The 138,657-nt window shown below is 31.3% G+C and overlaps 16 protein-coding genes, 2 non-coding genes and 2 pseudogenes across 31 annotated transcripts in view; 12 read left to right on the forward strand and 8 right to left on the reverse strand.

Moving 5' to 3' along the window:
- Window positions 1-587, reverse strand: part of LOC114373825 (myosin-14-like) — a 5,517-nt gene extending 4,930 nt beyond the window's left edge. The window contains exons 1-3 of the mRNA XM_028331369.1: window positions 476-587; window positions 298-385; window positions 137-183 (exon numbers count right to left, since the gene is read on the reverse strand). Of these exons, the coding sequence (XP_028187170.1) occupies window positions 137-183; window positions 298-385; window positions 476-511 (171 nt within the window). The 5' untranslated portion in view covers window positions 512-587. The remainder of the gene's footprint in view (window positions 1-136; window positions 184-297; window positions 386-475) is intronic.
- A 60-nt stretch (window positions 588-647) lies between these two features.
- Window positions 648-721, forward strand: TRNAV-CAC. The gene has a single exon. It is a non-coding gene; the product is annotated as a tRNA-Val (tRNA).
- A 1,240-nt stretch (window positions 722-1,961) lies between these two features.
- On the forward strand, window positions 1,962-3,795 carry LOC114374388 (elongin-C-like). Its single transcript, XM_028332032.1, has 4 exons — window positions 1,962-2,151; window positions 2,245-2,350; window positions 3,272-3,391; window positions 3,493-3,795. Exons 1-3 carry the CDS (start codon window positions 2,040-2,042, stop codon window positions 3,348-3,350), a joined length of 297 nt encoding a protein of 98 aa, XP_028187833.1. The 5' UTR covers window positions 1,962-2,039; the 3' UTR covers window positions 3,351-3,391; window positions 3,493-3,795.
- A 1,841-nt stretch (window positions 3,796-5,636) lies between these two features.
- LOC114375113 lies at window positions 5,637-7,319 on the reverse strand. The gene has a single exon (XM_028332863.1). It carries the CDS (start codon window positions 7,097-7,099, stop codon window positions 5,639-5,641), a length of 1,461 nt encoding a protein of 486 aa, XP_028188664.1. The 5' UTR covers window positions 7,100-7,319; the 3' UTR covers window positions 5,637-5,638.
- Window positions 7,320-9,539: 2,220 nt separating this feature from the next.
- On the forward strand, window positions 9,540-13,655 carry LOC114377418. 4 transcript variants are annotated; one of them, XR_003659078.1, is made up of 6 exons: window positions 9,540-10,136; window positions 10,243-10,461; window positions 10,571-10,820; window positions 11,287-11,369; window positions 12,013-12,129; window positions 13,047-13,655. XR_003659078.1 is itself a non-coding variant. In XM_028335913.1 (6 exons), the coding sequence occupies exons 2-6, from the start codon at window positions 10,011-10,013 to the stop codon at window positions 13,157-13,159; spliced, it is 825 nt and encodes a 274-aa protein (XP_028191714.1). In that variant the 5' UTR covers window positions 9,550-9,838; window positions 9,951-10,010; the 3' UTR covers window positions 13,160-13,655. The 4 variants fall into 4 exon arrangements, 3 of the variants coding, with proteins under 3 accessions (XP_028191713.1, XP_028191712.1, XP_028191714.1); XM_028335913.1 differs by lacking the exon at window positions 11,287-11,369 and having other exon boundaries at window positions 9,550-9,838; window positions 9,951-10,136; XM_028335912.1 differs by lacking the exon at window positions 11,287-11,369 and having other exon boundaries at window positions 9,544-10,136; window positions 10,589-10,820.
- A 10,645-nt stretch (window positions 13,656-24,300) lies between these two features.
- LOC114373482 lies at window positions 24,301-28,981 on the forward strand. 3 transcript variants are annotated; one of them, XM_028330946.1, is made up of 4 exons: window positions 24,301-24,581; window positions 25,178-25,339; window positions 25,772-28,246; window positions 28,368-28,981. In XM_028330946.1, the coding sequence occupies exons 3-4, from the start codon at window positions 25,922-25,924 to the stop codon at window positions 28,665-28,667; spliced, it is 2,625 nt and encodes an 874-aa protein (XP_028186747.1). In that variant the 5' UTR covers window positions 24,301-24,581; window positions 25,178-25,339; window positions 25,772-25,921; the 3' UTR covers window positions 28,668-28,981. The 3 variants fall into 3 exon arrangements, with proteins under 3 accessions (XP_028186747.1, XP_028186748.1, XP_028186746.1); XM_028330947.1 differs by having other exon boundaries at window positions 25,239-25,339; XM_028330945.1 differs by lacking the exon at window positions 25,178-25,339.
- Window positions 28,982-30,283: 1,302 nt separating this feature from the next.
- Window positions 30,284-32,627, forward strand: LOC114374531 (mitochondrial import inner membrane translocase subunit TIM10-like). Of its 2 annotated transcripts, none has more exons than XM_028332188.1 (6): window positions 30,284-30,472; window positions 31,174-31,226; window positions 31,403-31,455; window positions 31,597-31,635; window positions 31,825-31,894; window positions 32,235-32,627. In XM_028332188.1, exons 2-6 carry the CDS (start codon window positions 31,191-31,193, stop codon window positions 32,283-32,285), a joined length of 249 nt encoding a protein of 82 aa, XP_028187989.1. In that variant the 5' UTR covers window positions 30,284-30,472; window positions 31,174-31,190; the 3' UTR covers window positions 32,286-32,627. The 2 variants fall into 2 exon arrangements, with proteins under 2 accessions (XP_028187989.1, XP_028187988.1); XM_028332187.1 differs by having other exon boundaries at window positions 30,285-30,472; window positions 31,185-31,226.
- A 1,521-nt stretch (window positions 32,628-34,148) lies between these two features.
- Window positions 34,149-39,509, reverse strand: LOC114376496 (protein DETOXIFICATION 42-like). 2 transcript variants are annotated; one of them, XM_028334646.1, is made up of 13 exons: window positions 38,522-39,509; window positions 37,907-38,028; window positions 37,389-37,598; window positions 37,050-37,240; window positions 36,775-36,910; window positions 36,586-36,682; window positions 36,375-36,475; window positions 35,720-35,883; window positions 35,236-35,307; window positions 35,039-35,155; window positions 34,837-34,932; window positions 34,619-34,740; window positions 34,149-34,471 (listed from the first exon to the last, which is right to left on the reverse strand). In XM_028334646.1, the coding sequence occupies exons 1-13, from the start codon at window positions 38,713-38,715 to the stop codon at window positions 34,426-34,428; spliced, it is 1,668 nt and encodes a 555-aa protein (XP_028190447.1). In that variant the 5' UTR covers window positions 38,716-39,509; the 3' UTR covers window positions 34,149-34,425. The 2 variants fall into 2 exon arrangements, with proteins under 2 accessions (XP_028190447.1, XP_028190448.1); XM_028334647.1 differs by having other exon boundaries at window positions 37,050-37,234; window positions 38,522-39,506.
- A 9,558-nt stretch (window positions 39,510-49,067) lies between these two features.
- Window positions 49,068-51,907, reverse strand: LOC114375587 (transcription factor MYB46-like). The gene is made up of 2 exons (XM_028333413.1): window positions 51,595-51,907; window positions 49,068-50,243 (listed from the first exon to the last, which is right to left on the reverse strand). Exons 1-2 carry the CDS (start codon window positions 51,876-51,878, stop codon window positions 49,532-49,534), a joined length of 996 nt encoding a protein of 331 aa, XP_028189214.1. The 5' UTR covers window positions 51,879-51,907; the 3' UTR covers window positions 49,068-49,531.
- Window positions 51,908-58,342: 6,435 nt separating this feature from the next.
- Window positions 58,343-61,980, forward strand: LOC114374306 (aldehyde dehydrogenase family 3 member F1-like). Its single transcript, XM_028331937.1, has 10 exons — window positions 58,343-58,712; window positions 58,875-58,943; window positions 59,024-59,120; window positions 59,286-59,492; window positions 59,596-59,720; window positions 59,910-60,014; window positions 60,102-60,274; window positions 60,444-60,534; window positions 60,633-60,782; window positions 61,327-61,980. The coding sequence occupies exons 1-10, from the start codon at window positions 58,512-58,514 to the stop codon at window positions 61,591-61,593; spliced, it is 1,485 nt and encodes a 494-aa protein (XP_028187738.1). The 5' UTR covers window positions 58,343-58,511; the 3' UTR covers window positions 61,594-61,980.
- Window positions 61,981-67,566: 5,586 nt separating this feature from the next.
- LOC114372862 (origin of replication complex subunit 1-like) lies at window positions 67,567-74,917 on the forward strand. Of its 2 annotated transcripts, XM_028330410.1 has the most exons (16): window positions 67,567-68,524; window positions 68,624-68,759; window positions 69,522-69,674; window positions 69,772-69,912; window positions 69,999-70,150; window positions 70,232-70,331; window positions 70,446-70,568; window positions 70,676-70,837; window positions 70,931-70,988; window positions 71,151-71,329; window positions 71,446-71,560; window positions 72,182-72,252; window positions 72,788-72,883; window positions 73,405-73,481; window positions 73,633-73,716; window positions 74,554-74,917. In XM_028330410.1, exons 1-16 carry the CDS (start codon window positions 67,683-67,685, stop codon window positions 74,618-74,620), a joined length of 2,556 nt encoding a protein of 851 aa, XP_028186211.1. In that variant the 5' UTR covers window positions 67,567-67,682; the 3' UTR covers window positions 74,621-74,917. The 2 variants fall into 2 exon arrangements, with proteins under 2 accessions (XP_028186211.1, XP_028186212.1); XM_028330411.1 differs by lacking the exons at window positions 72,788-72,883; window positions 73,405-73,481; window positions 73,633-73,716; window positions 74,554-74,917 and adding an exon at window positions 72,335-72,430.
- On the forward strand, window positions 69,582-69,659 carry LOC114377737. The gene has a single exon (XR_003659174.1). It is a non-coding gene; the product is annotated as a small nucleolar RNA snoR28 (small nucleolar RNA).
- Window positions 74,918-77,332: 2,415 nt separating the features above from the next.
- LOC114372863 (polyadenylate-binding protein RBP47B'-like) lies at window positions 77,333-80,181 on the reverse strand. 2 transcript variants are annotated; one of them, XM_028330413.1, is made up of 6 exons: window positions 79,300-80,181; window positions 79,054-79,184; window positions 78,727-78,823; window positions 78,060-78,191; window positions 77,865-77,959; window positions 77,333-77,762 (listed from the first exon to the last, which is right to left on the reverse strand). In XM_028330413.1, the coding sequence occupies exons 1-6, from the start codon at window positions 79,981-79,983 to the stop codon at window positions 77,669-77,671; spliced, it is 1,233 nt and encodes a 410-aa protein (XP_028186214.1). In that variant the 5' UTR covers window positions 79,984-80,181; the 3' UTR covers window positions 77,333-77,668. The 2 variants fall into 2 exon arrangements, with proteins under 2 accessions (XP_028186214.1, XP_028186213.1); XM_028330412.1 differs by having other exon boundaries at window positions 78,060-78,218; window positions 79,300-80,177.
- Window positions 80,182-80,362: 181 nt separating this feature from the next.
- LOC114372864 lies at window positions 80,363-81,439 on the forward strand (annotated as a pseudogene).
- A 4,543-nt stretch (window positions 81,440-85,982) lies between these two features.
- LOC114375926 (xanthine dehydrogenase 1-like) lies at window positions 85,983-97,164 on the forward strand. 2 transcript variants are annotated; one of them, XM_028333792.1, is made up of 14 exons: window positions 85,992-86,343; window positions 86,705-86,804; window positions 86,930-87,038; window positions 87,228-88,715; window positions 89,143-89,385; window positions 89,841-90,155; window positions 90,946-91,185; window positions 92,204-92,488; window positions 92,607-92,828; window positions 93,801-93,962; window positions 94,495-94,629; window positions 95,099-95,335; window positions 95,908-96,081; window positions 96,667-97,164. In XM_028333792.1, the coding sequence occupies exons 1-14, from the start codon at window positions 86,220-86,222 to the stop codon at window positions 96,907-96,909; spliced, it is 4,077 nt and encodes a 1,358-aa protein (XP_028189593.1). In that variant the 5' UTR covers window positions 85,992-86,219; the 3' UTR covers window positions 96,910-97,164. The 2 variants fall into 2 exon arrangements, 1 of the variants encoding a protein (XP_028189593.1); XR_003658869.1 differs by lacking the exon at window positions 96,667-97,164 and having other exon boundaries at window positions 85,983-86,343; window positions 95,187-95,335; window positions 95,908-96,043.
- Window positions 97,165-101,013: 3,849 nt separating this feature from the next.
- Window positions 101,014-104,521, reverse strand: LOC114375633 (annotated as a pseudogene).
- A 2,169-nt stretch (window positions 104,522-106,690) lies between these two features.
- Window positions 106,691-109,967, reverse strand: LOC114377131 (ADP,ATP carrier protein 1, mitochondrial-like). Of its 4 annotated transcripts, none has more exons than XM_028335534.1 (5): window positions 109,768-109,967; window positions 109,425-109,491; window positions 108,099-108,652; window positions 107,313-107,684; window positions 106,691-107,214 (listed from the first exon to the last, which is right to left on the reverse strand). In XM_028335534.1, the coding sequence occupies exons 3-5, from the start codon at window positions 108,615-108,617 to the stop codon at window positions 106,918-106,920; spliced, it is 1,188 nt and encodes a 395-aa protein (XP_028191335.1). In that variant the 5' UTR covers window positions 108,618-108,652; window positions 109,425-109,491; window positions 109,768-109,967; the 3' UTR covers window positions 106,691-106,917. The 4 variants fall into 4 exon arrangements, with proteins under 4 accessions (XP_028191335.1, XP_028191336.1, XP_028191334.1 ...); XM_028335535.1 differs by lacking the exon at window positions 109,768-109,967 and adding an exon at window positions 109,599-109,761; XM_028335533.1 differs by lacking the exon at window positions 109,425-109,491.
- A 909-nt stretch (window positions 109,968-110,876) lies between these two features.
- On the reverse strand, window positions 110,877-113,362 carry LOC114375511. Its single transcript, XM_028333307.1, has 2 exons — window positions 111,530-113,362; window positions 110,877-111,311 (listed from the first exon to the last, which is right to left on the reverse strand). The coding sequence occupies exon 1, from the start codon at window positions 112,887-112,889 to the stop codon at window positions 111,570-111,572; it is 1,320 nt and encodes a 439-aa protein (XP_028189108.1). The 5' UTR covers window positions 112,890-113,362; the 3' UTR covers window positions 110,877-111,311; window positions 111,530-111,569.
- Window positions 113,363-113,541: 179 nt separating this feature from the next.
- On the forward strand, window positions 113,542-121,228 carry LOC114375510 (outer envelope protein 80, chloroplastic-like). Its single transcript, XM_028333306.1, has 16 exons — window positions 113,542-114,239; window positions 114,548-114,641; window positions 114,749-114,831; window positions 115,065-115,162; window positions 115,295-115,364; window positions 115,758-115,848; window positions 116,966-117,047; window positions 117,382-117,417; window positions 117,918-118,071; window positions 118,169-118,309; window positions 118,541-118,611; window positions 118,694-118,772; window positions 118,851-118,966; window positions 119,094-119,241; window positions 120,231-120,300; window positions 120,714-121,228. Exons 1-16 carry the CDS (start codon window positions 113,670-113,672, stop codon window positions 120,866-120,868), a joined length of 2,058 nt encoding a protein of 685 aa, XP_028189107.1. The 5' UTR covers window positions 113,542-113,669; the 3' UTR covers window positions 120,869-121,228.
- A 9,086-nt stretch (window positions 121,229-130,314) lies between these two features.
- On the forward strand, window positions 130,315-132,741 carry LOC114374948 (zinc finger protein WIP2-like). The gene is made up of 2 exons (XM_028332677.1): window positions 130,315-131,082; window positions 132,160-132,741. Exons 1-2 carry the CDS (start codon window positions 130,486-130,488, stop codon window positions 132,613-132,615), a joined length of 1,053 nt encoding a protein of 350 aa, XP_028188478.1. The 5' UTR covers window positions 130,315-130,485; the 3' UTR covers window positions 132,616-132,741.
- Window positions 132,742-138,657: the final 5,916 nt, after the last annotated feature.

Genomic DNA, 138,657 nt, shown 5'->3' on the forward strand with positions numbered 1-138,657 from the left:
GCAAAAGAGTATACGCACAAAAACAACGCAGTTGCAGTTCAAATTTGTTCGATTAAAGATTCCGATTAATTGTTGTTTCAAAGACAATAGAATGAATAAGATGATTAATAAATGATACAAAAAAAAAAAATGTTACCTCAGAGAGCCTATTTGCGCTCTCGGATTTGCTCATTCCCGAAGTCTCTGAAGGAAAAGAAAAATAGTTTTGAATTGCAGAAAATAAGGCACATAGAAATGGAATCATCATAATAATAGTAAATACACAATAGGTTCATTCTCGTGGAGGAGAATTCTGACCGGAGGTGCTGGGAACCTGCCCGAGATCTGGTCCCGAAGAGGTTTTGCTCAATCTCTCCGCGGCCCTCTTTTGCCGAATTTCCTCCAACTGAAGAAATTGATCGAATCCAGAAGAAAATAAATAAAATGAAACGAGAAGGCAATGAATGGTGATTGACAAAGGTTGTTTGTATTGTACCGTTCGTCGACCAAGAGTTGCATGGCGCGCTTCCATTGTTACAGATGCGATGGGAACGGAATGTTCGTCTGCAAATTCACCTCTCCGCCGAGACGCCGAGTATATAATTTATAGTCTTGAATCTGTTTTAAATATACAAACTGAAAGCATGTTTATCAAAAACAAATATGTTGTCTGGGTGGTGTAGTTGGTTATCACGCTAGTCTCACACACTAGAGGTCCCCGGTTCGAACCCGGGCTCAGACAAATTATAATGTTTATTTATTTTTTTAAGTTAATAATTAAAACACTAACTTTTTATAATAATAACTTAAGTAAAATACAATTTTTTTCTCTCTATTTTTTTAAATCAAGATTTTATTCCTTTTATTTTTAATTGAGACATTTTATTTCCCATTTTATAAAAATTTATAATTTTAGTTCTCTTGTTTTTTTATTAAGACATTTTATCTTTCATTTTTTAAAAAAATACATAATTTTAATCTTCCTTTTCAAATTAAAACTTGACTATGTAAATTTTATTAACATTATTAGCAATTAAATAATTTAAAAAAAATATTTTTCAAATAGATAATTTTAATCTTCCTTTTCAAATTAAAATTTGACTATGTAAATTTTATTAACATTACTAGAAATTAAATAATTTAAAAAAAATATATATTTTTATGTGAATAATAAATAGTGATGCATGTCAGTCCACTTATCATTTCTGATTGGTTTACATGTAAATGTTTTTGCATTAACAGTCATTCAACCCATTAAATATTACAAAATCAGCTTATTATAATATAAAAATTATGATAAAATGATGCATCAAAGTTTAATTTATTTAAAAGTTTTATTGCTTTTTGTTTGATCTTGTAAAGGTTTAAAGTTGTCTTATGCAAAATTCCTTCTCCTATTTTTTTTATTACACTAAATCGGTTCATCTATTTTTTAATTTATTATTTGAGTTCTCCTATAATAAATATATAGTCTTAGTCCCTAGAATTGATTTTAACCGTTGACCATTAGATTTTAAATGTTCACTAGACTAGAAAGTTGATTAATATTTTATTAAAAAACAAGAACTTAAAAAAATTCTTAAGAAATAACTAAAATCATGATCCTTCAAGTAATAAGAACAATATTCTACCACTACACTCAAATACTCATTGGAATATTTAGTGCAAAATATGTATTAATATAAGTTTTATGCTAAAATAATTTAAAATTCAATTTTTTTTTTAATTTATTATATTTTTATAATCTTATATATTATATCTTAAAATATAATATATAACATTAAATTCTATTTTTATATAAATAAGAATATATATTTATATAAGTTTTATTTTAATTTTATATATTATGAGCCTTTAGAGTTTAGACATAGTTGGGCTTTTGTCAGTAATTATGGATTATAAAAGAATAAACTGGCCCGTCCAAAAGGCGTGGATCCAACTAAGCCCTTCCTCCCAGAAAACAAAAATAAAAAAATAAAACGGTATCGGTCTAGGTTAGGTTCCAATATTCGCAACGAGAACGAGAGGAGGGGTTCGGGTGTGAGAGCGAGAATCAGAAGATGAAGAAGGAAGACACAGTGAAGCTGATCAGTGCCGAAGGTTTTGAATTTGTGGTCGACAAAGAAGCTGCAATGGTTTCACAGACCATACATAACATGCTTACTTCTCCAGGTTCGTTATTATATTTTATTATATTATATTACCCCCTTTTCTCTGCAATTAGGGTTCCAAGTTTCAAAATTATAATAATAATTTCTTTGATAGGGAGTTTCGCTGAGAGGCAGCACGGCGAAGTTACCTTTCCTGAGATCAGCACCACCATTCTCGAGAAGATTTGCCAGTACTTTTATTGGCATCTCCAATTCGCCAGGTTTTTCTTTCTCCCTCTTCGCTATTCACACATTGCCATATACGATGTTATATTTCGTTTTTCACTTTGACAGCTATTTGTTTTTGTAATTGAATATGAATTCTGCTGTATCAAAAGCCTCGGGTGTGTATTTCACAAATCATAATAATATATTATATTGGGATCAACCAATTACCTTGAAATGCAATAGTAATGGTAGTGAATCCCCCACCCATGGCTACCAATTTGCTTCAAATTAGATCCATGGTTGATGACTTTATGGATGGAAAATGTCAGCGCTTGGTTCTCGGTTAAAAAAGATTTTCCATGAGTATTGAATGCAGTTATAACATATCCTTGACCAGAACACGCAAATTGTGACGTGAGGGTCTAGTATTTAGCATGTTCAACAATTGTTGCTAGTTATTCTGTGCATAAACAATGCACGTTGCATTCAATTTTTTATTTGGTCAAAGCATTGTGAGGTCATTTTGTGTAAACACTATAGTTAGTTTGTTCAATTATTTAATTCTACAAATTAATTCAATATTTTTCTGAGATGTAAAAGATTAAATGTGGTTTTCTAATGCCTATTTGGATGGTAGTTATCTATGTTATGGAGCATGAACTTTCGTGGAATTTAGTTCTCCATTCAAGAGATGTGGTTTTACATGATTTTATGTGAAATTCGCTCCTTGATGTGCTCTATACTTTCATTTTTGCTCCTTGATGCATGAAGACTCTCATCTCAGTTTGTAAAATTTCAGTAGATTCCTGTGGTGGGATGAGCATGAATGATAATTTTTTACGTGTTGAAACTTGGATGTAATAGTTTCCTTTGGGTTGATTAGCTGTAAAGCTTTGATCTGAAATCTCACGTTTTATGCCATGCTAATTTCTATCAAAATAGTTGTATTGACTCGAGTATATTGCTCTTATTAGTGGGAAGGAGACGGAATTTCCCATTGAACCTGAATTAACTCTGGAGCTAATGATGGCTGCCAATTACCTCCATACATAGCATTTTGACTTCCCCAAGGGTGATAGTTCTTCGGCCACATAGTAAGCCTTTATTATTCTCCTGGAGTCTAACCAGTTATAGTAGTTGTTCTTGTCGTTGTGATCTTCGCTGTTTTCACAACTTCATTGTGTCGCTCATGCAGATGGAACTATTGCCTAGTTGGGCATTCAAAGGGAAATCAGCGTATTAGTGTTGCCACTGAAACTATGTCCTTGCTGGAACTAAGTATATATGTAATTTGTATAATTTAGTGACTGTTAGACTCAGCTTGCAAGACTCTGATGCCGTCGATTGATGTTGCTGTATAAATCAACTGGTTTTAAAATTCTAATTTAATGGGAACATTACCATCTCCCGATAAGGTAAATCATAATGCTCTTGTAATGTCCATTAACAATATAGACATTGTTATCCAAACAAGGAAAGGAAATTCGCTCTACGATCATCTGATGAATATTTCTTTACTTTTACTTTGTACGACAAAGGCCTGGAATGGTTGAAAATGAAATGGAATTCGTCTCACGTTGGACTCTTAAACTTCTATCTTTTCCCACGAGGTAGAAATGAGTTGATAAAACAAAACTTATGGGACTGTTTGGTTAGAAAAAAGCTATTTTTATTTAATTATCAAAAACTGATCTTATTTTATTTTATTAAAAGTTTATATAAGAAATAAGGATTTTTTTTTTGTTTTTATTTCTAATTTCCCTTCACAAATTTTAAATAAAAATCATTTTCTCAAACCTCCATGCTTTGTTTTCATTTCCCTTTCTACCGTACTACGTTATCTATTCTTACTGGCATAATTTAGACAGCAGCATGAAGAAATGGGTCCTTTGCCTCCTACTGCTGTGCGTCTTAATTACATTACTGCAGGTCTCTAATTCCTTAGATACTCGAAATCGTCCCACAACTCCACATTTCTGCAGGCTTGGCATGGAAGGTCTCTGTTCTCATTATTTTCTTTATAAAAGTTAAAAACTTCTCTGATTATAAATGACTTGGAAAAAAATCTGACAATAAGAGTTTAAAAAATCAAGCAGACTGTGTTGTAACTTGTAAGTTAAGCATTATTCGCCACTTGGATTTTTTTAGTAGAACAGTAATAAAGTCAGCATTATGTGATAGTGATGGCCTCTTTGATTGATCCCAAAATCTCAATTGCAATTGAGAATTCATTCGTAAAGTATTAACTTGTATTTGTTTAGGTTTTTTAAATCAAATTTGCGATAACTAGAATTAATTTTGAAACAAGTGAAAGTTTTTATCAATGGTATTTTGTAATCAATTAATCATTTATATTTACACTTTAAATTTATCTAGTTTTAAAATATTATTTTTAAACAATAAATTATTTTACTCTCTCTTTCAAATTTGTTTTATCAAAATCTAAAACAATTACCCTGAATCCGGTTAATTTCTAACCGTCTTGGGATCAGTGTTATTGAACCCAATTATATATATATATATATATATATTCTAATTTGTTTGTTATCTACAATTTTAAATGCATGATTTTTTTTATATATTGTATTGAAGTTTAAATCTATGATTTCATACATATTATTTTAACCTTCACTGTTAGGCCGATATGGTTTTCAAATTCATGATTGATAATGATTAGTAATAAAAGTAGTTTTTACACACTTTTTAACATACTTTAAAGTGAATTTCATATTTTCCTCATCGGATAATCTTAGCGTACCTCTATTTCCTGATGTCTACGTACAAATACAATTCACTAAATAGCAAAAATATGGCAAAAAAATATTTTGATAACATTCATCAATCATAATCTGGTGCAAAAAGCATAAATACATTTTTTTCGATTCATAATATGAAGTTATTTTGAAACATAAATGGGAAAACTAGACATGCACTTTGTAAGTAATTAATTTATTCTTGTGGAGCCGTCCTGATGAGATCATATTTGAACTAGATTGTGAAAAGATCGAGTCAGATTTAATTTAGATGCAATCACATCGTAGTGTTTCACAATTTGTGCTAATGTGCTTAGATAGGGTACCGTGCAAGTAGCAGCATTACGAAAAGTAGACTTTCCTGGTTGTTGCGGGTTGCCTAAGGAAAAAGCTTGTTTCCTAAGGAAAAGCTTGATGCCTAGGCTTAACTATGAACTGCCTTAAGAATTAAGATATCATGTAAGCATGTGCGTGGACGGTGGTAGTAGTTAATGATTAATTTGATTGACTTCAGAAAAATACTGATCACTAAACAACAAGTTTATCTCTATTATTTTTTCCCTCTATTTTGATACTAGTTTAATTATCCTATGGTTGGTATTCACAGAAATGTTCCTCATGAGTTACACTTGACAAGCAAAGAAAAAGTCTCTCATAAGCATACACCATTTTTGTGGCAGTGAACAATTGCACACCTCTTTGCAAGGCAACATGACCTTTCTTGTCTAGAACTTCCCTCCCACTAACCCATAACTCATATATGGCCTTCTTTAGAGCACTCACCGTTGGTGCAAATGTATAACCCATTTCATTGCCAACAATTACAGATCCTATAATGCTTGCAAGCCTAGTGGCCATTACTGGCTTCCCAGTCAGCATGGCTTCTAGCAAAGTGTGATCCAAACCTTGTGCTCTTAAAGTGGGGTTTACAAAAACGTCAATAGCATTATAAAAAGAGGCCAATTCAGCTTGCTCCAATGGCCCCAAAACCAACATATTTGCCCCAAGATCTGTGTATCTTGCACCCCAAGGACCATCTCCTGCAACCACAACCATGCTACTCTCTTGGAAAGTGCTATTTTCTTCAATTATCTGCTTCAATGCCTCAAACATCAAAGGGTGTCCCTTGTCCTTGACCAACCTCCCAGCTAGTCCTATCAACAATGACTTCGAATCCGGAATGCCATGCCTCTTCTTGAAGTCCTTCCCCTTTGAAACATTTGGCCTAAAAATGTGTTGGTCCACACCATTGAGAATAATATGGACCCTTTCTTCTGGAATCATGTAGACCCTCTTTAGGATATCACCTGCATGATCACTAGTGGCAACATGATGCGCATAATTTGGGAAGAACTTGACCTCTTCAACAACCTTCACAGCTCTTTCAGTCAAAGCCTTTGTCTGTGGTTCTTGGGGGGTTCTAAGGAGTTCTTGAATGATGTCAGAATGAAAGGTCTCGTATGCGATTCCGTGCCAAGTGACAGCCAAATTAGTAACATATCGAGATCGCGTGTACCTAAGTCCAACACTCTCAGTGTGAACAATGTCAAAGGGTTTACTAGTTGAGTTTTGTGCTTGAAATTGCTCCCAAACCAAAGCTTGGTCAAGGTAACCAGCAGGTGTTGGTTTGGAGAAGTGAAAGTGTATGTTGTTAATTGAATAATTGGAGAAAGAGGAGTCTGTGGAAGTGGTGAAAATGTGAAGATCGTGGCCTCTTTTGGCAAGGGCAAGGTGGAGTGTGAGAGCATGGCGTTCAAGCCCACCTGCATGAGATTTCTGTGGCCATTTCTTGACAAAAAGTGCAATCTTAAGGAACTTTGAAGGTGGCTCTGAGGAAAACATAAGGTGGTTCCATGCAAAAGGATATGAAAGGAGATTTATTGGTTGGTTTTGCTTTTGTACTATTACTTGGTATGGTGAATTATGGCATTGGCTGCAACAATGACTCCAAGAGAGAGATAAGATGATAGAGCAGATGGAAAGAATGATAATAATGTAGCAGAAACAGTGAAAACTGAATAAAGAACCTCGATCCTTTGCCATGGACATTTGATTTGAGGAAAGGAATGTTAATTATTAGACAAGAAAAAGTCATGATTTGTATGATTAGTTTTAAGCACGAGCATAGGGGGACAAGAAAGTAGAGATGAAGAAACCTATCACATGGTGACTTGGCCTCAGCACAGTAAGACCGTAGACTTTTGATAATTTAGTGATGTATATAATTAGGCTTGCTTGAACGGCAATGTTGCTTTAACAAAAGTAACTGAAGCAAACCAATATTCAGCATTGTTTATTATTGCTGGCAAGTGTTCTAATTCTGCATGTCATCTTTTAATATTCATAAAATATCATTTTGTATACTATAACCCTTAACTAGTAAAGGCATATAGCATCGCACTTGAATCTAGTACAAACACAGAACGACCTCAATAAGGATTTTGTTATTTCATATTTGAGTGTTGCTACTTCTTGGTCTTCTTAATCTTGAACCATGTTTAAAATCCTCTGACTTCTTCGGTTTGATAACGAGTACACTTGTAGAGAAGCCTTCGCATATGGCCAAAACATAGCATTCATATACGCATTCATATGCGTGATGTAAAAATATTAAATACTTTACAATATGAATCAGTAACTCTTATGGCCACTTCGGACTCAATAAGGTTACGCAAATAGTTCAATTTAAAGTTACTCCTCAGCATATCAAACCTCAAACAAATTGAAGTCTTATGTAACAATCTCAATTCGATACAACTCACATATATGATGTGGGAAATAAAGCACCTTTTGAGCATCAAAGTTCACATATATTCATACAGGTATGAGTAATAAAAAAAATATATTAAATACATCATAAATCAATCTAATGTCTACTCAGAACTCAATAAAATTACACACTACAATTTAATTGAATTCACACCTCAACGCCTCAAACCTTATCAAATTAAGGTTTGGTATGACAATTTTGAGTTTAACATAACTCACATATATAATGTGGGGCATGGAACATCTTTTAGGCGTTCAAGCTCTCACATATTCATACACATATGTTGCTGTAAAAACATTAAATATTTTACATTATGAATCACTCCTATTTAATGTGAGAAATAGAACGCCTGCTTATTTGGCTTTCAAAGTATTTACATGTAGTCAAACCATTATTTTATCATCATGAGGAGTCATTATCATTAATTTTAGAAGATCCAATGCTCAACCAACGTGAACTCACCTATACTAGCCTACAGCTAATTCTTACTAACACTTTAAATTAATTAAAAAATAATGAATAAATATTAAATTTTTTACCATTTTGATTCAATAAGCGTTTTAAAAGGTTTCATTTTAACTTCGTGCCTTATATTTGTGTAGAAAACATAAAACCTATTAAAAAGTAAAATGTCTAAAAAATAGCTTATATTGTTTTCTCGCATGCGTGCGTGTGTGGTTCATGGATACTATAAAGAAACCATAAGAGACATTTTTATCAAGATATTTATAGACTCGAGTCTGGTCAGCTAAACTTAACAATGACTCGAGTAGTAGGTGTTACTCACGGTCCATGGCTTATTCTAATGTTTCGTCCTTCAAACTAACCCATCTTACACTCTAAATTTACCTACCCTGATGATATAATTTCTACTACCCCTATTGTTGCCATTCCAATCATGTGTGCTTTTCTATCACGAGAAGTTATGGTACTATATTTTAACAATAAGCCTAACTATTTTATTTTTTGTAGAACAGCATAAACCTACGTATTTGAAGATGGCTCCATTCTCGCATTCTTGTTATACAAAAAGTTTAAACTTAATAATCCTAACTCCTAAGATTACTATGTACTTTCTATATAATTTTGAAGAATTAAGATTGTCTATTGACATCCTAAGAAAGATCCCAAAATAATTGTAAAAACAACATTATTTTTTGTTTAACAACTTTAGTTTAAGGGAAGGAAGTAGGCTGTATTTGCAATATCCTTTGTCCTTGATCATATTGATTCAAGGTGTGTTTAATTAGCTTCAACATCAATCATTAACTAACCTTTTGACTTCAAGGAGTAGGAATACCAAATTTAGTAGCTAAGAAATAAAAAATACAAACGAATTACTAGATCTAATTAATAATGTACATGAATGACATGATTAAAAAGTAACAATAACACACATAAACATAGATTTCATATTCAACCATTTTGCACAAAAATCAAATTTATACATGATTGTAATATTGACACCGGGTTGTTAGATCAGATGTGTTATTACATAGACAGTAATAATTTCTGACAAGTTAACTGAGTACAGAAATAAATTGGTTAATGCTATCAAGGGAATAATAAAAAAAAAAGAATTAATAGCAGGAGTGGAAACTGTTGGGGGTAGTTCGCATGTTTTGGGTGGAACTTATACTAAGTCCAACAAATGGCAGTTGAATTGTAGAGCTAGTAAATGACAATGTATGGTCCAACTGCTAAACCGAACTCTGCGCATAAAAACGCTCCCATCACAGCCCCAACAGGCAATGGGCCCACTCTCTCTCTCTCTCTCTCATTTCATTCATCATTCTCTTCCTCCCCCGAAGAACTTGTTGGCCTTTCATTTAAAGCCCTCTCTCTCTCTTTCTCTCATTCTCGGCTATTCTTCATCTGTCTATTAATTAAGTAAATAAAACCCGGTAGCTTCATTTTCCAAATCCCAGTTATTACTTACTGGCCAAACAAGGCAGAAGAAGAAGTACTGTTTTGGTTCATACGCGCCCACACACTAACACAGTGCTCCCCTGATCCAAGTAATTACTTGCTCCTTTATTTTATTCATATATGGCTGTTGAACTACACACTTCGCTTCCTTCTCACTTTCTTCCCGATGATGACGACCACGACGACATCGTTTCGTCACAGCATAGCCACAGAAACGACATCCACCACGCCTTAGCTTTAAACCCGCTCCCCGAGGTCCCGATGAACGACAACGACGACGATTTCATCTCCGAGTTAACTCACCGCATGACTCGCTTCTTACTTCCAGATGACGACACTTCCGATTTCTCATCCATTGGCTCTCACTCCATGGATCTAGAAAATTCGGTATTATTTTATTTATCAACTAGTATTAGTATTATTACATAAGTTAGTTATTTAATCAATTTAATACGTTATTTAAAATAAAATAAAATTGCTTCTTCTCGTGAAGTCACGGGACTCAAAACATAGTCCAGAAGATTCAGGTTCATCTCAGGAAGCATCACCGCCCGCTACACCTGAAGAGCGTTGTTGGAAAATCGACATGATTGGAACGTTTGAGAAGATGAAGCCTAACGAAACAGGGAATTTCAACAACCAGTTTCAGAACTCCAATACTGGACTCTATTCTTACCAATCTCTAATTCGGGAACAGATTCGAGCAATTGAAGTAAGACAAGAGTGTCTATTCCTATTTTTGTTAGCTTTAATTATAACTGTGTTAGTTAATTAATTAATTAACTAATTTGTTTGTTGTTATGGAATATTATCTGTAATAGTTGTCTGGGGTTAAGCAGGAGCATGTGGCTGTGTCTCCGAAACCAAAATCCAACCCGCGTCGGAAAAGTCAAGCGCAAGAGGCCAATAAAGGAAACGGACGGAGGGCACGGCCGCCACAGGTTCCACATCAAGGTGGTGCGGGGATGCGGGCCCTATTTCTGGATGGGTCCGGTTCTAGAGGTGGGACCGGCGTCTTCTTGCCTCGGGGTGGTGGAGCTACTACCCCATCCGAATCAACCAACAAGCAAGGTAATATATACATGATCCATAAATATAATCCATGATCTTCAGTTGCTTTTCTGATGTTCCCTTAATCGCTAATGAAATGGAATGTGCACTATCCCACTTGCAATCACTTTATTATTTGTTATTTATTTATGTTCTTCTATTATGTTATGTCCCACCTTGTATCTGCCTACTTTGCTTTTGCCTGCCCTTTAATTCTTTCTCTTTACTGCATGAATCTCAACCATAAATTAAAATATTAATACAAAAATAAACTCGAAACGAATGCTGAGGGATTCAATTGTACTTATTTTACAACTAGGGAGATCAACATGGGCTTCTTAACTTTCCTTTCTGAAATTTCATGAGTATGCACGCACACTTCTCGAATAATAGTAATAATATGATTATATTAAAATATTCCTTTACTTTAGTCTCCAACCTCCCACTTTGTTTGTGAACGCTTACTGACCACTATTCTTTTTTATAGAGCTTGAATTGGAATCTTCTGTAATCTATATTATCACATGCCATCCTTCCGGATCTGTTATTTTTCCTTTTGCTAAAATCAAGGTATAGTAATGCAATATTTTTTTACTGTGATGGGGTAATATAATTGATAAATAACTGGTTGTTAGATGTTTATATTTTTTTTAATGTGAAAACATATATTAGAAAAAGTCAATTTCTTTTTTAATAGATTTCAGTATTTAAAGGAATTTATTCTTATCTACTGAGAATATTCTAAATTCACAAAAAAAGATACACTTTTTTAAATTGAAAAAGAAAAAACACAATCTAATTTTATCCTTAAAACATTCAATATTGTACGTGGTCCACTTGAAAGAGAAAAAAAGGAGAGAAGAAAATAAAAATATTAGTTTTTTTGGTTTAAAAGAAAAATAGTATTTAAGAAATAAAATTTCAAAATTTTCTATTTTTATTTCAATTTTTAAAACTTCTTTTTAGTCTTCTTGTTTCCCAATAAAGACTAATAAAATCTAAATTTATAATTTTCAGAAACTAAGGTGGGCTTTTACTAAATTTATGTTGAGTACTTACTTAAAGAACAGCTAAGAGAGTTGGTGACCAAATTTGGAGATTCTAATTTCTTCATGTTGACAATCTGATAAAAACTTTACTGCCTTTTGCCAACAACATCGATTCGTGGCACGTCTAACATCGAAAATGATTTATATTGTGTACAATGTGTCAGGTAAAGGTTGCTCCACTGTTCTTATACCTGCCAGAGTAGTCCAGGCTTTGCAACTCCATTTCGACCAAATGGCTGCCACGTCTGGGCCCAAAGCTGGTGGCTTCCCTCCTCTCCATGGTACTCTATTTTCAACAACTTTGATTTGATCTAGTTGTTTGTTTCAATAACGCCCAATATTTATTGCCACCTTTCTTCTAACCCAACACTAATAATTATCTAAATTTTAATTTCTTTTATATTGTTTAGCATTATAAAAGTTTCGTGCATGCTAATAATATTTGCATTTTCCTTTCGTCTTCTTATATTTTTATAAAGTCGAATAAAAAAATAGATTTTAATAAAGTATAATTACGTTTTCATAAAATTAAAGCATGCGATGAAACTTTCAATTTCATGCATTTTTTAAAAACAATTATTTAAAAATTCAGTTGATGTCTTATTTTGTAATAAAATAATTTTATTATTGTTCTTTAAAATCAGTTCTAAGATTTTATCCTAATAAAACCGTTAAAAAAATTTAAAAAAGTTTATTTTAAAATAAATTGAGAAACAATTAGAAATAAACTGTTTGATTTTCAAGTTTTCATGAAAAAAAAAATTGTTAGATCGTCTCGGACCATTAAATGTCTATGAATCAGTCCATTTTCATGTGACGTTTATTTAAATTTTTAATCTATGAAAAAATAATAATATTTAGTATATATCATATAAAGATTAGTTAAAAACTATTTGGAGGATTCAATTTGGTTAAGTATAGTGTATAAATATTATAAATTTTTTATACTTATTTTTAATTTCTACGTATAAAAAATAAATAGATGGAATTATGATGGTCCCACTACGCACCTAATAAGGGGAAGGATTTAGGTTGTCCAATTTTGATTTTTGAAGGTTCCCAAAAGTCCATTCTCGTTAGCAAGTTGCATGACTGTGAAGTATGAATATAATATTAATATTATTAACTTATACTATCTATTTATGGAATTTGTTTGGATGAATCTTAATTTTGATAATATGATGATTACGATTTGCAGATGTTCTAGTGAGTAACAGGGATGGCATGTATTCACTTCAGAAGCCCGAGTCACGGAAAGCGCCGGCAAGTATCCAGAATGATACGATTCTGCCTCAAGAGTGGACGTATTGAGAAATGCACATGCACATGCATTTCCCATTACTCATCTTTTTACACATACAGAATAATAATTATCCTGTTTTGGCAGTTTTTTTGCCCAAACTGAAGAACAAAGAAACGAAGATAGGTGTGAACTGTGAAGTGAAGAAGAATAAACCAGAAAAGAAATTCCTATACTACACAGATCGGATCTATATAGTTAGGGAATCTTTTCACACGCAGAGTACGACAAATAGGGATCGATATACGGATTTAATAAATATGCCTGGTTTTGTATTTTGCTATTTCTTATGGGGTATAAGTTTAAGTAGGTGTATACTACGTACTACGTACGTACTCGTGAGTCGTGACAGAATACGATAAAGCAAGAAATAAAATCTAGCTCAATCTCTTTGTATGCAAAGCAAGAAGCTAGAGTGGGTCGGTTGAATCTAAATCTGAACAGAGGATGTCTTTTAAAATCCTTTGTAATAATTCAACTTAGTTATGGGCTTCTGTCTTATTTGCCTGCTCTGTTGTTATTTTTTTCTCCCCAACTGTTCTATTACATGGCCTAAGCCCTAAACCTTTATTTAGTAGTTAAATTGGATTGAGTTTACTAACAGCCCTAATATTTAGGACTTTGGTAAAATAAGAATGACAAATTTATAACTCAACCGTTGAGGGATCAAATTTTTTAACATAACATTTTTTAGTTAGAAATTTTAATTTCACACTGATAGTTGATATGATTCAATGTAATCTAATATTAATGAATGATTATTAATTTTTAAAACTTGATATTATATATATATATATATATATAATTGAATGTATTTGGGTTTATTATCCTGTATTAATATGAAATAGATAAAATTACTAAAATAAAAGATAATGTAACTATTTTAAAATAGTATTCGTTTTCACTTCTTCAATGATATTGCTCAACTGCTCACATTTCTCTTGGCAGCAATAATAATAATAATAATATAAAATTTTTATTATAAGAGTGTTCAATTAATCAATTAAAATCTTTGATAATATCACATAATTAAAATTAATATCTGTAAAATCATGAAAAATATTATTTCAAAATAAATAAAATTAATATCTATTTAATAAAAATACATTATTTAAACAAAATTAAAATAAATGTTAATGTTGATAATAAATGCATTTAAAATTACTTTTATTATTACTGCATTAAAAAATTATTACATGTTAACATTATATCAACAATAAATAAAATAAATATAATTTTTTTAATGATTATATATTCATATTTATTATTTTCAGATTCTTTTATATTTATATTTTTCATATAATAAAAGTAGACTTGAAAATGAAAAATAAATGTTTGATGATATTTTTTCCCTTACTTCACATTGATTATGTGAATGAGAAATTATATAAGAGTGAAATTTACTCACACCCATTATTATTATTATAATTATGTACTATAAAACTGGACTCATCTTTAATGATTTTAGAGTTAAGATCATTATTTTATATTTTTCTCATGTTTTCTCATGTAAGTGTTAATAAAAATTTATATTATAAACTGATAATAATTTTATTTTTAAAATATTTTATAATACACAATTTTAATAAATTTGAATTTAAATAATTTGAATTTATATGTATTATTTTTATTTTGTATTAATTTTAATAATTTTGATGCCATTGTTATTATTTGAATTAATTAATAAATTTCAATAGGATTAATGTTTTTAAGATAACATCTGCTCAATTAAAAATATAATTTATATATAATTATATCTAATATAATACTAAATATTTTAAAAATTTTATAAGTTTATTTACTTGTATATTTTCAAATAATATTAAATATAAAAAAAAGGTTGAATCTGCAAACGAAATTAGTCTTTTTGACCCGTTAATATTCATGATCTCTCACTAATGACTGTGACAAAAAAAAGCACCAGCTACAAACTTACAAATTTATAATTTAATCAAAGTTGTGCATCTCACAAATATAAAATAGTGAGTAAGATATTTTTTACATTCCTCTACAAAATATTTTTTTACATTCACCCAAAACGTGACTTTTTGCCATCCATCTAGAAGGGATTGAGATCCACTAAACAACTGTTAGCCCAACAAACTTTATTTTCTGGGTTAAAATTATACTGCATATCAAGAATAATTTTTTTCTCATACATTAAGATCTTATTAATATAAAGAAACATCTTAATGCATGAAAAAGAAAACATCTCAAAAAAGAGAAAAGAGAAACAAACAAGCAACGCCCCCAATTCTTTAACGTTTTTCTGTCTAATTTCTATTTTATCCATGATTACATACAATACAACTACAAGGCCTTGAAGTAGTATGGTTGTGGATGAATTGTGGTACACAGAATTCACGTGATTAAATACATGTTTTTACTAATTTATTTAGATTTTATTTTTTAAAACATTTTTTAAAAAACATAATCTAGAAAATTAATGTTGGCTGGTATTTATTGATTCAAATATTTTAAATAAATAACTATGTTTGTTAAAATTTTAAAAATTATAAAAAAAATAAAGAAATATATTCTCAATTTTAAGCATTTTTCAATAAATGTGATGTTACAGGTTATAGACCTAGCCCCCACTTTCACCTAAGTTCTAGATTCCAGATTATGCAATACAGGTCAACCCAAAACGATAAACTTTTTTCACTTTTTTATTTATTTTTCTTTGACTAATCAATGCAGAATATGTGAATAGGATAACAACGAGAGGGAAAAAAAACATGGCTGAATATTATATAATTAAGTGCAAATTAATACTAGTACACAAATACTAGTAAACTTTGTGTATAAAGCTAAACGAATCATTCTTAATTAAATGGGTCAGGGTTTAATCATAGATTGTTGAAAAAAAATCCTCAAAATATTTACACGAATAATCTATAAAATATTTGATAAAATAAATAAATGTAGAGGTCTCACATAAATTAATGTTATAATCAAAATAGAATATATAAATGAAATGTAATTCTAACCTATAGAGTTAAATTTTAGAATTGAATTAAAATCTAAACCTAAATTATAATATAATTTTAGACTCTATTCTAATAATTCTAATAATTGTTGTTAGGTAAATTTAGCTAGTAATGCAATGTCTAAATTCAAATTATAAGATATACTATAATTTATTCTAATGACTATTGTTAAGCATGTGAGACAATCTATTATCGGGTTGTTATCCAACTAGAAACAAAATTCGCATCTCTTGCATTAGTGTTTATTCAGATTTAATTTATTCAAATTTTAAGAATAGGTGTTAGTAGTTTAATAATGAATGAATAAGTTATAATAGATTCTCATATCGATGGTTATCCATCGGAAGCTATCTTAATTAACAATTACACTCACCTAACTGTATGTTATGGAGAGTGAGTATTGAATAGCTGCTACAGATCCTGTTCATGGATTGCTCACCTAGGAAACACAAAACAGTTGTTGTTGATTCCAAAATTTTGCATACGCATATCATATGCATGTATGCGAGGTGTCTTATTCCTTAGCCTTTTAAGGTTCATTCACTTAGTCAAACTCCTTGTATGTCTCCAATATATGTTACTTTCAACCAAATAAGTCAATTGTAAACCATTTGATAGAATAGGGTTGATGAGTGTTATAAACTTCTTAGTGTTATCTTTAATTATTAATGATAAATAAAATGTTACTTTTTATAATAAAAGTTTAACTTAAAAAAATAATTAGGTGCTCCAATGCAATGACTCCGAACTAGACTCTTGTCAAACAATTGTAGTAATGTGATTATTATCACATTTCAATTTTTGCACAATTATTGGTTTGTTTGTGTACAAGACCATTCTATTTTCTAATAACAGATTCAGATATTTTCTTTTTATAGTGAAAGTTTAAGATAAAAAAAAAATAGATTATTCTGATTGTATGCCTTAAGCTTTGAAAAAAGTTGAAAAATAATAAAGAAAAGAACAAGGAGAAAAATAATAGAAAGTAAAATAGTTTTATAGAAAATAAAAGAAGATAAGTTTTTCCTCCTTTTTAACATATTGAAACAAACTCTTAAAAAGAACAAGAACACTAGTTTAAACATTATTTCACTGTAAAAAAAAAAAAAGAGTAACCCATGTTTTATATTGCCTAGCATGGATCCACCAAGAAATCTTATGAGACTCTAATCACTTGATTAATTTCAGAATTTCTCCTTAAATTACATTCAAATTAAGTTGTGACATAATAAGTTTGGTATGGCTATAAAAATAAGATTTTGTTAAAAACAAAATTAAGAAGTAATTTATAAAATATGTTGTCCGAATGACATGTAAAACCGCACCACATATATTTACCTCTATTCCGTAAAACATAGTAAGTTCAAGAAATGTATGGCAACGGCTATTAATTCAATTTGAAATTGATACATAAAAAAACAAATAAATTAAATTAATCCCAAACATGTTTATGACGAGCCTCAGATAAAAGACATGGAACCCTACATTTCCTTCAAGTTTTCGCGTCGGGGTTATGCTATTGAAGTTGTTAAATAAGTGACAAATTTAAAAATGCTATGCTAGAGATCTGAGATCAAGCCGAAACTTCATTTATTTTCTGGACCGAAAGTTCCGAGTTTCAAGGCCCATAGAAAATACATCAAGATAGATGAAAAGGAATGGACCAATAAAAAATTAAGAAAATAGACAAAACAAGGATAAAAACACACGCCTGCTGCTGAAGCTACGACATATCACTTATGATAGAATCATCATTGTACCTAGGCTAGATTAATAATGCTTCTTCCCATTTTCATTGCATGTATTACTTTACACGTCTCTAACCATGAATACATAATTTTGTTCAAGAAAAAGATATTGATGTCACGTCTTGCCAGTGCCGTGATTTCCTTATTAATGATTCAATAACAAATCATCCTCTTTCTCATGACAAGTTAGAGGAAATAAGCCACATCATCCAATTAAGGTCTATGACCTAATCTATATTACTATTAGACCAAGCTTTTTTAACAAAAAAAAATTTAGATCCAGACTTTTATGAAAAAACTATTTAGTTAAAAGAATTATATTTAAGTCATTCAAAAATTAATATAATAATTAATTATATTAACTTTATTATATTTTATATTGTGACAAATAAATCATTATATTGATTTTATTATAGTATATTAAAATGATAAATATTTATTTTTAAAATATTGTGCATATTAGCATACATAAATAGTCTACGTATTAGTGTATTACTATTTGGGTTAGAATATGATTGATATATAATTTATTGGGAATTACGTACGTGGTGCATGGTGAGTTCCAGTTTAAAAAAATTTAAGGGAGAAAAAGAGAGGGGTGAGGCTGGATGATTACGTATACATTATTGAAAAGTTGTATTTAGATAATATTTTATTCAATAAAAGAAGTATAAAAAATGATGATTAGGGAGATAAGATTCTCGCTGCTGCACCTTTAAAATAATGATAAAGTCCTTAACCCCACCACCCCTCAAAAGAAAATAATGATACTGATACATTTCATCCGATAGCCAAAAAAGCATCAACACTTGTTCTTGTTCTTGGCATATATGCAATGTACACAGTCGAGACACTTGTTCAGTTACTTACTCCAAGTCAAACTGCTACTTTTAACAAATATGCACACACATACAATAATAAAAGAAACAATAAAAATGCTTCACCGGACTTCCCAGCCCAATCAATATATGTTATATGGGCCACCTTGAGAAAAACGAGCCCAACCTCAAAGAGCCTGGTACATTATCAGCCCAACTTATTGAAACGCTTTACGAGCCTTTTTTTTTTGTTACATAGCACATACAGTTTACGAGCCTAATTGACTTCTTAGTTTATTTTTAACGACTTCAAAGATATATGATGAATTAACAACATTCTCTTTTATACGCAGTGATTTGAAAGAGAAATCTGCAAAATATTCAAAATCCTCCCTCAGTGTCAAGTGCTTAAAGTTAATGTAAGTAGTCGAATTATGATTACAAAATATATTAAATAAAACCATTTATGAGAAGTTATAAGTAATTTTACACTATAAAAATTTAAAATTAAACCATAATACTTTTATTGAATCGTTTTTATTAATTTAAGAAGATCTTTTAAAATTCCCTAGCTGAGTGTTCGTCCGGATATTTTTGTCGGAGTGACACCGTTAATCATACGATATCGCCTAATTGTCAATAGTTCAATACGCAAAGCCTATCAAAAAATCTAGGGATAGGTGCTGCATAATAATTATACACTATGTTTTCATTAGAAATTTCACCATTAATCATTTCGACAATATCCTGATAATAATTGGGATCGAGACATTTCAATTGCAATTTCATTGTGTTCGTGTCTGCTGAATTTTTTTTTGGAAATATATATTTTTAGTTTCTCTCTCTCTCTCTCTATATATATATAATTTTTAAAGTTTCTTATCCTCTAATTTATTTCTTCTATTTTATTAAAAATGTGATTTTAGTTCCTTCTAACATAAGATTTAGATTTTTAACTTTGTTTATTACGTGACGCATAAATTATACGGTGATCATTATTTTTTTGCTAAAATATAATTTTTATCTCCTATTTTCTAAATTCATAATTTTAGTCTTCCTATTTTTTAATTAAAAAATTTTGTTCTTCACTTTTTAAGAAATTGTAATTTGAATTTCCTATTTTTTAATTGAGATATTTTGTTTTATACTTTTTTAAAAGTTGTGATTTTCTTTTTCAATTTTAGACTTAACAATATATTTTTAAATTTTTTTATATAAATTAAGCTTGTTGACAATTAAATCATTTTAAAAAAATCACATGGACAATAAATAAATATTTGTCCGTCAATGTTTACGGAATATATGAATCAATGTTTGAAATTAGTTATAATGATTAAAATTATAAATTTTTTAAAAGTGACTGACGAAATATTTTAATTACACATTGAAGGATTAAAACTGTAAACTTTTTGAAAATAGGAATGAAATATCTTAGTTAAATAGTAAGAAGACTAAAATCACATATTTAAGAAAATAGGTGGATAAAAAAAAACAATTTTGTCTTGTTTTTTTTTTATAAAAAAAGTGGTAATGCATTACTCCTGGTGGTATTTTAAATTAAAAAATTAATAGAAACTACAGGTTTTATTTTCAAATTAAAGAGAATCAAAATAGAAAGAAACTTCACTCTTTCTCTACTTATTTTTTCATGTGCATGATTGCAAAGGCGGGTTCTCATCCTTATTCGAAAACTACGTTCAATAAACAAATAAAAAATAATAATAATGAAGGTAAAAATCAAAATAGAGATGAAGTCGTTAAAAGTTAGGATTCAATATATTTGGAAAAAAAAATGATAATTTTATTTAAAAAATGATAATTTATTTTTTACATATTTATAAAAAAATTTAAAAAAGCACAATATTTATCACGCTGGACACAACTCAAGTTAACATTGTTAATGAAAATCTGTGAAAAATAGCTAAAAACATTGTTTAAAAAAAAATTTAGGGATCAAATTAGAGAATATAAAAGTTTAAAGAATAAAAATAAGATTTGATGAAAATATAGTAATCAAAAATATATTTTTGTCCTATTTTTAATATAATGCATTGCACATGCCGTAATGATGCTTCCTTTTTGTTTTTCCAAACTATGTTTATAGCGATCAGTTAGTTTTTTATACTAATTATTTTCATGCAATGCACGTCCAACGGTCCAAGCTTTAATTAGTCACGTTTCAAGCAGTAATTTTTGCATTCCTATATTTTAAATCTGTTCAGAGAATAATTTTTTAACTGCCAGAAAGTAAATAACTTATAAGTATCAATGAAAAAATATATATATAGTTTTTCTCGTAAAGATTCATTAAAATCTTTTACACGTGATATCCGTTTTGATCCAATTTTGACGTAGAAAACCATACTGCACGTGAGAAAGTTTTTTTTTTTTTTTTTTATAGATTCTGTAAGAAAAAAAAAATGTAAAAACACCAAAGAATGTGAAATTACATTCATGTTTTTCTTTTAAGAAATTCAGTTCATAATTTTTGAGTGAGAGTATGTAGACTTCAATACATTTTTTCCCTTTAACTTACTGTTTTTTTTTCATTTTTAAGAGTGAACATATTTTATATAAAATACTTTAAAGACGAAAAATAAAATAAACATATTTTACAAGAATAAAAATAATTTATTTTACAGAAATAAAAAAAATCTAAATTATAAAAATAAAAATATATTTAAGTCAGGTAAATATTATCATATTATGATTTTGGAGAGGAAATATTACATAAAATTTCACATCATAGATCACATACTCAAGGGTTTTCAAAGCTAGTAACTTTCTGTGCAGCTTTTAAGGGGCCAAGTTTTCTGTAATACAAAAATTGGTGTTATTATTGACCATGCAAATTGGTCTTAGTCACTGTTAAGGATATTAAAGGGTTGAAAATTTCTTACTTCAAAAACATCTTTTCCCGGGAATTATGATTTTGTTATATATCACATACAAAATCCATAATAGATTCTCCATAATAGATTCTGTTGTAGTGTAAAGATGCAAACAAATTACACAATAAAACATATTTTTGTTTTGAACTTGGTATGCGAAAACACATTTATGCTATTTTTGTACACACCCCATGTACTACAACATAATTACATTTGTTGTGTAGATTGTTCGCACCTCATCTTTATCCAACATAATCTGTTTGATATTTTTTGAGGAAAAAATTGATTGTAAAATTAAGTTGCCTTTTTTATTTAAATTAACTATAATACAAATTATATTAATGATGGTACACATTACCTTTTTAATAGTAATCAAATTAATTGTTACATATATAATCTTTTTATTTAAATTTAAATTAACAATGACATAAATTATTATATAATCAAAATAATATCATGAATTTATTTGAGTGTGATTAATAAAGATAATTCTTATAATAATTAATTTGATTAACTTAAAAAGGTAAGTTGCATTTGTAATTAATAAAATAAATCATCAAAACAAAAAAAAATTACAACACAAATTTCGTTGTGTTTTTTTTTAAAAAAAAAATACATAATGAAAATATAATTTCGTTGTGTCCTCAACAAAAATTATAACAAAATTGTATTTCTGTTGTATATATATATATATTTAAAATATAAAATGAAAATATAATTTTATTGTGTATTTCAACAAAAATTGTAAAAAAATGATGTTTTCTTATGTATTTAATAAGAGGCGAGGAAAAGGAGGACACAAGTAAACGAAATGAAAAAAAAAAAAAAGGAAATGAAATGTTTGAACAGAGGGAGGAAATAATATTTTTTAGGAATTTTAAAAGTTTTACAGGTGTCAAGAAAAATTATGATAAGATCAATAATAATACTGTACAAAAAAGTATTATAAATTGCCCATTTCATAATGTGTTTGGGATGTACTGAATACATAATGGGATGTGTTAAATAATTAACGAGGTTTGACTAGAGTTAAGAATATTAGGAAAAAATCACAAAGTTATGATCGGATCCCTGACCCAAGAATATTTTTATCTATATGATCTCATCATTATTCATGTGCTACTTTATATTCAAGACTCGGATGTCGTTTAAAAAATGATATGGTGCTGGCCTACTAATCATTATCATCATCTTACTTATTTGAAAATAAATTGTTTTTTTACAGAGATTTGAAAAGTAATTATTGGTTTATTTAAGGAAGGGATTGCATTGCAGGCAGATCATTAATTACAGACTTGGGAAAAAATAATTTGTGGCCTGAGCAGTTTGTTTATATTTAAGGACTTTACATGCACCCTTTAGTTAGTATATTTAGGTCATCTCTATTTCACTGATTTTTTCTCTCTCACTTTTTGAAATTCTTAAATAGATGTCACCAATACATATTGTTCATATTTACTTTTTATAATTTAAGTAACTCATATCTCTAACTGCAATAACTTAAAAAATTGTAAGCTGAATTGTAAATTTTGCTTCTTTTAATTTTGGATTTAAAAAATACATAATTTTTGTTTGATTATTTTACATACCTTTATTTTTTTACATTATAATCAACTAAATTATTAAATAATAATTTTTACTTCATCCACGATTCTGGTACATCATTAGTCAACTATAAAAATTACGGTACCTTGGTCTAGACCATAAAATATATGTAAAATTAAAAATTAAATTGAAATTACGTAATATATATATATATATATATATATATATATATATATATATTAAAGGATGTGAAAATTATAATTAAACCAGTTTTATTTTATTAAATATATCTCACAGATAACTTTATTTCATTATATAAACACTTGCTGCCTTGAAGAATGCTTAATAAACACTAATTCTAGTGGAAAAGTCTAATTAAGCATGGTGCCCCTTAATAAGCAAATGCAAAATAAGCACCACTTATAAAGGTGTCTTTAGTAAGTGTTTAAGAAAGAACATAATGAATTATAACATATGACAAATAATGTAATGTACAATACAATTGAAAAAATAAAATATTTTTTTTATAATAGATTGATGTATAAAATGAGTGAAATAACAAGCCCGAGATGAACAAGAAAAGAAAAAAAAAAAAGAGATACTAGTGTTTTTTTTTGTATAGACATTTTTTTTATTAAAGATAATTCTGTTTAAATTGAATATAATTATTATTTAAAATAAAAAAAATTATTTTAAATATTGAATGTAATTATATATTTAAAATTTAAATTTAAGATATCTAATTAAATTAAAATGATTATGTGTTAATTAATTTACAAGATTTAGACACTAGTGTCCTTATAAAAAGAGAGATGGAGAGAGCGAGAGTAGAAAGAAATAAAAGAACTTAAAAAGAAAAGGTGGGTAGGAAAGATACAAAGATGACAAAGAGCTTTGCCTATGCGAAACGTGGGAGTTGAAATGTTTCGGCTATTGCAACATGATTGATTGATCTTCATCTCTCACTCAACACCAATTTCAAAAATACACCTAAGTGGGCCCCTTCCAAGCCCACCAAGAATCACACGTGGGACCCAGAATATGCCCTCCATGTATTATGCAAGCCACATTCACCGTCCGATCACGCCACCCTCTTTCAGCCGTCTGATAATAAAACCATGTGGGCCCCACCCTATTTCACTATCCTTCAGCCCAGCTCCACCCTCTTTGACTATCACTGCGCACACCGCACAGATACGAACGAGCGAGAAAGTGAGGAACCCAACCACACGCTCTCTCCTTTTTCTCAGCAGCTTTGGACTTTGAGTTTGCGTTTTTCGAGGACGACACTATGTAAAGTGTTTTGGGGTTGCTCGCCTTACACTCTCGCTCTCCGCTGCGACGTCGTTTTACCACCAAACGACCGCACCGACACTCCTTGCTTCTTCTCCAAGCTAGACGACCTTCCGTTTCTCTGCATTTTTCACGCGCCGATTCTCTGGTAAGCATTCCGAGCTTCTAATTGGAGTTTCGCTATTTTTATTTTTATTTAATTATTCCAATCTTATGAACGCACGTGCATTACCAAGGGTTTTGAGTAATTTTCAGCAATCGTGCGGTCCTGGCGAGATAATGTTGCGTGGAAAAGAAAGTGAAAGTGTTTTTTTTTTTTTTCAAATAAAGTTGTTGCGTTGCGCTTTTTGTTTTTGTTTCCTTTTCGTGGTGGTGACTAATTTACCAAACTCCAAACGAGGCCCTATTATTTCAAATTCAAGTGAAAATGCTGTTGAATGAATCGGCTTGGAATAATAATGGAATATTGGACCGTTCCGTTTAATTTGGGCAAAAAGATTTTGATACTGGTCGTTGTTTGTTTCATGATGCCTTATCTTTTTGTTTTTGAAAATGGGATCGCATGGACCACTTAATCTTGTTTTTAGCTTCCGCTTTTTTGATTTCGGTTTTGCCCCTGCACTAGTGTGTTTGATTTTAAAATTTAATTTTAAATTTTGCATTAACTCATGAACCAACGTATTTAGTTTTCGTATATTATTGAATCTGTTGTACAACTTCCCTAATTTTTCTCGTCTTGGGCAGTTGAGCTATTTGTACTTTAAGTCATGATCACATTGAATTATATTGCTATCAAATTGATTAGGAAGAGTTGAAAGCTAGAAGGCTCCTTATAGCTACAATCTTTACCATTACTTTCTATCTGAAGTCTGAATTGGGTGGCCAGTAAAAGGAGGAGGAGAAATTGTAAGGGACCTTTTTCCTAAAGCCCTATCGTGCTTTTTTCCATAGAAAGATTTTCAGTCATATCAGTTCTTAGTTGTTACCATTGTATTGACTTTTTCATTTGAATTACCTGATTGGATTTTCACATTTGTTCTTGCTTCCTATTAAATTGTAGTAATGGCAGGTTTAGTTTTTGCTAGCTTTGTCTTTAATGTAGTTTGGTAGTTGGTACTGTAAATTTAACTCTCTGCTATTGTGATTTTGCTTATTCATTTTGCATTTGGTTCCCAGGGTTATGAAAATGAGGAAATGAAAATAATGTGGTCGTAGAAGACACCCTTGATAATTGATATTGATATATTTGCTTATTCTTAATTATTCTCAACAGTCATTTTTCTTTTATTTAGTATAAAATCTTTGTTTTTGGAAGTTTGATTTGTGAATGTAATCCAGTTGTGCAGCTGAAAAACAAGCAGTAGTATTTTCCCAACTGCACTCTCTTTGGACAACAAAAAGGTTGTACATTGTTTTCAAAGCCGCAGCCGAGATGGTTTATTCAGCTGATGCCAGGTGAGAGTGAGATTCTGGAAACCATCCATCAGAATGAACAGAAAAATTAATGACAGGTTGAAACCGGAGAAAGCTTCTTTGTCATACGCTGACTTTCATCATGAAATTACCAAAAATGAGGAAGACAACTCTTTAAAACCTTACCGAAATAAGCAAAAGCAAGCAACTTATCGAAGGGCAAGTGAGGAAGATGAGCTGGTTAAGTATATGTCGAATCTACCAGGTTACTTGGAGAAGGGAGAAAAAATTCCCGATAAAGCTTTGAATGTTGGGGTGCTTGATTGGGCCACTCTACAACAATGGCAGTACAGCCATAAACATTTGCCCTTAAGTAGCCGGAGCTCGACATCTACTGGTAATACATCATCTTCTGTTTCAGCAGAGGAATTATCTGGTAATTCTAGCAAAGGTCCTGTTTGTTCTCCTTCACGTCAAAGAATATTTCGTCCGTCGCTGAAATCTCACTTCATGGCATCTCCAATGCAAGACTACTCTGCATCTGTCAAATCCTCTGGAGGGAGTTTTGGAAATTGTCAGAATCTTAGAGGTGGGTGCAGTAATATTGACACACACGGCAAATATTCTCAAGTTGGTGATCATCTTTCCCAAAACCATCCTGCTAGTATACCAAAAGGATGTGACAGGAGACAACTGAATCCACATATTAGTAAAGAAAGTGATATCTTGCCAAATGGGGGAATGTATGAGGCAGCATCACATACTACGACTGAAATGAGCTCTCAAGATGATAGACCAGAAAAGAAAGTGGAGAATTTCAGACAACCAAACATTGATGCTGATGAGCAAGTTATGCTTGGGAAAAGCAAACCTATTGTTCTTATTTTGCCTAGAGACATTCCCCAGAATAATCATTGTGAAGTTCCTGATATGCAAACATCCTTGGGTCAAAAGCTAGGAAGTCCCACTGGAACAAGATTTTCAGAAAAACCTAAGGAACCTCCCTGTAGATATCCAAATTCCAATATTTCCAAAACATGTCCTCTGCCAGATGAAATTAGAGGAATCCGTTATCAGCCGGAAAGGTCAGGATCTAGTTCCACAGATCCAGAAGGTATTAAAATTCCTGCTTCTACTTTATCAGCACCTGTACCAGTCAGAACAGGGATAATAAGTCCATGCAGATCTAGAAAGGCTGAGGAAAAGAAACACAACATTGGTGCATCTTCATCTGCAAATGGGTCTCTCAAGGGATTAGATCAGAAAGTAACAACTGAGAAACCAAGAAGTTCTTCACCTTTTCGGCGATTTAGCTTCAGCATTGGCTTTACAGGTAAAGGTTCTGGCTGTAAAGAGGTTGCACATGTGCCACATCAGAGCTCCATAGCAGCACTTAAATCTAGTTCAGAAAATGTGAGAGGTTATGCTAGCTCAAAAATTTCAGGCAATGATAAACCTGGTAATGCTGTCAAAAGCAGGTCTAGTAGCCCTTTAAGGAGACTACTGGATCCCCTGCTGAAACCAAAGACATCAGACCATCGCTCGGTGGAGTCATCTCAAAAAGATTCAGTGGTAATAAAGAAGAATTGTAGGTCAGCTAATGGGGGATTTGCTATGGAGAAAGAACTGGACAGGGACCAGAGTGTTGGTTGTAAAAATACAACAATTAATACAGTTGATTTATCAAAGAACAAGAAGTATGTGCCGTCAACGTTTCAAGCTCTTCTAAGAATTGCTGTGAAGAATGGTCAGCCCCTTTTCACATTTGCTGTTGACAATAATAGCAACATTCTTGTGGCCACAGTGAAGAACTTGGCTGTCTCAAAGGAAGACGAATGCAATCGTATCTATACATTTTTCACCTTTAGGGAGGGAAAAAAGAAGAACGGAAGTTGGATGAATCAAGCAAGCAAAACCCAAGGTCCCGATTATATTCATCATGCTGTTGCCCAAATGAAGGTTTCTGATTCACACCATTATGATTCAACTAGCCAGAATTGTGTGGACTCCTCTACATCAAAAGAGTTTGTTTTGTTTTCTGTAAAGTTAAAGCAGGGAGATGCTCAGGTCACTGATTACAAACCAAATGATGAGCTTGCTGCTATTGTTGTCAAATCAGCTAAGGCTGTCAATTTTATCAATTATGCACATCAGAGCAGTTGCCAGAATGACAGTCAAGATCTACATGTAACAGTTGTGCTCCCAACTGGGGTTCACAGTTTTCCAAGTAACGGAGGACCTTCATCACTGATTGAGCGCTGGAGAACAGGTGGATCATGCGACTGTGGTGGTTGGGATATGGCTTGTAAACTTAAGATTCTTGCAAATGAAAGTCAAGCATGTAGAAAATCAAGAATATCAAAAGCTTGTTTCCCACATCCATTTGAGCTTTTCCTCCAGGTACTGTGTTGATTAATCTAAGTTGGTTATTTTTCTAAGCTTTTGTTGATTAATCATGTTTGTTAGCCTGTGGATAATTAATTAGAAATGTTTTTTCAATAACTATCATTGTTAACTACAGGTGAATGACCAAGGCCTAGAGAACCAGCCTGCTTTCAGTTTTTCCCCCTTTAAGCCTGGGGTATATTCGGTAGCTTTTGATTCCTCATTCTCACTTTTGCAAGCATTCTCCATCTGCATAGCGTTAGTTGATGGCTTGATCTCATATGAACTTTCTGGATCAAGAAACTACATCGAAGGAAAAAATTCGAGAGAAACTATGTTGGTGCAAACAGATGAACTAAAGGCTTTTGGCAAATTAGAGGACATTCCTGCAAGTTATGTTGCTTATCCTCCCCTCTCTCCAGTTGGTAGGGTCTAAAATTAACATGAAGTCATGCCTGATGTCTTTTGCCATTAAATGCACAATGTGGGTAACCAGCGAAGATGTTACTATGTGTTACTCATATCTGCTGCATAGTGATCAAAGTCAGGTTCATTGACTCAATCATAAATCATCATTTTGAAACATGAATCAATTGAAGTGTGAATAGTACGAGTAAATTGTATTTTAGCTTCTGGTAGTTTATGCATATTCATTATCTCTATTACTTTGCTGACCGCTGAATAAATCATGTATTTAGAGGCTTACCGTTGATGGTTAAATGACCACACTCGATATGCCATTTCAAGTAATATTCTGTGCAACTAAACCATAATAGGATCAACTAAGGCTGAAGGAGGCTAAAAAATTTGGTAAGAGTTCTCGTGGGGATTGTTATCCCCGCCATTCTTAATCTCACTTTCAATTTGCTTCTTGTACGAACGGTTTAGGAGGTAATTCTGACTTTTTAACTTGATTTTAATGTTAATGATTTTGATTAATGTGGAACTTGTTCGTGAGTTCAAACATGACGGTTTATGTTCGGTTTCTTTGAATTTCTGCTTCTACTAAAATTGAATTTGGTGGGGAAAACAGAACTTTGAAGTTCAATTTTTTGTTGAGGATCAATCTGAGTTTCAGATTTTCAACTTTATATAGTTTAATATTCATAGATAAAGACGTTGGCTAATCTTGGACACACAAAGCGCGCAGGATGAGTAGTGCCCTTACAATGAAACAAGCTTAGGGTAACCAGACAAAGAAGTGGGCAATTCAATTCATGCTAATAGTAAGTAGGCTGATTGGTATCTAATGTTTCCATATACACACTGCAATTGTGACTGCTTGCTGCTACTCCTTTCCTTTCTTTTTTAAGAACCTTTCTGACGACATGTATGGATCTGGCGTGTGAACCACTCTTCCACTTCACGTCTTAAGAAAGTAATTACATTAAAAAGGTGAAAATGTACTCATGGGTGCATCAGGCAAATTCACTGGGCCTAACTTCACCAATATAAGCCCATACCTTTACTAATTTAACAGTTCTTAAACTTGATACTATATATAAATATTAATCAATAGTTTTGATTGTAATTTAAAAATAAATTTTAACTAAGTAAAATAATTTTAAGATAGTTATTTTAAAAGTCAATTTATTATACATGATGAAATATGATGGATAACTGTGTAAAAAAATTTAAACTGTTAATACATAATCCTTTTTCTCTTTAAAAATAAATATGATATTTATTATAACTATTTTATTATTATTATGAGATACTTTATTTTTTAATTATATTTATAATTATTTTTTTATAAAAATATTCTATTCTGTTTGTTTTAGATTATGATAGTACTTTTTCTTCATCTCTTATTCTCATTAAAATCAATTTCTGTAATTTAAAAAGTAGATATTTAGATGAGAGATTTGAAATAAAATATTATATAGTTCGTCGCTAATTATAGTTTTTTTTTCAAAAGGTTTATTTATTTCCTTTTTATAAAAATTCTTTTCTAATTTTGAAATGTTTTAATTATTTTTTAATATATTTTTATTTAGTTGAAAATATCTTATAATTAAAGAGTAAGAGGGATGAATAAGTTAAAGATTTTGGTAAAGTTTCGGGTAGTTAACACCTGGGCTCCTTCCTTAGTTTATGAAATTTGTTTTCTGAAACCTAGCCAGGCAGCCTCCCTTCCTCCCTCGATATCGGGTGCCGCTATTTGCTTCTCGTCTGAACCATCCAACCATTCAACGGCCCTGTGTTTGTTAATTGAGATTTGAGATTCAACGCTCTAACATTGTACGTTTCTCTTTCTCACACTTTAGATTTCCTTTTTGGTTCTGTCAGTTGTATGTATAATAAAGGATTTTGCTTTCTGGCCATTTTATATATATACATATACATACTTGAGAGCGCTCATTATATTAGAAATTTGGGAAAATTTGTGTTTTGATTGGTGGAATCTCGCCTTCAAGCGAGAAGCATGAGAGATACAGAGAATAAGTGTTAGGTGAAATGGTGAATTACTGCTATGACTCGTTTGCTTCTCAATCATTTTGTTCCAACTGCTATCTTTGGAGGCTATTAAGAAATTCTATGTTTAGTTGTTCTATGTTCTCTTTTTAGCCTAAGTTGTAAAAATAAGCTTTACTCAGCGTTTGGTTGATCCAGTTTCATACACGTTTAATTCCCAACTTAGTTGTATTTTAGCGTACAAGGATCACCTGTGTGTTCTTTTGGAATTTAACGTTTAATTATTCTGTGGAAGATGATACTTTGATTACAACATCAATAACCTCATCGCATCCCATATCCCTAAGCAATAATTAGTTAGACAACATAATTAAGAAGATAAATAGATAATATGTTTGATATTACACACACACAGTTGTTTACTAACTTACTACTGCTAACTTAAAACCAATAATTTTTTTTTTCTATCAAACTTCAATCATATATTTGAGTGAATCATAAGGCATGGCATTTTCTAATTTTTTTAGGGGACTTTCAGGGTACAATGGCTTCCTCGCCTTCTGCCCTTGATAAAGAACAGGTAGGTGTTCTTTTCTCTTGCTCATATTTTGGAAAAACAGATTTGGTGGTTGATGTTGTTAATTTGACACCCCAATGTGATTTCCAGTTTAAACTTTCTTTTTTGGGTGTTTTTTTTATTATTTAGTTTTTCTTGTTTTTGGATGTGTTTCAATAATTTGTGTGGTAATGGAGCAGATATTTGGAATGGCTGAAAAGGAGATGGAGTATCGAGTTGAATTATTCAACAAGTAGGTTTCCTTGCTCTTGCTTGCCTTGATATTTGATAGTGTTTGCCATTACCAAGTATAATGTAGAATAATGACTGCATTTTGTTTGAGAAGTGGCACAATAATTCATTTGGCTAACATTTTGTTGCTTTTACCATTCAGGATGACCCAGACCTGTTTTAAAAAGTGTGTTGACAATAGGTAGGGAAACTCAAACTCTTATCTAATTACGTAAACTGCTTAAGAAAGTGTCATGTTTGATGCCCTTCAAATGTCAATTTGGAGATTAGTTTCTGATTTCTCAAAGAGAGTTGTCTGCTGTTGCATTGTTTTGATTATGGCTCTATATGAATGTAATAATAATATCTGTTTATCACTTTTTGCTCTCAGGTACAAGGAGTCCGAGCTAAATATGGGTGAAAATAGTTGCATTGATCGCTGTGTTTCAAAATACTGGCATGTAAGATTTTCTTTAGTTTACTTTTGGATGTATCACTGAATCTTTCTGGGTTGTCTATAGGTTATTCTTTTTTCTCATCAAATTCAATATTATGCTTTATGATAGTTTCTGAGATAGGAAGAAATCTTAGTGGGGTTTAGTACCTGGTTAAATGTGTGCTCTCTTATAAAATTCCTGCTTTAGACTTGATAATTTCATGCAAGGCAAGGCAAATTAAGTTATATGTGGATCATGGAAATTCTGACTTAATTATGGTTTTTGCTTCTGAAATCATGGGAAACTGCAAATGTTGACTATAGTGATTGTCTTGTTGTCTAAGCAGTTTTCTTTTTTTGACTAGGTGACTAATCTAATTGGCCAGCTGCTTGGTTCTGGAAGGCCTCCTATGTAATCCAATACTGTTATGTCTCCTTTCGCGGTTAGCAACATGTTAGCTACATCTACGATATTAATAGTTGCTTCCCCAAGGAAGCGTAAATTTAATACTTTGGAACGTCTTTATTTTTGTCCATGACTATTTTGAGTGCAACCTGTTTTTGTTAAGAAAGGAATTGATGATGAGCTTTTGAGGTAGCCAAAGGTGAACAATACAAGTAGTTTTAGTTAATTAAGTTTATTCTTCTTTTTCAGAGGAGTTCATGTTGTAATCAGAGGAGTTTATCTTATAGTGACAAATCTATGTCTTACTCCATTTTAAGGAACAAAAGGAACAAAACATGACTTTTTGGCTCTACCCCTACTTTATCATCTTGCAACCGCATTGCTCTTTATCCCCTTGCGACATTATGTAGTTAGAAACTTGGAATTTTTCCTTTTCGTTTACAAACGATGTATTTGCTTAGAATTTTTTCCCCACTCGACTATCACCAAATATCTACCAAAAATTAATATATTAGTGCCTAATTGTTTACAAAAAAAAAAAAAAAAAACTCAGTCGCTAGGGTTCTGAATCAAGTCTCTTGAGACATTTGTTGAAAGGTATTAATGTTAAAGCAGTGTTAAATATTAAAAAGTATTTAGTGTTTTTTTTTCAATATATAACTAGCACAAACTCTCCTGATTTGCTTAATAATTGTATTATTACTGTGTGGAAAACAAATTTGTAACGAAGTTAAGGTCGATAAGGTATGCTACAATACCCTCTTTATTTTCATTACTCCCGTAACTTCGTTACAATATCACATCCATAAATGATTAATATTTTTAGAAAAAAAACTTTTATTTTCAATGTCACATAGTGTTTGGATTATGGGATACTAACTTAATTGGAATTGCAGATACTATGATGGTGTAGCTTGCCTTTTTGACTTAAAAAAAATGTAATCGTATTAGGTTTTTGAAATAATTGCCACCAAATTAGTTGGACAAAAAGATAAAAAAAACGTCATTATACTCATCGTTACTAAAAATTAAAATATGATAAAAAATAAATCACAAGAATCTAATATAGTTATAGATTTAATTTGATACATTTTTGTTTAAGAATTTAATTTGATACTTAGAACTAGTATCATGATGTCTTTAATTTTTTGGCTGAATAAAAAATGATGTTTGCAATTTTTGAAATACTAATTTAGTGACTAAAATTGTCGAGGAAATAATGTAATATAACATATATCTCTAAAAAAATCAACTTGTAACTTCTTTCATATAATTTTTATTTCATGTTTTTTTTTCTTATATGACAGAATCTTCAAAATATTCAGGTGCCCAAAACAAAAAAATATCTACACGAGTGCTGCAATACTTTCATAAATATATGCACACTGATGTAGTTGATTTAAAAGCAAGGAGAAGCAAGGAGAAACGACTAAGAGAAGACAAAAGAAACTATGAAATTCCCCAAGTCTTGCAATGATGGATAAGTAAGTTTGAAGCTACTTATACTTTTTCATGTCTAGTGAAAGGCATTGATATAATTCTCTTCATTTGAAACATGTTGCTGATATGCTCTTTCTTTTTTCTTTATAAAGTGCTTCTGATATGCTGTGGATTTGTGCAAGTGAACAATTTAATGATCCTGATAAGTCTGACATCTTCTAATAATGATTAAAATGTGATATTGGTCTTATTAAATATTTTTTACTTCAAAATATTTTTCAATGAAGACCATGTTGATGTAGGAATCACCATATACAAACTTCCTAAAAACGAAGGGAGTTCTACATCTTTTTTCAGCACTAGTGATTGTTCCACGCAATCTTTCATTTTCACGTTATTCCATGTAATTAATTATATTTGTTGCATGGTTAGGTTACAAACAAAAGCTTGATTCTATATTTCATTTCATTTCACTATATGAGACTGAGAGTAGAGTTAGATTTTTCTGTACATATTATGATGCAGAGGTAGATTTTTCAACCAAATACCCCAAGCACAATCAAGCAGGGAGAATTGTCTAGTCTTTCAGAAGAATTTTTCAAGCGATTTAACAACCTAGGGGTAGCTTATCTCACTTTAATGTAATCAGCAAACACCACTGAAACCTAGGCCTAATATGAAGCTATAATTATGGTGTCTGCCATGTGCACTCATGAGCTCCTTAGAAACTCCCAAGGTCCTGATCCCGTTCCAATTCTGCATCAACACAGTCCATTTATTAGTTCCATTGACTTAAAGAGAATGCATTGAATCAATGTTCTAAATGTGACAAGTGTCTTGATAGTGATCAATTCAATTAGGTGGAAAATATTAGAAATAATAACCCTTAAAAATCAGTATTACCTCAAGAAGCCAGCAAATGCCCTAAGACCCATATAGATGGTCAAAGCAACCCAAATTCCAATGAAACCACCAGCGGATGACAAAATAAGCAGAGAAATGATGCTAAGAATTGCCACCACAACCTGAGAGTTACCATAATAAAGTAGTCCTAAATATTTAAGGCAGAAGGCTGAATATGCCATTTATCATAATACCATAAAATGGAAGAAAATACTCACCATGGAGAAGGCTGAATATGCAAAATCAGATGCCCCAAAGTTGACACCATCAAATACAAATGCTAAAGAATTCAGGGGTTGAGTGACTGCAATAAACTGGTAAAAAAGGATGAACATGAATGTAACTATGTAAGTCACCCTGCTATGGGGGTTGGAAAGATAGAATACCAATATCCTTTCCAATTTGAAAATGGATAATTACCGGGATCCCAATTTGAATGAGGTGGAGGACATTAGCATCTTGTGTAAATATTTTAGCACCAAAGTGCAATCCTGTTCCAAGAATGAATGCAAGTGCCAATCCTAGAACCAAACCCATCTGCAGTATAATAAATAGTGTCACATATACAGAATCTATGTCTGAGAAAAGATGGTATCTCATTCAACATTCTAAAGCACCTGTAGAACTCGGGATGCAGTTGCTGTGGCCCTGTTGAAGTCCTTATTAGCAAATGCACCTGCAAGAATTGCCTGAAACTGACATGTTACTTTGGAAGCTATAAACTAATAGAAGCAAAACAACTAGGAAAGAAAAACATTGCCTTTTACTTCTGTTTCAGGATGGCAAATGACATTATAATCAAATCAGATAACGTAAATGTGTAGTTATTCCACACTAAAGATTCAACTGGCCATTGAAAACGAGAGAACTATGGCTTCTATAGTTCATTTCATACCCAGCCAAGTATTTTTACAGGAAAGTGTGCATTGGAAAATGAAAATGAATTCAAAGAATCAATCATGTTATCCAACACCTTTTCAGTTTTTTCATACAAGAAAAAACTATTCAAGTGGAGGTCATTGCTATTTTATCCGTTGTTTTGGTATGAAACCATCATGAAGTAACATAGCAAGGCATTTATTGGACAAAGTAATATCTAACCTGCCCAGCAACAGCCAGACCATCCGCAAGAAGAGACACTGCCAACCAAACCTGCAGACATACTTGAAATGCGGCCATAGATGTTGGTCCCTGCCGTGCAGCTAATGATGCAGCCAGCGTCACACAGAATGTTACAGCGATGACTCTCATTAATAATAGAAAACCTGGATGACAACAACAATATAGGAAAGGACAAAGATGGTGTCAAGTCTCAATACTAAAGTGTTAGTAAACCTATACAGAAAAAAAATAAAGCATAAGATTAGAAGTATCAATTTGAACGGAAAAAGATAGAAAACAACATAGAAATTTCCATAAGAAAATTTTGATTCTGAAAAGTTTATGATTAAATAACATGAAATAAGGTATTGTTTATATAATATTGCTAGGAGAGGAAATAGCAAATACATCTTCAGTAAATAATTTTGATTATGGTTACAAGGATGAAATCTTAATACAAGAAAGTAACATAATCTTGTGGTGCGCCAGAGTTTAGGTAGGGGCAGGGGTGCCATCGTTGGTTGGGGATGTCTGCCCCTACTTTGTCACCTTTGCGCACCCTTTTCAAAAAAAGGTAACACAGCTACTTTGCCCTGCCCAGTTCTTTTTTTTTTTTTTTTGTAGATCATTTGGTCTAAGCAAAATAAACCCTTACCATTTTTAAGAAATCGGTCTAATTGCAGATGATTTATGCTTGGAGGTATAAGGTCAACTTGTTCCAACAACCTCCACAAGAGAATAACTGAAATTAGGTACCTACACAGTTGATTTGAAAATAAGGGATAATTAGGGTCAAAAGAAGCAAAAGGAAAATTAAGATACCATGGAAAAGATAGTTGTGCATAAATGTACTTTGCAGAACATACTGAGATATAACATGGGCGATGGCTGCACCACTGACACCCAAGCGGAATACAAACATGAATAAAGGATCTAGTGCTATGTTGGTTACATCTCCTGCCACTAGATACATCAAAGAAAGAGTAGTTAGAATCAGATAATAGCAGGATATTGTGACATTTGATCAAAGACAATTTAAGTTTGTCAAGGCATACCAGTGGCATATAAAGGAGTTTTAGTGTCTTTAAATCCTCGGAAGACTCCCTGCATTGCTAATGAGAGAAGAACAGCAGGAGCACCAAGGGACCTCAATTTCAGATACTGCTTTGCAGGATGTAGCATAGGAGAGTCCTGGATAAATAATTCATATTATTTGGCAATCACCCCATGCTAGTATAAGGTCCAATCACTAAAGGAAAAAATTAAAATAAATGCCAACGTGCTATCATCCGAAAAGTTGCATTCCATAATATTATGCAGAAGTACTTACAGAAGTTACTCCCATGAAGTTCAATAAAGGTTTTGCTGCAGATATAAGAAATATTGCCTGGATGAGTCCAAGGATGCCACCTATAAATATTGCTGATGAAGCTGAAGGGATATGCCTTCTCTTACGTTCCTCCTTAGCTATATTAAAGCTTTCGCCAACAAAATCTGAATTGTGAACATTTCCACCTGTAACTGACCAAGTTAATGGAATGGTCTAAATTGGCAACGTACAAAACCTTTTATTGATTTTTCTATAGGACAACAAGACATCACTCTATAGTGGAAGCCAATAAAACATGGCTGAAACCAAACCTATTACCTAAGAATGGGAGAATGGTACCTTTCTGTGGTAATAACTCTTTGGTTTCAGTATCCGTAGGTTGACCTGCTTCCAAGCATCTACCCTCCTCTGTCTGAGGGTTTGCTCCACTAAGGGTATCTTCCTCAGCCACAAAAGAAGTTGTGACACTGACAAGTGGGAATATTGCGATCCTTGATACTTGATTGAAGAGAGCTATGGAAACTCCTACAGCAGCAAGCTCTACTGGACCTGCATGGACCAGTAATATTTAACACTTGATGCATTCAAATACATACAAATATAGTCTTGATCATTGGGATTTTTTTCACTCACATCCTGACTTAGTTCCTGTTGTTCTCTGTCATAATATAAAGTATAAACTCAGCTCATTTATATAATTTGGTTGATATGCACTAAGTGAAGCATCACAGACCCATAGATACCAAAAAGTTCTAGTTCTACTGATTTAAACAGTCATGCCCAGTTGCCCACCAATGGTTTCAGATGAGAAATGTGTGAAATAAGCTCAAAGTTAATAAATGAATAACAGAACATACCTATTTGGCCAATAAATGCTGTGTCAACTAGTGAAGCAATAGGATCAGCTGTCAAAGCCATTGCTGCAGGCAATGCAATTGACAAAATTTCCCGACCAAGACTGTCTGCTTTAAAAACTAGTCTGTAGTGGGAAGAAAATCAAGAGTTAAATCTAGGTACTACATCAGAATAACGTGATCAATAACTGCTGGAAGAAAATAAAAATTGAACTCAAAATAAACAAGGTAAAACCTCCCAAAGCTACACACATGCGTTCATCATAATAGCTCCACCTCTTAGGTTTCTAGTCAGGTGGGAGGGAGTTTTTTTAATCCATAGGAATTGAAGACAAATACTAGGCATTTACAACAACTAACGCATTCAGCTAAACTAACTCAGCTAGACTCTGTTGGTGTGGGAGCGAAATTGGAATCATCAACCAAGCCGTGAAATTAAAATCATCAAAAATACGTATAACAGATGAAAATTTTCAGGAAAAAAAAAAAAAGATGTAAACTACCCAGTTTCTGTTTAATGAACGACACTACTCGTTCAGCCTTTCAAGTTAGAACTTGCATTTTTTCAGAAAGATATGTACTACAGAAATGCTATAACATGATATATATTATATATACCTGGCATCCTGAAAGAAAGTGCAAATTGGTATTCTCCTCCAATCACCAAATGAATGAATACTCTCTTTCTCAGCCATATCTGAGACGCCAAATTCACTGTTGTGTTGTTTGAGAAACCAAACGAACAAAGGCAACTTATTGAGGCTAGTGATACATAACTGAAGTGATACTGAAGGAGCTCCAATATCTTGCATGAATTAAACTTTTAACTTGAGCATTAACACTTAAAGACATCATAATTTCGGCTCCAATGTATTGAGACTGCATAATATCTCGTTATTTATGTGGTTAAATACAGACCAACCAACCAATCAAGTCAAATCATAATGGAATACCATTATCATCATGGAATAGGGATAGACTCCACAGTGATGAAAAAGTTGGTAAAGGAGATGCCCTTTTATATTCTTCCCCTCTTGGCATAGAATAGTCCTTCTCACTATGTATGAGCAAAACCACTGACTATAATAATAAAGAATGAAAAAAAGTACTTAATTAAAACACACAAAAAGGGTTTACCCACATGAGAATCACTGTAAACTGTAAAGTGAGTTTCCCTTAAAAAAACAGGAGATGTTTTTCCAAATCCGGTTGCTTAATAGTAGTTAGTAACATTCAAACTTGGACATTTGGGCTCTGAAAGAAAGCCAAACCAACCAATCACTAGTAAGACAAATAAACTGCAACTCAGATTTCCCTGCTACCCAAAAATGTGATTCACCTGAAATTCAAGGTTTGAAACTCCGCACTTAGGCTTTTAATACTAGCTTTGAAATAAAAACACCCTTTAACTTGGGGGAGAACAAACAACAACCATAGCATGTTCAATTGTCCATATATATCACATAAAATATGCATGCGACTGAAAGAATGATAATGGAACACTGAGAACAGGACAAGAGAAGTTTGAGGTAACAAGCAATAATATATGGTGGTGGAAAAAAAGTTGAACACAGACATCATGCGGGCCCAGCTAGCCAGGTTCAACTTTCAGCTTCTTTGGGACACTTAAAAGAAGTAGAAGGAGCTTCATTGATCTTAGTAGCTCTTGTGTACCATGAATTGTTAAAACATGTGGCAGTACTATAATCCATAGAAGCGGTCCATACACGTCAAAAGTCTCTCAGTGTCTGCCACGTTAAAACATGTGGCACGCTTACCAACGATTGCCACGTGTCTGCCACATTCTGCTTTGGAATGTCCTCCAATCCAACATGATAAAAGAAGAGAAATGTTAGAAAAACATTACAACTATTTTAAACACACGTTTTCTATTAGTAAAAATTTATTAAAAATTATAATTTTTACAAACTTATTTTATAACTTCTTTTATAATTTTATACATTTTAATTTCAATAAATTTTAATTAATGAGAGAAAACATGTTAAAATGATTGTGTTGACACTTTTCATAAAAGAAAGGAAAAATCTGTACCAAAAAAAAGAAGAAAGGAAAAAATTAAAAATGCTTTTCCATGTAAAGTTAGACTAATTCGTTACGTCACTTGCTGATATGAATATGATAGGTGAGAATGAGAATTTTGGAACCTCCCGGCCTAGGTCATAACCTGCATTATTATGATTTATGAAGCTTCAATGATACAAACACCTTACATTTTTTTATATATATATATTTACATAAATGCATTGAATTTAGAATCTAATTTAAATAGAAATGTTTTCACTTTCATTTGAGCTCTATTTTTTATTTAGTAAAATAATAATAAAAATAGTCTAATGATAAATACATTGAAAAAAAACTGTATTGTATCATACTGTTAAAAAATGTTTTATTATTGAATGAAATTTTACATAAATTCTAATTAATAGAGATTATTTTGTAAAATTTATATTTAAAATAAAAAATGTCAAAAAGCATATGTGAAAAATTTTCTAATTTTTATTTAGTTTAATAGTATGTTGATTTAATGACACGAGGACGTGTAGCAGTACTAGTTACGTTTCTATTAAAGTCATATAATATTATCAAAAGACCTACGAAAAAAGGCTTTATGGATTGAATGCAATCTGGGCCTTCCATAATTCTATTTATGTTTCGCTGATTTAACTAATTTAATTTGTTTTATAAATTTCATCAATGTCAACTACTATTCTTCCTTTTAGTCTTTTATGAAGTTTGAGTCTTTTCCTGGGCTGTTTGAAACATTCAAACATTTAACAGCCACAGAAAACAGTTCTCGAGCTCGAATAATCTCAAATTAAAATATTTATATTTTATATTGTTTTTTATTATTCTATCTCATCAATCATCATATCACATATTTCTCTTTTTATCAATTTTTTTAAATATATAAAATTATAAATACAATTTGCCTTTTAAATAAAGTGGGAATTGACAACAGAAGAACCCCGCAGGCCAAAAATACCGCGTGGTCCATTGAAACTTCGAAAGGAGAAATTCCCCTGCACTTTCCTTTCACTTTAATTGGCATGGTTTTTAATAATGAATAGTATAAAAATAATTATTTACAAATTTAATATTCAAACTTATATAATAAAATGTTTTTTTTTTACATCTGAGGTACTGATAATTGTTTTTCATAAATAAATTTTATAATTAAGTCACATAGAAATTATTTGATTTTTTCATCTTTTATTATTATTTTTTTGTATTAAACATTAGGATTTTGATATCATCTGAATTTTTATCTAGTAGTTGTTTAAACTGGTAAATTTATAGCATTTTGGTGGTGTATTTTTTTAAAAAAAAAACATAAAAGAATGTATGGAAGAGAGTTGAAGATTTGGAGAGTCTCCTTCAACGCACCACACTTATTTAGCATGACGCGGTAGCTCAGCGTGCAATCCTCGCTTAATGGGAAGAAGCCACATGGGGAAGCCAAATGTCACATGAAGACGCATTTAGCATGTGACTACTTACCTTGCTTAATGTACATCTTTGCTTAGCGCGCAAAATGTAAAAAAACATAACTATGCTGCATTTTAAGTGAGGAAAAAGAGCGATAATGGATTCATTCAATTTTTTCCACAAAACCAGAGTTAGGGCATGTTTTTGTGGAAGGAGAATCACTCATTTGGAACCTTTCTTTCATTTCCTCTCCATTCTCCTCTATTCTCTTCCACCATCTTCATTCCATTTTGTAATGGTAAGTCTTCCATGACAATAAGAGACTAAATCATCAATTGTTAGGAGCTTAACAATCAAACACTATTATATATAGTGATTTTTACTTTCTATTTAATGTTATTTCAGTTTCATTGTCTCTTTTGCTTATTTTCATGTTTATGGCTTGATCATCCATGCTCATGTTATGTTTTAGGGTTTAGGTATTGGAAAATGTTTATCTCTTAAGAACTGAAAAAGAACATTTAAATAATTCATCTATAGGAATAGAATGTGTTATTTATCATGTTTTATGCATATATATATATATATATATATATATATATATATATATATATATATATAATGCAATTTACCTAATTTATCTCTTAAGAGATTAAGGGAGAAATTAAGTAGATTAAATTTTTTCGTGTGAGGCATCATGACTATGGTATACAAATAGATATAGGTGATAATTGAAATAATATTGAACTGAGAAAAATCATTAACATTGCATCAAGAGTAATTTTGGTAGGCTAAGTGTCAACATGCTCGTAATTTTACATCATGACTACTGCTCCAAGTATTTGTTTTTTTCGTCCTTGCACATTCTAGCTTATTAGTTTAAATTTATGTCAATTTACCTTTAATGTTACATGTTACAAACATTTGAATAAATTCATTAATTACTTAAGAATTGGATATACACAAGCTATGAGTACAATCAAAGTGCTTATGAACTTAACACTCGGACTTTCATTTTAATTACTTAAAAACTTATATTTTTTATTTATATATATATATATATATAAACATAATTATTTTTTAAAAAAATGCATTTTTTTTCAATCAGAGCTCTCTAAATATGTATTTCTATTTTTTATATTAGTTTTTTTATCTTAAATCTTAACTATTAAAATCATTAAATTGATTTCTTTTGAATTTTCAAAAGAAACAATAACTGAGATAAAGTAAACCATTAAATTAGTCTCTAAATTATAACCGTTAATCATATAAGTTTGCTACTAACGGCTTTCAAACTTGTATGTATCTCGTGTTTAATGGTTACAGTAAAAGTGAATTTTAGCTGAATTTTATTTATAATATCATGAACTTGAATCTTGACGAAGATAGATTTTTTAATCAGCACAGTTTTGAAGGTTATGGGGTATAATAATAAACTTTTTATTTAAACAGATATGTAAGAAGTGCAGTGCGAATAAAAGTGATCAAGTGGTATTTCTTATGTAACCAAAAAAGTGGTATTTCTTATCCCAAAGACACAAACTCAAATCCAATCACTCATTCATATAATAGTTTCATAATCAGCATAAACTGCATAATGCTTTGGTGAGTAATACTCCACCATGGACCAACCCTAGTCACTAGTCAGCTTCAATCTTTGTTTCGGTCGGATTTAAAAACACCGTATTATCACTTTTCCGTCAACAATTGGATTCCGAAAACATCCAAGAAACTGTAGGCGGTACATCCCAGTCCTGCTTTTTTTTCTCTCAGTGGTGTAATTTACTTTTAAATTATAAAAAATTATTAACATAATCATAGAGTGAGTATTTTTGCACATGTTATATGAGTATGACTTTTTTGTGATTTTTATTTTTTTAGTTTTGGAGAATCACAAATATTTCTATCAGTTAACAAACTGTCAAAAATAAAATAAAAATCACATTCATAAAATATGATTGCATACATGTTAATTTGATGATTTTAAAAAAAAAACTACACTAATTTAGTAAAAAAAAAAAAAGCCGTCACAATTACCACACTAGTTCCGTGACAAAATGATTGTGGTAATTCATATATAAATCAATACAACCCAATGCAAATGGTAAAACAGAATGGAAAAAGGAAAAACTAACTATTTTTTTTTTAAAAGCAAATCATGAATAGAAATAAGTCAAATAACCAGCTTTTTTTAGTTTGGTAAAATATTAAAATTAAACGCAATTTTATAAACCGGTCTATTTTTTTTGGTACATAAAAACCGGTCTAAGTTAGAATATTGAACAACCAAAATGTTTGTGAAATGCAGATAGAATTACTTGGATACTTTTGGTATTCATAGCATGTGGTTGATACATAGTAGAGTGGCTACCATCTCGTCACGCAAAAGACTTACTTGATTGATGTGATTGTCCCTCAATCTTCCATTTCTATGATAGATAATAAGGCCATAGTAAGATTAGATCAGGGACCAACCACATCTTACTACTAGTAAGACTTGTCCGGTTCTTGATAGATTTCGATCGGTGTTGAACTTTGGAGCCAAAGTAAGGATTAACACAAAAAATACAACAATGACAGATAAAAATATGGTGAAAGACACATGTTTACATACAACAAAAATACAAATACAGAAATACTTATTATTAGCATGATAATCAATTTAATAAATTCAGTGATTAATTAGTATGATAATGAATTTTACAAATTCAGTGAAGGTAGTTTTCACAAAAAGTGCTCATAAAAAAAGTTTTCCCAAAAAGTATAATGCATTTCCAACCATCCACATTAAAAAAAAAAGTGATTGGTCAATCAATTAATATTGGCAACCTTTTGGTTTCCGACGCTTTTATACTAAATAATAATACATATTTTGTGCTAAAAGGATAACAAAAAAGCTGTTTATGTGACACTAGCATTTTTAAATAAAATATAACTCATCATGAGATTAAAATGTAGCATGTTTTAATTTTAATTATACTAAATAGTATGAAATAATTAAAAATAGAGTAAAATATAATTATTTTGTTCTACTTACGTTCTAAACATAATCGTGGATAATATCTAGAGAAGAATTTGGAATGCAAATTCATTTTGTTTAACTCGAAATATCCAAAAATATTTTTAGTTGCATGATTATTTTAAAGAAGAGATGCAAAGGTATGACAAATACAGAAAGAAAATGCAAAGGCATGACAATAAAGTATGAAGATCTCTGCTATGTTGTATCCCTTCGTTAGTTGTACAGTTAAATAATCTGAATAATTTTCATTATTGTTATGGTCATACCGTTATGGTTATACATTATTGTTATGTAGTTGTTGCTCTTGTTCGTAAACACATCATGGTCATCATTATTACTACTCTCTATTATTATTATTTCTTAAATATTACTAATTCCTTATTACCAAAATTATTGACTAATTTAGGGAGTCAATAAAATAGAAAAACTTTGTTGAGAGAGATGAGTAAATGATAAAATAAGAAGTGGTATTTGTCGTTTAAATTTAAAGTTCAATATTAAAAATTACAAACTAAAAAATTGTTTTAATTTTAAAAAAATTCAAATCTTAAAATTGAAAACCACACTAAATTAAGCAAGAGTTTTTTTTTGTTTAATGCATATTTTTTTTTTAAAAAAAAAGCATAACATAAATTTAAGAAATAAATTTTGATTTTACTAAATTATTGGGAGAGAAAAAACTTAATCTACGTATTTGCTTTATATCCATGTATCAATTAGTACCATCATATCTTTTTTCTTCTTATGGTGTATTTGACTAGAATTTTAAAAGACTATTTTGATATAATTTTTTTTACAGATCTTAAAGATTTTGTAAGAATGTAATAATTATTGAGATTTTTTTAAAAGACTTTTGTGATTGAGATTTTATAGTTTAGATTTTAATGGATTCATAAGATTTGAAAGAATATTATAAATTTTTAAGAATCTCATGAATTTTTAAAAAACATTCAAAATTATTAATAAAAACTCATGAATTTTTCTCGTCTAACACTTTAAATATTCCTAAACCATTTATATAACAAATCAATTTCCTTAAGCATGCTTTCAAACACAATGGACTCATTCTCTTTCAACCATCAATCATGTTAATCATATAAAAACTTTATACCACAATGTTTGCCCGTAGCATGAATAATTGCAATCATTCTCACAATAACAATCTCACAAAATAAAAAATATATTAAACGATTGTTTCAAACCTTATTTATAGATGTACAAAAAAATGCTTCTATAAAAAAATCATTTTATATATTTATTGACTTATAGATGAATCAACCTCTCGTGTTCATTAAAAATAAACATGTAATTAAGATGTTCCAAATTCAAAGAATTGTAAAAATCTCTTATATTACTCGTTTCAAGACATGTTGTCCATAGGTAGAAAGAGTAAAAAAAAAAAAATATGAATGTCCACTCTTTTCAACAAAGAGTTAAAAGAGATTATGTATGATAAAAAAAAAAACATGTCAATTGTCAGGAAAAGAAAAAAAAAATCTCATAAAATTTTAAAAATTTGGGTAAGATTGTTTGATATGTACTTTTTACTAAAGAATCTCATTAAATCAATTAAAATTCATCCAAAAAAATAATCCATCGAAATATTTAATAATGTTAAGTTGTAAAAATTTTAAACCTTTAGTAATATTTTTTTCCTAACACTTATTAAAATTGTTGTTAAAAACTTTTGATAAAACTTAAAAAATATTATCAAATATGAATAAATATTACTAATATATTTTTGTAATATTTTATCAAATATTATGTATAATGTATGTTACTAAAAATCACATGTATTGTCGTGATTAAATACTGAAAGATTTTATTGAATTCTTTAAAAAAATTATAAATTTTAATTAAATATCATAAGACTTATTTATATTATTTAAAAATCTTAATAAAATACGGAAAGATTTTTTTTATATATATATTGAATTTGAAATCGGAATTAAATACACTCCTTTTGAAATCCGAATTAAATAGAGTCTCTCGCACGTGACAAGACTATTGCGAACTAATTTTACAATTTTTCCCCTACTATTTCTATTATCATAACGAATGGGCTGGGCTGGGCTCTAGCTTCCCTTGTTTAGAGTTCTTGGACTTCTGGTAGCTTATTATGAGTTATGACAATCAAGCGGTGAGGCGGTGACAGACATATGAATAATAAATTTCGGAATAAAATATTTAACATGCTTTCCACTGCATTTTCATATTTTAGAAAAAAAGTTGAAAACAATGATTTTTCTTTGGAAATGTTTTCCAAATTTGAACTAAATATATTTTCTAACACTATTTTCTGTTTTGTTAAAAAATGAGAACAGAAAACAATGAAATCAAACGCTCATTTAACTTTCTTCATCATTTCTTATATGATTTCTAAAAGCAATAAATAAATTACATTGTATTTTTATAATTATTTTTAAAATGCAGGATAAATTTAAACATTTTCTTAAATAAAATAAGGTCTTATTTTTCTTATATTTTTTCTAGTTAGAAAATAAAAGTCACTAATTTAGTCCATTTTTCTCACATGATGCATACGGTGTGAAAATAAACCAAGTTTTAGGTTAATTAGATCCAAGGAGGCCTTTATCTAGCCAGTTTATCTTATAAATTAAGATCTAATATGAAATAGTTAAAAGTCTTGTCTAAATCGAAAAAATATTCTTTCATAATATAATTTAAATGTTCGCAAACCAGTTTTTTAATAGAAAAAATTCTCAATAAATATTAATTACTAATTTTTAATAAATAGATATTTAACATAAAAAAATTTAGTATATGTTTGAATTTCCATTAGAAACCACTATCCATTATCTATCCACTGCATAGAACAGTATGAAAACTGCTATTCAAATACATTCTTAAATCTTCTATTGAACTATGCCAAATGCTAATAAGTGCTCTCATGATATTAATTACTTTTGTTCTTATTTATAAAAAATTAACGTAACTTATTTTTTATAAAAATGAACAAAAATAGTATTAGTTAAGGAGATAAGAGTAAAAAATATTTAATTTATTGGAAGACGCAAAATTATACTCTATTATTTTTTTTGCATTTTTTATGATTTATATATTAATTTTTTATTTTAATTTCTTAATCAATGTTACTAGGATAATAGTTAGCCAGACCTTTGAATTATTTATAAAAAGTAAAAAATTAATATAATAGTAATAACAAATGATATAATTATGATTGCAATTATATTATTTATATTTGTTTTAATAGGGAGATTTGGTATGCATGTCTTAAAAACTTTTTGAATCAGCTTGACCACTCAATTACATAAACTTGTAGGAAGTCTAACTTAATTATTTAGTAGAGACTTTATTTACTGATTTAGTATAGACTTAACCTGAGTTAACTAGGTCATATATAGAACATCAACGAGCAACTTCCATCCTTAATGATAGATAGTCTTACCAACTAGACAAATTTCAGTCTGTTCACCCTCCAAAAAAAAAAAAACATCCGTTGTGCATTCTGCTTGCTAGTGCCATTGTTTGTTAGCTTCAAAAGTCATAACAACATTATCATGAGAATATATGTAACGTTGAAGAATACGGAAGTATACCCGTGGTGAAGATGCAAACTATACCTACTTCCTATCGAAATAATTAACAAAAACAAATTAGTTATGGTATGATGGAAAATGGAAAATGATATAAAAAGGCACTACGGCACTACCCCTTTTTCTTATCTTTCTATATTGACGCGCCAACTCTCGTTACTTGTCCATTTCAAATTAAGTTGCTTTATATTCACTTCTTGATAATTATCCTATATATTCTATGGCATATTTTTCGTTTGTCAATATAATAATTATATTTAGTCCTCTTTTAAAGGCTTGAAATCAAGCTGAAGTTATAATTACGTACTCTTAGAATTCAACCATTTAGCTTAACTAACTTCCATATACAGTATGATGAACTCGACAACTGATGAGTACCCATTAACCGTGATTTTTTCTACCGAGTGGACTAACTTTTATGATTAAGTAAGCTTTCCAAAGTATATAAACAATCATGAAAAGCAAATCTGATTGCCTCCAAGACTTTAAGAGCGGAATCTAATTATTACTATATGAACTTAATGACATCCAATTTGAAAAATGGGGAATGAGGAACAGAGCTTCACATCCATCAAAAGTAATATATATATACCAAATAATCTGCTTAAAGGTAATCATTCAATTAGTAATACTTAACCATGATTAGAAGATGTATTGCTAAACTGATAATTATAATGTAAGAGACCTATAGACTCTAAGCTCAACAATATTAGTATAAAGGTAATCATTCAATTAGTAATACTTAACCATGATTAGAAGATGTATTGCTAAACTGATAATTATAATGTAAGAGACCTATAGACTCTAAGCTCAACAATATTAGTATAAAGAGGAGTGAATCTCCTATGTAAGAGAGGATTCATACATTTTCACCTACTCATTATACATTGTTAATAGCTCTGAATCAAATCATCACTTATGTGTTAGAGTATCTTTTGTAAATATTCTCTCATCCATTCTTTGGATACTCATACACTCGAATCTTCTATAAGAAACAACTAGCGGATGATCTTTTTCGACTTCAGATATCTTTTGGCACAATAAAAAACCCTTGGACAGAAGGACCAATACCTAATCCATTTATAACAGGAACAATATATATATACACACACGTGCATATACAAACTTATCACCATTTACATTATTATTTTGTACATCTCAGGTTATATAAAACGAAATACATAACAATAACTACTACACATATATATCCGCACAAAACTTGAACAAAAAAAAATAAAAATAATGTATAACAATCTATTCACATCTCCTTTTACAAGTATGACAGATTATTGTTGCTAACTACACTGGTTTCCTACTGCGGAGTGATGATCTAAAAAATTTAATTTGATAATGCACAAATTAACTAATCTGCAAGACTAAATACACGATCACCAATGGATACCCAAGAATTTATATGTGTGTATATATATATATATATATATATTGGACTTTTATTTGAGGCCTATACCTGATTGTTAACTTGTGAATTCGGTATAAGGGTAAAAAATACCAGTATACTATTATACAAGGCTCTATGTGAAGAATATATCACCCTGCAGTGTGCCAAATAAGGTTCATTGATCAGTATGAAAAATCAAGAAATGGAAAGGAGGAAACATCTTTCATCAACTCTTCAAAGTCCCATTCTCCTGTGGCAGTGGCTAACTCTTGCTGAAACAAATTCTCCACCCCATGATGAGCCTTATTTTCAGCTATGCCAATATTGTTGCAGTTATTAAGGATACTATTTATGTCAGCGTCAAAGTAACTGCTGTTAGTTGTTTCTTCTCTCTTGCATGTAACATTCTCAAGGGGAGGAACAAACATATCCCCTTCTACCCCGATATTTACACTCTCAAACACTTCGTTTTCTAAATAACAAGAACCTTTATTGTTGTCAACTTCACATTGCGAAAAGCAAGGAGTACTACCTGTGCCTTCGAAGTACCCTCCAGAAGCTGGCATGTTAATCAGTCCTTGCTCCAGCATAGGAAACCTTTCAATCATGTTATTGAAAACTGTACTGGTTTGCATCATTGATGGTGATGGAGATGAACCGAACATAGGAACAAAACCTGCATGTTTATTATGTAGTGTGGAAATAAACCCTCCCATGTTGTTGAGGTCCTTATTACTAGGCTCGGATATTGAGGTCTCGCTTGCATTTGGTGAGGTTGAGGTTGTGGTCGTCGTGGACGACATGTTCTTGAGTCTTTTCTTTATCGTTGAATTCCAAAAGTTTTTTATTTCATTGTCGGTTCGCCCAGGCAAACGCGCCGCTATTTGAGACCATCTTCAAAAGTGAAACATACATAGAAAAATATCAGGTCAATGAATAAATATTGCACAAACTAACTTGAAACAGATGTCTACGTGTTTCTTTCCGTTGATAGCTATATATATAGAAATTTAAAGGAATGCTTTGCAGGGAAACTAATAAAAAGCGATAATAATACAGATATATGGAGTGCCTTCAACTCCAAGTTCTTGTTTTGCGCGTGAGTGTGTGTATAATTCATATATGCTGTTGTTATTTGAACTTCAAAATATGTGTGTATGCCGGACTAAGGAAATCTAGATTTCGACATATGAAAACTGTCTACCTTCCTGAATTTTCTCCTTCCTTTGGAAGCGAGGGGTATATTATTAATTAAATATTAGTCGATAGTATATGGAAAAGAATTGAACTACACTGGATGCATTTTGTATTTTGGGTGCATAAAGAGAACAGAAAAGAGAGGTATAGAAAGAAAATGGATAAAAAAAGAAAAGAAATACAAGACAAAGTGAATGTCTATTTAACAGTTTCATTTCTACTGAGAAATAATTCTTAAGCACCTTTTTAGGAAAAAGATCGGTAGAGACTAATATCTAATTAATATTTAGAGAGGAAAAGAAAGAAAATAAAGAAAACTAATTTAAAGTATAATAAGTAATATAATGTAATCGAAAGGGAGATGAAGAAAAACAATACATGTTAATATTGATGAAGTATATAATATGTAAAAGTGTCTACATGTTATTACTCTTCTTTTTATACGCTGGCTTTTGTTAAACCTAATTGTTTTGAGGAGAAAAAGGAACTATGTATTAAAATGTAATTCTTTTTCTTTTTATTTTAATAGATACCTATAAAAATGATGTAAGAACCAATAACCAAAATAGTGTGCAAATATATTTTTAAGTTTTTAATTATGTATGATTAGGCGTGTGCAGTAGTGTCTGGGATTTGTTTTTAGCAATTAAAGAAAATGAACTTAAAATATCTTAGAAAATCTGTATTCTCTAGTATGTTAATTTGATTAAAAATATAACCCTCCTAAAATAGTGCCGTTTTATATTTCATTCTTCTTTTTAGAATTCTATCACTCTTCCAGGAATGGCTAAGCTTTAAAGATAAACTTGCATTTTTATAGTGTGTATTATGAGTTCTTTAAAGAAATTATAAAACCTGGAAAAGCATTATGATGATATACTACCTGCAATAAATTAAAGCAGTACTGTCTAATCACCAGTTCTTCTTAATAAAAGTTAATGATGCATGGATCTATAATATTGGTAATAAAGATTATATATAGATGAACCTTATATCATGGATATAACTTATAAGGGTGATGGAGTGGAAAAATGATCATAAGATGAACCTGTTTCCAAGAAGGGAATGGAAGTGGATGATGAGTTCCTCTTCTTGGGGTGAGAATGCACCTCTCTTAAGATCAGGCCTCAAGTAATTGATCCATCGAAGGCGACAACTTTTGCCACACCTTTGGAGGCCAGCATTTCTTGCCACATCGCTCCAACACCCTTGTCCATGGTTTAGCATGTAGTTCATGAGCTTGTCATCTTCTTCAGGTGACCACAACCCCTTTCTAAGCTTCTTGTTGCTATTGTTTTTAGTATTATTATTACACGCTTCTGGCTTCCTCATTGTACTTCCTCTTAAGGGCAACTTCCTCTCCCAACTGGTTACTTTGATATGTACACAAGAGAAGCATTTATAAAGTGAGAAAGATTAGAAGGAAGCTTCATGTGGAGGCAATTAACGATGATCATGATGACGATGGTGATGGTTATGGGGTTTGCTTACAAAATAGGGAAGAGTGAGAGAAGTAGGTTGGTTGACGAGTCTAGTAGAAAACGGTTTGGAGAGGGACCTAAGGGATTGAGAAAGATAGGTGGTCGTCTTGTCTTTGACTCCATGGCCTTTGTCTTTTTCTTTTCTAATTTTTCTTCACTCACAAGGTTATCATGACACACATGAATCATAAGGTGCCAGACAATATATATATATATATATATACACTATGTTAAACGTATATACGAGTTTGTTTTATAACCAAGCCAAGTTATTTGCTTCCACTTTACATAATCTCTTTTCTCCCCCCACCACACGTGTAGTTTAAGATATATATGGAACAAATATAAGAATAATGAATGTATGCTAGGACGGCCACATAATGAATGCCGCCTGCATATATGTGTTATGTTCATTGATATTTTGAGCATAAGATCCACATGCTTAATTATGTTGCAACCAGATAAAAAGAAAAAGTGAAACAGACTCAAATATATATGTGTGAATCGATATGTTTTATATACAGGCCTTCTTTTCCCTGAAAATTAAGTTACAAAACTTTCGAGCTTTATTAAGCTAATTCCAATTACGTGTATAGAACTGCTATATACTTTCACTAGCCAAAAAAGAAGGTTACTCAGACATTTCTATATATAATTGGTAGTTTACTCCAAGTACGGTTATGGATTACCAACCAAAGTTGATTATATACATGTATATAGCTAATGTAATTTGTTAGCAGAGACTGATAACTTTCTTAAATAGTAATCAAAAGGGGTATATAATTAAATTGTGATTAAAGGAAGTGGTGCACTTTAAGTTCTATGTTTTTATCATGCACATTCTTTTCCAAACAAAGGTGAATCATGTGAGAAAAAGAAAGAATTAAGAAAGCTAGAAATGGTGCAACAGTAGATCATTGACTTTTGAGACCATCTTTTTAATGCAAGGACAAAATGTATTGACAATTTGTGCAGAATTATAAGCTGCATAACAAACTTGAATGGGGCAGACCAAAATCTACTTTGTTTTTGGTATTTATTACGTTTTCACCCACGTACGTACCTATGAAGAATGTCATGTCAATCAGATTATTTTTCTCATCTAGAATGTGGGCTACTTGCCTACTTTACCCTAGTTTGTGAAACACACTAATAAAAATCTGGAATATGGAGGCTTTGTGGCAGTTAAAGTAGTGAATTGAAGGGTTTCAACGTTGGAATGAAGAACCATAAGATAAAATGAAATTAACTCCACCAATGCAGAATTGACAAAAGCACTAAATTGGAAGGTATCAAAATTATGAATCACCCAAAGTCCTTATTATCCTTATAGTAAAGTAGACCCACTCCTTCAACAGTAAAAGGAGAATAAATGATAATAGATGCCCTTTGCATATTCATTCATTTTGGAGATATTTATTATGATTGTTCTTTTTTATCCTCAAAAGGCTTCAAGATCGTACAAGGAAAAGTTAAAAATTCGACGAATTTATTAAAGTGGCATCCCTTTAGAGGGACCAAATGAGCTAACAGGAAAGAAGAATGCTATATTCGGTCATCAAATCATGTACTATAGAACTGTGGCATTGCTGGATTTGATTGGGTGTAGGTAGAATAGATAAAGTTACAAAATAAAGGAAGGGGGAAATATTACCATTGGTTCACCGCAGAGTTCCAATTTTTATCGTTACCAACACATTATATTACTTTGACTTCAAATAATATAATGATTAAATCACAGTTATGGTAATAATATAGGCTCTAGAAGGTAAGTTAAAGTCCCCGAATTTACTAACAAAACTTGCCAATCGAATACCAAACATAAGTTCACATTATAAAAATTGGCCAAGTTTTTCAAGTTACACTTAAAACTTTCAAAAATTAATAATTTTCTTTAAAAAATATATTTTTGGCCCTAACTTCGGCCAACTTACAAAATCTATCATTTCAATAAATTAATAAAATAACATTTTTTATCCTAATATATATAATCTTTTAGTCTCGTCGATATCACAAATTAATAATTCTCTAAATCTATTTTTTAAAAATTTAAATTTAGGTGAATTCCATCTCTAACTTTCTTATTAGATTAAAAACCTCAAGTGTTGTGTTCTTGAAGTGCATCAAAAAATTGTAAAGAGTTGTTGTCACTACAATAACTTCTTCCGCCAAAGATACTAATCATCTATCCTCAGCCACTAGTCTTAATTTCTTCTAAGCTTTGAACCTATGGATATTTATTATATATTATTTTCAGCCAGATAATCCGACAGGTGTATGAAATCCATTATATTGCGCTGACCAAGATCATTAATCATTTTCTCAAGCTCGTGAATTTCTTTTCAGAAGTTACTTCATTTAAGTTTCTTGAGACCATTTTATGATCTCTCAAATTAATTTTGTGTTATTAAAAATAATTTACTATTGTTTCTGGTTGAACATTTATCATTGAAGCTAAGACCGTAAGAAACTAAGAATAAAGACATTAATATTTTCTAGATCAGATTGTACGTTCCAAAACATAATTTTCAAATATCTTATGATAAATTAATATTTGTTGCATCAAACAAACACATTTTAAATTTTAAATTGATAGACTATTATTTCATCGATTAATTTCTACTTTTGTAAATTAATAAAATTGTATGATCCCAATATAATCAATTTATAATTAATCTAACGGTACTTTGAGATACCTCCGCAATCAAACATAAGCCAAACACAAATAAAAAGCTAAAAAAGTTTATAATTAATTAAGGTAGATAGGAAGCAGACAAGCAAGCACAAGCTTTGTCAATGCAAGCTGACACAAGTAATTAAGAATTTGATATAAACTCTTACTTTTGTCCATGAGTGTGGGTTGAATCTCCTAATGTGACTTCTCCTCACAAGTAATTTATAAACTTCAACTTTTTTCAAAAACTTTTTCATTTATCTTCTCTATGAATTGAAGTATATAATTTAATTTTAATTTATAAAAAAATTGAGTCATTTTGTCTCTTTAGCTTTTTATTACTTTATAAATACTTATTTAAAGAAATTCACATATTCTTAGTTTTCTCTAAGAGAAGTATATTAAACTTCAAAAAGGCCTTGAGCTTTTCTATGCTTTCTATGCACTGTTCTCTCTTCAAAGCTTAGCCCTGTCTGTGTTGATTACCTCAGAACTAAGCAAGCATGAGTTTAGTTAGATAAGACAGGTCCTACCAACCTTACGTTTCCTTTCCAAACCTAGTAAGAAAATGCAACCGCCATAGTAACGGTAACGACCTATGCCTAAAGAGCAGTTGGCATATAAGGAGCGTTTTGTTTACATCATTCAAATAAAAAGAGCCAGAAAAAGAACTTGGAAAAACAGGGGAGTTAGCCGTATATACTATTTAAATGAATAAATAGGGGAATCTAGATGAGCAAAGGTAGACTCTCCATTCAGCAAAAAGCCAAGAAAGCTATCCAAAACAACCAAGAAACAAAAAGTCTTAAGTAATAGGTATCTAGAAACAAAAAATATTCATGCACACTCATATGTCAATATATACTGAGAAAGAGAAAGAGATAAAGGTGAAAATGTGATAAGTAATATGATAGTATAACAAAAAAGAGGGAAATAAATAGAAAAAAAAAAGCATTAAGAGAAAGAACTTATGTGATTTAGTATGTTTCGATGCATGTTTGCAGCCTTGCAGTAGGTATTGATATTGATATCTTGCATCTTGTAATTGTATGAAAGTGAAGAGTTTTATTTCCATCAAGCAGAACAACAGGGTATCTGTAAAAGGCTATTGGGATAATTTTCTTTTCCCGGTCAAGCACTTAGTCTAAGTACTGAAAGTAAATGGCACAAAATTAATGAATATGCACACGGCTTTGAACAAATTTTAAGCAGAGTTTTCAAGTACTTTTCTGTATCATTGTTAAAAAAATTTATTATTTTAGCAATTAATTATTATGTTCACTGTAAAATATTACTGAAATAAAATAAAATTATTTTTTAATAATTTTGTTATATGTGTATTTTTATCACAATTTTAATTATAATTTTTTTAATTAGCGATTGTAAATATACAAAAGCAGACTCCTCTTTTTCCACCAATAGTATGATGACAAAGAATCCACAAATATAATGTATATGCCATTAAAATTGATTTAATAAAGAAACCAACTCTAATATGATACAAACAAACTCTTCTTTTGTGACATTGCGGATGCGACAAGTAAGCAACAAAATTTAAGAGTGGGGACAAATTTGTGAATCGAAAGGATATCAATCACAATTATCTTGCATGAGAGGATAAAGTGGATATCAATCACGTTCAGGAGGTCCTTTGTTAAATGAAGGGTTGCTCCATAATTTAATTCCCATTTCATATGAGAGGTTAAGGTATTAACCCCCTCTTTTAATATACAGATAGAAGTATTTTGTTTTTTGGTCATTACAGATAGAAGTATTTATGCATTAATTATCTCTCTTTTATAAATGCCTTTGTTTATCTTTTTTCTTTTTATCAGTTCTCTTTTGTTTATCTCTATTACTCTACGACAAGGAAATGGATTTTGTACGGTGTGATAACCCTGCAACCGGACAGTTTGGAGTTTGGATGAATAATTTAGGGTTTTATAATTAGTTTTAGCAATGCTGTCAGGCAATATTAGCCAAATGTTGGGCAAAATTAATTGTTTTTTTTTTAATTCTAATGTGAATTTTATTAAGAGGCAAACCAATCTTGTTGTTTATAAAATTACAAGAGGATCAACATTTCGTGTTAGTTCTCATGTTTGCAATTATATTTATCCATTGCACTTCAACTTATCCTTAATGAAATGATATGAGTTTCCTTTCTTAAAAAAAAATAAAAGAAGCAATTCTGTCAGGCACTGCCTGGTTCCACTTTTCTTTATTTCATTTGTCCATGTTAACGTACGGTAATGAATGTGATAGAGCATCTATGCATAGAGAGAAAAAAAGAAGAGTGTGAATCAACCTAGTGGGGCAACTTCTCCATGGCTTGGTATTAAATATAATAATAGATATTCCGTACGATGAGAATTCAGACCTTGCGTTACAATTGTGGGAGATTAATCATTTTTGCTGAACTTAATCCATACATGTAGATTTCAAGAAATATTTTTTAATGAGTAAATATCTAAAAGGAACTTTTAATCCCATTCATCTTTTAAAAGATATAAGTAATCACATAATTATTTAAATAAAAATATGAGTAATTTAATTGTTTTTTATTTTTAATACATAATATAATTAATCTTTAAGAAAATACATCAAATTGACCTCTTAAACATTATTAATAAATTAAAGAATTTAACTAGATAGAATGTATTTTTATTGTAAGTTTTTTTTAATGTTGTTGTTTAATTATGAATTATTATATATGATAAGATTATTATATTTTGTAATAATAATTTTAGAAGACACATGTTGTATGCTTTTTAAATAATTGATATTTTAATGTCCAAATAGCATGAAATAATGTCTTTTACATTCAATAATTAATAGAAAAATCATGAAATATTTTTTTATTATTTATAATTCAAGATTAACTCTAAAACATAATTTCAAACTCTAATAAATTAACACATTTAATCAATATGAATGACTTAAGAATTTTTTTTCTTTTTTTATTCAATTATCATGGACAAGGTCTTACTTATATTATAGAGCTCAAACTTATTACCAAAAGTTGATTGATTCTTTTTAAATTAATCATCAACTTGTGTTTTAAGGTATTAGGTGTCCGAAATTAAAATTATAATAAATAACTTGTTAATTATTATGATAATCTCATATAAAAAAGTTATTATATTTCTTCTTGAGAACTTTTTATTCATCAATCAAAATAATATTAACATTAAAAATTCTGAATTGAATGAGTTCAATGACATCCATATGTACATCATTTATATATGTAATTTATAAGTGAAGTCTATTAATCTTTATTCAATAAAAGTCATTACATATATATTCATCCATTCGGATGTTCAATTTACATTAATCCTACAATCAAACATAATTTAGATTAAAATGATAAGGACTTATTTTTCATTATCAAAATTTTAATCAAGAACTTGTCAAATTAACAATTTAATAAAATAATAAATATAATAATAAAATAAAACATAATTCTTTATTAAAATTAATAACATGATATATTAGATTTTAGACATGTATATTTATTTGCAAACTTTCACACAAAATTAAAATGTGTTATGGATTGGACTACACCTATTGTGTAAAATGACTATTTATTGTTTCTATTTCTGTCACCTTCAAAACATTTTCCAGAAGATGATTACAGTGGTGCCCAAATTAATGCTAAACCATAATTTTCTCCATAGAACGTGTCAGGTGAGGACAATTTATTACGGTTGTTAACCAAATAGACATTTGGTGGTGAAGATTATATATACTACCTAGTCGGAGAGAATTGAAGTAGGGCTGTAGGGGTACATCAAATTCTTTATTTATGAGATGAAGTACACTGGGGAAGCTTTGGGAAGAGATCTTGAGAACGTGAGGAAGTACTACGGGAGTGGAAAAACAAAGGAAGCATCATGGAGAGAATCACAGCTTAAAGGGTTGCACAATTTTCTCGTTGAAAAAGAGGAAGAAATTTTGAGGGCCCTCAAGCATGATTTGGGGAAGCATTACGTGGAGGCTTTTAGAGACGAGGTGTGTGTTTGATATTATTTTATGTGAATCATGAATATGAATCATCCTAGACTAGTCCTCCTGTTGTTAAATTCTACTTGGGACTTTTGCTACTGTTAGCAAATTGTACACCTCTTTTAATTTTCGTTTCTAAATTAATCCATGATGATTAATTACTCGCAGGTTGGAACATTAATGAAGACCTTAAACTTGGCAAGCAAGTCTTTGAAAAATTGGATGGCAGGCAAAGAGGTGAGGTAGCTCAAAGACCTTGTGAACAAGAATATTTTTTATTTTTTTATTTCCATGACTAACTTTGATGTTTGTCACAGGCAAAGCTGCCACGAATAGCACTGCTTTCAAGTGCAGAGATAGTTCCTGAGCCACTTGGTCTTGTTCTCATAATCTCATCATGGAACTTTCCCTTTGGTGAGTTAATTCAAAATGAAATGTTTAGGGTTCTTCTAAAAGTTGCTTTTAGGATCTCTTAAAAAGATCCACGTCGACGAGTGATATAGCTGAATTAAAATATTATAAATAAACAGAATCATTACCACCAGATCAAGTAAGTTAATGTTTGGTTTTATAAAACAGGACTTTCCTTGGAGCCACTGATAGGAGCAATAGCTGCTGGAAACAGTGTGGTTCTAAAGCCTTCAGAGTTGTCCCCTACTTGCTCTTCTCTTTTAGCCACTTTCCTCCCAACTTACTTGGACAATAATGCCATTAAGGTCATCCAAGGTGGACCAGAAGTGGGGGAGCTACTCTTGCAGCAAAGATGGGACAAGATTTTCTTCACAGGTTAACCTTTCTCAATCATATATAATCTTTTCCATCATCTTCTTATTTAACTCAAAACCTTTGATGAGATTTTTTTTTAACGTATGATATGAATCAATACTAGGAAGTGCAAGGGTAGGGCGGATTGTTATGTCTGCAGCAGCTGTGCATCTGACGCCTGTGACTTTGGAGTTAGGTGGAAAATGCCCAGCCATAATTGATTCTCTTTCTTCTTCTTGGGACAAAGAGGTGGATACTCATTCAATCTTGTCACATCACATGGCAAAAAAAGAAAAAATAAAGTTCTATTTTATTTTATTTTGTGTGATCGGGGCCCTTAAAATTAAGTCGATTACATATTTATATAATAATTATATGTAAACTTGTGGCCCAAAAAAATTGCTAACTGGAAGTTTCTTTTGTTGAATGAACCACAAGGTGGCTGTGAAGCGAATTTTGGTGGCAAAATTTGGGGCTTGTGGGGGACAGGCATGCATAGCAATCGATTATGTCCTTGTGGAGAAGAGCTTCAGTTCTACATTGGTACGAAGCTTCAAAGAATTTCGACCTTTTGTTATTTTGATATTGAAGCATGGCTCTACTCTTTCTTTTTTTTTTCTTTTTCTTTAGGTGACATTAATGAAGGAATGGATTAAGAAACTGTTTGGAGAAAACCCCAAGGTGTCCAACACTATTGCAAGGATAGTTAATAAAAATCATTTCATGAGACTCAAGAATCTTCTCACTGAGCCAAGGGTCAAAGAATCGGTGGTTTATGGTGGTTCAATGGATGAAAATGACTTGTGAGTAGTACTCTCTTTCCTTTTTTTGCTACCAAGTACTCTCTTTTCTTAGTTGCTAGCTTCCAAGTTTTTCCATATGTCGCATATGATCCTGTGCAGTTCACTTCCCACCTTAATGGGACAGACCAATTTTCTTTCACATTACTATCACCTTATAAATTTTGTACAGATTTATTGAACCGACAATATTGCTGGATCCGCCACTTGATTCAGCAATCATGGCTGAAGAAATCTTTGGCCCTGTACTTCCAATTATCACCGTAAGATGCAAAAAAAAAATATTTTACCTTTAGTTTCTCATTAATAGTCCGGGAATGTGGCAAGTGAAGTTTTATTTGTATTTTCCTGGCTTTTGCAGGTGGAGAAGATTGAAGAGAGTGTTGAGTTCATAAGCTCAAGGCCTAAAGCTTTAGCTATTTATGCCTTCACGAAAAACCAGACTCTGCAGAGAAGATTGGTATCTGAAACATCATCCGGAAGTCTTGTATTCAACGATGCAATTCTACAAGTATTAATCTGCTGCTTGTCTCTTTCTTCTTATTTAATAAGCTTGAGGCATTTTTTTAAAATCTCACATTGACTAATGCTAAAACAGAATATATAAGTGGAGTTGAGTTAGATTTTTTGGGTTTAAGTTAGGTCCAAATTTTATAATGATATATAGTAGATCATATTCTTGTGATTGTTATTGTACTTAGTATATAAGTGGAGGAGGAGATATAAGGTGTGTTAGATGATCAAGGGAGAAGAAAAAATGGAAAAGATCGCGGTTTTAATATCATCTACTAATAAAACTTATATTCTAACAAATTAACATTTGTCGATAAAATATATAAAATATATATATATTCTAACAAAATAAGCATGATGCTTATATAAGTAGAGACATGCTTATTAGGAGCAAGAGGGGGAGGTTGAAATTTGGTTCTTTCCATAAGACAACTTTACGTTTGGTTGCATTGTACCACTTTTCGGTCGCAATTAATCATAAGCACATGCATAGGCTGCTTGTGATCGAATGGTAACTACTAACTAGTCTGTATTTTGTGTAGTACGTAGCGGATACCCTACCATTTGGAGGAGTTGGTGAATGTGGGTTTGGCAAGTACCATGGAAAGTTCTCCTTTGATGCGTTCAGTCACCATAAGGCTGTGGCTAGAAGAAGTTACTTGACTGATTTTTGGTTCAGGTTCCCTCCATGGACTCTTAATAAGCTCCAACTACTTGAGGTGTCTTACAATTTAGACTACCTTGGAATACTTCTAGTTCTGCTCGGCTTAAAGAAATCAAAACGGCCACTATTTCAGGCTTGTAATTGAGTTGCATTATGCTGCTTCACTTATCTATTTCAAGTGAGTCCCTAATAAGGATTGGTGATTCCAAGCTTGTGTGAATTCCTAGGTTTATGATGCTTAAATAAATGCATATCTGGTTTAGCTTTTGGCATTTGTGATCCACGTCCAACCTGAAGCATCTAAATGTTGCTTCTGCATCTTCTTAAATTTTTTATGCGGAAATGGGGAGGAACGCGCTGAAGCAAACACACTATATTTGATTATGTATGTCTTATATGTCTAGTTAGACTTGGGTAAGGCAAGGTTTGGATGAAGGATGTTTGATTCTACTTCTATTACTATGTACTTTATACTGAAAAGACAATAAAAGAAGTCAAATTAGTAAATGAATAAGGTGAAAGATTTTGTGGATCGGTGTATACCACTAGATTCAGAGAAGCGATGAGTCACAGAGGTGTGGAACACCAGAAAAGCATATGACAGCACACAAGCTTCACTAACGAATTCCCTTTTCTTCAATTTGTAATGGTACAATGCAATTTATGCTAAGGACGTACTATTCCCAACACTAGTACAGTTCAAAATCAATACCATAGTACAAACTATTAACTATCAAGAACTGCCGACAGCATGTATTAGGTCCACCATGCTTATTATCTCATCTCATGTGTCTAATGATAACAAATAAATTAACTTTTCGATAAAATAAAAAGTATCAGCTAGACATACAGTTTTAGTGATTTCCAAAGTCTAATAATAGTTTACTGTTTATTTGGTTTATTGGCTCCAATCTTACTCAAAAAAAATAGTTTAAATGAACTTTAACAGTAAGAAAGAGCATATACTATGTAGCAGAACAACATACACATAGAGAAGAAACAGAAAACAACAATGAAAGTGAAATGGAATGCTCTGAGTTCAAATCTGTGGGTGGTGCGGTGGTGGATGTTAGAAATATAAATATAAAAAACCATTTATGGGTCTTCACTTACCAGTTGATGATATTAGGTGAAGACACATCAAATGACTTTTATACTATGTTTCTAACATGCTCGTTATCTACCTGTCACGTTTCTAGTTGGACTCACATGTTATAATACCCCTGTGAGCTGTGAAATATAAATTTCCGAAGAGCGAAACAGATCACACCTAAATGCTGGATAGAAGAACTTGATGGTAACCCAAAACATTGTGGTTGCCAATGCCTCTGGCTGTTTTTTTTTAAAAAAAAATGAGAAAAAGTGAAGCTAATTTCATTCAATTAATTCTAAGTTGGTATTAACATCAAATTTTAGTTTTAACCAGTGTTTTAGGAACAGAACCGTATTAACTATTAACTAGTCCAATTTTTTTTTAAAACAAAAACAGAACTGAAAAAGCAATGAAGGACATCCTAATCAGGTCAACACTCCCTCCACTGTTCATGCTCAACAGCCTGCCAGAAATATATTAAAAAGAAGAAATAACTCCAAAATGCATGGGGGCATGAACCAGACTCATGAAAGATGACTATTTGAATCTATAACTAGGAACATCCATTCTATTCCTAGTGAAGTCAACTAAGAAGAAAGATGGGAGAAGATCTCACCACAAAAAGCCATGAGAAGAGGTACCATGAGATATGTCCCACTACAAAACGCATACTTTTAGTCATAACTAGTCCAATTGGAAAACCGGTTAATCGGTCTAATATTTGGTCAAAATATATTACAAAACCAGCATTGATAAAAATCGGTAAAACCCAGGAAAAATGGTTCATAACAAGCTAATGAAAATTTAATATTTAATAAAAACAATCTAATGAAGAATATTTAATATGCGTCGGTTTGATTGTTTTTAAATGAGAATTTAACTTTAAGTATTTGTCTTTTTTGTTTGTTCTGAATATAAACTTGCTATTCTTAATAGATAATGTTGCGTTTCATTGAAATCTAGATATAAGTATTATAATATATTTAATTTAAAATTTATAGATACTTTTACAGTTAGAAACTTCGAAAATGATTTTTATTTTTAGTGTTGTAAAATTATGTTTCTTTAATAATATTATTTTATCATCAATAAACCATCAAAGACACTTGATTTGTTTAGTTAATTATATTGATATTATTTTCTATATATCATTAATCAGAAATTATTAATTTATTTTTAAATTATCAAAATTTGTAAATTAAAAAATATTTAATATATAAATATTTTTAATTTTACTTAGATAGTTAGAGTAAAAATAATTTGTATATGAAAATAAATTTTAAAAAAATTATGTAAATAATTTACATATTAGTTTATGAAATTTAAATATAAATTGATAAAATAAAAATAAAAATATATAAATTGTTCAAAATAAAAATATATAAAATGATATAGAATAAAACTAAAAAGATTTATATATTGAATATTTTTATAATTCATAAATTTTGATAATTTGAAAGAAAAAATTAATAACTTTTGATTAATGATATATAAAAAATAATGTTAATGATTTATTGTCTTATCTATGAATAAAAGATCATGGATTTAAGTCCTATTGAGAAATTATACTTTTTATTTTTCATTTTATTTAATTTTTTCACAAATAATATATCCCTGTAATATATCATTTGACCTAGGTAGGATAATTATGTGCTATAAAGCTCTCTTTATCCCGTATTTAAAACAAATGTATATTCAAGGCCCAAACTCAAAATTAGTAGTTAAGTTAAAACAATCTCATATAAACTATTATACACATTTGACGGTTTAACATATTTTATCTTGACGAATAATGTGTTATTTAGAATATAAATAAATTTCTATTACTATATGACATGCTATCTAATGTGAGGAGTGAAAACTCATTTCAACTTGAGAACAAAAACTTAACATCTAGTGTTAATTGATTCAAGCCTAAGATTAAATACATGTAGATAGGAGGGATCAACTTATTACTCAAAATAATTTATTGATATAACTATTTTCTTAAATAATTATATGTTTGATTTGATAGATCTATATATTATATAAAATACACTTGAGTGTGCTTGTTTGCATGATAGACAATGATTAAATTAGGTCTCGCGTAATTAATTTTTCTTATAATATATTCAAGTAAGTAATTAAGGTGATTAATACTAAGTAGGTAATTAATATCATAATTTGAAGATTTAATTATTCTTTTTTAAAAATATTAAATATACATTATAAATAATCTATTGAGTGAACATTGTATCTTTGTCAAACATTACAATGTCTTATTCTTCTACTCTTTTGTATACATTACTGTACTTCTTTTGTTGTTATTAAATGCATTTTCTTTTTATCTTTTGTCTTTAGGCTAAGTTTCTACCTTTTGGAACAATTGGCATGTCCAGTTGGTGGTAGGTCAGTGAGAGTTGTATCTTTTGTTCATGTTATTTTTTTATTTTTTTTAAAGAATTTTTGTATAGCTATCTAATTATATTTGTTATTGCACCAACACGAGCTAATACTAGTTTTTTTTTTTTTTTTTTTTTATGGTGGTTGGGTATTTCTTCCCGACATATCTTATACTTAGAAAATGACACATTTCAATAATAATATTCATTTGCTTTTTAAAAAAATTAATATTAGCATGTTAATATTATTTCATTATTTCCACGTAAGAAAGAAAAAATAATAATATTTAGTCAATTTTATTCATATCAAATTAATTATAATGTTAAACAAAAAATTAATTAGTTATGAAATAAAAAAATAAAATAATTATATGTATCATAAAAAATAATATAGATTAAATAAATAAAATAGTCTAATATGTTAATATTAATTTAAATAATAATAATTTATCTTTTAAGGAAGTAGATTTATATGTATCGTTATCATGTTTATTTTCTTCCTATAAAAAAATTATTATATTATTTTCACAATGATTAATAAAAGAATGCTTTAATAAAAATAAATTATTCGTTTGTAATTAAAGATTAAATATTATAACAAGACATTATCCAAAGGTAACAATTTTTTTTTAGTTTAAGTTTTATGAATGAAATCAATAATAAATTATTTCTATAAATATGAAAAAATGAATAAAAAAATTTAATTTATATTTTATTTTACTAATGCATATATATCCACACATTTATAAAATCAATCATTTATAATTTTTTTTTATATAAAACATTAAACAATGTAAGATATTAAAATTCTAGTATCATGATTACAAGAAAGAGTGTAAAAATTCACAATTACAAAATATTACCATTGAAAACCTAGTATCATAAATATGTAAATGAATTTTGGTAATAGTATTGTAAAAATAAAGTTTTTATATTTGAAGAAATTAGAATTTTTTGCTAATGCGAATATGTGAAAAATAATTTTTGTATATTTTGCCTGGAAGGTAAAAAATTATAATTTAACTGGAAAAAAGCTTAATCGGGCTAGCATAATATCATTTCAAAATAAGGTGATAAAAAATTTAAATAAGAAAACCACATTTTTTTATTATACTATTTTAAATTAAATTAGGACAATAAATTAATATAATCATTTTTTAATTAAATCAATATCACGTTAATGTCAATCAAAAACTTTTAAATTATATTATATTATTAATTATTAATAATTATTAATTCTAATTAATTAGATAGTGTAAATTAAAACATGAGTGGCACATGTATTTGTACAACTAATTTATGTATATTAAAAATAATATATTAGAATTAACATAACATTTTAATATAAGAATTATTTAAAATATTAACTTATTTTTTACTTATACTATTGTAATTAAAATAAAATTTATTTACTTATTTAATTTTTATTATAATTATCTATATTGTTTATTGTATTTTAATGTTGACTAATTAACAATTAATAGATGAATATGAAAGAAAAACATATCGTACATTGCATAAAAAGTCAATATAAAATTTTAAAATATACAATGAATTGATGATAAAATAATATTTATAAATTAACATTAATAACATCTTAATAATTTAATTAAGAGCTGATAAAAAAATAATTAATACATATTAATAGAGGGTAATCCAACTTATTAATTATGACAGATTAAAAATATAAAATTAAGTGTTAGTTAGTATAAAGTTTTAGTAATTTAGTTTTTTTTTTTTAAACAAGGAGATGTTTCTTTAAGAGTGTTTTTTTTTTAAAAAAAAATTGATAAAATTTTCTTCGTTCAAAATGCACAAAACTATTTTTTAAGCAAAATAAATTTAAACAAACAAACCAAAAAATATAAAATTGTCTATTATATGTAAAAATATGTTTTTTAATAAATAATTTAAACAAACAGACCCTTAATTAAAAGCTAATAAAATGTAATTTAATTAAAATATATATTAACAAAGGATAATACAACTTATTAACTATTGCATATTACATATATGAAATTATAACTTATAATTTAAAATTTGCATTTGACAATACAACTCTTTAATTTAATTTAGAATTTGGTGTTTTATTATGTAATTTTTTTGTTTATACAAACATTTTTTTTTTTGCAATAGTTTAGTCTTTTTTGGTTACAATTATACAAATTTCTTTAATTTTAAATTTAAATTTATAATTGTGTAAAAAATAATCACATTCAATTATTTTTTATTACTTCTTATTAATAAATAAGTTCTATATTAAAATATTTGAATTAATTTTAATTTTTTTCAATTATATAAAAATTTTAAATTTGTCAACATTATCTCCTCCAAATTTACTCGTAAATCACACGAACATTAAACTAGTATAATATATATATATATTAGAGAAAGAGAAAAATATTAACATTAATTTAAAAAAAAATCAAAATAAAAAATCTGATAAATCATAAAAACTAAAAAGATATATTTAAATATAAATTATTTATTATTTCATTAATGTGTCACTTGCCACTTACATAGAAAGGTAAATAAATAATTAAAGGCGTGGATTGGGCTCGTTAATACAAAACCCTCGGTGGCCCTAAGAATCAATACCAACATTACCAAAAAAAAAAAAGCATAGTGTTCAAAAGGTGCCAAAAGGAGAGGGAATATTTGGCGCAATTTTTCATTGTTGTAAGCACCGTTGTTGTGTTGTTGCTCCTTCCTTCACCAAACCCTAGCTTGCCCCACTCTCCCTCAATTCTTACTTCGTCAATGGCTGCAACTCCTTCCAAATCCTTTCAAACTCCCTCCAACCCCAAACTCCGATCCAAATCCAATCCCAAATCCTCGCCGGCTGTAACCCCCGACACTCCACAAACCCTACATATTCGCAGATCCACGCGTGCCAAGTCCCTCCTCTTCGATGCTCCCAAGCCTCCCCACAGTCCGCTCCAAATCTCGCTCACAACTCCGAAGCGGAGGACGCGACGATCCATTGTTGAGGAGGATTCCGCCGAAGATAAAGCCACACCCAGCAAAATTTCACCTAAAAATAAAGCTCCGGTCGTCGATGCGTCGAAGAAGAAGAATGGGAAGAGCTCAATTGAATTTTTCTTTGCTCCGGTAACACCAGCTTCATCAGAAAAGGCATCCACTAGGAAGAGGGAGGGTGAGGGGGGTGTTGTTTCCAGAGCTAAAAGGGGGAAATCGGAAAATCGTGAAAAGAGTGCAAAATTGCCTCAGAGGCGCGTGTATTACAAAAAAGTGATTTACGATGGAGGCGAGTTTGAATTGGGGGATGATGTTTATGTGAAGAGGAGAGAAGATGCTAGCTCCGATGATGAAGATCCCGAAATGGAGGAGTGTAGGATGTGTTTTTCCTCAAACGATGAGGTCATGATTGAGTGTGACGATTGTTTGGGTGGGTTTCATTTGAAATGCTTGAGGCCTCCATTGAAGGATGTTCCCGAAGGGGATTGGATCTGTGGGTTCTGTGAGGCTCGTAAGATGGGTAAGGAAGTTCAGTTACCAAAGCCTCCGAAGGGTAAGAAACTAGTTAGAACTATGAGGGAGAAGCTCCTTTCCAGTGATTTGTGGTCTGGTCGTGTTGAAAGGTATGGCATGGCATGTCTTTTGTTAATGACGTACACTTGCACTGCGTTTTCTTTTGTTCAATGCCTAATTGTGTTAGTGTCCATTGGGCATGTGAGTAGCATATGGAGAGAGGTAGATGGCAACTATTGGTGTCGGGTGCGCTGGTATACAATCCCGGAAGAGACTTCTGTTGGGCGGCAACCTCATAACCTGAGGAGGGAGCTATATCGAACTAATGATTTTGCTGACATCGAGGTACTGGGTGCTAACTGTTTTGGTTGTTGTTGCATGTTGATAGTAAAATGCTAACGTGTGTGAAGTTTTTCTGGTTGACATCTTTGGGGGTACATTTAGATGGCTTGAGTTTTCTTTTCCATACTCAATTTAAGTCTAGTTCTTATTTTGGAAAAGAAAACTAAAGCAATCTAGATGTACCAAAAGATAATAGAACTGTACTTGAATTTAATAGATATTATTTGTGGATAATAAAGAGTGACTGCTTATTTTGTTAGATGATTCAATTATTGATTAGTTTAGCTTATCTACAATCATGATAAAATCTTATTTGCCTTTATGAATCTTATCAAATCTTTACATCCTGGGGTTGTTTGAATTGTTTTTTATCACAAGAAATGGAAGTTCTATTTTCCTGCTAAGCCGTTAAGTTAAGAACATATTGTGCAATTCCACACCCATGTTAATTTAAGTAGTCAGAAAAGAAGTTGAACTATTAAATTTCATCATCGTGCTCCAGGAAATATGTTTTATCATTTGTGTCCACTATATTAGATATCAAATAAAGGAGAATTGGGATGTCATAATAATGAAACAGTTGATGCAGCTAACGCTTACATTATAAGGATGATGTAAAAAAGTTATATCCTAAAATTTAACATAACTATTGGTGCTTTCATGGCTATTTTTAATATTTTTATAGCCTCAGGTCAGGCATAATGTTCAAGGTACTAGGAACTTATCCTCGTCTACTTTATCATCTTGCTCCCATATTTACTGCAGATGGAATCTGTCCTTAGACATTGCCATGTCATGACCCCCAAAGAATATGCTAAAGCTAGCAATGAGGGAGATGATGTTTTCTTATGTGAGTATGAGTATGACATCCATTGGCACAGCTTCAAACGTCTTGCTGACATTGACAATGAAACAGAGGTAATCAAATCAGAATATTAGCAAGATCCTTCTTATGAAAGAAAAGAGTTGACCATTTAACAGTGCCAGTATTGATGAGTTTATTCTTGTTTGGTAGAATGGTGAAGAGTCTGACAGTGATGAAGACTGGAATGTTGGCAAGGAATCAGACTCCGATACAGATGAAGATGTTGAATATGAAGAAGAAAATATTAAAAATGCACAATCTCAGCCATCAAGAAGCCATCACTTAGCTGCAGTATGAATATTATTGTTCACTTTGTAACCACTTTCTTTTTTGGTATTTATGATTTCCTACAGAAAATAAATGTGTAAATGATACAGAATCTGTACAAGGGACGGTTCTTTGGACTTCAAAAGATAGGCACAAAAACGATTCCACAGCATGTAAGATCTCACAAACAGACTGATCTTGAGAGAGCAAAGGCTACACTGTTGTTGGCGTCACTGCCAAAATCTTTACCTTGTAGAAATAAGTATGTTGAAGTTTGAACATGATTTTAAATATTTTGTATATCTCTCTGAACTTTTAATAATCAAAACTTGCTTTTATTTAGAGAAATGGAGGAGATAACTACATTCATCAAAGGTGCTATTTCTAATGATCAATGTCTGGGGCGTTGCCTCTACATTCATGGTGTTCCGGGAACTGGCAAGGTATCCTCGTTTGATCTTCTGTATTGTTTCTTTAGTCTACTATCTAATGAGGCTTTAACTTCTTTCATGGAACAAGTCTTGCTTCTTAGTCCTTTTATTCATGTCTAACTGCAGACAATGAGTGTACTGTCAGTAATGAGAAGTTTGAAGTCAGAAGTTGATGCAGGAAACATCAAACCATACTCTTTTGTGGAGATTAATGGTCTGAAATTGGCATCACCAGAGAATATTTATAAGGTAAAGTTCATGAAGTATATAGTATCTTGTGCCTAGTTATTATTACATAAGCATACAATCATACTTATTCCGAGGTCATTTTCTTATAGTCTTGAATACTCTTCCAGGTTATTTATGAGGCACTAAATGGCCACAGGGTCAGCTGGAAAAAGGCTCTCCACTTGCTAAATGAGAGATTTGTAGAAGGAAAGAAAACCAGAGATGAGGCTGACCAGCCATGTATTTTGCTTATTGATGAACTTGATCTTCTAGTAACCAGAAACCAGTCGGTAATCTACCAATCCTACAATGGGAAAATTGGCATTAGGTTGCATTCTTTAAAACATGTAATCACATTGTGATGAATTTTCCTTTTTTCACAGGTTCTGTACAATATTCTTGACTGGCCTACTAAGCCACATTCCAAGCTAATTGTCATAGGTAAGATAATGCACTTTTCAATTATTTTTTCAGTATTATGATCTCCCAGTTTGCAGAAGTAATTTAAAATAGTGGGAAAACAAGAATCCATATGATTATAACAACTTGATGCCTTTGTGCATTGCAAAAACTTATTTTTCAGTACTAATGTAACCAATTCAGGGATAGCAAATACTATGGATCTTCCAGAGAAGTTACTTCCTCGTATATCAAGCCGAATGGGCATACAGAGGCTTTGCTTTGGCCCATATAATTATCAGCAGCTTCAAGAAATCATTTCAAGTCGCCTCAAGGGAATTGATGTATTTGAAAAGCAAGCTGTAGAATTTGCTTCAAGAAAGGTTAGTATCTATGACATTATGAAGATTGGTTTCCTCTGATCTTTCATATACTATGGGCACTTGTTTTGGTGTTATAGCTCATTGGTTTACATCTAAAATGATGTTTGATTATTCAGGTTGCAGCAATCTCTGGAGATGCACGTCGTGCTTTGGAGATATGCAGACGTGCAGCCGAAATAGCAGATTATCGTGTTAAGAAGCTAATTTCTAATCCTGATTGTGTTACTGCAGGTATATGAGCATGTCTTGTAAATTTTACATGTCATCATGGTAGAAGGGGGGATCACTAAATGTTTCCTGCTTTTTGACTTTTTGTTAATTAAAGTTTGTATTGTTTGTAAAATGGTATGTTTTCTTTATATATTATTTCTTGGCATTGTCTATGATGTCAAGAAATATCTCTTTTTTAGCAAAATGCAATTGCAGAAGGAAATATTATTAACGGTTTAAGTATTTTTAAATGCTTGCTTTTGGTTGTCCAGGCATATACTTTACATCTTAATTCTTTAATCACATTGATCATATACGAAAAAGACAGCGTATGACCTTCTAATGCATTACTTGATGGCTAGTTGGATGATTGCTATTTTATCTTATTGTACACACGATTCTTTAAAAAATAAAAAAATATCGTTTGTTTGGGCTCTGCTCAGAAATTGCATGTATAGTGGTGCTTATTTTACCATGAAAACCACGTGAACTGGATTTTTTAGCCTTATTTCTTCCAGACTTATTATTCTGCTGTTGCTAGGTGTGTAGCCTTGATGTTGATTTAAAAATCTAACATTGATTTATCTTCTGACTTTTGAGGTGGTACTTCTGCCCACTAATTCATTTGCATATGCTCTTTAGGAAAGGGACTTGTTGGAATGGTAGATGTTGAGGCAGCCATTCAAGAAATGTTCCAAGCACCTCATATTCAAGTGAGTTGAAATTTGCAATGTGCTGATTTATTTCTTGATGCTTAAGTGCCATTTTTTTACTGAATGGTAGATGATGCCATAGGGCTTACACAGTGAACGAAGTCTTGAGACATATAAGCTGCCTGTGAGTAAAGTACATTTATTACAAATGTTGCTGATGTAACTTGCATATGCCCTTTAACTAATAGAAAACGTGATCTATTTCTTAAATTAAGGATTATAACATTAGCGAATACCTTATTCTGTTATATGTGATTGTGGGTTAGAGTTATCAATGAAACAATACAAATGCTGTTTTAGTTCGTCATACTTGACTGATAATTTTAGGGACCAGTCATTATAGGACACAGTAAAGAAGTAAAATAGGAAAATCAATGCTATCACTGTCCTTTATATATGAGCCAGATTTTTCTCGCAAAATGCATGAACTTAATTATTTGATACAATCTGAAGCACCTTTTATACATTCGTTTATCTGGCAGAAAACTGCAGAAATTTTATCCGTCTTACATTTACCCCATTCTTTCTTTTGAAGATGATGAAAAGCTGTTCCAGAGTTGGCAAAATTTTCCTGACCGCTATGGTGCACGAGCTTTATAATTCAGGAATGGGGGAAACCACTTTTGAAAAGGTCAGCTCCTGATGGTTCTTCCTATTATTTTGTTCTCGATTTGCTTTCATATTATCCGTAGAGTTCACACCTTTAAACCTTAGTCCTCAGCTTTTCACCTGAACAGCATTATTTGAAGTGTAAATATGCATGTCTTGCATATTTGATTAAGTTACTAAATCTCTAGGTGGCTTAGAGGTTTTATATTCTGATATTTGCTTTTTACACTAATAGAATTCATTAGAAGCTAATTTGATCACAGTATTGGTTAACCAATATGCTTTCGGACAAAACTTAGATGTAGTTCCTTAGGCCCTTTTAGTGTTATTTCAAAATTTAGAGTTTCACCTCGATAATCCATATTAATAAAGGTTTGCATGAAAGATTAATATAGATTACCAAAGTAAAATTCCAATTTTGATTTGAAAACACCAAAAGTCTTATGAATGAGTATTTAAGTTTTGTCCTATCCTTTCACCGATGCTATGTAAAAGGTTGATTTGTATAGTCGTCCTTAAGTAAGGTTTTACTTTACAATGCAGTTGGCAATGAGGGTTTCATGCTTCTGTACCAGCAACGGAGAAGTGTTTCCTGGGTATGATACTCTCCTGCAAATTGGGTAAGACTTCTTTTGATTTCTTTCTACTCGAAATAGCATTATTGATATCGGAAGACAATATTGAACTGCAGGCCGGGCAAGTGTATGTAATCCATGCTAATAATGCCCTATTGAATCGGACGTGTTTTTATTCGTTTTTTTTTTCCTGCAGCTGTAGGCTTGGTGAATGCAGGATTATTTTATGTGAAGCAGGTGCCAAGCACAAGTTGCAAAAATTGCAGCTTAATTTCCCGAGGTTAGTTCTCAAAGCCCCTATCATTTCTTCAGCTGATCCCACAGAAACAAATGACGGGATTATGAGTAGTGCCTAACCAAGGAATCTAGTTTCCCGACAAAATATTTTTTCTTCAAAACTTGACATTTTACCACCGATAAACTCTTTTTAGTTTAACTTAAATTTAGGAAAATAATAATTTATCTCTCAAAAAATTGAATAAAGCAAAATTAAATTATAATTTTGGTCCTCTGATTTTTTGAATTCATGATTTTGATTCCTCTTCATTTTAATTGTTTTTCCAGATTTATAGACTGATGATTTTGGTCCTCTTGATATATTATTAAGAATTAATTCTGATTAATCAAATTATTAAATTAATTAAAACAATTAATTATTAAAAAATTTAATAAAAATTATTAATGATCCCAATTCTTCAGCTTTTCCTTTTCTCTCCAACCATTTCTTTCACCTTTATTGTCACACATAATTCTACTTACAACAATAGAGTTAATAGTCTTTTATTAAATTTTTTAATAATTATTTATTTAATTTATAATTAATTTAATAGTTTTAATAATCATAATTATTAGTTAATAATCTACCGGGAGACCAAAATCATCAATTTATAAAATTAGAAAAATCAAATGTTACATTTACGAATTTAGAAAATTAGAATGACAATTTAGTCCATGAGTAATTATTTCTTCAAATAAACTCAACGAAAGCATTCTAAGCAGTGACTATGTGGCCCTTCCGCCGAGACCTAAATTTCTTATCTATACTACATTTACGAATTACGACCTACATATATGTTGGTTCCATTGATTTGACTGGTTTCAATTTATCTTTTGGCAGTGATGATGTCGCCTTTGCGCTGAGAGATTGCAAAGATCTACCTTGGTTGTCAAAGTATCTAATGTAGGGATGAGAATTACATTATGTACACCAATTGTTTGGTGGTGCTAGTGATTTAACATTCTCATCCCTTACCCAAGGTTATGGAATTGATTCCCCTCTAAATACAAAGTCACAATGTTTAAAAGCACTTTACTCCTTAGCGAGCAACCTGGTATGAAAGGAGATTAATCATACTCACAAGTTTACCACCTGATTATACAAAAAAAAATAAAAAATTACATTATGTTTCTCAAAGAACAATTTTGCCCACAACTTTTATTTAAATTCTTTGACTTGAATGATTTAAAATACTTTAAAATAATATATCATTTGATGTTGCATCTCATGTTCAATGCAAAATTGTTTTTTTTTTCTTTCTTATAATTATTTTGAAACAGAAGTTAAGCCGAAAACTAGATAGGAACCGCAAGGGAATAGTTCATGTTGTATTATCATGTATAAAAATACATACTGATGGCAAGATAGAAAATTCAACTCTAGTTGAACCTGATCGACTTTGATTCACAATTTTAAATTCAACTCCCTAATAGATGGAGGCAAGGGTGGACCACCTTGATTAGTGGTACACATTGGATCATAATTTTTAACTGTTACATTAATATAGATATTCACACTAGATTCTCTCAACTTTTTTCCAACAATTCTTCTAATCATTGTTCACCATCGTTAGAGGTGATTTTCAACAGTGACGTTTTGATGTTTTATTCCTCGTCGTTTTGCTATTGCCACCACCCCTTCTACTACATGCTCATTATTCCCAAATTTAACAGTTTTGGGGAGGAGGTTGGGAGGAAAGAATGAAAAAATGCTAGAGTCAAAGGAGTTATTGGAAGGAGGTTAAGAGAATCTAGTGTAGAATGACAACGATGAATGATGGTCAAAGGAGTCACTGGGAGGAGGTTAAGAGAATCTAGTGTAGTACGATAATAAGATTAATTTAACCATTAAAATTATGGTCTACCGCAAACCACCAATTACGGTGGTCGACCTTAGCCTTAATCCCCAAAATGACCTAAAAATAAAGAAGTTGAGGTTTCTCTCCTTCGTAAACATTATTAAGCTGGTCAATGGTCAAAATGCACAGATAATGGAAATGATTTGATCGATTAGTACTTGTGTTTACCTGAGTATCTGTATTCTAGGTTTCATTCTTTGGAACCGGATCCTCTCCCGCTCCTTTTGTCTCCAGCTTCATTTTCAGCTGTTGGATGTAAGTGAACGGATGATATTAAAAGCTTAAAAACAGTCACGTACAAAAAAATTATTACCGTTCAGAGGGAGAAAATGTTACTATGTCTGCACCACTTTCATAAAATAATATATATATAACGAGAAAAGATCAAATTACCCTATTATAATTTAAATAACTATTACACTAATTTAATAACTTAATATAAAATATAATTTTCATCAATCAAACTATTATATTATATTTATATATTATCAAAATTATTTTATTAAATTTTATTAAAATTGAACATTAATAAGTAAATAATCAAATGATTCATATTTTAGTATATTTTTAAAGAATATATTACGTTAATTTTAATCTATATGAATGAAATAACAATTAATTTAAAATTAATGTGAAATTTTATATACATAATCTATGAAAAAGAATCTTTCAATCCAAAGATAGATTTTAAAAAAATATTATTCAATTAAAAGTTATTAAATAATATAATAGTTATTTAAATTACTTCAATATAGTTTGATCCTTTCTCATATATAATATTATAAAACTAAGAGTTATACTAAATAAATATTCTTATATTTATATAAATAGAATCAAATATATATTTTAGATTTATAGTAAATAATTTATATAATGACACAAGATTATTTTTCATTATTAAAAAATCATTTTAGAAAACGACTGAAATTCAATTTAAAATTTAAGATGAAGAAGATAAATAGAAAGAGATAAGTAATTAAAATAAATAAATATACATATAAAGATACAATTTTAAATATAATTACTGCAAAAAAATTTATCATATATGTTTGTTTTTTTATCACATAACTACATAAAATTATTTTATGTTTAAAGTTCTTAGTTTATTTTCTCTAATTGTTAAATCAAATTAAATTTAAAATTAATATTAAGAATAAATTTGAAAGAAAAAAAATTAAATCCTCAATATATAAAATTAGAATAAAACAGAGTGAGGATAATTTCTAAAAATATTATTTTCGAAGAGAGATACCAAAGAAACTCACTTTTTACTCAATTGAGTTAGACTCATCGAGTCAGGGGTTCTTAAACACTTTTTTATTAAATAATACTCCTAAGATTTAATTCTAAATTGAATTTCAACAATTTTTAAATTATTTCTCAATAATTAAAAATAATCTTTTTTTATAACTACCATCATAATTAAGATCTTTAACTCTTTGACAAAACACTAAAGTCTAATCATCAATCCGAAATTTGGTTATACTTAAAATTCTTCGTCTCTTTCCAATAATGTATTTTACGGAATCAAACCATGATTATTTTTCACAAATTATGATTGTTGCCAATTGAATTACAGCCATTGAGTATAACTAAAAATAATCTAAGATTACAATATAAATTATTTATCATAAATATAAAATATATTTTATATGTATAATATTTTTTTATTATACATTTTAATTATAAAAATATATATTTATTATTACCCAACCTAAAATATTAAAATATATATAATATGAAAATAATGCAACATAGTAGTTTTTTTTTTCTCATCCGACTGAGAGGATCAAATTTATTCATTACTTAATGATAAAAAAAAAACTTATTCATTACTTAATGTTTTTTTCTAGGTATGACTTTCTAACCTTTAAAACACTCATCATTTACTTGTATCCAACGGCTGACAATGATGCAGGAGGGAGCTGGAGACGGTAGGTGCTGGAGAGGATCCGCTTCCACATTCTTTACACCAACAAAGTTGTGTTTAAGAAAAAATGTATTGGGATCAACTCAAGTATGTATTAACAAGAATTTAAATCTATGCAGAATATTGTCATATAATGCACATAATTGACCAGGCAGGACAATTAGATCTTAAGCTTGCTGTAAGGATGACGAACAGGTTTTTTGCCAAAGCGACCGTCCTAAAATGGCACTTCCATGTACTGAGAGGTATGCAGCATTTAATCTGGTAAAGGAAACAAGGATTGGTCAGAAACACATTAGAAGCCAATATGCTCATGTAAAGGTGTTTGTGTCCCAACTTTTACAAGAAAGGGAAAAAAATTACTTATCAACATCGGGCATTGCCAATGGATCATACAATTCCTCCCTTTGTTCCATGGTAGGCACAGACATACCCGATAGGTCTTGAGCACCTTCAACCTAAAAATAGACAATCCGTGTGCATGAGTAGCCCAATAAAATTATTCTCTGCATAGAAACCAATATAGTATGTAAACTGAATTTAACATTAACAGCTTACCTGTTGGGGGTATTGTGCATAGCCAGGATATGCACCATATGCATACAATGAAGGATCATGAGCAGGCCCATAAGCATAGGCTTCATAACCCTGTCCATACCCATAGTAGGCACTCCATTGATTTGGATCCATCTGTGGTCCCCAGCCACCAGGTAAGTCCTAGGACAGTTTAGGGCCATACATGAGCTACTTGTTAAGCTAATCAGAGATATTAAATCCATTCATATATAACCTTGAATATTGGTAACTAGTATTTTGGTGTGTGCAATGTACAAGATAAATGCTTATTTTTATACAACTAAAATTTATAATGTTTAAGTATTTTTAAATATATAAATTATATTATATGATTTCTACAACATCATATTTTATTTCATTCTTTTCTATTACCCCAATTCAAAAGTTCTGAATGTCCCTCACTTGGCATTCACACATTTCCATATATCATCTTCACATTCTCACAATTGTTAGGGGGAATCTAAAACCGTGTATGGGTGCCATATTACCAACCTAGAAATTCAGGAAGACTAACAATATAATACCACATTGCAGGAGTTCCTGAAATTGAAATGCATGCATGATGTATCACAAATGCATCTAATTACAGCATGAAAAGCTTCCAAAAACATTTAATCCAGAAAAGATCCATTTCTAAAGGCAAAATCACCTGTCTAGCTGTTAGAGTCCTACCCCAAGAAATCCGTACCACTTGTTGGCCTATCATCTTTCCCTGCATCTTCTGAATGGCTTCTTCAGCAGATGCTCTGCAGACATCACATATATGGGAGGAAAAGTAAACAACCAGCGTGTAATATTAATATAATGAATAAACAAAAAATAATTTAATCCTGAAGAAAGAAGAGCTTAAGAATGATGCATAACAAAATTAGGCCACAGCCACATGAAAAGCATGCCAAAATCTTATATTATCCTTTTACTTTCAAAACATTTAAAAACATGCTGCTTAAAATGATTAGGGGAAGAAGAGGAAGACCTGGTCCCAAATTGAACAAAACCAAATCCCTTGCCAGGCTGAATTTTGACAGAAACAATTTCCCCAAATTGCAGAGAGTTTTGCTTCAGCTCCTCCTCTGACACATTAAGATCCAAATTACCAACAAAAATCTGCAATAAAAAGCAAGCAATAAGAGTAGCATAGCACAAGCAATGGAAATCACAAAAAAATAAAAATAAAAAAATAGGTTAGGTGCATCTTCTATAGTTAATATAACAAACTTACGGTAGTATTATTGACATCATAGTCAGGTGGTTGAACTTGAACAACAGGCGAAGTATAGGCCGGAACCGGATACACAGGTTTGGGCACAGGCGCGGCGGGTGCAGCATAAGCACCGGTGGTTTTCTTGGGCGTAGCAGCACTAATACGCATGGGCCTGGTGGAGCAATAAACGCCGTTCATTTCAGTCATGGCGCGGTTCCGTTCATTCTCATCAGAAAACTTAACGAAGCCGTAACCCTTGGAGCGGGCGGTGTTGGGGTCGGTGACAACTTTGGCGCCGCGAACGGAAGGGTAGTGAGCGCGAAAAGTTTCCTGGAGAAGGTAATCGGTTACGTCGGGGGCGAGATCGCCGACGAAGATGGAGTGTTCAGGGGCGGCATCGGGCCTGCGCTCACCAATGCCGAAGGAGGCCCAGTTGAGCCTGAAGGTCTGGTCAGTGGCGGGCATTTGGGTGCCGTTGTAGGTCTGGAGAACCCTCTCGGCTGCGGCGTGGGATACGAACTCGACGAAGCCGTAGCCCTCGGGCTGGCCCGTGAGCTTGTTGCGGATGATTTTGATGGATATTACTTCTCCCGTGTGGCCGAAGCAGTGGCTCAGGTACCCTTCGTCCACCCAGTATTGTAAATCCCCAATCCATAGGGTTCTCACTTCCTCGATTGTTGATGCCTGCTGGTAGCTCGCCATCCCCTCTGCCTACTCAATCTTTTTCACTACATAAATACTTTAACATTATTTTATTCTTTCCTACTTATCTGAATTTATTCAAATCCACATGCCATCTACTCATCTTATAATACCAGTGAATTACATCTTTGCTTCAAATTGCATAAGTTAAAGTAATTTCAGAATCATTTAATTTGTTTTGTCTAAATGATTCTGACTATCCATAATACTCTATTACCATTTCTTAGCTCTTATTTTATTTTATTTTTTATATATTTTTGAACACGCACATCATTTATTTGTGACAGCGCTCGGGTTGCCTTGGTAGCACATTAGCCATTATGAAGAAAGAAGTCAAATTTCTTCCCGTCAGTTTCTATAAATCTCTCTTCTTTTGATCTTTAATAAATTAAAAATTATATCAAGGCTTTTTCTTTTACATTTAACTGCTCCGTGCAGAAATTTCTCAATCCATTTAACAATAAAGTCGAAATGGGACTTCCCTTGAAAATAAATAAGTGACTATGATTTGGGAATAAAGCAGAAAATCTTGTAAGTTCTTGCATAAAGATAAGATCGACAGTTCTATTTAGTAATCCAATCCAGAGTACTTTTCATTTTTCAATCTTGCACAAATCGTGACCATGTAGCTGAAGTAACTCGTACTTCATAACCCTTTAGTGTTTGAAGCACCGGAAATCCTAAACAGCTTTATAAATTCCCAAGGGCTTACCCTGTTGATAATTTGGTGCTACTTAACTACCGTGATAGAAAATTGATCTTATCTAACACAACCATAAATAATTACAGAGCATCTATGCAGGTGCTAGGTTGGTCAATGTGGTTTGCTGGATATATATTTCTAGAAAGAAACTGGACAAAAGATGAAACATCCCTGAAGGTATATCTAAATAATTTCTCCTAATTTACTCATCCAATTTTCCTCATTAGCATTTTATTTATACATATTCTTGACTTTTGTGTGGCAGTCAGGTTTTAGGCATCTAGAGCACATGCCATTGCCTTTTTGGTTGGCCCTTTATGTTGAAGGAACTCGTTTCACGCAGACGAAGCTTTAACAAGCTCAAGAGTTTGCTGCTTCAAAAGGGCTGCCTATAGCTAGAAATGTTTTAATTCCTCGTACTAAGGTGACCAAAGTTGATTATTAGTATAATTAGGAGAGTATAATTTGATTTGATGTAGTATATTGGATTTTTTGTATCCACTATGTTTCTTCTTGCAGAAAAATCCTAAGGCTAAATAATAATAGACACCACAAGTTTCTAATTTACACATTTTGATTGTTTTTTAGCTGATAGCCTGATACCTTTTAGTTGATAATCTTTCTTTCTCCAGGGTTTTGTCACAGCAGTACAAAGCCTTCGAGCATTCGTTCCAGCCATTTATGATTTGCACATATGAAGTTCCAAAGAGTGAGGCTTCACCTACTTTGCTGAGAATTTAAAGGCATTTCTTGTCTGGTAAGCCAATTGAAAACCTTGACAAAAGCTAAATTAGACAAAATACATAACGCCATTCCCGTACCACTCATTCAAAATAAACTGTTTTATCTGATACAAATACTATTGTTGCTATTTGTCTACAACTATCTCAGGATTATTTTATTCAAAAGAAAAATTTGTTGCAAACAGATAGAATATCTAATAATTTTGGTGTTTGCGCAGGTTGTGTCTCCTTGGGTTGCTTGTTTATGAATTCTTCCAGTGGACCTCACTCCTCTCATCCTGGGAAGGCATCTTATTTACGGTGCTTTTCCTGCTCCTGGTCACAGTTATTATTGAAATCCTCATTCATTCGTCTCAATCAGAGAGTTTAAAACCCCTTATGGTTTTACCAACACAAGACCCCATGAAGCAGAAGCTTCTTCAGACATGAGCTAGGAAATAGGAATGGATTCAGCGCACGTATGTTAGTGTTTATCGCATGTTTCTATCCTCTGTTTTTAAAATACAGGATTTCATTTGTCAAGTGGAATAATGTCACATCTATTCCCCGGTCCATATCTTAGGCTATTATTTTTTTGGGATAAGAAACGTAGGGGGTGGGTTCGGTTTAAACTTTTAAATTTTTCAAAAATTTAATTAGAAACGTTTGTCTCTCATGCTTGATTTATTCTTAAAAAAATATAATTTCTAAAGAAAATGTTTTTTTAATCTATAAATTACACTCAAATAAAAGCAATACTCCTTAAACATAACTTATTTTTTCAAAATAACATTTCTAGGGGTAATAACATTTTTTTCTTCTTTCTATTTTTTCTAGAAAAGGGAAATAACATCTCTTTTTACATATACTTTCTGCAAAATTGTTTCATAGAGAATATAGGAATCTAATTTTCTTGAGTTATTTTTTTTATACTATGATAATAATACTACATAACTCCTATAAGATAATTTAATATGATAAATGATTAAAATTTGTAAAAAAATCTATTAAAACTAAGTGTAATTTTTTATTTTTTAAAAAATACAAATATTCTTAGGAAAATTTATGACCAACCATACATATAATTATATATATTTTAGTTATTCTTAACAATAATGATTTTCAGGTATGGAAAAAATTATTTAAGAAAAAAGTATATAAGATACATAGTTTAGTATCAATACTATTTTGTTGGGATACTTTATATATATATATATATATATATATATATATATATATATATATATATATATATATATATATATATAATGGAGTTTATACGATTTTTCTTAATTAATAAATAAGTTTATACAGTAAACATGGAATGAAAAAAATAATTTACCTGTTTCAAAGTAAAAATATGTTTAATAAGTTTAATTTTTATGAGTTTAATTTTAATCATATATTATATATGATTAAAATGAAATTATAATTAAGTATACTTGACTACTTAACATGGTCACGTATCATTTTTTAATATTAATTATTTATAATAAAATTTAATTATTGATTTTCTTTCTTTCAGTACACACAAAGAGGGAGAGATTTTTCCACGAATTTGATCAAATACTTCACACAATGTAATTATACGTAGTTATCTAAATTTGAGTTGAATCAATTAATTAAATGCGATGTGTAAAACAAAGAAATATAAGCCATAAGGTAAAGAAATAAAAGAAAAAATATTTTAATTAAAATTAGGGTCATATTTATATTAGTCATTTTAAAACACACTAAATCCATTAAAATTCAAATGTGAGTTGTGTTATGCTCCTTTTTCCAAATTTCCAATGCGCTGTCTTGTCTGAGAGAAAAGCAGGGAAGTGAAACCACATTGAACAAAGGGAGGACAATGCAGTGCCCTGAGAAAGTTAACTATCCCCTATTTTTACGTCAATTATTATGCTAACTTTGCTAGTATTTATGTCAGTTAGGAAAAGGATTAGTAAGTAGTATGTTTGTCCACCGGCCTTTTTAGACCTAAACTTTTACATCAATTATACTAAATTGGGTATATTTACATCAGAGGGTCCTATTTAAAAAGTATTTATCAATCAGGATCTGTTTTTAAACTATTTATAAGGGGGGTCCGTTTTTTATAAACTTGTCGCAACTCCCAATAGCAATATACCCTCAACCGTCATTGCCATTGGCAAGGGAGCTGCTTACGTGGACATGCCGCCATTGATGTTGGCGAGACACGCTGATGTGACCAGTATGTAGAGGATACCGTCATTGACAATGGCGAGTCTGGTGACATGGAGCTAGAATCGCCCCTCCCATTGGCAAGACATGCACAGCACGGGCAGCTAGGGCATAGGCTTGTAGCAACAGCTTGAAGACGCAGCAGATTGCAGAGGAGACAACTTTTCATATATCGTCATTACTAATGGCGAGACATGCACAGTTGCAGTGCCCCTTCTATATAAAAAAAAAAATCTTCCATTAGAAAAATCATGCATATAACGTGTATACTCTTATCCTCTCCTCCCCAAATTCCTCTATAATATTTTATCTTCTCGTGCGTGTGTCTTCCTGCATTTTGCTCCTACTATTGGCGATATACTCATTTCTTGTCACAAATTGGTACGTGTTTTTTTAATTAATATTTTTAAGGCACAAAAAACATCAACTAAAGCTTATAAATAATTAATTGTAATAAAAATAACTTCAAAATAAAAATTCTAATTACAAAAATTAATACACTTAAACTTCAGCTTAAAATTTTATTGTAACAACAAATATTATTACTTTAAATAAATAATTTTTGAATGATAAAAATAAAAAAAAATCTATTTGCTTGCTGTATTAAACTTAAACTACACATTCAAACTTCATTCTAACAAAAAAAATATTACTCCAATTAAATAATTTATGAATAATTCTTTAACTCAAAAAACGGGAAGGGTCACACGTAAAAATTTCTAAGGCAGAAAAACCATGAACAAAGAGGCTTATAAATAATTATTAGTAGTAATTTCAAAATAAAAAATCTAATTCAAAAAATTACTACACTTAAACTTCCGCTTCAAATTTCATTCTAACCACAAAAATTATTACTTCAAAATAAATAATTTATAAATGATAAAAATTATTCAAAAATTTAACTTGAAAGAGAATGAAGGAAAACTTCTAAAAAATTCACTGAACAACGATACAAATTGTTACTTCAAATAAATAAAATATAAATGTGGAATCAACAAACTTCAAAGGTTTTCTGCTTTCCTTTTCTCTTCAGGTATTTCTTTCTCTCTTCACGAATCACTACAAATTTTAAAGGGACAACTTGCCTATTTAAAGGAAGGAAACAATGTTCAGGACAAGAGTCCCGCTATTACCAGTGGCAAGAAATCACTGCCCTAGCTGTGCCTCTAATATTTGCGTGCATGTGACTCTGATCTGCACAGTGCCTTAGCCTGCAAGCTATATTGCTAGACACATTGGTGGTACGCTCCACGTCAGCCTAACTAGTCATCACCACTGGCAGGACGTCCACGTCATCTTCTTTCTTGCCAACGGCAATGGCGGTTCTGCCTTCATCACCAATCGCAGTTGCAGCTTCCATGTAGAACAGACACCCCCCCCCCCCCCCCCCCCCCGATTAAGTCTTTAGAAACAGACCCTATTGCGTAAATAGTTTTTAAATAGGACCCTCTAATGTAAATTTGCCACTAAACTGAGGACTCTACCATTCTGAGGGGCTTGAACGTGGAAATTGAAAAGAGGATCAAAGAGACATTTTTTTTAATATAAAATGAGTTAGAGGGTTAAAGAAAAAAAGAGAAAAAAATTATAGACAAATTTATTCTCTTTTACTAACAAAATTAATATTTTAACAAACTAAAACTTACCTATAAAAAATAGTTTGTTTTTTTAGGTATAAATTTGTTTTCAATATGTTGAATTTAGTGCATTTTTTACAGTAAATTTAGTGTATTTTTAGTTTTAATCTTATAATTAAAAATTTATTTTGTTAGTTTCTTAAATTTGTAAAATATTATTTTTAGTTCCTCAACATAATTTTAGAGGACTAAAATCCTCTAATTCATTTTGAAGGACCAAAATTCTCATTCTACGAAATTAAAAGAGTAAAAAACAATTTTTTTAATTGGGGAAAAACAATTACTGTAAAAAATCATTTAAACTTCAAATTTTGTTTTTTAAGTAATTACAATTTTAAAACACCATAAATCGATTTTTAAGATTCTAACAGACATGTTGCACTTAATTAAGACATCTTAACAGATTAGGGATAAAAAATAAAATTTTAAACTTATCATGAGCAAAAACTTAAAAAATATTAGGGACAAAAACAAATTTAAAAATGTATTAGGATAAAAAAAAAACATCGAAGCAAAAACTATCACAAAAATGAAAACAGTGACAATTAATAATAGAAAAAATAGAATAATTAATAATATAGTTAATAAAGGGAGAGAGAGAGGACAAAAATTGCAATACAGAAGTTAGAAGTTGCTGGCGTGGATGGATGGGGACGACTATTATTACGGCCTCTACTTTCCGCACTTTGAATTCTTTTATTTTCTTCTCTTGGCCACGACGATAAGCCAATACCAAACGGCGTGATTCACAAGATCAATAGAATTATCTGAATCAATTTATTTTTAATCCTCTAATCTGATAATTTATTAATTAATTGCATCATTGGCTTCCGTAGGTGAGTTGGAGACACCTTTGCTCTGCTAATAAGACTGTTCTTTGTTTCTTTCCTTCCGTTATATAAATATATAGTAGTGTAAAAAAGGAATACAACATTTACAAGAAGAAAAGGTGTTCCGTTTCATTTCGAAATGGGATCGTTGAAGACGGAGGAAGATCTGAAGGTGTCTAATGAGGCTATCTTATATGTTAACGGAGTTCGCAGATTGCTGTCTGATGGATTAGCTCATTTCACTCTTCTCGAGTATCTCAGAGGCATCACTTTCTCTTTCATTCTTCCTCCTTTTTGGAATTCATACCTCTGCTGCTATTTTTAAGAAACAATCTATAGGAACGGAGCTAATATCTCACTTGACATGCTTACCCTTGACGGGATTGACTTGCCTGCTCAAGATATTTTTAGAATTTGTTGATTGATCGTTAGAAAATGAAAGTCAACAAAATTGGAAAATGTGTTGTCCTTATTATCATTATTGTTGTTGTTGTTTTGCAAAGTCAAAAGCGTTTCATGATTCAGTTATTTCATAGTTGTTCAATTTTTTATTGTCCCTTTTAGATTTTCTACATGGTGAAGCTAAACTGATTATTGTTTTTTCCACCCTTTTTGGTACAAAAGATATAGGTTTGACTGGGACTAAACTAGGCTGTGGGGAAGGTGGTTGTGGAGCATGCACAGTTATGGTTTCTCAATATGATAGAATATTGAAGAAATGCTCGTAAGTGTGTCTTTCACGCTTTTCTCGTGCCTTGATGATTTGATTCTCCTACGTGTGAAGTGAAGCACTTCAATCTTGTATCTTAACATCAAATTTACCATTTTAGTTTGAAAATGTTCTTTCAGACACTATGCTATCAATGCTTGCTTAGCACCTCTATATTCTGTAGAAGGCATGCATGTGATTACAGTGGAGGGATTGGGAAGCTGCAAGCGTGGACTACACCCTGTACAGGTGACATACTGTCTTCTTTTATCATGCATATGTACTAGTATTACTTGCTATTGTTTTGAGTATCCTTTACTTGTTTGGTTCTCATGGTGTAATGTGTTTATCTCCAAGCCTTGGGATATGAGCTTTCTTCTTATTTTAAATTTATATTTACCCATCAATACTTTGAATTTACCCTTGTAATCTCTTCAGGAATCCCTGGCTCGGGCTCATGGTTCACAATGTGGATTTTGTACTCCTGGTTTTGTTATGTCCATGTATGCATTATTACGGTCAAGTCAAACACCACCTAGTGAAGAACAAATTGAAGAATGCCTTGCAGGAAATTTATGTCGGTGCACTGGTTACAGACCAATATTTGATGCATTCCGGGTCTTTGCAAAAACTAGCAATGACTTATATACTGGGGTTTCTTCATTGAGCCTTGAAGAAGGAAAGTCTGTTTGCCCATCAACAGGAAAACCCTGTTCATGTAATTTAAGCAATACAAATGATAAATGCGTAGGTGGTGATAATGGATATGAACCTACTTCCTATAATGAAATAGATGGGACCAAATACACAGAAAGGGAACTTATTTTTCCTCCTGAACTGTTGTTAAGGACACCAACCTCATTAAATTTGACTGGATTTGGTGGGCTAATGTGGTATCGGCCTTTAACACTTCAACATGTATTGGATTTAAAAGCCAAATACACTGATGCAAAGTTGCTAGTTGGTAATACTGAGGTAGGAATTGAGATGAGACTAAAGAGAATGCCGTATCGGGTTCTAATTTCTGTAATGCATGTGCCAGAATTAAATGTTTTGGGTGCAAAGGATGATGGCTTAGAGATAGGTGCTGCAGTAAGACTATCTGATCTTATGAATTTTTTCAAAAAGGTTGTAACTGAGCGAGCTGCTCATGAAACTTTGTCTTGTAAGGCTTTTATTGAGCAACTTAAATGGTTTGCTGGAACACAGATAAGAAATGCTGCATCAGTTGGCGGGAATATATGTACTGCCAGTCCAATATCAGATCTGAATCCTCTATGGATGGCAGCTAGAGCAAAATTTCGAATTATTGATGCTAAAGGAAACATCAGGACAGTCCTGGCCGAAAATTTCTTCCTCCCGGGTTACCGTAAAGTGAATTTAGCAAGTGGTGAAATCTTGCTGTCAGTATTCCTGCCTTGGAATAGGACTTTTGAGTTTGTGAAAGAATTTAAACAGTCTCATAGAAGGGATGATGATATTGCAATTGTAAATGCAGGTATTCGTGTTCATCTTCAGGAACATAGTGAAAACTGTGTGGTTGCTGATGCATCAATATTTTATGGTGGGGTGGCTCCATATTCACTTGCAGCAACAAAAACTAAGGAATTTCTCATAGGAAAGAATTGGAACCAAGATCTGTTGCAAAATGCATTGAAAGTCCTACAAAAGGATATATTACTCAAGGAAGATGCTCCTGGCGGAATGGTAGAGTTCCGGAAATCTTTGACTCTAAGTTTCTTTTTTAAATTTTTTCTGTGGGTGTCTCATCAAATGGATAGCGTCAAAGAGAGTATACCATCATCCCATCTATCTGCTGTGCACTCAGTCCACCGACCACCAGTTACTGGATCTCAGGACTATGAAATCAGGAAACGTGGGACTTCTGTGGGTTCTCCAGAGGTTCATCTATCTGCAAGACTTCAGGTTTGTTGAACTTGTTTGGCAAAATCATATCCCAAGTTTGACAATTTTGTATTCTTTCCTAAATTACTTATAAAATGTTGTATCTAGATTTAGTTTCTTATATGCAAAAGCAATAAGCTTTGATATGATCTTCCTTTTTGTTTGGCTGCATTTTTCCTAAATTGTAAATATACGGGATCCTTGTTTTTAGTTTATCTAGCAAATTCTAATCATATTAATTGAGTCTTTCCCAGATGTTACTTGTATCTATGAGTTGCTTGTATCCTTTGTTACCTGCTCTGTCTCTCATATTTGAATATTTCCCATTTCACCTTTGGTGTTCTCGATCTTTCTTTTGTGTTTGGTGTATGTAGTCTCTTTCTGAAAATTATGTCTTTTATTTTTCAGTTGAATGCTTGGCTACATGGCTAATATAACTTACATTCAGGTTACAGGAGAAGCAGAATATGCTGATGACACACCAATGCCTCCCAACGGTTTGCATGCTGCCTTAGTTTTGAGTAAGAAACCTCATGCCCGAATAATTAAAATTGATGATTCAGAGGCCATATCTTCGCCTGGATTTGTGAGCTTATTTCTGGCCAAAGATGTACCGAGTGATAATAAAATTGGACCGGTTGTTGCTGATGAGGATCTCTTTGCTGTAGATTATGTCACTTGTGTGGGACAGGTATTTAGCTTACTGGATAATGTCTTGCTTGTGGTTTGTTTATCATAATTGCGTGATTAAAGGGAAAGGAATTCTGACTTCAATCTTCACACTTCACAATTGACTCTTTTCTCTTTGTTCTTTACATTGCTCGCACAGTCCTCGTTTCACGCTTCACAGTTATTTACAGATCTATAAAGTCTGGATGCTGAGCTGAGGTAGAGTCTGTAAATTAGTCTTCAGTCTTCACTATTAGCTCATCATCTAATTATACAAATATACAACAAATTGAACTTCAAGGTCCTTTTTAATATCATGATGAATTGCCCAATTCACTGTGGCTTCCTATTCTCAATCACCTTGCTTAATTGAAGGATGAGATTTACAAGCATTGGTGATGAATTCCCATAGAATATTTAGTCTTGCACTAGCCTTTTGTCATTATTAGTCAATGAGATATATATGTATGTTTCCAGGTTATAGGAGTAGTTGTGGCCGATACTCATGAAAATGCAAAGATTGCTGCACGAAAAGTTATTGTTGAGTATGAAGAGCTCCCAGCCATCCTTTCAATACGGGATGCCATCAATGCTAGAAGTTTTCATCCCAATACAGAAAAGTGTTTGAGTAAAGGTGATGTTGATCACTGTTTTCAATCAGGTCAGTGTGACCGAATAATTGAAGGGGAAGTTCAGATGGGAGGTCAGGAACACTTTTATCTGGAGCCACATAGCACTTTGATATGGACAGTGGATGGTGGAAATGAAGTTCATATGATATCATCTAGTCAAGTAAGTTTTACAATTTGGTAATGAATGCCTAAATTTTAAAATAAATTTATTTTTTGGAAATTGAAGTTGTCTGAAATTTTATCTTGTTTTATCGTATCTATTGCTTTATGGTAGGATTCATCCATGTATGACTGAACCATTTAAGTATTCATATACAATTAAATGTTTCTTAGCTACGGCATGTTGTTCTGTATACTGTACAACTCAAAATGGGATGCAGAGAGGGAAGTATACTTTGATATGAGTTGAATAATTGGGTAAAAGGCTTGATTTTATGTCAGCAGTTTCTGTCTAAAGCTCTTTGGACAGAAAAAAATGAAATTTTCCAGCAAAAAAGACCATCTTAAGAGATGGTGCTCATATAGACATCTTGAAAACTTCATTTTATGATGGTAATGGCACTGAGAAGGATAGACAACTTGATAAAGAGGATTATCAATATGGCTCAGATGGTTCCTCTCCTTCCATATTGACAGGGTGGAAACATTTGCTCCACTGTTTTTCTGTTACAAGATTTTTGTGGGAGCTGGGTGTTTTCTTCATTCTCACTTTCTCAGTCTGTTGTGTTATGTATGCCTAGCTGTTGTGGTTGGAGAGCCCAAGGCTTTATAAACCCCACATTAGATTCCTATACTTCCAGCGTGGGACTCAAGTCCCATACCTTGTAATTGGATCCTAACAGAAGTTATGTGTGTGTGAGTGAGTGAGTGTAGTGTTTGGCTTGTATTGGCCTAAATTTATGGCTTGAAGGAAATAACTGCATTGTGAAAATAACATTGTGTTATTGCAGGCTCCTCAGAAGCACCAGAAATATGTTTCCCATGTTCTTGGCCTTCCCATGTCAAAGGTAGTTTGCAAAACAAAGCGAATTGGTGGTGGATTTGGGGGGAAGGAGACAAGATCAGCCTTTATTGCTGCTGCTGCTTCAGTTCCATCTTATCTGTTAAATCGACCAGTGAAAATCACACTGGACCGAGATGTAGACATGATGATAACTGGGCAACGCCATAGTTTTCTAGGGAAGTACAAGGTATGGCTACAGTTATTTACTTACATTTAACTGGTGCTTTTCTTTATAAATCAACATTTTATTGTAAAACTAAATACCGTGAATTTTTTGTATTCTTAAAATGGAAACAGGTGATACTTATGCACTTTGTTTGTACCACAATATGAGTTTGAGGATATCTTCTCCTGATGTTTTTGAGTGATGTTTGATCTGCCAGCACCTAATAGACTGTCTAACATCCTACGTTCTTTCCTTATTGTGATGTTCATTTGGCCCTTGTTTTGCTTACAACAAAAACAACAATAACCCCCGTCCTCCCCCCCGCCCCCCAAGCTTTATCCCCAGGGTGGAAGTCAGCTACATGGGTCACACTCAATACCGTTGATCTCCATCAAAAACCACAATTTTTGAGAACTATTTAAACCTATATATTTTTAATGTTTTCTCCTAATGTTTTCTTATGTCTGCATTTTCCCTTTTAAAATGAATTGTCATCCATTTGATCCTCCATTTTCAATTTAGCTTTTATTGGTCTTCTAATCACATGACTAAACCATCTTAAAAGAGTTTCTATAGTTTTCTCTTCAAGTAGTGCTACTCCAAATTTCTATCTGACAAGTGATTTAATCGTTTTCTTTTTTATTTGTCTACTTATCTATCTCAGCATTCTTATCTCTGCCACACTTATTTTTTCCCCTAGTTGGGACTTCACTCCTTAATATTCACTGCCTCGGAGTGTTTGGTTGAGGGGAGGGGAAGAAAAATAGAGAAGAAATAATGTGGGTCCCACACCTCCTACACTCTACTTTAATTCAAATATCTTTCTTTTATTTCCATCCTCTCAACCAAACACAGCAGTTATGAGTATTTCTCCATTTCCCACCTACACACCATCCTTGAGGCTGCAATTAAGGTATCCCAAGAGAGGCTACAATTAAGGCAGGATAGGGATGACCGCAATTAAGGCGGCTTTCCCACAATTGTTTTCATCATTTTTTCACATGAATGAGTAATTAATGAGAGATATTATTTGATTCAGGTTGGATTTACAAATGAAGGGAGGGTGCTTGCGCTGGATCTTGAAATTTATAACAATGCTGGAAACTCACTGGATCTGTCGCTTGCTATCCTTGAACGTGCTATGTTTCATTCAGACAATGTGTATGAAATACCAAATATGAGGGTAATGGGGAGAGCTTGCTTTACTAATTTCCCTAGCCACACTGCTTTCCGTGGATTTGGTGGTCCTCAAGGATTGCTCATTGCTGAAAACTGGATTCAAAGGATTGCTGTGGAACTCAAGATGAGTCCAGAAAAGATAAGGGTAAGTAACCAAGTTTTGGGTTTTTTCTTTCTTTTGAGTTGTACGCATGAAATTTTACTGTTATCCCACTTGATGTTGGACATTCTAGTCAATCTTCCTAAACCAAGCTTCTTTCTAGGAAATTAATTTTCAAGGAGAAGGATCCATTCTGCATTATGGCCAGATAGTTCAGTACAGCACACTAGCCCCACTGTGGAATGAACTTAAGTTATCCTGTGACTTTGCAAAGGCACGCAAAGAAGTTGACGAATTCAATAGTCACAACCGCTGGAGGAAGCGTGGCATTGCTATGATTCCTAATAAGTTTGGTATATCCTTTACGACAAAGCTTATGAACCAGGTAAAATCTGAATTCATAATTCTATTTTAATTTTAAAAAAAGAGGTGATTTTAACTGAAATTTAAGGAAATAAGAAGCTTGTCAGGTTTGTTTTATATTTTGTTGTGGTAACGAAGTTTCTGGCACAAGACTGGGTAGCTGCTGTCAGGGAGCTTCAGAGCTTATTTCTAACCTAGATGTCTTTTCATTTGGTCTTTTTTTTGTTTATTTATTTTTCTATTTAAATTTTTTTGTTTCATTATATACTATTGGTGGTCAAGATTTCTCAGAACAATTGCTTAACTAAAAATTTTGGTGCACTCTTGAACTCTAGCCAATATACAGAACCTTTTAATAGGTTAAAGTTACCAGTTAGTGTGGGATTCAAGTTTATGATTGCTTTAAGCACTAGTATTCTTTTAGGTCTCTCTTAATTTGGAGAAAGTAGATAGAGAGAAATTGCTTAACAGAATTACAATTAAGAGAAAGGAAATTTGAAGTGGGAATGAGAGAATTTGGGTTATCTCTATATATGTAATAATCTGTCCATGCAGGGATTACATGGCTTATTCTGCTGTTTGCATTTCCCGCCTCTTGAATTCTTTTGCTTCATATATTTTTTTAATGCTCACTGTATTTTTTTTCTCATGCAAATGCACGGGATATTGTATCTAGTATGGTCATAAACCACTTCAAATTTGAAAGCATAACATATGGTTGTTGAATACAGCATGTTAAGGGTAAGAGGCTATTTATACTAGATTAAGTAAATAGTACGACGCCCAGTCCAAAATTCAATCCTATCATGCTAGTCATGGGACTACTTAATTCAATGAGAACTACATTACTCAGTTAGTGATTGTGCTTTATATTTTTGTGGTGCTTTCATTCAAAATTTTCTTTTGCTTCATATTCCTATTTTGTTAGTTGTGAAATGATTGCATTATTAGATAGTAATAATGGTGTACTTTCATATTTTCTCAATAACTGTAGGCAGGTGCTCTGGTTCAAGTCTATACAGATGGAACTGTTTTAGTTACCCATGGGGGTGTCGAAATGGGGCAAGGTTTGCATACCAAAGTTGCCCAAATTGCTGCTTCAGCTTTCCATATCCCTCTTAGTTCTGTCTTTATATCAGATACTAGTACTGACAAGGTATTTAGTTACACTTTTTACGGGTTTATGTTGTTTTTATTCTTGGAAATTAGTCTCAGCTATATCATCCAAACTTACCAAGTAAATAAGTAATTTATTACTTTCTTTGTCTCCTTCCTTTACCACTTTTTTTTTGCAAGTTTTTGATGGACTTATTACAAAAGAAAATTAGTGGAGTCAAATTCTAGATTTAGTACTCCAAACTTTAGTTGGTAATTTTAGAATGTTGCACAGGTTGGCAGAATATAATGGGGAAAAAACAACATATTTGTAATGTTTTTTATATACAACTTCAACTCCAAAATAATTTTGGAGAATAACAACTAAAGCTTGCATGCAATTATAATAGAGAGGCTCAGCCCTTGGAACCTCACTGTTAATAAATATTTTTTTAATAGTAATATCTTTCTTTACCTTCTGGTTCATTTGGATTATCATTTTCTATTTTCCCCCCATTTACCTTTCTTGAATCTGGGGATATTGTTTCTGATACTAAATTTCTGTGTTGTCCTCATGCTTGCTGGCAAATTAGGTTCCTAATGCTTCTCCAACAGCAGCTTCTGCAAGTTCTGATATGTATGGAGCAGCGGTTTTGGATGCATGTGAGCAAATAATGGAACGCATGGAACCTATTGCTTCAAAGCATAACTTCAACTCATTTGCTGAGGTACTCTTGTATTTTTAGCTTTTGTTTCTTAGTCTAGGTAGTTATCTACTCAGAATAAATGACTATATAAGCAAATTAGTTCACTGTATTTCATGGAAGCTGTAATTTTTATATAAATTTTATACAAATGCTGAGGAGTTGGGAGGTGAGAGGAAATTAAGAAAATATTGAGGCTCTTTAGAATTTCTGAAAGTAAAAAACACAAACATTCTATTAGATCTTACATATTTTTCGTATAAATATCTTGGGTTTCAAGATGAATAAAAATAGAAGTGATTACATTAGTTTGAGGATTTTTTAAGAAATTGCATCTACTATATTACAAACCCTGCTGAAGTGTATAGGACCTATAGACTATGCCAACAAGTCTTCTCATTACAAGTAACCTTATGATTGTCACTGCCGTTACAAGGTGCCTTGTGGTTGAAAACTATTGAACATTTTTGCTATGCTCTTTTATTATTTTCAGCTAGTTGGTGCATGCTATGCAGAGCGAATAGACCTTTCTGCCCATGGATTTTATATTACACCTGATATTGGTTTTGATTGGACGATAGGCAAAGGAAAACCTTTTAGATATTTCACTTATGGGGCTGCGTTTGCTGAGGTTGAAATTGACACTCTGACTGGAGATTTTCACACCAGAGTGGCAAACATATTTTTGGATCTAGGTTATTCGCTGAATCCAGCGATAGATGTTGGACAGGTATTTTTTTCTATAATTTTTTATTATTAATTTCAGAATATACAAGGAAGTTTATTAAGGATGGAGAAAGAACACTCCAGAGAGGACACAAATTCCTCTAAACAGAAATCAGAAAATTTGATAGAAAAGAACTTAAGTCAGTTTCCTTATATTTTATATTGGTGAATGAAATTTGGCTTTCATAAATAAGTTGAATATTTGTAAACATTTTTTAATCGAATTGCTTGTGTTGACTTTTTGGTTGATCAGAGAGATTACAAAATACTGTTTGATTGTGATAAATAACTAATGTTAGTATGAAACTGTTTCACTTTGTGAGGATTGTGAAAATTGTCGAAGACTCTTTTTCAGTAAGTCTTTATTGCAGGATGTTTGATTCTGGATTCTTCGTACTAAGACCTTTTGGGGGAAATGATGAAAGTTGTCTTGTTTGTGTGTGTAGAAGATTAAACACACTCTAAAATTCCTTTGAATTCCAATTTCCTAATTTTTCCTCCCTATTCTTGAAAATAAGTTTTGCTGTATTTTTGCATGATAAATTCATATTTTGTTCTTGCTATTTATTTTCACAGATCGAGGGAGCTTTTATCCAAGGTTTGGGTTGGGTAGCTTTAGAAGAACTTAAATGGGGAGATGAAGCACATAAATGGATCCCGTCTGGGTGCCTTTACACATGTGGACCTGGAGCTTATAAAATTCCTTCTGTGAATGATGTTCCCTTCAAATTTAATGTCTCACTCCTGAAGGTATGTTCCTGAACCCTGAACAAATACTTTTTTTGTTCTTTTCTTGTGTTAAGTGGATGAAAGAGTGGATGATGCACATGAAAATGATTCCATTATGCTACATGGCCCAGTGGAGTCATGAGTGTAATCTAGACACGAGTATTGGCTGTGTTGACATTTTCTTTTTGGTATTTATCGGAACACACTGCTACCAGTTTATCTTTAGCTTGTTCGTTGTTTCCTGTTAATTTCTCAGAAGTTGCTTACATATTTCCTTGACCTCATTTTCACGTCTGCAACACTCTGAGATGGTCACAAGATTCATTTGTTGGTTAATAACTTCTTGGCTGTTGGGCTATTCCCCTACAAGTATAGCACATATTAATTCAAACAATGATATTCAGACACCATTTTACTATAAACACCCCATTAAAACCTATCAATTCTCTCTTCCTATCACTTCATATAATCTATGGTAGTTATATTTTTCTCTTCTATTTCTTTATCTCACCAGGTGTCCAAGTATCATATTTTTATTAATTCTCAAAATTAAAGATATCAACACGATAACTTACCCTGTTTGTTTTTGTGTGCGCTAATTGGTAGGGTCATCCAAATGTTAAGGCCATCCATTCATCTAAAGCTGTTGGTGAGCCTCCATTTTTCCTAGCATCTGCTGTGTTGTTTGCCATCAAGGATGCCATCATAGCAGCACGATCTGAAATGGGGCACAATGAGTGGTTTCCACTTGACAGTCCAGCAACTCCTGAGAGAATTCGAATGGCTTGTTTAGATGAATTGTTATCGTCGTTTGTTAACTCAGATTTCCATCCCAAACTTAGTGTTTGATACTCTGCTTATTCACTTGTTCATTTTCTTGTGAGTGGTTTCCACTTGACAGTACAGCAGTTTGTACAAGATTTTGTGATGAAGAGAAATAGACACAGAAAATAATGTTTATGAATTATTGTATGAGTAACACAACTCTTATTATCAACAAGGGAATGCTCACAATGTATAAGTCGTCCAAAAACCTAGAGAATCTCCAACTTATGATGTAGCAATTGACAATAAAAGCAATGTCAACTTACTGGCTCTATCTCATCTGTATCTTGTCTGCATTGTTTTTATATTTAATTCCCATAACATCGTCTTGCTGTCACAAATACACCTGTATAATAGTCTATCGTACAACGCTCGGTAAAATTAAATTAAAAATATGTTAAATTATAATTATTGAATTACTTTAGAATGAATATTTTAACAAAAATTTTTTAACACGATCTTCAAATTCTGATTATAAATAATGTGATTTGTACCTGTCTTATACAAAATTTATTAATAATTTTTTATCTTATACATAGAATGTATAAGATAGGTTATCTAAATAAAAATATAATTTATTGAACTAATAAACTATTCACATCTTTGTCTTTAGAAAAAGGCTGAATTTTTTTATAGAAAAAATAGATTTACTTGATAATATAAAATAATTTTAAATTTCATATAATTACAAATGTATAATAATTTTTTTATAATAATTACTTTAAAAATATATTAATAATAATTTTCAATTAGTTAACAGCCTAAAAGTGGTGTTTCCTTTTAACTAAGTTGGTTATGATTTTCTTAACAAGACTCTTCAGTGCTGACCCTATATTATTGATGAAGCCTTAATATTAAGCCGCAATAATGTCCGGCATAAATTTATTGAAATAATATAAGTTGGTTTAGTTAGCTTAGTAGATTGTTGCAGAAGGACATATGGAGGAGGTGGTGAATAAGATGGTGGTAGAGGAGACTTGTAGGCATAAGGAGGAGGAGGAGATTTATACACATATGGTGGAGTCGGTGAAGGAGATGGCAGTGGAGTAGACTTATAGACATAAGGAGAGGGTGGTGGTGACTTAAAGACATAGGGTGGGTGTTTTCCTTTGCTTGGAGGTGGTAGGTGATGGTAGGGTGGGTGTTCTTCATTCTTTGTTGGGGAGTAATAGGTTGGCTGGGATGCATAGTAAGGATTATCATCACCATTCGTTGTTTAGATGACCTATGCTCTATGCTTGCTTTGCAAAGTATGCATCCTGACCCTTTATATATATAGTGTTAGCATTCAGTTATGGCTCATAATATTTGTTTATTAAATGCATCGACAGTCTGGATTAACGATTTAAGTTATACATGCTGCACATTAGCCTTATGTTTAAAGCATTATTTCAGGTTGAAGTTGTGGTCTTCCATTAAGTGAATCCATATTTCTTACGATATGGATTAGCAACAAAGTCAAGGAAGAAAGTTGGTAATGACATGGTGATTATATGCGGGCATGTCAAAAGCACCAAACATCATACTGAAGTCAAATGTCAAGGCAATATTGTAGTACAGTGCAAGTTTTGGTTTGCAGATAGAACATCTATTGGTTTGACAGGGTACTGGTACAGGTAACCTCGCTAAAAGAGAATTGCATCATATTGCAGGTGAGTTATGTAAAAGTTACTGTGTCATATATAATTGTTTAGAGGCATCTCTGGGTTCAAAAATAAATTTGCTTTGCAATGTCAACGGGAGGGAAATACTATTCAGTATTTAGTGGGAAGCAATCAATGATCTTCCCTCCCCATAGGTTCTCCTTAATCCTAATGTCTCTCCAAGTAAATCTCATGAAAATAGATAATAATATCTTCTAAAATGCATCCATGAGATATTAGAACTAATTTAATTTAACCGTTTAATCTTTTTGAAAGGAACTGTTTAATCATAGATAGGGGCAAGAATATTTTTTTTCTAAATTAATTTTATTATGTTATACATGAGCTCTCTCTTTTTTATTAGGAATTCAACTTAAGTTCTAAAAAGTTTTCTTAATTGAAAACAACTCTTAATTTTTATACATATCATAAATTGATTTTATATTTTTATTAACTTTAACTCTTAAAAATTTAACTGATTTAAATAATTCAAAAATGAACTATTTTAATAAAAAAGAAAGTAATTATTATATTTTTATATTCTTAATGATAATGTAATAAATTTATTTTTATAATGATTTTTTTATTTTAACTGGTTAACCTTAGTTGTTATAAATAAGAATAATTTTTTTTTTTGTTGACTAGGAGGGGAAAAGATTTTTTTATAGTGACATTTAATGCATGAGACCTGGCCATTCAATTTTTTTTATAACATGATATATTTTAATTTCAAAATTGGGATTTACAAAAAAAATAGTGAAATTATAACACATGAGAGGATTCAATTTTTCTTTTCCACATGAAAGGATCCATTCCCTGACTGGGAGGAGTTCAAATAAAAAAAACAAAACTTGCGCTTAAACGTCATGGCTAAGAAATGAAAAAAAAAAGTGAATTAAGGTAAAAGTTTAAAATTAAAATACAGTATAAAAGTGTGTTATACATTATTTTACTGTTTTTTTTTCTTCCTTTTTACTTTTTTTCTCTTCAAACCAACATTGTCTACAAGACCGTGAAAAAAAATTGAAAAATTAAACTCCTAATTCTATGAAATATAATGTTATACTTTAAGCTTTATTAATGTTAACCTAAAAAAAAGCTTTATTAATGTTATTCTTCAATTAAAATCAAACGTTTAGCAAAATAAAAATTAAAAGGAGAGATATAACAGATTTTTAAAAAAATTATATTTACCAATAAAGGTTGATCCTACTAATAAGAAATAAATTCATATATAAAAAAACATGAGTTTGATTCATGTTACCGATATAAAAAGAAACCTATTACTGAATAATATATAAATATTTTTATAAGTATTGTTTGAGTTTTGAGATATATTTTCATATAAATGAATCTCAAAATTCAACTGATCTAAATTTTACTGAATAAAAAAACTTTTTATTTTAACAAAAAATAAGATATTGCATAATGTAAGATTGCAGCGCAGGGGTTCCCTTGGTCTATCATGTAACTAACCATGTTCTCAGATACGCATTGCGGTAATGGTATGGTACATTCTATATTCCTAATCCCTAAACGAACAAAATAAAGAAGTCAACATCATTAAAAGAAAAGAAAAAACAAAAAGATCCCGTTGGTCAAATACTTAAAGCCTACATATTTTATGGCAAGAAGGAAATTACTAATATCAAAACTCAAAATCATTTATTATCGATCGAACATGCAAAATTTTATCATCGATCGAACATGTAAAAGTTACTACATAGTATGATTTTAATTTATATCCACGGTAAGTGTAATTTTTTTAAATTTACTATATTTTCGTGTCATCATTATTTTTTAAATTTGATTTTAAGAAATTTTATGATTTACGTTATCTTTTTCTTCTTTTTTTTTTTTTTCTTTTTTTCAATTGTGTTTATTAAAATTTTGCATCACTTACCATTAGGGTGATTTTTTTCCTTTCAATTGCAGTTATTGTGATTGGTTATGTGTTTTTTACATAAGTTTGATTTTTTGTTTGTGTTTCTTTTTCTTGATTTTGTATAGAATTTTTGTCATATTGTTTGATTTCATGAACGGTTACCAGACCTTGAAACTGAATCTGTGTTGGACTATCAATTTCAATATCAATGTGTTTTGGGTTGGTATGATGCGTCAACAGATGATTACTTGCTAATTGTTATGCTTACTTGCTAATTGTTATGCATTTGACTCCTATACCTCTCAGCTTGTATCACGTCCCTTCCATTTTATGTGTGTGGACAAAAATAATCATTTCATTAGAAATTCTTATAGTGGAATCATCATTCCGAAATGTTTTTTTTTAAATCTTTTGAATAAATAAAAATAAGTGTAAAAAAAAAACAACTTATTTGAATGCTTATAAAAAAAAAACTAACTTATTTGAATCCTCAAAAATATGAAGTTCACAAAGAAAATTAGGGAGTAGTAATTGCAAATTTGCCAGTGAGAAAATTAAATTAGTCATCACATATTCATGTTTTGTCATTAAAATGCTTTATTTATAAAATGATCAACACTTGTATTTTTAATTCCATCAATGCTTTGACAAACTGTGAACTTCACAAAGTGTATTATGCACTCAGAGAATTTCATTCCCAAATAACATGCCTTATTGATGCTGAGCCATCTGTTCCCACAGCTAGCATGATAGACATGTTTACATAGTAAAGTGATCACGCATCTAAACAGGAAGACGAGTCAGAATAACACATTACTTGCTCTTCCATGAAGAAAACAAAAGATAGATGAGACAAGGCCTCTAGTTCCAACTCTAAAGAATGCAACTGGCTGTATACACCAGAGTTCTTAACCACATTCCAAAGCTAGACAACTTTGTAGTTCAACAGAGCATATAAGACATGATTCTGATGAAGATTTACCCAATAGGAAAACTGGCATGCAGCAATTTCTTGTTCCTTAAATTAAATTTGTCTCAAAGTGAAATATAAATTAGAGTTAATGATATGAAGAACTTAAAAAAGCAGCAACAATGGCAACAATTTTGAATACAATACTCATGAAAAGAATATTAATATAGCAATCAAATGGAAAAGAAAAGAAACAGTTACATTGGAAACAAAAACAAAGTATAGAAACAGAAATATTACCTCTCAGTTGCATGATTTCTTCCTAAGAGAAGAAGCAGCCACACTTGTACTTTGAAACTGGAAGTGATGAGATCTATTCTTGGGAGATACCATGGCTCTGAGTTCCAACTGTCTCCCCTAATTCAAGTAGTTCCTACAATAAATAAAATGATATCAATGTGGGGAAAGTCAAAAGAATAAAACCAAGTCAAAGAAACATATACTTCCAACTCTTATGTTACTATTCATCGAAATGGTTCACATAAACTACAAGGAATTGAGATCTCATCATTAGTAACAACAACCAAGCCTTTTTTCCACTAATTGGCACATCATTAGCAAGTAGCAACATATTTAAGGAAAAAAGTTACACTATCCTACAATTTCTGCAATAACTAACACGAAAAAAGATATTATTAAGAAAAAGTATTTTACAAAGCACCGTATGAAATATATGAAGGAGGAAGGAAGGAATTTGAAGACTTCAAGACTATGAAGGGCTTGTGAATGGTCATAACCACCTGCATATTTACAATTTTGAATCCCATCAACCTGTATATTGTGATAATTCAACTTGGAAGGCCAGCCCTATAGTTGCCTGTTACAGTGCAAGTGTATGACATACTCATGGATTGGTTTTGAACCATTAATAACTTCCACTGCTTTATTTTTATAGGGGAAGGTAAGGGTTGTCGAGATCATGCATGCTTCTTTGCTTGTTTTAACCAAATAAAATGGTAGAGAGGTTTTGCAGTGGCTTCCTTTCTTGTAACTATAATGAGTAACAAGAGGTCCTAATCGCCAAATCAATCCCACAACTGTCCCCTGAGCAACTAATCTTGGTAATTGTTACAACCATAATCAAAAAGAAATTTCTCAATTATAACTACCATTATACAAGTTTTTAACATAAATATTTCTTTGTTAATTTTTCTTTTACCGAGAATTGATGCCAGAGTAACAGATATAACATAATGCATTATGCAGGAAGGCAAAAGGCTAGCGCAGGAGCAAAGCAGAAAACAGCCAAAGGAAAAATTTGAAGCCTGAAGGTATAGGTTCTCATAATCAAACAGTTGTAAGACTTACCATAATATACATCTAGAACATTGACTGTATACTTTTAAAAAACCAAACATAAGACAGTTTCTCGATTAAAAGAGCGATAATGCTTTCAGTCCAACCTCATACGTCATGTTATCAGGATCAACATTATCTTCCCAAATGACCTGGAAAGTTTCATAAAAGTGGCTTAGTTCATTTATTTAATTGATGACTGTGCTAAAGGAAAAGATATAACTTCTTCTACGTTGAAAAAGATTGTGATTTTATTATTTAATGCATCGGGAATTAAATGAAGATACCTGATTATCATTGGAATTATTATGATGTCTTCACGGACCTGAAAGAAAAGAGACGGATTTGCATAAATTTTGAGCATACATTTTATACAAAGGTACAGAATTACATATCTGCAAAAGGGGTTTTGGATGGATAATATATTTGAGGAAAATTATCCTCTGATGAAACTCAATAACATACATTCAATAGAACTTTCTCGCGTGCCATTGTTTACTCCTTCCCTTTCTATACATACTGTTGGCATATGTTCATTGATTGTTGCAGAGTCTTCTGAAGGTCTTATATACTCATCCATCAATGGTTCATGATGATTCACCTCATAACCATGACTGTCCCGATAGTATGAAGTACTCTCTGGTTCAGATAGCCCAGATTTGTAAATGTTTGTAGTTGAAGGGTATGAATTCTCCTGTATATATATAGATGGAAATTTTTTTACTTGCAACTTTCAAGTAGAGTTCCATTCATAGGAAAAGAACATGAAAAATAATGCATATAAACTCTTTAGCAGATATTTATTCTATATTTGATCATTTTGATTTGAAAGTTCTACACTGTATTTTCAAACTAAGCAAGGTCATCCAAACAGATCTACAAAAGAGGAAACAGTAAAAGGGGTGCAAAAATTTCTATCAATGTCTCAAACAGAATGTAGATAGGATCTCTGAGTGTACCTGAGCATGGGAGGCACCAGAAAAAATGAAGTTAACATGTTCGTATGTAAGACCTTCAACATAGTCAATAAAGGTTCCTGCTGCACTGTAGGGATAGCTAATGTTATTGTAACGGACCTCCATGCATGGGTTCCAACTCATCTTGAATTCTATCTGCCTGGAAAGTAATCTGCAGAACAAAATCACAGAAAATAGTGAATCAGCAGAGAATGAACAAGTAATCAGCAGAGTGAATTTAGAGACAACAGTGAATCTGCTGACAAGTACTCTGCAGAGTGCAAAGCGAATTCACAGACAATAGTGAATCTGCAGAGTGAATTCACAGATTCAACCATGCAAATTCATCAACAAAAATGAAGCAATTAACACCAGATCACTCAGCTACTCCTAAAATGTTGAGATAGAAGAAATTATTGGGTTTTCCTATTCATTGTAATTAGGAAAGCCCAAATTATTGTTCTAATTACAATAACTAGGAAAGTTAATGATTACGGCCAATATGGAAGCAAATCACTACTCGTATGATTAGTGACCCCGAGAATATAGAAACCATTAAGATTTAAGATACAATCACAATTTTCCTCATTACTGAACAAAAATAAAATCCTAACAGATATGCACAATATAAAAAACAATAATAATCATTGCTTAAAGACGACATTAAATATTGGTATATAATATAAACCAATGATGAATGGCTTTGTAACTGCCTCTCTTCACTCTGCTCTCTACACCTTTACGCACTTCTTTCAGGAACACGCCAACTCCGTTAGATACAAAAATCATGATCAGCTGCATCGCACCTGTTCTCTAACCGTTACAGTTTTTTTTCTTCTCTTTTTAATTAATTTATGTATTTATTTAATTATTGTGTTTATTTATTTCTAATATACTGCTACTATTATTAACTCAGCTCAACAGTGTGTTATGTATAGGTTTTTGTAGAATGATTGATTTCCATTTTCCACGCTTATACTCACATTTCCTCCTAAATTGTTTATATTTATCATCCTTTTTTTTAGCGGTTAGATTTATCATCCTAATTATTATATTAATAAGGAAAGTCTAATGATTATAAATCTTAGAAATAAATCAACATTGATAGTGACTTAGTGATCCCAAAAGTACAATTAATGTAAGATTCATTCTGTATAAATTTAAGATGGGGGGTTTCCATGCCTTGGATTCTCGATGGGGATTAGTGGCCGGCCCGAGTTTAGAAAATGATAAATTTTGTTGAAGAGAGGTCAACAAACAAAATTGATCCAATCAAGTTGGTATCGTGCCGATATATTTAGAATCAACCTATGATCAAGGGGAATTCTTTTACTTTCGTGTCAAGTTCATGCTTGTTTAATAACATTATTAATTGATTACTTTTACAAAATATGTAATTTTTCTTTTTAAGATCAATTTTAAACGTTAATGTATGTATTTCATAAAGATTAATCAACATGTGCTTATTTATAATTCACGTGAGAAATATTTTTTTAATTATTTAATGGTTAACAAATTTAATTTATTACTTCCTCTGTTTTTATTATTATTTAATATTGAGAGAATTTTTTGTTTGTATTTATCTGCAATTATTTGTAAAGTTGATCACATTAATTACTATTTTATCAATTATACACTTATCTGTCCTCTTATCTTTAATTAATTTACAAATGTATTTATTGTGAGGTAAAAAGAGAAAATGATGAAATAGAAAATTTCACAATTATTTTATTAAAATAAAGAAAATTTATAATATTTTTTTATTTCTACAAACCAACCTTAAAATATAAATATAAAGAAATAAATGTAGTAGAAAAAAGAATTAAAAATACATAGTCAAATCAAGTTCGAAATTGACCCAAAGGAACTAAAATGATATATTTTTCTTAAGTATGATACAAAATGTCTCAATTAAAAAATATGAGAACTAAAATTACATATTTTTAAAATTAGGAATAGAATGTCTCAATTAAAAATAATAGAAATAAAATCACGAATTTAAGAAAATAAAGGGATAAAAATTACATTTTAACCTAAAATATATTAATCTCTCTAGATTACATCTTAATCTCTTCTATTTTACTTTCTTTTCCTTTTTATCTTTACTTTACTATACAAAATGTTATATAAATATATTGTATAAATATAAGTTTTTTGGTATAATTCATACTTTTTTTTCAATATAAGACTTATTGAACGTAAAATATTATGAATTGTGTCAAGTAATTTATTAGAATGGTGAATTGTATGCTTCCATATAGTTCGATTTATGTTCAAAAATCATTTAAAATAATTTTTTAATTAAAAACTAAACAAATAAAAAAATTATTTTCCTAAACAATTAAATGTAAACAAAGTTTAGAATATTGCACTTCACTTCATCCGAATATATGGTTCGTGTACGCAAGTCCATCTTTCTCTAATTTTCTTTTCTTTTTGTTTGTTTTTGGTTGCTAAACTATGCAGCACTGCAAACCTAAGAGAAACATATAGAAAAGATAGTGCGAGGCATATGTGAGAAATGAAGCATAAAACTGAAGGGGAAGTTATGAGAATAAGCTAAATCCTGGCGTGCAAGTGAAGCGAAACACGAAAAGTATCATTATCTTGACATATTCCAATCACATTCTTTTTGTCTGCACCCACGAGACATTCGCCAAGTCATTATTAATAAACTGCATCCAAAAGATTCGTTGCTTGTCCTCTTGAAAGGACATGACTCATACCAAACGATACTTTTTAAGGACGTTTATATGTCATATATAGATAATGGTATCTTTCCCAAATTAGTGTATGATTCATTCTACATAAATTTTAAGACAAATGGTAGTAATACATCATTTAGAATATTAATTATTAAAGATTGTTTTCTTCTAGTGTTGTTCATTTTCTTGTTCGTACTTAAAGTTAGGATTAAAAACAAAAATACAATTCCTTAAGTTATTCCCTCTTGCTTCCCAATTTACAGGGGAAAAATTGAAAGGATGTATAGATTTTTTATGAAATTCACCAAGTTAGGAAAGGTGGGGCTTCCCAACAGAAATTGAATACAGTATTTGTATCACAAAGATTCATGCTACTCAAGGGACAAATATTGAATTGTTTTCTACAAATGCATTACGAGTTCACGTAATTACACATTATTGTACAAATATTGAATTGAAAAATAAAAAAGAAACAAGAACTGTTACAGAAATCAAACACAGTTGGCTTTGAATAGTAAAAGCAGTTTTTGCATCACACAAATTCGTACTATAAATAACACATTAACACTTATTGTAATTAAGCCCCACCAGAACCATACTTCTTTCCCAGGACAAGTACCTGAAGTTTGTCATAACCAGAAAGCACACCAGCACCAGCAACTGCACGAAGGATGTTTGCTCCCGCGCCCTTGAACAAAGATTTTGAACCTTCATTCTTCACAATTTGCGAGAATGCATCGAAAGAGCTCTTGTACTTGACAGCTTCACCAGATGTCATCATCATTCTTCTGCGAACCGTATCTAAGGGGTACGAGGCAATGCTAGCACCAATAGTAACCATCCACCCCAGAGCAAAGCTAGCCAAGAAACTATCCTGAAAATTTAGTGACAAAAAGAAAGAGAAATGAAAATCTTAAACAAAATAACGAAGCAAGGTGACAAGAGGGTGAACATAAAAGTGCAAAGCCTCACCTGCAAAGTTCCTACCAAGAGTACTGGTTTCAGAGAATCATACATTCCAAAGTACAAACCACGGTAGACAATGATTCCAACACAAGAAACGTTGAAGCCACGGTAGAGGCCAGCAACACCGTCCGATCGAAGAGTCTTCCTGTACACATCGACCAAACCATTGAATTGTCTCTCTCCACCCGTCTTTCCAGCTTTAGCATCATTGGCAAGGCGGGTTCGAGCGTAATCCAAAGAATAAACAAACACCGATGATAAAGCTCCTGCTGCTGCACCAGATGCCATGTTCCCTGCAAACCATTTCCAGTACCCATCCCTGTCTTTCTTGAAGTTAAATAGCTTCTTAAAGTAGTCTTTAAATGCAAAGTTCAGGGCCTGTAAAAGCATTAGACAGTAGACACAAGCTTAATGATTAACAATGAAGATTAGTCTCAAGTCTCAACTAATCTCTACATAACACAGTTGAGTTTTATTACTTTTTTACTTGTAAATTGAAAATTGAGACCATACAATAATTTTTTCTTGTGAACACAAAACCATAGGAATGGAGATATTATTGCATGGTCAGACCACCGTATGTCTATGATCCCTCTTAATCTCTACATGACATGCAGCCGGGTTTTTTAATATTTCAGATTGTCCGGACTAATCTCTACCACAACTGAGTTTTTCAATTTATCATAAAGAGTTAATAAAATTTGATTAGGCATTAATAAAAATTGGCCGAGTCCATCGACAAGTAGTAGTCCTCAACCATGCAATAATTTCTAATAGAAATGATAGTTATACCTGTGTTGGGAAGTAACGGATAACGTTAGCAGTGTTCCCTCTCCACAATGAAACAAACCCCTCGTCTTTCGTTGTTCTGCCAAAGCAATCTCCAATGCCCTTGTAGGGTTCGGAGAGCCGACCGGCCTTGATCATCTCATCTTGATTTTGAATCAGAAGCTTTATGCGTTCAATAGGAGCAGCTGCAGTCTTGGACACTGCAGCAGAAACTCCACCCATGAGAAAATCAGTGGCAAAGCTTGCAAAGTTTTTCTCTGATGGGGATGGGACCAACACTGGTGAAGCAGCTGAACCTACAGAATGCAGATGGCTAGTGGCTTTCCATGCAGGCACGAGAGGGCACAGCAACCCTGCATTTGAATGATTTTTTAGTGAAAATCGTTGCTGAAACAGAGCTGGTCTTTTCAGACGTTCGTAACAAGTTCCAACATGTGGGGAAAGGTTGGAGTTGGATCTCAAGTGAAGCTGGCCAGCAAGCTTTTGTTCTATTGTCGGGTACCGTTGTTTATCAACCATCATTGCTTGAGTAGCTGAGTACTTAGAATTACTATAAACTGCAACAGAATAAATTATGTTTAGCTATTTATGGACTTAAATGAAATCAAGGCCTAGGTTATTTGAGTTCAAGAGTAACACTGAATTCCAAATTACATTTAAGAAGCTAATTCACAGCTTCTGTTTATTTCTAACCGGGGGAAGAAAAGGAAGGTGTGAAGTTACTAAGGACAAAGTAAGAATTCTATCATTTTGTAGTAATCACCACTTATATACTTAAACATGTGGTATGGTATTTTCTCGCATTTTTTAACTTCCAAGTCATATTTCTCGTCTCTTGTAAAATTGCAATGCATATTATGTTTTTTTTTTTTTTATATATATAATCAATACATATATTATGTTTACTTCTACTTGAACGGAAACTTTCTGTTTTCAATGTGTTTCAGATTTCAAGTAGATAAAAGTGAAACAAGAGTAAAACCCTTGGAATGAAAGAATCACAACATTGAAGTAAAAATCTAGTTTGATCCTTGTTAAACCGACTAAACCTCAAAGACCCAAGTCAAGATAGCTGCCAAGATCAGTTCACCACACTGGCTTTCCAACGCATTAATAGCTTATAGCGTGTTTGAGTATGTGTTTTGGTCAGATGCGATATGAAATTTCCAAAGCAATAAATATTAGCTTCTCCATCAATACAAGGCTTTGACGCGGAAAAGAAAGGATACGTGCGTTGCAGACGCTTTTCCAAACACATCATTAGTAAGGACCAAAAGTCAAGACAAGAGGCATGGTAACATAACAACTATGCATTGGGGCAGTAATTACCTTACCATATCTTGATCAATAGGGAACTACTTTATCAAAGAAATTCGTCCATGAAGATCATCCGAATCTGATGAAAATTATATGCCAATGTTTATGCAGATAGAATCACACTTCAATTTGGAAACACAGATATGAATCAATTAGCAATAGAATCAAGTAAAAAGGGGGTCTTACATAAATAGATCGAAGTAAACAAACTAGCTTTAGACATAACCCAACGATTAAAAGGACAAAACAAGGCACAGAAACTAACTGGTAAATCAACACAAATACTGTTATAAAGAGAAACTAAAATAGAATCCAAAGCAAACACTGATCGATAGAGATTGTATCGTTGTCTTGCCTTGATCTGGAATGTGAATATAGATAAGATGTTGAGAAATAAGTGTTTGAATGAAAATGTTAGAGGCTCATGGACTTAGGGAGACTTGAAACATTATGATAATGAGGCAGCTTAATATGTTTCTCCTTAGTTAATATGAGATCGCAAATCTTATGGCTCTAAAGCATGGTAGGCACAAATCTTATGAACAAGAAGTTGAATTTACATTTTATAATGAAAATTATGGAATAGTTAATGCTGAAAAATGAGCTTCCACTCCTTGAAAACGGGACATGAAGGACGTTTCATGGCAATTTCTGACGTTGACTTGTTTGCACAAGACTTGGTCAAGTTGAATTATTTTTTTTTATAATAAATTAAAAGCCAATTTGTTTAACCATCTAAATATCCACTTAAAATCCCCCAAAATTAACAAAGATGAACAATTACAAACAAAGGAATGCAGAAATAGGCTAAGCCTGTCAGTGTCAAATAAACCACTGGTTCTAATTTGGAGGATAAAGATTCATAAAATAGCATAAAGTTTTCAACATCAAATTAAATTATAAATTAATAAGGCATTGTCTTCACATGCTCTTAATGTTTTAAGAGTAGGTTTTACATGAATAAAAATGTACTCGATGTCTTGAACACAAGAGAAGTACGTGCTTTAATATTAGCATAATAGCATGTTTGAATCTATGTTGTCTTGGATTTAAAATTAAGTCCTTTCCGCGTTTGATGCAGAAGCATAAAATGATAGTTTCTCTTTTTTTTTTCCGTCTAATATACACGTCCTAAATTGTTGGAAGGGAAACCAAACACCCATTATGCTTATCAGATTGTTTTATATTATTTTTTTAAAAGGATTTTTTTTTATATATTGTTAAAACCTTTTAAATAATTATTATTTCTTCTAAAATTATCAAAGCCGAACACGCCATCCTCTTGACCGGTTCAAAATCTATAACCTATAATATACTTAACAGGAAACAAACAATAAAATAACAATAAGGGGAGGAACAAATAACAATACTGCGTTGGTGACAATTTATAAAAAGTAGACCAAAACAAATGAAGTTTTCAAAGACTTACTTCAAAGCTTTCACGAAGGTGCTTTGGAAAATACATAACTAAAAAACGAATCAAGCATACTTCATGTAGCTACTAAATGTAACAAAGTTACAATAATGTCTGTACCAAAAAAATGTTACAACAAAGTTGGTGACACACCTTGGGATGCTGGTAACCTTTTACCCCCAGGTTAATTTACAAGACCAAAAATTAAATCACGCACGCATGTGGTATGTGGATACAAATGTAACACAGTTACAATTATGTTGATAAAAGACAAGTTAAAACCACATCAATGATGAATTGAGGACCAATAAGAGCTCAAGTGCCTTAGAGCAACATCCATCTATTTCCGTGTCACTGGCAAAACCCCACATGCCAATATATAACGATTAAATGAGGTAAAGCGTGCAACTAGTTTAGCAAAGCATTTATTTCTTCACATTCCAAATGAATTTACGCTTCACAGCTTAGTTGCTAATGCCACGACACTGCAAAAGGTATAAAAAAATATTAATACTTGTCAAGTGAACTCTCTTCTCAACAATATGGTTGGAAGCTCTGGAACAAATTGATATATAATTAATTTACTATGTCAATGCAATTATATATCTATAACCTAGTAACCTTCTATGTTAGTCACTTTATAACACCATAACTGTAACACCAAATTATAAAACATATTAAACGAAAGGGTTTAATTTCATACCTCATTTAAGCAATAATGACCGATCCTTCCAGAGAAGGAGCTACTGTTGTCTGCCTAAGCTGATATGTTCCCTCCCTTGCGTCCGGTTGATTCCAAGAGAGGCAGGGTCTAAAGACATCTCAGATGTACTGAAATCTGCCTCAAGCTCTTTCTGCTTCAGTTTCAAGATCCTGTGCTCGTTTTCTAATTTCATTCTTTTGTTCTCCAACCTCAGCTTCCCCAGCTCCCTGTCCTTCTTGCTGCAATATCTTAACCACTTAAGCCGTTGTTTCTCAAGTTCAAGAGCTTGGGCTTGGTAGCTGATATTTTGCTCTTGAAGCTGTAACATCTGGATCTTAATCCACTCTCTTTGTTCACGCAACAACTTTGTGGGGTCCTGGAAAACCCTTGCCATTTCAACCTCAAATTTATCCATTCGAGAAGTTTGTGGACCAAAATGGACATCCTCGTCACTTAATTTATTTCTATCACATAGCTCCTGCATCCTCCCCCCATCCTCATGTGCATTAGTATTAATTTCATCATCCGACTCATCATCCTCACTATCATTGTTATCCTCATCTTCATCCTCAGATCCATTATTATCTCTGGAGTCCCTCCCATGCTCCAGAGAATAGCCCGGTAAATCAAGTTCATGAGAATTTGGTATCCTTTGCCCATTATGGTAGGCACACATCTCCTTATAAAACAAGTGTTTTGAGCTCAATATCTTCCGAACGTCATCCTTCATCTTAGCTGACAGGTTAGGCATTGAATCCATCAGCACAGGATTCTCAACCACCTGACAACAAGTTCCCCTTCCAAGTATGTCATTTAACCTCTTGTATCTCTTGTTTAAGTCATTGAACTTGTCCTCACACTGCTGCGGTGACACATGGCAACCCTTGCCTATCATTATCTTGGAGACCATTTTCCACTTGCCCTTCTTTTGTAAAACCCCAGATTTCCTTTTATGACCATCCATGCCACCAATTGTGCCATCATCACCCACACAACTCACCACTGTTATAAGAAGCCTAACCACATTGTCTGTCCACTTCATTCGCTGCCAAGGAGACCCCTTTTTGCTGTTCCCACCATCCAGGTTCTCACAATTCCCTTCTTCTGCATAGCTAGGCTCATCTTCTTCACTCAACTCATTACTATTGGAAGGAGCAAGTGCCTTTGCTTTACCAAAATTCAACGCCACATTCAAACTCTTCACTTCAATTAGGCCAATGGGGTGATCACTTTCAAGACCACTCATAATATTTATGTGCTGTTGACCAGTTATTGATTGTTGACCCAATTGGGTGTGCTGGTGTCTATGAAATGGAGACTCCAAGTCCAAAATCCCCCCACCCAAACCCGAACTGCTCATTCTTGGAACACAAACCCAAACCCTAATCCTTAAATATGCAGATAGAAAAAACACGCTAGAACAGAAACTGAAATCTCAATTGGAACACTATTTATTACCAGTTGACTAAGCCTGGCACCACCACAAAACTGGAAAGCCATCTCTTATGCTCACACATCATTTCAAAATCAAAATAAAGCTCATAATCCGCAGATAGGAAATAAGCGAAGGCACTAACTAGTAATTATCATAACAAGCTTCAACGTTGGATGTGCGATAAGAACAGATACCCTTGAGTTCAAATCGAAACCCCCAACATAAAACATAAGCTGATATTCACAGGGATTAGAACCAAAGTTGAAGACAACATCTGAAATTGATTACAGATCTTGTTTTAGCTAACCTGTTGGTGACCGGAGATCAGTAGCACACTAGTGGCAGCTGCAAAAGAAAAAGACAAGAACAATAAAGGCTTTCCTCTGTTTTGTTAGTGGGGAACCAAAATCAAAGCTTTCTTTTATCTTCCCTGACTTACAAAAAACTAAAACAATGAACTCTGTTTTTTGTCATCAGAACAACAAAGGCGCAGGGCACAAGGCCCAAACGGAAAAGCTCCCTCCCACACGAGTGGGCCGCAGTTAAAACCCAGCCCATACCACCTTAGGCCCATCATTTCTTAACCGAAAAGCCTCAAAGAACAAAGATTTACCTCTTCGGAGGTTTTAGTGGTGACTGCTGGAGGAAGCTTTAGCCGTGGCTAGGCAAGAACTGCACTCACTCACTCTCGATTCAAATTGCTCAATGAAACGAAACACAGAGAACACAATGCTTCGAAACGACGACGTTCGCATCGTTTCCTCTTCCATCAAAATCCCTCTTCCTTCCATTTCCAAACACCCTACCTGTCCTCTGCGAACCGCGCACTCTCACATCGCCAACGCCACAAACTCGATTGCGCAACTCATTAACTCGTTCACCTCTCACTCCGCCGAGTTGACTCGCTCCGTGATACAGAAATCGTCGCTCCTGTGCTCGGCGACGCTGTCCTTAACCGGCGACCGGAAGAGAAAATGTCCGATTCGGCGTCTGGCGTCTCTGTCTCTGGCGGAGGAAGCACAGCAGAAGGCTCGGCAGAACGAGGAGAGAGTTCTGATAAGCGAAGTTCTGGTTCGGAACAAAGACGGCGAGGAATTGGAGAGGAAGGACCTCGAGGCGGAAGCGGCGCAAGCTCTCAAGGCTTGTCGTCCTAACTCGGCTCTCACAGTGCGGGAGGTGCAAGAGGATGTGCATCGCATCATCAACAGTGGATATTTTTCGTCGTGCATGCCGGTTGCGGTTGATACGCGTGACGGTATCCGATTAGTATTTCAGGTATGTTCTCTTCTGTTGGAATTGAGTTCACCTTTCTGTAATGATTTCGAATAGAATTTCGCGTTCTAATGTTGTGTATTTAAGTCTGCAACATTGAGTGCTGTAATGTCAGTACGCGTGACGGTTTCCTATTAGTATTTGAAGTATGTTTGATTCAGTTGAACTATGGCGGTTAGGCGTTGGAATTGAGTTCGTTGTTTTATAATGATCTTACTGTTATTCGAATAGAATTTGGCATTCTAGTGTTGTTTATTTGAGTCATCAATATTGGGTGCTGTAATTTTAGTAGTGGTTTCTTGTGGCATAAGGTAGAACCAAATCAAGAGTTCCAAGGGTTGGTATGCGAAGGAGCTAATGTTCTTCCGGCTAAATTTTTAGAGGACTCAATGCGAGATGGATATGGTAACTTATTCTTCTTTCTTCTGATATGCACAGTTGTATATCATCATGTGCATGTTGCTCGTGTTTGACCTTTAACTGTATTCAAATTAATGTGTCAAGCTGTGCAGGGAAAATTATCAATTTGAGACGATTGGATGAAGCAATATCTTCCATTAATAACTGGTACATGGAACGGGGTCTTTTTGCCATGGTAAATTCCCCTTAACTTCTGGTCAAACTTAACAATCTAATAATATATTCTTCCTGCTTCGTGTTTGGTGGGAATCCAATATTTGGATCCTTATTTCATGTTTTCAGTAGCTTAAGTTGCAGAAACTATCACAACATTATATCATTCAACTTTGCTTCCCTTGCTCTAACTAGTATTTAAATGGGAATTGTCTTCTTTCTTCTTTTTTTCCCCTGCCTTGATCATTGCCTTAGGTTTCAGCTGTTGAGATTCTATCTGGGGGTATTCTGAGATTACAAGTTTCAGAGGCTGAGGTTGATAATATTTCCATACGGTTTCTGGACAGGAAGACGTAAGCGCCTTCTTTCAATTTTATTGACAAACAAAAGTGCTCTCAGGCAGAAACAAATATCCCTGCAATCTTCTGTTATGTTTTCTGCTGAGAAGGGTTTTTCTTTTTACCGACTTGATTTTCTATCTGTAGAGGTGAGACTACTATGGGGAAGACAAAGCCTGAAACAATACTTAGGCAAATTACAACCAAGAAAGGACAGGTAATTCCTTGATCTAGCACTGGCCATTCCAGCAGATGATGGTTCATAGTTTCTAGGTGTTTCTTGAAAGTTTTATCGATAACTAATGTATGTTTATTTTTTGTGCAAAACTTTGAATCAAGCTAAAACAAGAGGATTTAATATTTGTGTAATATAAATTTAAAATAAGGCTTTGTGTTGTTGTTTTTGACTTGTTGTAATGTAAGTTTGAAAGCTGAGAACTGAGTGTGGCACTATATTATCAAATTTGGTTGTCAACATTCTTTGGTCTGTTCAATGGTAATTGGACATTGTTTATAGTTCCCCAAAGGGAAACTTTTAGATAAACATGCCCTTTTGAATTCACATTCTTACTAAGAAGGATTTTGGCATCACCCATAATTGTATTTTCAGGTCTACAGCATGCTTGAGGGAAAAAGAGACGTAGAAACTGTATTGACTATGGGAATCATGGAAGATGTTAGCATTATTCCCCAACCAGCTGGTAATGTATGCATACTGACAATTAAAATGTTGTCAGTTTTATGTTCTAACCAGTAACTACACTTGCCAAGTTGTAATGTAATTTTTTACCAAGCCCTATATAAGTATTTTTTTTTATCCAGCATTTTAATATCCTACTAAAAATGACTTTGTATATATTGTTATAAAATTAAGTGTGAGAATGTTTCATTCAAACTTAGGGAGAAAGTACGAAATTAAAATTAATGGAAACAGAAGAGGGCTAAAAAGAAAGAAATGAAGAAAGAAAAAAGGATGTTATTATGATAGAAACACCGTATGTTTGTTGCAGAATTACAAGGATGACCTTCCCTTTCTACAAAATGGAATGCTAACACACTCAGCAGTTCTTGAGGGACTTCACCTCCCAAGTGAAAGGCCCTAATCTCTTGCAAATGACAAAATGATTTGTCTCCTGCCCCCCTCCTTAATTTTGTAGGCAACATGCCTTATTTAGGCTATCTGACTAACTCACCAATGTAACTAGCTAATGGGTATCTAACCTATCATAACTAAATGCTAGCAGGTGTTATCCAACATATTCTCTAGTTGCAAATATAAGTTTTTTGCTTCTTATACAGTTAACTAGAGCTAAAAAGGACTAAAACAAGTTGCAGTGTTCTGCAAGTGGCCTAATTTTTTTCTTGATAATTTTTATTTGTGTATTGACATTTGATAGTAAGTTATTATATCTCATACCTCATAATCCTTGAGAGAATTTGGGAAATTTTCTTTATATTGAAAAATGAGAAAAATGAATTCAAGGTTTAGAGTTTGAGTTTACAACTGATATTTGTAGTACAGGGACTGAGAGCCTATCTGAAGTCTAATCTGTCAGTTACAACAGTCAAAAAGACAGTTTTGACTGATTTACAGTCAGTTAACAGTATTACATGTAAGGAAGAGGTGACACACCAAGTCTATGTTAAAGAAAACAGAGAAATGATATTCTCTCACAATCCAAAACTAATGCTGTCAAATGGAAAATACATATATTTTTGAAGAAGTGACATAATCTCTTTTATTTGTCTTCTCCCATTTGATCCATGGTATTCTCTAAAGTCTAAACTTCTGTATTTTGTTTCTTTGGTTTGCTATAGATACAGGGAAGGTTGATTTGGTGATGAATGTGGTGGAACGTCCCAGTGGAGGATTTTCTGCTGGTGGTGGGATATCAAGTGGGTAAGTGATGCTAGTCTAAAGCATACCTATGTAATGCTTATATTTGCTAATTTGATGAATTATGCTTAGTCTCTTACCTCCTTTAGATTTGATGAAATTCCTAGGCTCCCTAGTAATTCTGGAAATTACTGTTAATGCCCCTAATTTTAATTTTCACCAGACAAATATCCCTTTGGATTAGACCCCCTCCATACAGCCTTTTGTACAGCTCCATATTGGTGATAAATACACATAGCAGAGAGATGGATATTTTATTTCCAAACTTAGAGGTGCCAGATTGACTATGTTGCTTGCTTCATGATCTGAGTATCTGACTAGGTATTTACTTTTGCAGGATTACAAATGGTCCACTAAGAGGGCTTATTGGAAGGTGAGTTTTTTTTATAGTTATGTTATGTGATGGGCTATTGAACTATGTTATGGGTTAATTCGTTGTCTCTTGCTATCCTATCATCTCCTTCATTTAATAGCCGAGATTACTTTAGTAGTTTAGTGCAATTGAAACCAAGTTAAGGGATTTTCTTTTTACCTCTGGCCCTCTGCTGCTGGCTCTATATACTGAGTGCTATGCAGTGTTTATGACATTGGCAAGTGGTGAATAAACTATTTATAGATGTAACTCTGTAAGCACACTACTGTCGTGTACATTATGTTGCCAAGGATAAAACTTGGCAATGTTGAAATTTTAGTTGATATTAACTTTGGATAATTTATCTTGGCTTATCTATGCTTGTGTATGTTTTCCCCATTGTCATCAGAATATTGTTTTTTGCTGTAATGTATGTTTTCATATTGTGTTTAACTTATGGTTCAACTGCAACTGGTTTATTCTTTGCCGATCCACTCAATTCTATTTTTATTCCATTGCAGCTTTGCCTATTCTCATAGGAATGTTTTTGGTAAAAACCAGAAGCTCAATATTTCCTTAGAGAGGGGCCAGATTGACTCAGTCTATCGCATAAATTACACAGACCCTTGGATTCAAGGAGATGATAAACGAACATCTAGAACAATAATGATTCAGGTAATTTCGGAAGGTTTTGTCTGAGCACAATGACTGTACTTTTGATGGTAGAATGTTAAAAGCTGTATATTCTGATATTTAATTAACTTTACTTTAGAATTCAAGAACGCCTGGAACCATTGTTCATGGTAATGCAGATGGTAATGGTAGCCTGACCATTGGTCGCATCACAGGTGGTATAGAGTTTAGTCGACCAATCAGGCCTAAGTGGAGTGGAACAGCAGGACTTGTTTTCCAGGTGCTTCATTGACAATATTGACAACTGTTTATATCTTTTTATTTCTAATTTTAGTGCTTCCACTCTGGCTCTATAAATACCACTTGCAAATTGATGATTTGCTTAGTTTAGTTAAACTGTGCAATCAATAGTCAGAATATTTCTGCCATAAATTAAATGTTACTATAATATAGATTATATGTCTATTTATACTACTGATTTTTTTCCTTCAAAATTTCTATATCATTTCAGCATGCCGGAGTGCGTGATGAGAAAGGTATTCCTATCATTAAGGATTGTTACAGCAGTCCTCTTACTGCAAGGTTGTAATCTAAGTAATGCTGACAGTATGGTTATCATGACTTTGTGTGGTTGTTTCTAACTTCTGTCAAATTTTCCTTGTAGTGGCAATACCCATGATGATACATTGCTTGCTAAACTTGAGACTGTTTACACTGGTTCTGGCGACCATGGATCTTCTATGGTTTGTTCTGAATTGAATAGGGTCTTTCTGTTTAAATTTAATACTATGTTTCTTATCATGAATTGCTTGGTTTTGCAGTTTGTCCTTAACATGGAAAAGGGACTTCCTCTTTTGCCTGAATGGTTGTCCTTCACTAGGGTGAATGCACGTGCCAGGAAGGGTGTTGAGATAGGTCCTGCTCGCCTTCATTTAAGGTATGAAATACATGCCATCAAGTCAACCTTGTCATTGAAAAAAAAAGGAATGCCTTGTTGTGTACACTTTACATTAAAGCAAACAGACAATCTTTTGTTTTACCTACTTTAATTGGTTCAATGGTAGTATCTCTGGTGGTCATGTGGTGGGAAATTTCTCTCCCTATGAAGCTTTTGCCATTGGTGGAACAAACAGTGTGAGAGGCTATGAAGAAGGTAGTGTGGGCTCTGGTCGATCGTATATTGTTGGCTCTGGAGAAATTTCTTTCCCCATGGTACTCAAATTTTATCAGTTTTTTTCCTGCTCAATCTAATTACGCATCTCGTGCACACTTATGACTGAATTGTGCTTATCCTAATTTTAATGAAATGCACCTAGCTGTATCTGAAATTTGTTGCTGAATTGTGTAATTTCTTAGAACTGGAGTGACATATTTTCGGAATACTAGATGAAGATGGCTTGAAAAATATTGGAAATAATTGTTAAGAATTTGAAAGTGTTAAAAAATATATAGAAACCGAGAAGGATGATACTGTTAAGAATGGGTAAAAAGCAAAACAGAATATCGAATATTCTGTAAAATTCCTATAGAATCTCATTCCTATGTTTCTGCGAAAAGTTTAATATTTTTTTTTTATCAGCGCGAAAAGTTTAATATGATGTCAATTGAACGTCACAAGCAATTAGATTTTTTTTTCGTTTTTTCTGACCTGATCTTGCCACCTCCAATGATTTCCCTTGAAGTAACAGTAGTGTTTTTAACCAGACATGCCTGAGAATAAGAGAAATTACATAGAATTTAGCATGGTTGAACCTATAGGCCTCAATAGGAGTAACTGCTGCACTGAGAAAGTTCACTATGATCAATAAAGATTACAAGGAGCGACTGCTCAACATTCAAACCCTAAGAAGCTAGTCCCAATTTACCAAATGTTCGCTGTAAATATATTATGTGATGACCAAACTACTAAATTTACTGTCTGTGTGTGTGTAGCCCCTCCTTGTTAGGTCACACCACAGGTTTGTTGGGTCAGGTTAAGCCCAGAACTAAATATACAACCACTTATGATCCTAGTGGGTTTTTTTTTAACTCAGATTATAAGAATACTGGGTTTCAAAGAATCATAATCTGCAAATAGCTATGCATATGCATCTAAATGGATGATAGAAAAATTTGTTGCATTTGTCCCTGTACCCACAGGTGCATGCATTTGATTAAATTTAAGTAAATTGACTGACTGATCTTACTGTTTCTGTTTGCAGTACGGGCCAGTAGAAGGTGTTATATTTTCTGACTATGGAACTGATCTTGGATCAGGCCCAACTGTACCTGGTAGGTTTTCATTTGGTTTCGTTGATTTCTTTTTTATTTTTATTTTTTTGGGGAGATTCATCTTTTTTATTTGGTTCTTTCCTTTTTGTGCTTCATGAGAATGATTACTATCATACCTATCTTAAATTCTTATTTAAAGGGGGAACTCGTTCTAAGTTACGAAGCTTGTTGGCTGTTATAACTCAGTCAAGGAGACAACAAAGCACACACAATCATGTGACTGAAATCATTTATCCTAGCAGAACTGCTTTTCTTGGCTTATCCTTGTGCTCTGGCTCCTTTAAGTAACGATATCCAGTGTCATAAAAAAAAAAAATAGTTTCTGAATTCTCAACTGTTTCATCTCAGTCGGTAGTATATCTCTAGATGTTTGCTGAATGCTGATATTGAATGGTGTTTTATTTTTTAATTAGGTGACCCTGCTGGAGCAAGGAAGAAGCCTGGCAGCGGATATGGCTATGGGTTTGGCATCCGTGTGGAATCACCTTTGGGTCCTTTGCGTCTTGAATATGCCTTTAACGACAAGCAAGACAAGAGGTTTCACTTTGGAGTTGGGCATAGAAACTAAAAGTCGTGAGATAATTCTTATTAGGTGTTTCTTGATTGTTGTTTATAACCCCCCTTTCCTTATTCAGTCATTCGGAAAACTTGTATATCATTTTTCGATAAACTTGGCTGCCTCGATCCCCTTTTGTGTATCTTATAGCTATTATGATGAAATGGCTCATTTAGTCATTTTTCACAAGATGTGTAGTTAAAAACTTACCAGTTAGTGGGCAATGGATCTCTCCAGTGGATTTTTCTCATGTTAGGGAGGGGAGTTACTTGGTGCACCCAGTATTTTTGCTGGGGCACCCAACACGTAGGGTGAAATGGCAAAAATGTCCTTCACCCTAATAATATAAATAAAGCTACAGTTTTGTCCGTATGGCCTTCTTCTTCCTCCTGTTCCTGTTCCTACGATCACCGAGTGCGCATCCTTCTTCTTCCTATTCTTACAGTCATCGTTGGCCCATTCATCTTCTTCTTTCTCTTTCTACAGCCTTCTTCTTTCGCTTCTTGTTCGTCTTCCTCTTCCTATGACGTTTCTTCTCCCTGTCACCATTCATGTTCATGGTTGTTCCTTGTGATTTTTCTTCTTCCTTTGCTTCCTGTGTCGTTGTAATTCTTCTTCTTCGTCTCCAACAAAAAAAATGACATTTTTCTTGAAGAATCTCATACGGATCATCAATCTGTATGGTTCATACAGATTGACAATCCGTATGTGTGATACAGATTCGTATGACTCATATGGATTATTGATTTGTATGAGTTTTTTTTGTTAAATAATTTTTTTCCAATTTTTCTTCTAAATTTTTTTTTACAAAATTTTAATTTGTCAATTATTATTTAAATTGTTTCATAGTGTAATGTTGTTTTGTAATGTTAGGGAAATTTTATAAAAAAATTTATTTATATGTTAAGTATTGATTTTATTTACAAAAAATATTAGTTATTACTAAGATTAGATTAGATTGCTAAAATTAAGATTAGATTGGTGAAACAATTAATATTCAATATTGTTATATTATATTTATCTAACTTAAAAAAAATTGAAACAAATATTTAAAAGATATTGAATTTGTCATTTATGAAAATATTGAAATCATAATTAAAAAAATATAGTTATAATAAATATTTAAACGAAAATTTTTAATAATTAAAATTTGTTATAAAAATATTGAAACATAACTTTTAATTGTACAATAAATCTGTTAGTTATAAAAATTATGAAACCAAAATTTAAAATTTAAAATATGATAAGATTTTTAGTTTAAGATAATGATTGAAATCAAATTTAAAAATATATTAAATTTGTTAATTATAAGAAATAGGAACTCAATTTAAAATATGATAAGATTGTTAGTTTAAGGTAATGATTGAAATTAAATTTAAAAATATATTTGATTTTGTAGTTATAAAAAATATTGAAACCAAAATTTAAAATATGATAAGATTGTTAGTTTAAGATAATGATTGAAATCAAATTTAAAAATATATTAAATTTGTTAGTTATAAGAAATATGGAAATCAAAATTTAAAATATAATAAGATTGTTAGTTTGAGGTAATGATTGAAATTAAATTTAAAAATATACTTGATTTTGTAGTTATAAAAAATATTAAAACTAAAATTTAAAATTTAAAATATGACAAGATTGTTAGTTTAAGATAATAACTGAAATCAAATTTAAAAATATATTAAATTTGGTAGTTATAAAAAATATTGAAATCAAAATTTAAGATTTAAATTTTATTTATTAATTCATATGCTTTAATTTTTTTTAAAATATTTTTTTTAAATATTTTTTATTCATTTATTTTATTTACAAAATTTGATAATTAAAAAAATTTGATATTTAATTGAATGTTGAATTTAGATGTTTATTATAATGATTAAAAATTAAATAAATATGATATTTAATTGAATGATGTATTTAGATATTTTTTATAGCAATTGATAATTAAATAAATTTGATATTTTTTTACATATATAAATACTTATTAAACCTATCATTTTTATTTATAATTTATATATGTAAACAAATTAATTATTATATAAAAAATAATCATCACAAAATTTATTATATAAATTTACATATACATTAAATATAAATTAGAAATTTTAATGTTATATGTAGCAACATTATTTATTTATAATACAATGTGTCTATTAGCTCAATTAATTTGAGTGTTTTATTAATAATGCAGGTATCACAAGTTTGATCTCTTCTTGGACTATTAATCTTAAATTAAATTGTAAATTATATTTTTGAAAAAAAAAATTCATGGACCATGTACAAATTGGCAATCTGTATGACCAAATATAAAAATGTTACTGTTAGTTGTAACCAAAAATACCATAAGGATATTTTTGATATTTTAAAAAATTGCTGGTGCCCCAAGCAATTCTCATTAGGGAGAGATAGTCAGTAAGGAAACAGAGGCCCACTGATTTTAATAGGGCCCCTATGAATAGGGTCCATGTTTTGGGTTTGTCTATTTCTATCTTCACCACTATTGTGTCATTGGAAAATCTTACTGAAGATTATTTGTTTCCTGTGTTGTGGTAAAATAAGCGGAACTCATCCAGCCGCTGAGTTTCAATTGGAATACGTAAAGGGCCATTATAGAGAAAGAAAGATTCATTAATGGATGGTGGCCAACTTGAGGGGGATTTCCTACTCTATGGACTTGATTCATGTTTCGCAGATGAGGTAGACATAAAATGCATGAATTGGAGCGCAAAATTTATGCCGAATAATTTTCAAATATAAAATATGTTTTTTTCAGAAGTCTAATGTTATTTGATCAAACTAAAAAGTTAGTAATAAATAGACAGAATTATTAAATTGTGCTATTTTTGTTTTCTAGAATATTTTAATAATTTAAATAGACAGAATGTTTAAAGAACAATATTTTAAATTACATAGAGTCGTACTTTGTCAAGCAACCAATTTCACAGAATAATGAGAAACGAAGTTTTAAAGTTTAAAAAATTACAAATTCAATCCTAGACTTTAGCATTCATTTAAGGTATATTCAAGAAATGATTTAATTAATTAAAATGTAAGAAATAAAAAATATAGAAAAAGATTAAAATTTAATCAAAATTATATTTTTTTAAAATAGAAACATAAATTTTTTCTATTTTGGAATAAAAAAACAAAACAAAACAAAATTGTGGATAGGATAAAATAGTGAGACTATGTTATATTTAAGTCAAGTATTAATATGAACTATTCTTTTATATATATTTTCTTGTGTACAATAACACCACTTGGTTAAAACTTAAGATCTTACATAAAATTTAAACTAGTCAAACTTTTCCATCACTAGGCTGAACTCAATGGTTCACCCCTTTTTATGCATATTAAACATAGGACTAGCTTTCCTCTCAATCTCAAATTGTTATGACTGTCATCAATTATTAGTAAAATGTTTTTGTTGGTCATTACTTCAATGGTAGAAATCAAGAAATTATTTAAAAATAATAAATTCTAATTAAACAGTGATTAACAAAAGCGTTGATAAAATATGTATTGATTGAGTTGAGTTAGCAAATATATGATATGGGATCAACATGTTGGGAAATAGTAAGGATATGAATTGATGAGAAACACCGACAAACAAAAGACAATGTGAATGACCTGGAAAATGTAGTATCAATATCATGCTTCAAAGACCCAAGCCGACAATGAGGTAAGCCCAAGAAAGTGACAGGCCAGTAAATGGCAACCGTTAAAAAGTTTTACCTCAAGAGTATATATATGTTGGCGTGCGCGAGCATATATATAGTATTATTTTTCATAAAAAATACAATAATTTAAGGCTTGAATATTTTATCGATATGTATTGCTAAAGTATTCAAGAGTATATATCTATATTAGATACAAATATGTGATGTTAGTTAATAATTAGAGTATAAGAAAAACAAATTTTAATAACACATTCTTTTAGCCACACTTTTATTATTAATTAAAATTTATTAAAAATTATAAAATGTTAAAATCATGAATGAAGCTCGTCAAATAAAAAAAAAATAAGACTCACCAAATTTTATACTTTCTAATAAATTTAATCAATAATAGTCCAATAAAATTGTGTTTATAAAATATATTGCTAATACTCCTAGTACAAGAAATACTCAAGTAAATAAAATTAAATAGAAGTGGGTAGACTAGCAAACTAAAGGCATCACAAAAGGAAGTCTACAGCAAACCCTTTTACAAGACCCACCTCAAAATGGGAGTGAAAATGCAATAATGCCTTTTATAACAGACCCAGACAATGAGTTGACGGAAACTCTAAACGCCCATTATAATGTGTTTGAATTAATTTCACGATGAGAAATAATTAATTTTTTTATAATTAAATTAAAATAATAAATACTCATTTCTATTTTTTTTCATATAATTATAATTTTCTATGCTAGAATTAACTTTTGTGTATTATATCTAAACACATTTTCTAGGCTAGAATTAACTTTTGTGTATTATATCTAAACACATTAGTAGTCTATTTCTTAGATCAAAATGTCAAGCTAAGTATTGTATACTTAATAGTTAATAGTTCTCAATTTTTTGGGAGTAACATACACTTGGGTTAATAAGTTTTCAGTCGATGTAAAATTTCAATTTTCAAGTTTTAAATATTACAAATTTTTGGTCTATTTTTAATCATTTTTTTTATTTTTATTGTTCATAAAAAAAATATTTTGTTGCCTATTTTTATTCTCTCTCAAAAATAAATTATGAACAACAAAAATAAACAAGAAACTAATAAGTAAGTAAGTTTTTTTATAAGAATTAAAACCCAAAATCTGAAATTCTGTAGAACCAAAAACTTAATTAACCTGTAAAATCGTATCACTTAAAAGTTGATTTCTTTTTTTAAGGCAGAAGTTGAATTCTTAATAAAGTGGAAAAGTGAAAGTTTCAATGCCATTAATTCGGTCCCCCTCAAGAAGAGCAGCATCCTCTACAGCATATATAATCAATTAGGATAGACACAAACTCAAATACTAACTACGTTAAATTACTTATTAGGTCCCTCAATTATTTAAAAATTTGTTAATAGGTCTCTAAATTAAAAAATAATAATCGGGTATTTGATCATGTATTTTTTTTATTTGAGTCTGTAAATTTTTAAAATTGTCGTAAATTATTATTTTCTGATAATTTCAAGCTACTATAAACTAACCTCGGATACCTTTTTTTTAATTTAAAAGATATATTTTAGACTTACTTGAAAAACATTCAGCAAAAAAAAGGCCTACTTGAAAAATCCAAAATAATTCAAGTATCAACCAAGCAATTTAACATAAATCAATTACTAGGATTTAGGATAGACACAAACTCAAATATTAAATACTGTCTCTAAATAATTTCAATGGATTGATCGAGTGAAATAAGATAAAATTTTGTATACAGCATAACAAATAATGATCATAGCTTTAAGCCTTTATTCTTCTTAAGATACGATTAAGGTCAATTTTTATAATTCCCTTTATTATTACTTTATCTTAAAATTTCATCTATAATAAAATTGTCTCTGGATAATGAGCAGCTAAATGACATTACTTATTGAGTCCGGGGGTCCTTACATAATTTTTTTTTCCTTTACTCAATTAAATATCACACTTAAAATTAAAACTAGAAAGTTGGGATAATCATCATGAGAAGTGAAACTGGTGCCAGTCAGACTATACTTTGTAACAAGCATCTCATATGATATGAGGTGGATAACATAATCCCAAACTACATTTTTTTGTAGACAACAACATGCAAATGATAATGACAAGCCCCACATTGTCGTTGTCCATCATGCATTATTCACAAAACTCAAGCTTGTAACTTTCTGCGGCAATAAGTAGTATATATATATGCCAAACATAATGGCTCATTGTCGTTCATATGGCCTAGGCATCTCTGTTAGACCTACATGATGTACATTTCTGCTAACTCCGTGGATGAACATACAATTACACTCAGACACTCCTTAATATTCGGGCTGGTATAAAATAATAAACTTAAATTACTCCTTTGAGGTACCCCTTTTGACTGAGTCTTAGACATTCTCAAGAAAAGAAAAGAAAAGAAAATTAATTACAGAAAAATGTGAATGGCATAATTAAGGCATCTAAAAGATATTTTACAATCTAAAGATTATAATAAAAAAAGACAACTTATTGTTAAATGTAATTTCTAAAATATGCTAAATAAGAGAAAATTTTAAATATTTCCAAGGCATTACTTAACCATTTTCCTAAATAATGCAATAATTCTTAAATATGATCCTTCCCTCTACATCATTCTCTCCCTTTAGGAAAACTCATCTCTAGACAGTTAACCATATTGTCGATCTCGTCCAAAGAGGTTTATTGAGAAAAATTCTTCAAAATGTAATTACAATTCGAAAATTTTAAAAATTTTAAATTTTAAAAACAATAGAATTTTAATCATTATATGGTCTAAGAAGCAAGTATGGTTCTCCTAAGAAAATTATATGCACTTTAAGGGTAATTATTTGCTTATATTCAAAGAACTGGTATCGTTCCCCACTACTATACACATAATGGTACGCCTTATTTGTTTTTTTTTTTTTTTCTAGTCATGGATAGGTGCAAGCTCGAGGTAGTTTATAGATAAAGCAAGAGAAAAAATGAAAAAGATGATGAAACTTTGATTAAAATAAATTGAATTAACTTACATGAATTTGTTATATTATATAATTAATTACAAGAATAATTATTTCACAATTAATTAAATTAACTCTAATTACATACAAAGATTAAATATGTTATTTATGATCAAAGTTGAGTTAACTATGATTAAGCTATATCTATGCTAAGATATATGTCAGAACAATTTTGAGGCTCTAGTACCTAGCTAGTTTTCCTCATAATCTTGGACTGGGAATCTGTACTGTATTGGTGGCCATCAAAGTATGTGCTGCAGCGATCAGATCAATTACCACATTGGTACTATATCCTTTACTCACTCTAACTCTTGAAAGAAGATCCATATGGAGGAAAAACAAGATCAAAACCTACAAACAATGATGAATTTATAGAGAGAGACAGAGAGAAACGACCGAACTTGTTAAAGCAAAGGAACTACAGGGGTAAAAGTTAACCATCGAATAAAAGAGAGTTCCACATATTAACTTGAAAAAAGTAGAAAAACAAACAAATATTCTTTAAGAAAAAAAATTGCACGATTCATTCCTAGGCCTAGCTAGTTACATTTTTTTCCTTAAATGGATATTTAAGAGATATCAATCCTCCAAAACGTAATTCGCCGCTGAAATCAATATTTGGCCTTTTAAATTTGAACATAGTTGTTATTGACTTATTGTCATAATTTCTCCCCTTTCTTTTTGGTGAACCTTTTGCTGGTAAAGTTACATATATACTTAGATTCACTCTGTGATTCCTGTACAGTTCAGAATGTAACGATTTTAGTCGGTATGTCTTAGTACTTACACTACTTTGTAATTATCCTACTCGGTTTTGCTTTTCTTGCGTGGAAAAAACGTGGTTACTTTATGTAAAGAAATATAAACTACATATATTCTTCAAAATAAAGTTTCATATAATAGACTTCAGATAATTAAAAATGAGGGGTTGGCCAAAATTGTCATTCCTCGTAAATCATATACTATGCGTACTTTTTACCTGTGATACATACACGCGCGAAAACTATCATAACTATATAAGAATTGAAGAGTGAAGAGTGTAGGCTATAAAACAACGGTACTTCAATTTGGTTCACACATCAATATTTGATATTAGATACCAATACTCTTAAATACTTCATTGAAATATCTGTAAAGTATTCAAGTCTTTATAAAAAGTCATGAAAATCCAATAAAGTTACTCCTATATGAGGTATAATATTGAAACACAAAAGCATTATTTCTTATAAACCAATAATGAAAATTTTCCTCTTTAAAGATAATTTTGATCGAGAAAGGAAAGGTTCTGATTAAGGCGGCTGAAACACAAAGTATATATTTAAATATTTGTTTTACACGTATTTATTTTTATAATAATAATTGTTGTTTGTGCATGTGATCGAAAAAACAAGTGCCAAAAGGATGTTGATCATGTGGGTGGCAACGGTGGTCAGCGATTGCGCGCAGATAACTATTAACAGTATTTATGTGTCAAGTGTTTTGTGAAATCAAATAATGTTAATGTTGGTGGTTCTAATTTTCTTCGGATCCCTTAAGTCTAAATTATCCCACTGAACAAAACATGTGTGAGCAGAAGAGAAGAAAAAGACATGGGTAGATCCAACAGTGAAGGTTTTGCATGTAACAGGTGAAACTGAAAGCAGTAGCGGAGACACGGACTGAGTCTCTGCTCCTAATTAGAGGAACCAAATTAAGCCGACCAGAGCGTGCATGCCAAAGCACTTGCTGGTTTAAATGCTAACTATTTGTTTCCCGAGGAACACTCTCACATTGCCAACGATCGCTTAATTCCCTAGGAACAATTCAACTATATAAACATACAATACAACTTGTTCCATTATTAATTCATTCTATGTATGTACTAATATTATTAATTATCAATTGTACTAGTACTTGCTTTCTTTCTTTTCTTTTTTTCCTTTACTCATTTTGTTATTGATTCGACACTTCGGAATGATTGATGCCTTTATCATGTTAAATTTCATGTTTGCTGCTATTGCTAACTGTAGTTAAATTTGATTTAATTAGATAAAAAATAATAATTTAATTAACAAATATTAATTGAAAAGAGTAACAGTACATTATTGCAAGAGAGTACGGTATATATTAAAGATGGGGCTACAAGGTAGTTTCTGAATTAGTATGTCTATAGTGTGAAATGGGAACGGGATTGTATAGTAACGAGAGAGAACAAATAGTCTTCGAGGTTCAACAGTTCAACTTCGTTGACTGACTTTGTGTTTGGTCTTATTTCCTAGCACAATGGTAGGTAGAGTTAAGAGTACGTTGTGATCATATTTATTTTTTAAAGAACATATATAAGAATATGGGTATGACTAAATTACTATTCTTAGAATACGATTAATATAAGAAATTAAAAGAAAAAGATACTTATTGTAAAAAAATATAAAAAAAATTCATGAATAACATAATTTTAAAAAATTTAATAAAAATATTTTTTCTTTCTTAATTAATATTGTAAAGACATTGATTATCATTTTGCTCAACAATATTACTATGATTATTATATAAAATAAATCTGTGCAATCTATTTTTTGTATACTGTTCTTACAAACGTTCTTTCAAGTCCCAAGATAATCTCATCATCTAGGACCTGACTTTTTCCCACTCTCTTTACCTCTTTTGCATATTTATTTTCCCGTTGTTAAGTCACACTTCGCAAGTGATTTCCTGTCTCCCCTTTTTTACTTTATTGGGCCAGCTTTACCAACTTTGGATTTCTACACGTCTTTTTTAACTCTCTTCATCCTGACTCTTCTTCCATTATGTTTATTATTTTCTTAAATCACAAACTTATCTTTTGCTTCTCTCTCATCACTCCACTACCCCCTTCTTCCTCTTTATATCTCTTGTGTCTATAATAACCTAATCCATTCTACGCGATCATATATCATATCCCCCGATTCCTTTTTCCCACCCTCTCACCATGACTCATCCCTACTGCTCTAATGACTTGAATGCTTGGTTTGACCTCAATTCTCCATGCCTTTTTTCCAATTCTTCATCACCTTGCTCCAATAACCCACCATTCTACTTTCCTACTACTAATATTAGTTACCGTCATAACTGCACAAATAATGGCATCTCTTTTACTCAGCATATTCAATCTTCTCCCAGCTCCTTTCCTCCTCCAAAAGAAGCACTTACTCTCCTTAACCTAAGCCCCGCAAGAGGTGAAGATCTTGATCTTGAATCTTCCTTCAGTGCCATGAAAGTCAACAAAGAGAAGGAGAAAGAATTACTAAGCATCATGTCTTCTAATAATAACTCTTTGGATGATGAAACTGTGACGGTGGCTTTGCACTTAGGGCTTCCAAGCACTACAGCTACTTCATCAGCTGATTTAACTTCAAACATGTACTCAGAAAAAGAAGAAAAAGCCACTTTTGCTTCTGAGTATTCTCCGACTAGAATTAACAAGGGTCAGTATTGGATCCCTACCCCTGCTCAAATTCTGATCGGTCCAACACGGTTCTCATGCCCCCTTTGTTGCAAGACGTTCAACAGATACAACAACATGCAGGTATATATATTTAAAATGATGAAAACATTAATTCGGGATGTGTGATAGTAGAAAGAAAGAAGAAAAAGAATGTCTTTTTTTTTACCTTTTTTTTTTATCTCTTACTTTCCCAGATCTTAACTTTTGTGAGAATTTGCTGAAAAGAAAATGTCATGTCCATTTCTATATATCCTGTAGTTATAGTCTACTTTTAACAGTATCATCACTTTAATTTTTAGCCTATCTATAATCTATATTGTCTTCATCACTTGTAAGTATTGTGTAATTTAGGGTTTTTCCTTGTAACAACTATTGCATGTCCTTTAATTTTATTATTATCTTAAGCTGATCTTAAATGCTTTACCCTGCCCCTTTTGTAGTCGAAGAGATGAAAATGGGAAATTCCAAGTCCAATTAAAGATCGGTGTTATTTAAGGCTATAGCTTTTTGGACCTGCAAAGTGTTAAATTGTGTTAGATAGAAAACGTCAGTGACTGACTATTTGATATCTAGGGCTTATTAAATCTTAGCTAATATGCTAGAACAATGTTAACACTTAATACCATCATGAGGAGACATAAAGAAGCTAGTGAAACAACATCAATGAATTAATTTTTTCAAGACTCTAGTACAACGCACGGATTGATTATTTTTTTTCACCTCCACAAACATGAACAAAAATAGCTGTCCAATATTCCCTTGTTGGGCTTCCGAGCTACTACTTTATTAGGATACCCTACATTGTCACTTTTTTTTCTTTAGTCCTAGACCATAGGTGACTAAGAAGTATTGAAACATGTAGAAAAAGACGTGGCTCCTTGATTATCCTCTTAGGCTTTTCTGACTCAAAATCTTGGCCGGCTTGGGAAAATAATTCTTAATCTTAACAAAATTACATGCAATGCAACAAAGGTGGCGTTTGTAGGGAATGTGGTTTCACAGTGGGACTTTTGGACCATATCGATAGTTCCAAATATTTACTTGTGAGTGTGAGTGAGTAAGTGAATGATGGGTGACTTTCATTATTCTTTTCAACTAATTAATTAACTATTTTTTTTCTCTTGAATGATATTGCTTTTTCCAAAATTTAACCTACAGATGCATATGTGGGGGCATGGATCTCAATATAGAAAGGGGCCAGAGTCTCTAAGGGGAACTCAACCAACAGCAATGCTTAGACTCCCTTGCTATTGCTGTGCACAAGGATGCAAGAACAACATTGACCATCCAAGAGCAAAGCCACTCAAAGACTTTAGGACCCTCCAAACCCATTACAAGAGAAAGCATGGAATCAAGCCTTTCATGTGTAGAAAATGTTGCAAAGCATTTGCTGTGAGGGGTGATTGGAGGACTCACGAGAAAAACTGTGGGAAGCTATGGTATTGCTCTTGTGGGTCCGATTTTAAGCACAAGAGATCTCTCAAAGATCATATCAAGGCATTTGGGAATGGACATAGAGCTTATGGAATCGACTCATGTCTTGATCAAGATGATGAACCGGGCTCAGAAATTGAGCAGGAAAATAATGAATCTTTAATTTCCAATCATAGTTGACGTGTAATTTCAACTATGAAGACTAGACAATTGAGGATTCTCATGTTTTGAACTAATTAAATTGTTGACTATGACTACCATCTCTAATTAACGAGTTCTCCACTCCCCGTAATTCTTTAATTTCTCCTTTATTGATTTGGTTGTGTCTTGATTTTGCATACTCAACTAAACAAGGCCATGTTCAAATTTCTTACATGTTAATTTCTCATCTAATTAATAAGAAATAAATTCCACCATAATTTATTATCAAAAGAGAAAAAATACAAAAAGATAAATAATTATAAGGATGCATTTACAATATATATCAAATTTTCCTTTTCTGATTTAGACTTTGGTTTCTCCCTCTCCTCTCTCTTGTAAACATGGCACTGTTGGCACATATATAAACAAGGTCATGTTAAAATTTCATGTTTTTTAATTCATAAAAATACATAATTATATAAGCTTAAAATTTTCACCTCAGTTTATTTTCAATTTTTATTAAAAGAGAGATAAATACAAATTAAATATAATTTTGTGTACACAAAAGTGTTTATATATATATATATATATATATATATATAATCGAATGATTTTTTTTTAATTTACAGCAGGATTTTCAAATGAACGACACCGTAAGAAATAAGAATCTTCATTTAATTAGAAAGATGTGGAGATACATCATACATGCAACATCATCACCATCACTTTTAGCTTTGTGTGCTCTATGTTCTCTTTTTCTAATTGATGTTAATATATAGATTCATTGATCATTAATTAGGGCATCAGACTATAGTGGTAAGAAACTCACGTGCATGTTTACATTTGATTAAAATTTTGTTGCAATAATTTTAATAACTTCAGTGTTAATTTTTAATTTAAAATTATAACTTAACAATAAACTCATTTATCATATAGATTATCGATTGAAAATTTTAATTTTAATTAAAACTATAGAATAAAAACATTGCATATATATTCTTTTAAACTTAAAACAAAATTATAGCTCGTGTAAATCAAAGTTTGTGAAAATTAACATAACCACGTTTATAATTACTCAAGCGAAGGTACGCAGCAAACTTTTTTTTTTTTTTATCAAAAACAGAAAAGGAATATCACTATCGCTAGCTATACACAAGTGCAAATGCAGTTGGCGGAAGCTTTTGAGCCTGTCATTTATCAGCTTTATGACTCGTATGATGCTTCTATTTCCCTTTTGCTATGTCCACCGTGATGGACCGATCAAATACTATGTTTGTTTAGACTCACCGTAATGATTTCGACCAAAATGATTAGCTAGCTTCTCAAGAAAATGGCTGTTTTTCTTCTTCTTTTTTTCCTTAAATATTTCTTAATTGATACTTTTTTACACATATTTGAAATAAAAATTTAATTAATTATTTAATTTCTATATTTTGTCAACACTTTATGTTTTAGTTACTTCACATTTTAGTCGAATACAATAACTTCTTTTATTATATGTTAGTTCCTGATGATATAAAACCATCACAAATCGAGATATAACAACTAAAATATAAAAAGAAAAAATATTCACACAAGAATTAAAATGTAGAATATTGAAGTGTAACAAGTAGAAGAAAAGGTGTAAAAACAAAATAATAACTAATCGAAAGCTAAAATAACAAAGGAAAGAGGGTAGCTAGAAGTGCAATCATAACATGCAGAAGCATTTATATTTTAATAGTAGTATTGCTGCGAATTCAAGGTTGGAAGGGACGATGCATTGGATCTTGATTATGGCAGCTTTGTGGGTTCAGAGAGAAAATAGGGTCAGAGAGAGCTTCTTGAAATGTCATTTCAAAATACAAGATAGACATCCATCCATGTAATGTATGACTATGAATTGAATTGTAGCAGCGTGCAGTGGCTTTACACTTGAGTCTATTTCCATCATAAACCCAACCAACAAAAACGGGACTCCACGTTCCCTGTCTCCATCTCTCTCTCTCTCCAACACACACACATCCTTTTGCTTTTTGTTTTTTTTTTTCCTTTTGTTGGGTAAATTCTCTCTTTCTCTCTATCTTCTTTTTCATTGAACTTCAAGATCCTAGCTACTATGATTGATTTCTATTCCATCTCCATTAATTAATTTTACTTTACGATATTATAGATTTAACAGAACAGTAAAAAAAGGGTGTTGAAAACGATAACTAATTATGTGATTCTTTTCTTGTTATATATCCATGGTGTCCAGTGTAACGTCAATCTGTCACAATATCCCCAACGATCGAGCACAAACCTGTCAGCTAACAAAGAATGATGTGATGGAACCTTGTAGACGTTAACAGCTTCTTCTATTCTATGAATCTATTCTATTCTTCTTCATCAAATAAACTAACTTTGTTGCATAATATTAGAAAGTGTTGGCGCAACAAAAATCAACTATATATGATGGAATATTCATCATTCAAGTATTCAACGCCCAAAGGTATATATATAAATTATAAATTATAAGCTGATAATTAATTAAATGAGGTTATATATATACGTAAACATTTTGGATTTTCCTTTTTGACTGCAACCTTCTCCCAGTGGTGGAGATTGTAGAGAATATTACGATTTTGGGGACCATTGTAAAAACAACATATCCGATCCTATCGAATAAAGTTGATGTTGTACACATATTGTATCCAAAGGCACCAAACTAGCTAGCAATATATATGGGCCAATGGGGCATGTAGGGCAAGAGATAACTGTTTAATTAAGTTTCTTTATTTTTATACATAAGCCAGATTACTGCTAAGTTATTGGTGTCATTGTTACAAAGCGATAGATAGGGAGAACACAACATTAATACTCGAAGAAAAATGCGTTATGCTCGATTTTCTGTCCTTGTGGGACAATTTTGTCCCTTGATAGCTTGGATCAATGAAAGCACATCTACATAGAATACAAAATATATTTAAGGGTAAAATAACGTTTCATCCGATGGTGTTGCTTCTATATATGCTATATATATGTATACAAATAATATGGTTTTAAAATATGTATTACCTTTGATGCAAAAAATTTAATATAATTAACTATCCTATAAGTCAACATTATTATTATTATTATTATTATTATTGAAAATGTAACAATAGAGTAAATTTTTAAACTCTTAATTGGTTGAAGATATTCCAAGACAGATTTGACAAAACTAATCAATGAGTTAGTTGAAAGTTTATCACTTAACTGAAAATTGATAAGTTACTTTAAGGCTGAAAAGTTATTATTGGAGAGCTAAAAACTAATAAGTTAGTTTAAATAATTAAAAATATTTGAAAAAATTAATTGTTAAACTAACTGGGAAAAAAATTAAAATGGCATAAAAATACACATTTTGTTTATTTTTTATGTATAAATTCTATTATTTCATAGAAAAATAATATTGTTAGGTAATTATAATTTTAGCTTTTCAATAATTTTAAATTCTTATCAATTTTTTATAAAGATCAAGTATTTTATTTAAAATTAATATAAAAATGTAATAATTAAAATAAAGTGTAATGTTTCTTTTATTTTTAGGAATTAAAGACATGTATTGGAGGTTATAACAACTCATACACTCTTTTCAACCAACTGAATTACATTTCCTTGATCCAATAAGCATTGTAATGTGAAAAATAATTTTAAATATTAAAAAATAGAATAGCAATTAAAATAATTTAGCTTTCCCCCTTTACTCATATTTATAGTTTTAAATTAGAATAATCAATGTTTTCAACACTATTTTTTTTATTTCCCGCTAATAAGGCTATGTTAGGTAAATTATTTAAGTTAATTTTTAACTTTTTTATTAGTCAAAAAATTTGTTTGACTATTCGGTAAAAAAAATTAAGTAAGTTCTAACATTTTTAAAAAAACTAACAGGAAGTTGAAAGTTGGAAAATTAGTTTATTGAATTGTAAGTGTTTAATAAAATTAGCTATTGAGATAGTTTAAAAGTGTAAAATAACATAAAAAATAATAAAATTATAATTTATTTTAAAAAAATATAATAAAAATTTTGATAAATATATTAAGGATAAAAATAAATAAATATATATATATATATATATATATATATATATATATATATATAAAGATAGAAGATAGCGTTGTAAAAAATGTTATTTCAAGTAAGATTTTAAAAAATATTAGAAATTACTAAAAGATGATTGTTTATCCAACCATTAAACAAAATTTTCAGCTAAAAAAAAGTTAAACAAACATAGGTTAAGTTACATATCATTTGCCTTTTTTGATATTTTGAGTAATAATTGGTGCTCATGAAATTACATTTTAGGTTTTGTGTATTCCATGAAACGTCAATATTGAGGACTTGAAAGAATATATGAATAAATTGTGTGAACCAAAGTATCATATATTTTATTAAAATATTAAATTGAATAATGCAAAAAGTGTAATAATTAAAATAAATAGTTTGATATTAAAAATATAACAAAAATAGTATAATAATAAAAAAGTGTTTAAAATATTTTTAATTACATTTTATTATATTATCATAAACTGATTTTTTTAAAAGAAATTATCATAAACTAATATATATAGATAATACAATGAGTGGAAGTGTATTAAAACATTATTAAGAATAAATATGGTATAAAAAAAGCATCAGTTATAAGCTATAAACTATAACTGACAGAAGAAATTTATGGCTTTTTTTTAAAAGCATAAGAAATTTATAGCTTATAATTAAGTTATAAGCTAGTAAATAATTAAGTTAATTTATCAAACACTTTTAACACAATTAAATAAATTTATAAGCTAATCAAATAAGATATAAACTAACTTTTCTTTATGAGAGATATAATAAACTATTAACTTAAACACACTGTATATGCCATAGAACTACTAATTAAGAAAAAGATTAATCTTTTAGTTCAGACTCGTTTATTATACATACTAGCTACTTGTGTTTCAAAATTTAATTAGAAACGTAACACAATTATAGGGAGAATATTTGTTATTTCGAGTCGGTTCATTGGTCTTGGATTGAATAAAGTTGAGAGATTTCAAAACATAAAAGCCAACGTAATAATGAAAACTGACCTTATTTGGCTGTTTATAAGGATTCAGACAAAATTCTTAAGGGTAAATTATAATTTATAATATTTAGAAACATCCAACGTAAATTTATTTATTATGTTTCTGTAGGCATGTGAATCTTATTCTACAATAAATATTAGACCTGTCGTCTGAAGCTGATCTTCGTATCTAATATTTTTGTTTTTTTTTACAGAAAGTCTAGTATTTTTTTAATATATTATATTAATTTATTATACATATGAATAAAAAGGTAATGAATATCATCGTAGATGTTTATCGGTATGAATACAAATGTTATAAACATCTTTACAAGATATAATTATTTTTTAACTAAAAACTTGATCTTATACTCTAAATATTTATAAAATTAGAGTTTCAAATTTTCTCTAATTATTTTTCATTTATATGTATTAATATATTTTATATGAATAAATTAAGACATAAATTATTATCTTGCCTTTTCTGTATATTTTTCTCTTAAGTATTAAAATAACTCCATCTCTTTTCACTTCATTCCAAATTTTTTTGTAAAATATAATTGTTTTGTTATATATATATGAACCGTAAAAAATCTATACATGATAGTTTAATTTGCTTACGCGAATATCTAAACAAAACATGTTTTCCACTTTGATTAGCAACAAAACATTTGCGAATTGATCAAGATTCAATTGCTAACATAAGAAGAAAAAATTTTGTTAAAAAGACTGAAATCACTTTGGAAATATTTAACCTCGCTTAACTATGTTTAATAACCCTACTTTAGGTTTAAATAATTTACTGCTTGGTACCAAAATAATATTATACAGTAGTTAATTTAAATTGAACCTTTTAAAGTTGTTCGAGCAGGCATGCATACCAGTACGTATTGATAGAATACATGCGCGCCAAAACCCACATACATAAATAAATAAATATGAATGGTTTCGTAAGTACAAAGAATATTATTGGTGAATTTCAAAGCACATGGAATTTTCGCATGACATTCTTAAGATTTTTTTGAATATT

Source organism: Glycine soja, chromosome 11 (genome assembly GCF_004193775.1).
Source record: "Glycine soja cultivar W05 chromosome 11, ASM419377v2, whole genome shotgun sequence".
NCBI classification, from domain to species: domain Eukaryota; kingdom Viridiplantae; phylum Streptophyta; class Magnoliopsida; order Fabales; family Fabaceae; genus Glycine; species Glycine soja.

Bases quoted from the DNA above. Each gene is read 5' to 3' on its own strand.
- LOC114374388 (XM_028332032.1), top strand. From the start codon at position 2,040: ATGAAGAAGGAAGACACAGTGAAGCTGATCAGTGCCGAAGGTTTTGAA. The intron at 2,152-2,244 runs GTTCGTTATTAT...TTTCTTTGATAG, and splicing joins TAACATGCTTACTTCTCCAG to GGAGTTTCGCTGAGAGGCAG. The intron at 2,351-3,271 runs GTTTTTCTTTCT...TGCTCTTATTAG, and splicing joins TGGCATCTCCAATTCGCCAG to TGGGAAGGAGACGGAATTTC.
- LOC114375113 (XM_028332863.1), bottom strand. From the start codon at position 7,099: ATGTCCATGGCAAAGGATCGAGGTTCTTTATTCAGTTTTCACTGTTTC.
- LOC114377418 (XM_028335911.1), top strand. From the start codon at position 9,870: ATGGCTGTTGAACTACACACTTCGCTTCCTTCTCACTTTCTTCCCGAT. The intron at 10,137-10,242 runs GTATTATTTTAT...CTTCTCGTGAAG, and splicing joins CCATGGATCTAGAAAATTCG to TCACGGGACTCAAAACATAG. The intron at 12,130-13,046 runs GTACTCTATTTT...TACGATTTGCAG, and splicing joins TGGCTTCCCTCCTCTCCATG to ATGTTCTAGTGAGTAACAGG.
- LOC114373482 (XM_028330946.1), top strand. From the start codon at position 25,922: ATGAACAGAAAAATTAATGACAGGTTGAAACCGGAGAAAGCTTCTTTG. The intron at 28,247-28,367 runs GTACTGTGTTGA...TGTTAACTACAG, and splicing joins CATTTGAGCTTTTCCTCCAG to GTGAATGACCAAGGCCTAGA.
- LOC114374531 (XM_028332188.1), top strand. From the start codon at position 31,191: ATGGCTTCCTCGCCTTCTGCCCTTGATAAAGAACAG. The intron at 31,636-31,824 runs GTAGGGAAACTC...TTTTGCTCTCAG, and splicing joins AAAAAGTGTGTTGACAATAG to GTACAAGGAGTCCGAGCTAA. The intron at 31,895-32,234 runs GTAAGATTTTCT...TTTTTTGACTAG, and splicing joins GTGTTTCAAAATACTGGCAT to GTGACTAATCTAATTGGCCA.
- LOC114376496 (XM_028334646.1), bottom strand. From the start codon at position 38,715: ATGCAAGATATTGGAGCTCCTTCAGTATCACTTCAGTTATGTATCACT. The intron at 38,029-38,521 runs GTATATATAATA...TTCCCACTACAG, and splicing joins ACTTTCTTTCAGGATGCCAG to ACTAGTTTTTAAAGCAGACA. The intron at 36,911-37,049 runs GTAAGTACTTCT...TTATTTATCCAG, and splicing joins ACTTCATGGGAGTAACTTCT to GACTCTCCTATGCTACATCC.
- LOC114375587 (XM_028333413.1), bottom strand. From the start codon at position 51,878: ATGAGGAAGCCAGAAGCGTGTAATAATAATACTAAAAACAATAGCAAC. The intron at 50,244-51,594 runs GTTCATCTTATG...TCACTTTTGAAG, and splicing joins CATTCCCTTCTTGGAAACAG to ATGGTCTCAAATAGCGGCGC.
- LOC114374306 (XM_028331937.1), top strand. From the start codon at position 58,512: ATGAAGTACACTGGGGAAGCTTTGGGAAGAGATCTTGAGAACGTGAGG. The intron at 59,721-59,909 runs GTGGATACTCAT...ATGAACCACAAG, and splicing joins CTTCTTCTTGGGACAAAGAG to GTGGCTGTGAAGCGAATTTT. The intron at 60,535-60,632 runs GTAAGATGCAAA...TGGCTTTTGCAG, and splicing joins CTGTACTTCCAATTATCACC to GTGGAGAAGATTGAAGAGAG.
- LOC114372862 (XM_028330410.1), top strand. From the start codon at position 67,683: ATGGCTGCAACTCCTTCCAAATCCTTTCAAACTCCCTCCAACCCCAAA. The intron at 68,760-69,521 runs GTACTGGGTGCT...TATTTACTGCAG, and splicing joins ATGATTTTGCTGACATCGAG to ATGGAATCTGTCCTTAGACA. The intron at 73,482-73,632 runs GTAAGACTTCTT...TTTTTCCTGCAG, and splicing joins GATACTCTCCTGCAAATTGG to CTGTAGGCTTGGTGAATGCA.
- LOC114372863 (XM_028330412.1), bottom strand. From the start codon at position 79,983: ATGGCGAGCTACCAGCAGGCATCAACAATCGAGGAAGTGAGAACCCTA. The intron at 78,219-78,726 runs GTGATTTTGCCT...AAACTGTCCTAG, and splicing joins GGACTCTAACAGCTAGACAG to GACTTACCTGGTGGCTGGGG. The intron at 77,763-77,864 runs GTAATTTTTTTC...TTCCTTTACCAG, and splicing joins GCAATGCCCGATGTTGATAA to ATTAAATGCTGCATACCTCT.
- LOC114375926 (XM_028333792.1), top strand. From the start codon at position 86,220: ATGGGATCGTTGAAGACGGAGGAAGATCTGAAGGTGTCTAATGAGGCT. The intron at 89,386-89,840 runs GTATTTAGCTTA...GTATGTTTCCAG, and splicing joins ATGTCACTTGTGTGGGACAG to GTTATAGGAGTAGTTGTGGC. The intron at 90,156-90,945 runs GTAAGTTTTACA...GTGTTATTGCAG, and splicing joins ATATGATATCATCTAGTCAA to GCTCCTCAGAAGCACCAGAA.
- LOC114377131 (XM_028335533.1), bottom strand. From the start codon at position 108,617: ATGATGGTTGATAAACAACGGTACCCGACAATAGAACAAAAGCTTGCT. The intron at 107,685-108,098 runs GTATAACTATCA...ATGCTTTTACAG, and splicing joins TCCGTTACTTCCCAACACAG to GCCCTGAACTTTGCATTTAA. The intron at 107,215-107,312 runs GTGAGGCTTTGC...CTAAATTTTCAG, and splicing joins TCTTGGTAGGAACTTTGCAG to GATAGTTTCTTGGCTAGCTT.
- LOC114375511 (XM_028333307.1), bottom strand. From the start codon at position 112,889: ATGAGCAGTTCGGGTTTGGGTGGGGGGATTTTGGACTTGGAGTCTCCA.
- LOC114375510 (XM_028333306.1), top strand. From the start codon at position 113,670: ATGAAACGAAACACAGAGAACACAATGCTTCGAAACGACGACGTTCGC. The intron at 114,832-115,064 runs GTAAATTCCCCT...TCATTGCCTTAG, and splicing joins AACGGGGTCTTTTTGCCATG to GTTTCAGCTGTTGAGATTCT. The intron at 119,242-120,230 runs GTACTCAAATTT...TTCTGTTTGCAG, and splicing joins GAGAAATTTCTTTCCCCATG to TACGGGCCAGTAGAAGGTGT.
- LOC114374948 (XM_028332677.1), top strand. From the start codon at position 130,486: ATGACTCATCCCTACTGCTCTAATGACTTGAATGCTTGGTTTGACCTC. The intron at 131,083-132,159 runs GTATATATATTT...TTTAACCTACAG, and splicing joins ACAGATACAACAACATGCAG to ATGCATATGTGGGGGCATGG.